Source organism: Solanum verrucosum, unplaced genomic scaffold (genome assembly GCF_900185275.1).
Source record: "Solanum verrucosum unplaced genomic scaffold, falcon-dt-bn FXZP01000154.1, whole genome shotgun sequence".
NCBI lineage: Eukaryota > Viridiplantae > Streptophyta > Magnoliopsida > Solanales > Solanaceae > Solanum > Solanum verrucosum.
This window is the reverse complement of record NW_026020217.1, coordinates 186,092-320,974: the sequence shown is the minus strand read 5'-3', so window position 1 is coordinate 320,974 and position 134,883 is coordinate 186,092. Positions and strand designations below refer to the sequence as shown.

The window sequence follows — 134,883 nt, the reverse complement described above, 5'->3', positions numbered from 1 at the left end:
GTCTATGGAACGAACTAACTAATACAGTGGAATTGTTGTGATGTGTAGTTTGTAACTGTAAAAATGTGCTTCTTGTAGTCTGAATTAACTACGAATGTGGAAAGTGTTGCTTGGACGTGATGATATGATTATGTGCATAATAATTGTGTGTTTGAACCTTGGTATGTGCAATATGATAGCCGAATTGTTGAAAGTATGTGCGTTGTAACTGTTTGAGTATCATGAAAACTCGTGAAAAAAAAGCACGACTAAGTTCGGTGCAAGGGTCTAGATAGGCTATGATGTGATTCGTAAATAGAAATCTGGATGTGCGTTGCGACCAACTGATAATCGTGTGAGAGTCTGGGTGTATCCTGGGGATATGTGTGTGGTAGTGTGGAAATGATGTAAAGAAATTCTAATGTGCGTACTTCGTTGGGTTAACCCAGGGGTAGACATTGATTGTCCAAGCTAAAGGGATTTTCCTAAATGCCTAGTTATACCCCGTAAATCTAAGGGAAATATAGAAAAAAGAAGAACCCCAGAAAATTATTGGCAGGGGTTCTATTTTCGTCAGGCCGCTGGGGTGGGATTTTCCCACCACGGCGAGACTGCCAGTGTGGGATTTTTCCCGCCAGAGCGAGACAAAATCTCAGACTAATCCATGCAATTCAACCAGCACCCATCAATAAAACAGTAAGTCATAAACCTTAGCAATTAATTACTAGCCGAATAAAAATAGCAAAAACAAGTATCCATGTGCTTACAAAAGTAGGGAAATGCGAAAAGATAAAATAAAGTATTGTTTCAAATTATAATCCCAAGAAGGGCGAAAACCAAATAAAGACCCTTGGGACTGAGATGTCATCATCCGTGTCTAAAAGGGGTACCCCCGCCTGTTTGCATAGCGCAATCACGAGTCCTGGTAAGAAGAAAGCCTTTTTGTTGCCCCGATAAAACATTTTCCACTCGGAGACCAATAAACTTTGTCCCAGCGCGCAGGCTCCACCACTGTGTCCCTCAGCCAACCCAGATTCATCTCCCTTAGCTTGGTTTCGTACTACGCATTTGAGGCTTCAGGTATCTCTAGCACCTCATTTATTACTGTGGCGTTCAGGGGATGTCGACTCCCAAGATGTGAATAGTAGGATGGGCATCCTCCCAACGAACTGTAGGAAGAACGACATAAAACTCTCTCACCCAGTCGGAGCATGCAGTAAGGGGAGCCTCAGTCAGTGGAGCCTATCCAAACTCTATTAGACAGGCATAAAAAACAGTCGCCTTCTCCTCCAACTTAAATAAGACAAAGCCTCTCTCACAACAAAACTTGTTGTTTCAATAGTCGTGGTGCCTGTCCCGACTAGCAGCATCAGGAATCAGACAAAAGACAAGTTTTTCTTGTTAGCACCAACCATTTAGAGAAGCCTGCAAAAAGCGAAAGGTATACATTAGAACACGATAGGATTAGGAAATTTTGGGTTAAAAAAAGGAAAGAGAAAATGTCGGCTCTAAGTGGCAGGGGGCTACTGCCTCACGGGGTCCCGCCAGAGCGGGATGAGGTAGGCTCCCACAACGGAATGAAGGGCGCTAGAGCGGCCATCATCTAGGACGAACTCCAAGCGTGATTATGGCACCTCTTCGTCTCAAAAGCCTCGTTTCAACAAGATTTCAGCAGATCAAAGTAGATTAACTATCCTAGAACCTAATTATGCAATCATTTTAACAAGATAACCTCTAAATGATGTCCAAATTTGAGTTTTACACCAAGAAACTATTCAACTTCCCCCCACCTATTTTGGTATCAATTTTATCGTAGTTTTTTGAATCCTTACGACCAAGACGTTGTGGAGGCGTTGGGGACGTAAGGAAAGTGCTCATGCTACATTTTTCTATCAAAACTAGCAACTTAAGTTCAATTTTGAATAACTACCCCAAAACTCGTTTCTAATCGATTAAATAGCAGCATGTAATTATTGTTAACCAAGTATTAAAATAAATAGCGTAAGGAACGAGAAAATTACATGAAATTTGACGTTCGGAGGATAATGATCAATAGGATTTTTGGGAGAGTTTTGGATGTTGGGGAGAAATGGAAAAAATGGTTCCCTTTCCCCCCTTTACTGTTTACGATATCCCGCTACAACGAGAGATTTCTCGCCACACCGAGCTTACCTTAGCAGGAGGCCTGCCGCTCCGATAGGATCATGCTGTGTAAATTGGGAAGCAATTCTTTTTCGAGCGTTGCGTCATTTTCCTAACCGGTCCTTTGAGTATAACATTTTTCGTGTTTCAATTTGAAAAGTCACTATTCTTCGTGGCTTCGTAATGGACCAAATCCGTAAGTTCAGAATTACTCCAAGATAGGACACATGAAGATCCGCCCACTAGTCGTTTGGGGACGAACGAGGGGTAAATTTGTATCTATTGTAATGACCCGAACCGTCGTTATTTAGGAAAAATGAAACACTGAGAAAATAATGGGGCCACTGTCCCGTCAGGGCGGGCTAGATGCCGCTAGGGCGGCAGCGCCACAACGGAATAAGTAGCCGCTAGAGCAGGATAGGCGAGGCAGAATGTAAATAATGCGATGTCTGATTTTCTCCATTTTCCTAAAACACATAAAAGAGGCGTGGGTCACCCCAGAAACCCTCTAAAGACTGCTCTAAGCTAGGGAAGAGAGGAGGAGAATTCTAGCGTAAGAATGACGATAGATTGCAGATTTTTGGCCAAATTCATCGTACCGCCGTCTGGAAAACCAGAATTAGAGCTATAATTCCGTGCAGCTACTTGGCACCCAGGTAGGCTAGGTTTTTATTTATTGAGTAGTTATAAATTTGTGTTTGCTGCGTAGTATAAGATAGATCGATAGTAGAATTCATGTGTAGGCATTCGTGCACCGAATAAGGGATGATTATGTTTGTAATTCTAGCTGTTGCGTAGAATGTGTTCCATAAGGGGTAAAACCCCGTTATTGGTGTTAGGGTTTGGTGAGGGTTGAATTCCTATTGCATGATGTAAACTTGTTGATGACTTTGTAATATGGATACAAGGGTGGAATTGAGATGTATGAATCAAGCCTAAGGGAAAGACTAAAATTGTATAATTGCATGTCATGAACCTAATACTTGATTGATTGTGTGATTTTAAGTATGTTCATTATGGATGTGATTGTGTATATGATAACATGCATTGGATCGGATGTCACGTACCGACATACTAACATGTATTGGATCAGATGCCACGTACCAACATACATATACATATTGGATCAAATGCCACATATCGACATATATACATACATTGGATCGGATGCCACGTACCGGCATACATGCATATATTGAATCGGGTGTCACGATCCGGCATACTAACTGTTTGAGTATGGGTTCCGTGAGAGGACCATTGACTTGTGATATATATATGTGTATTATTGAGAATGTGGAATGATACATTGCTCCTGAATTGATAAGTTTGATGGTAACCTATATATGATTACTCTACTATGTTGAGTAAACTGGTATGTGTCTTATGTGTTGAATAATTTCAGAAGAGTTGAGCCCAATTCGAAATGTGATGCGGTAAGTGGGGACCAAGAGTCCAGGAGTTTCTATTGATTAGGTAGAGGGCTGTCTGCATCCTAAAAAGTGGAATAGTGGGGGTAGTGTATGTGATGTAAATAAATAGGTAGATCCTACCTTGGGGGGAAGGGGTTAGTAATTAACTGTTAATAAGTCTGAATACAATGTATTATGGGTCAGGGGCTGAGTGGTGAGGTAAAGGAAGCAAAGGTATGTCGTGAGTGGTTAGTCAGAATGCTTAGAGTAGTATTCGTGGAATCTTCTATAGGTTAGAATGGTTAAGCTACGATCAAGAACCTAGTAAGTAGGTTGACTGAGACGGAAGTTGGAAGTTGGAAGTTGAGGGTGCTAGTGCGATTTGAAATATCCGGGAATGGTAAGGTGGAGGAATGAATGGTTTACTTGCATGCATGTTTCTCACTAGTTGATTTCCTATATTATGCCGTGGGCGTCGGGTTGACCGATGAAGTCTACCAGTACGTGTGGTTTTGTACTGATACTACTCTTGCTATGCCTTTTTGGCATAGTCTGGATGTAGGGTCGGTGATGTTTCAATTGGTGAAGACAAATAAAAGGTTCTCCTACTTAGATGTTAGAGTAGGTGTCCGCACGGCCCGATGGATTGGATCGTGACAATATATGACCTTTTATCAAGCAAGAAAATGAACTCACACAATTTAGCTCTTCAAACTCTATGAACATAGCTAAGAAGTTCTCTTTTCTTTTCTTTTCTTTTTTTATCCTCCTTGTTACATTGGCTGATCAGTGATTTTCAGTTTCAATATCTTTTCAATATCAAAATTAGAAAAAGAGTCAACTAGGTTCAAGCAAGCAATTTCAAGAAGCAAATCAGTAGTCACCTCATCAAAGAAATGTAAAAATCTTTATTTTACATTTCTTGTTCAACTATCCACAATTTTAGAAGTGATATGATTTTATGTATATTCATTGTACTTATCTTATTCAATTGTTCATAAACTCTATTAAAGTGGCATGACCTGGTGCTACATTCATTCTGTTTATTTGATCAATTGTTCAAAAATTTCACCGGATTAATACGACGTTATGTTATATTTATTCTACCTATTTTGATTGTTAATTATTTATATTCTCTCATATTAATATGAGTTTGTGCTTGTTTAATTGATTTTTTTAACAAAAAGAACATAATAAAAGAAACTATAGCAATTCGCATGAGTTTAGTTATATTCTTTATATTTATTTTTTTATTAAATATTTCTAAAAAAAGTTGTTGTTCATGACAGGCTAATATATATTTTTAATGATATCAAAGTTGCACAAAAAATTGTACATTTTGTAATGGTAGTAAATAAATGATGGATTAAAGAATTGGATTGTAGTTATGATAATATCTTTTTTCACATGACTAATTTTATTTTGTTCGTTCAAAATGAATATCATTATTGATGTTAAGAGTCTTGATCATGACAGTACAATTAAAATTGATGAAGGTAATATACATTAGGAATATCATCCACTAGAATAAGATACATTCCATTCCATTATATATTTGTACCTCATATAATTAAAGCAAGTAAAAAAAATCACATTTATCTAATTAAAATTTAGTTATTCATCTTTGTAGGATTGGATAATAATAATCAATACTTATTATCCATAGAAACTTACATTTTATTCTTTTGCTATAACTATTTATCTAAATTAATTTTAATATTAATATTATTTTACGCAATTATGAGTATTACATAATTTAAGATATACGTGTTACACATATATTAAAGGGCAAATCACATCAATCCCACTAGTTTAGGTCTTAATTATTAAGATTCTCAATAGTTTCAAATATTACTTCCTCTACCATATTTTATGATTAGGATACATGAGTCTGAATCCATGAGATACATGTCTCTGTCGAATTTTAAAATTGAGATACAAAATTTATTTATTTAAATTAATTGGTTGTAACTTATTTCCTTAATTAGAGGAGTAATTGAGGATTTTCAAAATACATAGATAATTAATTTCATTTTATTATTCTTTGAAATAGTAAATTCATTAATATTATTAATATAAGATAAAAACATGTATATCTTGGTAATGTAATTTGATTAATTTCAAATTATTACTCTTAAAATAATAAATTCATTAATTTGATGTATCTATTATCAATATATGATGTATCCAACAAACTAAACATTTAGATACATGTGTCATACAAGTACATTCATATGTATCATAGAAGTATCTAGCATTGATTTCATGTATTTGTTATACATATCTAGTATTAATTTCATGTATCTTTTATATGTATCTAGTATGAATTTGATGTATCAAGTATCAATTGCATATGTTATATCCAAAAACATATATCTCGAATACATGGTAAACATATACATCTAATTATGTGTATCTAAATATGAAATATACAAAAAGAAGAAGCATATACATCTAACTATGTGTATCTAAATTTCATACGTTATATCCAAAAACCTGTATCTCGAATACATAATAAGCATATACATTTAATTATGTGTATCTAAATATGAAATGTAGTTGAAACACATGAATCTATGAACAAATCACGACTGTAGAATATCTGTCGCATCATTAATATCATTGTGTAGTTAAAAATTATGTATCCGAAATTTAATATATAGTGGATACATATACATATTCAGATACCCCATTACTAAAAATACAACTCGGATCTTAATTAAGATTACTACTTAATGGATACACATGTTTCAAGGTCTATATCAAAGTAATATTGGTACTACCACATCCATATCACAGTAACCAAAGAAAGTCTTAGAAGAACACCAACAAACAAAAACTCTCTACAATATTCCCTTTGATCCTTTTGCACTGTGGCATAACATAATCAAAACTAATATCCATTTATTTCGGAGACAAACAATCAAGACCCACTATGAATTGAAAGTTTTCTCTGTAGCAGTTACTGTGATTGAAACTCGTGATAAATGAACAATACAAAATGATATTTGAGTTCAGGAGAATTTATGGTGATCATATCTTGAGAAGAAGAGAGTAGATTAACTATTGTTGAAATGAAATTGTAAGGTGAAATTCTTGAATTTGAAAGGAGGAGACATAATTGAGTGATAAACATGGGAGGGGAGAATTAAGAGATAGTGGTTGATTTGGAGTGAAAGAGTTATTTAAGCAGATAATTAATCAATAATAGTTTTAAGGGATGTGGGTATCTAATAGTATTTTCAAATAATATATTAATATATGGTATAAAATACTAAAAGTGGTAATATATGTAATTGTTTAAAAGTAAAGATAATATTAGTATATATAGTAGTGATGTATGTCTAATAAGGTAGTTTATCCTATATTAAACAATTAATATTTAAAAATGAAAAAAAAAGGGAAAGAAAAAGGCAAAATGTATATAGAGATAGAAAGTTTTCTTATTTTAGCATTAACCTTTTTGTAAGTTACATATAATCGAGAAAACTATATATTAGCTATTTTAAAAGAAAAAACTGTAATTTCAGCATTTTTCATATTTTTAATATTTGGTCCATAAAGTAATTCTTCATGCCCCCATTAAGTTTTGCAATTCAATTTTAGGAGACGTATATTTTGAGCATGCGCATACATGAAGTGCACAACGATACGGAGGTCCATGGCAAAAGCTCTTGCAATCTTCATCTTTCTCACAAAAACAACACAATTTGACGTCTCTTGCCTCAACGTCTGGTGAAACACCTGTAAAAATGAAGAATTTATAACTAATCATGTTATGTACATTGAAGCTTTTACCTCATCGAAAGAATAAATATACTACTAAAAACACATGTATTTCCTACAAAATTATGACGTAATTTTTTGAAAATGTGCTTGTCAAAAATTATTTTGAACAAATTTGTAAAAAATCTAAAATTACCGATAACTTTTCAACAAAATATTCTACCAAATATCCGTAAGTGGAACAATGTTGTTGTTTCCCAATAATATAATATGGAACAATGTTGTTGTTTAGTAGGTGCATCTTATATACTCACATGAATAATTCTAATCCTAAAAAAAACAATCTTTCGTCTACTTGTTCTTCCTCCCTCTAATGAATGTGTAACTTCACCTAAAAATAAACAAATAAATATATGAACATAATATTTTAAAACAAGAAAAAATAAAAAGCAATTTGTGAAAAAATCAAAAAGTGGTTATAATATTCATGTATTAAAAAAAATTAAAACAAGTACAATATAAAAGAGGATAAAAAAACTTACAAAGTTTTATCACCATGATCATAAGAAAAAAGGTCATCACTTTGAAAGCCATATCAAAATATTTTTTCTAATGCCAAAAAATCCTACTTGAAAATAATAATGTGAATGCTTCTATTTATAGCATGTTTAGTTGAATATTTCAGTGAATTTATATTATAATAATATCTAATGAACACAAATTGGCCAATATTCAATAAAAATTAAATGACATATAAGAAACTAGCAAGTGTAAACTTATCTACTAAAGAAATATTAAATTATAATTTTGAAAACTAAATTTATAATTTGGTCAAAATGGTCAACTAAAACTTCGTTTTTTGAGCCAAAGGTGTTAATTCATTTGATGATCAAAATATTTTATAGCAAATTAAAGTAACTCTAACAAGAATAAACAAGTATTACATGGTCTTATCTGTTAAAAAGACATTGAATTATAATTTACATTTTACACAATCAAATTTATAACTTGATCCAAAGTTTAGTCTAACACGTTTTGTCACTTTGATGACAACCTAACAAATGGATCAATGGAAGCCATATAATTAATATTAATGGTATCTATTTAGCATAAATTAAAGGGAAAAGGCTCAAATATACCATTGAACTTTCAGAAAATGCTTATTTATGTCATCCGTTAAAAGTTTGGCTCATCTATGCCATTATCGTTTAAGAAAAGGCTCATTCATGCCATTATTTTTTAACAATGGTTTTGCAAAACCATTTTTTACATGTGGCCAATTATAATTCGGCCACGTCATTAATTTTTTAATAAAATAAATCTAAATTCTGAACAAAAATTGAATTATAATTCGGCCACGTCATTATTATTTTTTAATTCAATTTTTGCAAAACCATTTTTTACACGTGGCCAATTATAATTCGGCCACATCATTAATTTTTTTATAAAAAAAAATCAAAATTCTGAACAAAAATTGAATTAAAAAAATAAATGAGCCTTTTCTGAAAATTCGATGGCATATTTGAGCCTTTTCCCTAAATTAAATTGTGGTTATCACATTCAATATTTAGTAGCAAATTAGAGTAGATAAGAATATACAATCATGGACTTAATGACTTATTTATTTTATTTTTTAACATTAGCACAAAAAATTCAATCTCTCTTCTATTCAATTATATAAAATGATTTTGGATTGAGTATGAAAAAAAAAAGGGATTGAATTATTATTTGTAGTTGGGTCGGGTCGGAAATGGATTCGGATAGGTAAAAAATTGTAATATTTTTAAAATTACGTGATATTTTTGAAATTAGAAAATCAATTTAAAATTATTTTTTAATTCAATTTGTTAAGAAAAGTATATATATATATATACTGATATACATCATTTGTGAAACAACGAGGATATATATATGCATTATTTGTCTAACGAGAAGGTATATGTGCATTATTTTTTAATGATTAATATATATGCTCTAAATCACAAAATTGAGGAATATATTTATCCCTTTTCCCCTACCCTCGTCGAGCGATAATTGAACTAAAAACTGATTAGCTTTACATTTTTTTTTGTAAACAATCATATTGAAATATATACTCCTTTTATTTCAATTTATGTAATATCGTTTTATCGAGTAGAGAATTTAAGAAAAAAGGAAAAAAATATTATTTTTACTGAATTGTCCTTATTAAAGCACTGTAATGTTTATTTTAATTGATTTTTCTTCACAATAAAATGTTAAGTGAGATCTAACAAAAATAAAGTAGAATGATGTTATTAAATAGCTACCAACTAAGAAACTTTTTTTTTTTAAAAAAAATTAAAAAAAAAAATAAATAAATATATATATATTAAACAGATAAAAAAAACTTGCCACATAAATTAAGACCAAAAGAACCATTATAGAACTATTAAGATATTGATTTATAAGTTATCGATTTGTACACCTTCTAAACCATTGTAGAACCATTAAGATAATGATTTATCGGCAGTGACGGAGACACATACAATGGAGGTATTGTTTTCAAGCGTTCTCAGACAACAAAAGAGAAGTGTTTGATTCTTTACCCAAAATATATGGACCGGCACTGTAATAGTTGGAATTGTCAAGCTTTATCAGGTAATGGGGGAGATAGAATAGAAAAGTTAGGGTTTTAGAATGAGCCGAATTTTCAACTCAAAATCTATCTTTTTTCTTTCTTTGTACATGTAATTGTAATATTTCATTCTCTTTATATTGTACCTCTAAAAATAAATAATAGTTCCACCACATAAACTTACATAATAAATTAGGTTCACAAAAAAAAAATGATAATCAAGTGACAATCAATATATAATATAAAAAAATCAGCCAAACTTACAACAAAAAATTCAATTAACTATTTAGCTAGATATTAATAGGAAATTAGCGTATAAAAACCCTAACGTTTTCAATTCAAAATGCAAAAAGTGGAAATTAAAATGAGATTTGAAATCCGATCAATTGGACAAAATATCATTAATGAGTTGGTCAGAAAAGGGAGGATATATGCAACTATAGGGATGAGAGGTACCGTTTTCAGGCAGAAAATGAGAAGTGTTTGATTCTTTACCCAAAATATATGGACAAGTACTATAATAGTAGGAATTGTCAAGCTTTATCATGTAATGAGGGAGAGATAGAATAGAAAAGTTAGTGTTTTAGAATGAACCAGATTTTCAATTCAAAATCTGTCTTTTTTTCTTATTTTCTTTCTTTGTACATGTAATTGTAATATATCATTCTCTAAATATTGTACCTTTAAAAAGAAATAATAGTTCAACCACATACACTTACCTAATAAATTAGGTTAAAAAAATGATAATCAAGTGACAATATATATATAAGAAAAAAAAATCAGCCAAACTTACAATAACAAAATCAATTAACTATTTAGCTAAGATATTAATGGAAAATTAACGAATAAAAACTCCAACGTTTTCAATTCAAATTGCAAAAAGTGGAAATTAAAATGAGATTTGAAATCCGGTCAATTGGACTAAATATCATTAATGAGTTGGTCAGAAAAAGGAGGATAAAGGCGGCTGTAGGGATGAGAGGTACCGTTTTAAGGCGTTCTCAAGCAACAAATTTGAAGTGTTTGATTCTTTACCCAAAATATATGGACAGGTACTGTAATAGTAGGAATTGTTAAGCTTTATCAGGTAAAGTGGGATATAGAATAGAAAAGTTAGGTCTTTAGAATGGGTCGGATTTTCAACTAAAAATCTGTCTTTTTTTCTTATTTTCTTTCTTTGTACATGTAATCGTAATATATCATTCTCTTTATACTGTACCTCTCAAAATAAATAATAGTTCAACCACATAAACTTACATAATAAATTAGGTTCACAAAAAATAATAATAATCAAGTGACAATCAATATATAAGATAAAAAAATCAACCAAACTTACAACAAAAAATTCAATCAACTATTTAGCTAGATATTAATGGGAAATTAACGGATAAAAATCCTAACATTTTCAATTCAAAATGCAAAAAGTGAAAATTAAAATGAGATTTGAAATCCGGTCAATTAGACAAAATATTATTAATGAGTTTGTCGGAAATAGGAGGACATAGGCGGCTGTAGGGATGAGAGGTACCTTTTCCAGGTGTTCTCAGGCAATAAAAGAGAAGTATTTGATTCTTTACCCAAAATATATGGACAAGTACTATAATAGTAGAATTTGTCAAGCTTTATCAGGTAATTGAGGAGATAGAATAGAAAAGTTAGAATTTTAGAATAGGTCGGATTTTCAACTCAAAATCTTTTTTTTTCCTTTTCTTTCTTTGTACATGTATTTTTTAATATTTCAATCTCTTTATACTGTACATCTAAAATTAAATAAATTACACTAGCATGGGGCCTCTCTGATTGGACTTCACATCACATATTTTTTATGAGGCCCAATACACTATCTATTGGAGTCATTTCCCTATATATAATTTGTTTCAATTTCTTACAAAAGTACTCTGTGATTCATCTCCTTGTTCGGTTTTCTCTGCCATGGCTTCATCTTCATCTCCTTCTCTACCAGTTTCTCACAAAAGAAGTTGGGGAGTCTGAGTTTCCGTCATCTTCTCTTGGCAACAACAAAGTATCTTTACTTCGCAACCAAAAAAAATTGATGAGTCTGAGTCTAAGTCACCTCTCCTCCGCAACAACAACAAAAATATTAGGTCGTCTTCATCTTCTGTTGGGTCAATTTTACTTGCCCTCTAAGAAAATGTTGTTGAGTTGATAAAACTTGAGTTAATAGAATCGAACCTTCAACTCGAAATGTTGAAAACCCAAAAACACGCTGATGATATAATGAATGGACTAGTAAATCACATGGGATTTTTTCTTTTGTACACCATGAGTGGTTTGACAATTCAAGGATCAGACCACGTTGGTTGTTTGGGTGCGTAATTTACCATGCTCATTGTGATGCTTAATTTCGAAGTAGGCTTGGCAATGGGTTACACAATGACAAAATTAAAATTGGAGAGAATACAATTGATTGTTAAGGAGTTGAACAAAAAAAAAAATATATCTGATACTCTAAACCAAAGAAGTTTTTGATTCTGAGAATGGGAGGATAGAAATGGCTCATAGCGACGGCGCCGATGGCGATGTGAACCTGCAGGCTCCAGAATAGGAGGCACCGATGCAAATGATGATGATGCACAACAACTTAGTAATATGGTTAAAGTTGCATTGGTTGTCTAACGATCTACTGTATTGATTAATTCAAGCGACATGACCGCGTTTGATGATATCAAAATCGAAAAATGTTTAAATACATTTTGCTTGTAGAATTGTTTATCTCTTGGTGGTTGGGATATTTTTCATTTTCAATAATTGTGGCAACTTTAAATTTATGCACACTTGTGGAATCGTCTACGCCTCAGTGGTAGGCATATTCTTCTTTTTCGATCATTTTGATTGCAGAAGTAGGACAAAACTGTGTCTCATTAAAAGATTGAAAAAAATCTTTTGTTTGATTGTTTTTGAAATCCGATCAATTGGACAAAATATCATTAATGAGTTGGTCTGAAAAGAAAGGACAAAGGCGGTTGTAGGGATGAGAGGTACCATTTGCAGGTGTTCTCAGACATCAAAAGAGAAATGTTTAATTCTTTACCCAAAATATATGGATAGGTACTGTTATAATAGGAATTGTCAAGCTTTATCAGGTAATGGGGAGATAGAATAGAAAAGTTAAGGTTTTAGAATGGGGCGGATTTTCAACTCAAAATTTGTCTTTTTTCTTATTTTCTTTCTTGATACATGTAATTGTAATATTTCATTCTCTTTATAATGCACCTCTAAAAATAAATTAGAGTTTTCAATATGGGCTACCCACCCCATTTGGGCAAACAAATACATGTTTTGAAATTTGACCGGTCAGATCGGGCTAGCCTAATTTTTGTGTGGACCAGAAAATGGTCGGCCCATCCCACAAGTACATGGGCTATGGGCTTTGCTGGGCCAACCCTCTATTTTTAAAAGTATATTTTTAAATTTTTTAAAATTAAATTATAATTTAAAAATATAATAATAAATATCGACAAGACAATATTACATGGTGTTAGTGAAACTGCTTGTTAATCAAATACACAAATAAAATTATTAAGTTTGATTTCAAGGAAAAACATAAATAGATAAATAGAAATATTAATCTAATTGTTTTTCAATGATCATAATAAAACACAAAAATGACAATATTCCATGGGCTATGGCCGATGTAGTGATTCCCTAGAAATTTTAGGGAATTTTTATTTTATGTAGTACATGTTTTATAAACATAATTTTTATTTAAATTGTAATATTTCAAACTTTAAACAAATTTTGAGTTTAGACTCTTGTTATTTTTAATACTCTATTTCATTTTTATTTTTCCCACGGCCGACCCTATCCATATTTCTCAAGCCCCACAAATCGGCAGACTTATTCAGGCCGGTCTAAAAAGCTCTTTTCTTAAATGGGCTCCAAAAATCGTAGTTTGAACCCTATCAAATCACAGGTTAGGCCAGGCCAGCCCAACGGGCCTAGCCCATATTGACAACTCTAAAATAAATAAATTGCACCAGCATTAGGCCTCTCTAATTGGACTTCACATCACATATTTTTTAGACTACTTAATTATGCTATTTGACTATAGTTCAAATTAATTATATAAAATGGTTATTGTTTAGAAAATGGCTATAGTGGGTCCCACTTTTATTTGTATTGGACGTGCGAATCCCAATTGCCCTTTTATACAAACTTGCACTCAATCTCTTTCTTCCACTTTCACCAAATTGTGTCTTTAATTCTCTCAACCACCATAAACCCCTCAATCCCCACAAATCTCTCAACCAAATCAAATTCAAAATTTGAAAAGTTGAAATTAACCCTCGTTCAAATTCAATTTCAGGTAATTTTTATTTTTTTATTTTTTTATACCTTTATTAGTTTTATTATTTGTATTTGTACAATTTTTTGTTCTCCCCAATTTCTTCACAGTTCTTCAACCAAAATTTGTAATCGATTGGAATAGTAATTCCTACCAATGTAGTCATGGAGGAACAATCCCCATCAAAGAGAATCAATACAGGTATGCATTTGCATGCAATTGAATCTGTACAAAATTCATCTTTTTTGTTGGGTTTTACTCAAGACTTTGAAGCAATTGCAGGTTCTATTGCCAAATCTAAAAAAATAAAATTACAAGAAACATCTTCTAGTAAAAATGACTCAAAAACGAGTGAAAAAAGATGATTATGTTACAATGGACAAAGAGAAAGCAGAAGATTTTGAGGTATAACCCTATTTTCATTTTTTTTTCTTCAATTTGTATATGGGCAATTTAACTTGTATCACACAATAGATGGATTGTTAGTTCAGTAATTTGTATATATTACATTATCAAGAACAGCAGATGTATGTGTTTCAACTATTATTTGTATAATTTCAGCATTATTGAGAAGTTTGGATAATTTGTTTTGTATACTTTACGATTCTATGGGATTTAGCATATCTATGTTTGTTGTTGTTTTTATACTTTTTAGACCTTATTGTATATTTTCAACAATTATATACAATTTTTTTTGTATTTTTATATTATTAGCAAGTAGGCGTTTTAACTATTATTTGTATAATTTCAACATTACTGAGGAGTTTGTATAATTTGTTTTGTATACTTTTTGTGATTTGTATTTCTATCAATACATTTCTCATTTAATTGTATACGATTCTATGGATTTAGCGTAACAGTGTTTATTGCAGCTTTCTTACTTTTTAGACCTTATTTGTATATTTTTCATCAATTATATACAATTATTTTTTTGTATTTGTATATTATCAACATGTATACGTTTCAGCTATTTATTTATATAATTTCAGCACACACACACACACACTTATATATGTTAAATTTATCTTTCTTTATTTGGTAAAAGTCATATTTGGTAAGAAATTCTAATCACATACAATAATCATGATTTGTGGGATTGTTTTCCTTTTTAATAAACTAAATTTTTGCCTCATTAATTAAGTTAAGAGTCTAATTTGTACAAAAAAAATAAATTTCTAGAAAGATATACAATAGCTATTGAAACTATAACTATGTTACGTAATTAGGAAAACTATAAGTTATTTATGAAATTTTTCCTATTTTTTATGAGGCCCAATACACTATCTATTGAAGTCATTTTCCTCTATATAATTTGTTTCAATTCCTCACAAAAGTATTCTCTGTGATTCATCTCCTTGTTTGATCTTCTGTGCCATGGCTTCATCTTCATCTCTTTCTCTACCAGCTTCTCACGAAAAAAAAGTTGAGGAGTCTGAGTTTCTGTCATCTTCTCTTGGCAACAACAAAGTACCTTTACTTCGCAATAAAAAAAAATTGGTGAGTCTAAATTCAAGTCCGAGTCTAAGTCACCTCTCCTCCACAACAACAACAAAAACATTGGGTCGTCTTCATCTTCTGTTGGGTCATCTTTACTTGCCCTCCAAGAAAATGTTGTTGAGTTGATAAAACTTGAGTTGATAGAATCGAACCTTCAACTCGAAATGTTGAAAACCCAAAAACACGCTGATGATATAATGAATGGACTAGTAAACCACATGGGATTTTTGCTTTTGTACACCATGGATGGTTTGACACTTCAAGTATCAGACCACGTTGGTTGTTTGGGTGCATGGTTTACCATGCTCATTGTGACGCAAACTTTCGGAGTAGGCTTGACAATGGGTTACAAAATGACAAAATTAAAATTGGAGAGAATGCAGTTGATTATTAGGAGTTGAACTAAAAAAATTAATGCTCCAAGACTGAAGTTTTTTATTCTGAGAATGGGAGGATAGAAATGGCTCGTGGCGCCGGCGCCGATGGTGATGTGAACCCACTGGCTCTAGAATAGGGGGCACTGATGCAGATGATGATGCACAACAACTTAGTAATATGGTGAGAGCTGCATGAGTTGTCTCACGAGCTACTGTATTGATTAATTCAAGTGACATGACCGTGTTTGATGATATCAATCGAAAAAAATGTTTAGATACATTTCGCTTGTGGAATCGTTTATCTCTGGGTGGTTGGGATATTTTTCATTTTCAACAACACATATTCTTTTTTTTCGATCATTTTGGTTGCAGGATTAGGACATATTTATGTCACATTGAAGATTGAAAAAAATCTTTTGTTTGATTGTTTTTGCCAAAGTAATTTTTCTTTTCTTTTGGTGTAAAGAAGGCATGACATTTGCCAAAGTGTTAAGTCTAGTATTTTTCTTTTAATTTTGTGTAAAGAAGGCAATTTGTGTATGTAATAAGAAGTTATTAATACTAATTAATTAGCTTTGTTTAATTCTAAATGTCCAAAAGTATTTACCAGGTGTTATTGCTGCAACGTATAGGGCTAGTGTGATCATTAATAACATAAATAGAGAATATGTTGTAGTCCTTTACTAGAGAAATATTCACCACAGCTATCTATATTAAGAAACATCAGACATGTGATTTGTAAATTAGGTTGAAAGAGGAAAGGTCAAGTTGTGATATTGGACTCATGAGTATAAAGTGTTCTTTTTGTTTTTGTTTTTCTAAGAGATCATTCTCCGGACATTTTTTTTAGTTTGGGATTGGGGAGAGGTTAGATTAGGGGGACCATTACCATAATTTCTATTAGTGAACTCAATAACAAACAAAATGTTTAAAGGTATAAACAGATTTAGCAGATAAGAGAACCAAAGATAATATTAAATAAACACCATTTGCTTACCTAATTAGAAACAGAACGAATAGGTACCATCTATTTCTCAAACAGTAGGAAGCAGTGAGACAATGATCACTAATATTCAATGCACATGAAATTCTCGAAATTAGTATAAAAGCGAGAAAGCAAAGCAACAACCAAAAGAGGTATACATAAGCTACTTACCAAGCACTCCGGTGATCACAATAGAATATGAAAATATGATCATTTGGACCACTATTCACCACCTTTCGCTACCTCCAGTAAGAGAAGGTTTGTTAACAAGTGGATCACAAACAAAGGGCGCTCAAGAACTCCATGTGGCTTGATGTATCTATCATAACACTAAGAAGAAGAAAAAAAACAAATGTTTTATGTATTGCTCCTTTATATCGTGAGCTACCTCGCCAAACCTTAAATATTTTGAGACATAGGTGTTATTCATTTGATGATCAAAATATTTTATAGCAAATTAGGGTAACCCTAACAAGAATAAACAAGTATTTTATGGTCTTATCTATTAAAAAGACATTGAATTATAATTTACATTTTACACAATCAAATTTATAACTTGATCCAAAGTTTAGTCTAACACGTTTTCTCACTTTGAAGACAACCTAATAAATGGATCAATGGAAGCCATATAATTAATATTAATGGTATCTATTAAGCACAAATTAAATTGTGGTTATCACATTCACTATTTAGTAGCAAATTAGAGTAAATAAGAATATACAATCATGAACTTAGAGGGTGTTGAATTGACTCAAAAGTTGATCAAATCTCCATCTAAGATAAATTTTGACTTTTGAAAGTGTTTGACAAATATAAAAAATAACTTAAAATAAGTTGACAAGTGTTTGACAAAGTCAAAAATGACTTAAAATAAGTCAAAAATCAAAAGTAAGTCTCCCCCTACTTTTTATTTTTGACTTAAAAGTCATTTCAGTTTGACTTTTTATTTTTGAGTTAAATACTATTTTTTTAGGTCAATCCAAACGGGCGCTTAATGGCTTATCTATTTTTTTAGTTATAAAAATAATATATCATTTTGGATTGAGTATGAAAACAGAAAAGGGATCAAATTATTATTTGTAGTTGAGTCGGGTCTGAGATGAACTCGGAGAGGTAAAAAAATTGTATTTTTAAAGTTACGTGATATTTTTGAAATTAGAAAATTAATTTAAAATTATTTTTTAATTCAATTTGTTAAGAAAAGGGATAAATGTATATATCAGTTGTTAAACAACGGGGAGATATATATGCATTATTTGTCTAACAAGAAGGTATATATGCATTATTTTTAACTATGAATATATATGCTCTAAATCACAAAATTGCGGAATATATTTATCCCTTTTCCTCTACCCTCGTCGAGCGATAATTGAACTACTAACAGATTAATTTTACAATTTTTTTTGGTAAACAATCATATTGAAATATATACTCTTTTTATTTTAATTTATGTGATATCATTTTATTGAGCATAGAATTTAAGAAATAAGGAAATCTTTTATTATGTTTACTGAATTATCCTTGTTAAAGCACTTTAATGTTTATTTTAGTTGATTTTTCTTCATAATAAAATGTCAAGTGAGATCCAATAAAAATAAAGTAGAATGATGTTATTAAATAGCGCTATCAACTAAGAAAAAATAATATATATTTTTAAGCAAATAAAAAAGATTGTCACATAAATTAAGATCAAAAGAACCATTATAGAACTATTAAGATATTGATTTATCGGTTATCGGTTATCGGTTCGTAGACATGTTAAACCATTATGGAACCATTAAGATATTGCTTTATTGGTTACCGGTTTATTGATTGTTGATCATTACCCACTCAGTTATCAGTTTAACCGTTAAAATTTGACACAAAAAATAAATGATTGAAAATCATATAGAAATATCATGACAAATCAAACAAACCATACACATGAGTTGATAAATTACGTTTTTTTTAAAAATAACACTGACACATTGTAGAACAATCGAAAGTTTGAGACTGTCACAAATAAAAAAATATGAAACTAAATCCTACCGAATGATATAAATATAATATATTAATTTACAGTAGGATTATATGTTTAACACTTAAAGAAAAAACCTCAAAATATTAAGAATCAGCAACCTGAAAATAAAAAAAATCAGAACTATTATCAAAATCATTAAACTAATAGCCCATTACCAATAAATCAATTACTTTTCTTAGATTCAGATTATTAATTTCGATTCAGTTTTGAATAGTCTAATAGCACACTTAAGTTTATGTGATCATACAAGTAATATAGTATGAATATGATTACACAGTCAACTAAATTAAACCAGTGCTAAGCTGCTAATTATCCTGCCATGGCAGTTTGGTGGCGGAATATAAGCAGCTTAAGGAGGCAGCTAAGCTATCTGTATAGCAGAGACATTGCACCATATATAATTGTTCAACAATCAGTTCAAAAAATACGTTATCATTCAACATTGAGGCGCAAGATTTCTGATGCTGCTCCAGATATACGTAGAGCGAACAAGAACATCACGAATTTGATTCGAAATGGTCGATTAGAGGATGCACGGGAATTATTTGATAAGTTAACACATCGAAATACAGTTACTTGGAACTCAATGATTAGTGGGTATGTGCAACAGCGTGAGATTGTGAAAGCACGGTACCTGTTTGATGAAATGCCGCAGAGGGATGTTGTTTCTTGGAATTTGATGATTTCTGGTTATTTGTCTTGTAGAGGGAAAGGGTATTTGGAGGAGGGTAGGAATCTGTTTGATGAAATGCCTGAGAGAGATTATGTTTCTTGGAATACTATGATTAGTGGGTATGCTAAATGTGGGAGAATGGGTGAAGCGTTGGAGATTTTTGAATGTATGCCTGTGAAGAATGTTGTGTCTTGGAATGCGGTGATTTCGGGTTTTTTGCGTAATGGTGATGTGAAAACTGCTGTTGAGTATTTTAAGAGAATGCCGGAGAGGGATTCGGCTTCTTTTAGTGTACTTGTATCGGGTTTGATACAGAACGAGGAATTGGATGAGGCGGAACATTTTCTTTATGAATTTGGAGAGAGTAGTGATGGGAAAGAAGATATGGTTCATGCGTATAACACTTTGATTGCTGGATATGGTCAGAAAGGAAGAGTTGGTGATGCTAGACGCATTTTTGATAAAGTTCCATCTTGTAGTGGTCAGGGGATTAGCAAAAAGAAGAGATTTGAGAGGAATGTCGTATCATGGAATTCCATGATCCTGGCTTATAGCAAAGCAGGAGATATGGTTTCTGCTAGAGAACTTTTTGATCAGATGACGGAGAGGGATACATTTTCATGGAACACAATGGTTTGTGGCTATGTCCATGCCTCAAATATGAGTGAAGCATCAAATCTGTTTTCTAAAATGCCAAATCCTGATGTACTAACATGGAATTCAATGATCTCTGGATATGCACAGGCGGGAAAGTTGGAATTGGCACGTGATTATTTTGAAAGGATGCCCCACAAGAATCGGGTTTCTTGGAATTCAATGATCTCGGGGTGTGAAAGAAATGCAGACTATGAAGGAGCAATAAAGTTATTTAGGGCGATGCAACAGGCAGGAGAGAAACCTGATAGACACACACTCTCCTCACTTCTAAGTGTTTGTGCTGAAACTGTGGCATTGTTCCTGGGTATGCAGATTCATCAGTTAGTGACAAAGACTGTTATACCAGATATACCTTTAAACAATTCCCTAATAACTATGTATGCAAAATGTGGCAAAATACATGAAGCAAGGGCAATTTTTGAAAAGATGAAATTTCAAAAGGATGTAATCTCATGGAATGCAATGGTCGGAGGATATGCATCTCATGGTTTTGCATTTGAAGCGCTAGAGCTTTTTGAATTAATGAAGTGCCTTAAAGTGAGGCCAACTCACATCACATTCATTTCAGTTCTGAATGCATGTGCTCATGCTGGTTTAGTGGAACAAGGTCGGTTATATTTTAAATCTATGGAATCTGAATTCGGCATCAAACCTGAGATTGAACATTTTGGCTCCCTTGTGGATATTGTTGGTCGAGATGGGCAGTTTGAGGAGGCCATGAAAGTGATTAACACTATGCCAGTGGAGCCAGATAAGGCTGTCTGGGGTGCAGTACTAGGTGCTTGTAGGGTGCACAACAATGTTGAGTTGGCACGAATAGCAGCTGAAGCGCTAATGCGCCTTGAACCAGAGAGTTCAGGCCCTTATGTTTTGCTTTATAACATGTATGCGGATGCTGGAAGGTGGGATGATGCAAATGAAATTAGAATGTTGATGGAAACAAATAAGATAAGGAAGGAGCCCGCTCATAGCAGGGTCGGCTCTACTTCCTCATAGTGATTTCCGAAATTGTGAATCTTGATCACTCGAAGAATTTGGATTGAGTTGACTATGTTGGGGTTTAAGTCATTAGAAGGAAGACGTCACATGCAGTGTCCTGCTGAGCATTTGCAGTATTCCTTGCTTTGACAAATAATGCAACAATGCCGTTAAACCCCTATTTGATGTTTGGAGCATTTATGTCTGCAGTTTTAGTGTTGGAGTTCAAAGAATTGAGCATAGTGAATTCTAGTGAGCCAGAAGCTTGTTTCATGAAGAAACACCACTAACACAACATCAACTCTACTGATAACATTGCATGATCGCCAGGTTCGTTTGTGACTTTTATCTATAGTTGTTATAAAATAACAAACACATATAAGACGACAAATATAGAGAACAAATTTTTGAGGCATTTTATATCCCTTGAAGTTAATGTATTCGAAAAATTGATTTTGTTCTTTATTTGTGTATATATATAAAAGAACTACCGCAAGACTTTTCAAAAAATTGCTGCCTGTTTTTTTGGAGGAGCATATTGCAGGCTTCCAACAGAAGCTACTTGCTTGATTGCAAGTCTCTGGAGGAAGCTACTACAAGACTTTCAATAGTTGCTTGTAAGCTGCACGAGCAACTTGTTTAAACTAGTAACTTATTTAAATATACATTCACAATGTAATGTATTTACCTTTTTTATCTTCCATAATTAGTTGTTTTCTTCATTCAATCTTTGGCTCTCTCTCTGGTAAAGTTGTCTATCTTCTCGTTTTTTTTTATGACAAGGGAAACCCGCAACCGCTACCCTTTGGGTGCACACAGGGTAAAACCCCCGCTCCTATGCAATAGCTCGCAAACCACATAGGAGAGGTAACCCACACTAGGCAAGCCCGGTGTGACGAGCTTGACCCAGAAGGCAAACCCCTTGCTTTCGCTGGCAAGGGGTTTCCAACTTGAGACCTCCAACATGGAAGTTTCAAGCCCAAACCACTGGGCCACCCCGAAGGGTTTGTCTATCTTCTCGTCTTTGTATCTGGCCTTAACTTCAATGGCATAATGTATTGAGATCATAAATAATCCATGATGATAGAAATTGGGATATACCTAGTTCATAATGCTAGAAATTTAGGATAGCCAAGCCCCTATTAGGACAAAGGGAATACCTCTATGACTTGCACCTTGAGTTCTGGTTTATTTAATTTTGCGTAGAACTCGAAGAAATCCTAATCCTTCTTCCCTCTTGATTAGCTTTTCATGAGCTCGATTCATGATAAAAGAAATAAGAACATTTAAAGAAAAGAATCAAATATTTTATTTTTTTTTAATTTGGTAATAACAAGCAATTTACAAATCTATGTCATAGAACTAAGAGTTCCTAATCTTTGGACTTTGTATGAAGTTCAACTGGAGAGTTACTTTTGTTTGCATTTTGCTTCCTGATATTTATGGTTCTTCCTCCACAATTATTGGTTTTTTATTGCTTACTGGAGAATGGAGATGACCATGTCATTGCTCTAATTCATGTCAGGCAACACTGCTCTCTGACATCAAGCATTTCCACCTGAACAATCAGAAAAGAGATCAAAGCTTATTAGGATGGAGAACGTTAACATCGATGCCAATGCTCCAACTCCTCAACATGTATTCAAATAACTGAAGAGGAACATGTGGGGTTTGAGGATGATGCTGAGAAGCTAATTCATTTACTGACTAAAGAAACAGAGGATTTGGATAGTATATCTATTGTTGGCATGCCTGGTCTAGGGAAGGCAACTTTGGTCACAAAGATATTCAAAGATCCTTCTATTGTTTTGTCGCTTTGACATTCGAGCATGGTGTACTTCCTCACAAACAAATAATATGACAGCTGTTATTGACATGTTTGGGCAAGTCGCCGGTGTGCAAGCACCATGTGCATTCCAGTGACGGTCTGGCTGATATGTTGTGCAAATCTTTGATAGGCAAATAATATCTCATTGTGTTGGATGATTTGTGGGAAGTCGAGGCGTGGGGTTAGTTAAGATTATGTTTTCCAGTTGGTGGAAATGGAAGCAGAATTATCGACTTAAACAAGTAGCAGAAGAACTCATGCGACATGATGATCCATAGTCTTGGATTCGTTTGAAAATGTTGCTGAAGTAACTGAAAAGGAAACTTTGCTCCCTGAACTCCGGGTGCTGGAATGCAAGTTCATTTGAAGATATCGTGGGTTTGTCAATGTAGTGATGAATATTTTTCCCCAAGGAAAACATGTATTAAGCGAGGTATTGATCCCTAGTCCTCTAATCGTTTGGTATAGTGTATTAATAAAAATAATGCATCTATTAACTATGTATATTAGTAATATCTTATTTGGTACTCATTTTTTCATGCTATGTATAACTAATGTTTGCTCTATTGTGTATTAAAATGTGTATTACTAATACCATGAATTTCTAGCTACAAGTAATGCAAGAATTTTAATGTGCATTAGCATGGTTAAAGACTTCACTTCCTTGTGAAGGGTATCTTATACACCAAACCAAATCATTCATAAGAAATAATCTATATATATATTTTTATTTTTATTTTTACCGTGGTTTCCGGGCGTCGCTTTGCGAACCCGACTAGCTGTACCCACCGGGTCCCGCTGTTTCAAGGCGGGTCCACCACGGTTAGTTCCCCGGGGCCCTGGAGACGCGGCCGGTTTGTAATGCCTCCAGTGGCCCTGCTGGGGCTCGAACCGGCGACCTGAAGGACTTTGTCCCAGGCCTTTACCAGTTGAGCTACCCCTCAGGGTTAGAAATAATCTATATATGATTATCGCAAGTATTATTAATACACTTTATTTAACTTTATTCTTATACGCTTTACCAAATGTCCCCTTTTAACCTTCCTCTCTCCCCCACCCCCACCCACTCACCCTCTTTTTGGAATCTTTTCCCACAGGAATCTTTATTTGCTCAGTGCATCAGTGCCCAGTGCCCACTTCTTTCACACTCACTCCATCAAGATTTGCCATTGATGGATTTCAAGCTCCTCTCTGTTCTCATCTTCCACTACTTCCTAATCAATTCATCAACAATCTATGCATCTCTTCCACTCCCTAAACAATCTCTCCCCACTAAGTCCGGCTACCTCACCGTCAATGACACAACCAGCTCCGCCATTTTCTACACATTCTACGAAGCTCAAAATCTCACCACACCTCTTTCTCAAACCCCACTTCTCATTTGGCTTCAAGGCGGACCTGGATGCTCCTCTATGCTCGGAAACTTCTACGAATTAGGTCCTTGGCGAGTCTCTTCTTCTCACAGACAAAACGTCGAACATGTAGAGCTCAATTATAATCCTAGATCTTGGAATCGGATTTTTGGGCTGCTTTTCCTTGATAATCCAATTGGTGTTGGATTTAGCATTGCTGCAACACCTGAAGAAATCCCGAGGAACCAAAAAGACGTGGCGAAGCACTTATATATCGTGATCAAAAAGTTTATCGAGCTGAATAAATCATTCAAGGATCGGCCTATTTACATCACGGGTGAGAGTTATGCTGGCAAATATGTGCCAGCAATTGGATATCAAGTTTTGAAGAAAAATGTCAGGTTGCCGGTTCGTAGTAGAGTGAATTTGGTTGGTGTTGTCATTGGTAACGGGCTAACTGATCCGATTAGCCAAGTGGCTACTCATGCTGCAAATGCGTATTACTTTGGATTGATAAATGACAAACAAAGGGGACAACTAGAGTTGCTTCAAGAAAAGGCGATTTCATTGGCAAAGAATGGTGATTGGAGTGAAGCAACGAATGCTCGAAGTAAAGTCTTGAACACATTACAAAACATGACTGAAATGCCAACTTTGTATAACATTAGAAGGCATAAGCCATACCAAAACCATTTGGTAGCGGAGTTTTTGAACAATGTTGAGGTGAAAAAGGCGTTAGGAGTGAATGAAACTATTGTTTTTGAGGTGTGTAGTAAGGTGGTGAGGGAAGCATTACACGAAGATTTGATGAAGAGTGTGAAGTATATGGTGGAGTTTCTTGTCAAGAATACTAAAGTTTTGTTGTATGAAGGTCAGTTGGATTTGAGAGTTGGCTTAGTGTCAACCGAGGCGTGGGTGAAGAGAATGAAGTGGGAAGGAATCGACAAGTTCTTGGAAGCAGATAGAAAAGCTTGGAGAGTTAACGACGAGCTAGCAGGGTATGTGCAGAAATGGAGGAACTTAAGCCATGTTGTGGTATTGGATGCTGGGCATTTGGTTCCACATGATCAACCATTGAATTCTCAGGCCATGATTGAAGATTGGGTACTTGAAAAGGGAGTTTTTGCTAATGATCAAATTGAAAACTTGTCCACCAATTTGTTTGATGTTCTTTAGTACTATGTTGCTCGAACTTTTCAAAAATGTCTCTGGATGCATGTTGGATCGTCCAAAAGTTGTGCATTTTTAGAGGATCCAACGCGGGTACAACTGCATTTTTGGAGAGTCCAAGCAACATAGCTTTAGGATGTAGCAAGGTACTTGTTTTGACTTTGTAAGAGATCATAGTATATGTTGTTATTTCCTCCTTCAATGAGTTGTTTAAAACTCCTTTAAGGTGTTTTTTTGTGATTTCATTAATCCTCTACTTTATTCTCACGAGTCTATCGGAAACAATCTTTCTATCTCTATACGACAGTGATAAGGTTTGCATACACTATACCCTCTCCCGACCTCACTTTATTGGACTACACTGAATATGTAATTGTTGTTGACTTGTTGTCTAATTTATTCTTCATAGCTAATTAGCTCCTTTGGATAAGTCCTAGATATTCTTGCTTAATGTAATTACAATTACAAAATCTTGCTTAATGCAATTACAATTATATTCTTATTTATATTTTGACTAGAATATTAAGAGAAAAAATCCTTAACTAATAGTAGTACTGTCATATGGATCTTGTTGTTAGACTAATTTTTTTAATAGCAAATGCCTACTTGTTTTTTAAATTAAAGTCATACTCCCATGTTCACCAAATGAGATGGGGGAGAAGAGAGTGAGGAAAAAAAAAACATTATTAAGCAAAAATATGTCCTCTCACACGCTTTGAATACGTGTAAATAATCAGAGGCGAATCTAGAATTTCAAAAAGACGGGTGCATCATTGTCAAGGGAGGCTCTGTCCCTTTAAGAAAAAAAACAACTAATTTAGGCTTTCAAATTTTAGGGGCCTTATTTATTTTAGCAATAATAAATATAGGTTTTTCAAAATAAAATATTAAATACATTTGCAAAATAAATAAATTTTATTATAAGAAAAAGTCATTAGAAGAATTTTAAAAAGGCTGAATGCAGAAACTCTACACTCAAACCAGTAAACCATCTAGTTGTTTGTGTTCATGGGTTCCTTCGATTGCTATTTGATATATTTTAAAAATTATACAAGTAATACATCGATTTTTGTCGGATGACCACGGGTTCAGATGACCCATTTTTTAAGCTTAAATTCGCCCTACATACAATACACCAACCTTTCGAGTATGGTTAGTTTGTTAATATTAAATGCGAACTTCTTGTTTTTATAAAAAAATATTCAAGTCAGACCCAAATATTCACCAAATGAGATGTGAAAGAAGAGGGGTAGATAGAAAATATGTAATCTCACGAACCGCGAATTTTGACTTATAAGTCATAGAACTTAAAGGGAAAAGGATCTGAAAAATATTTCAATTTTGACCGAAATTACTGTTACAATACCAAACTTTATGGAGGATCTTTTACCCCTGCACTATTTAATAGTGTATTTTAAAGGTATATATGTGCCCACGTGAACATCATAAATATTGCATTATTTTAAATAGTATCATAACAGCAATTTCGATCAAAGTTGGAGTATTTTTCAAACCATTTTCCCTAAAAATAAGTACTTAAAAAAAACTTTTTTTTTATTTCACCTAAACACTACAAAAGTAATTAAAGCTTATAAATACCTAAAATAAGTCAATTCAAATAGGCTCTATTTGAAGTTGTGATTTTTAAAACTTCAAATTGCGTTTGAACATGCATTCATTCTTGTGATGTTCCGAGGGTGGAAGTTCCAAAACTGGGCCAATTTTTGAAACTTTAAACTACTATCAAAATCAATCCAAAATCTACGATCAAGCAAAATTCGATTTGTCAAACCTGATCCATTTATCAACGCCCACCCACCCAATAATCCGTGACCCGACCCATATCATTGACCCAAAAACCAGAGAAGATATTTAAGTAATCATAGATAACAACCGGTTAATCTGTTGCACTGCTGCTCCACTTTGAACCACTCAACTCTCAATTTCTCAAGTAACTCCATATTTCTTCTCTCATTCATAAGAAAAAAAAAAAACTCAGCTCTTTCTAAACTTAACAATGGCTTCAACAGCTTATGGTGGTGGCCTTTTGTGCAAAAGTAGAGTTTCTTCTTTGATGAGTATCTCTTCTTTTCCTTTGATGCAACCTAGAATCAGACCAGGTCAGTAATACGCGGAATCAGGATTTGAAGTTTATAAGTTTTGAAACACCACATAACTTGCTTTAGTTATTGAGTTTGCAATTAAATATTTATACGTATTTAATTAATTTTCTAATGCAAATTAGGATCTAAACATGAGTTACTGGGTTTCTGTCCCTGAGTGAATATCTATGTAAGGTGTAGTTGTTACATATTGGCTTTTCCATTTACTTGTATATATTCACTCCATCATAATTTATGTAGCAGCTTTTGACTTGACACAAAAACTTTTGAAAAAATGAATACTTTTGAAATTTGTGGTTTACGAACATTTAAATATTTCTGTATGTAAAAGGAAAATTTTAAAGTTAAATTATTTTTAATTATACAAAAAAAAAAGTGTGTAGCATAAATTAGGACGGAGAGAGAGTATGTAACAAATGTTACTCAATCAATCAACTGTGACTCAATCTCAAACTAGTTGAGATCGACTATACAAATTCTGCTATGTTTAAAAGATTCTATGTTTATGTTGGTTGTGAACTTACCAATATCCGACTTCTTAACGAAGGCTAATTGATCAAAATAAAGTTTGGTTACTTTGCTATACTCTGAATTGCTTTATAGGTAGAAAAGCCTTGCAATGTCTCATTTTGCAATCTTGTAGAATCAATAGCTATTTATTTTTTTGAATCAGTAGCTATTGTTGTATGACTAAGAGATAATTTATATTCATGATCCAAGATTGCTCCTTTCCTTTCTCGAAGAGAATGGTTTAGTGAAAAAAAAGGTTTCGGCTATAAGTTAACATCTTTGTGATGAAGAAAGGGAGGAGACATTCTTTAAATCTTCCAAATTCAACGTGTCATATTTGTTATGCTTCATTATATGAAATTGGAGCAGGTTCAGAATAAGCCAGTGAATTCGTCCATTTAAAATTTTAGTTATAGGTGATCATGTTGGATATTTTGTAATATATATAGAGGTCTTAAATTGAACAGATATATTTGTTTACAAAAGAACATGACTATTATGAAAAGTCATCTCTAAAGTTCTATAAATATAAGGACTCTCTAGAAGTAGCCTAAGAATAAATTTGCAGGTATATACAAGGGCTTTGTTGTATCCCGAAGGGAATTGCTTGTATTGTCCCCAATATGTATACAGGCAATATCTCTTTATAGAAAGTGATTTTTCACACCTCAAAGCATTTCTTCTTCAATTATATTTCCTATTATTTTTCTTACATATCCTACACCTACAAAGAGTGCACATCATAATTTAATTAATGCAAAAGAGTTTATCTCAAGAATGTGAGTGTTTCCAACAAATTCCTTATCACGCTTCTTGCATTTTGTAGATGTTAATTAGTGTTAGAAATCTGATAGAGTTATGGAGGAACCTTTCATGTTCAACTTTGAAATTCAAGTTTCAATTGGTTGATCAAGAAATCGTATGTTATACGTTTGTCTGACTTGCAGAAATAACTTACTCCCAGAGACATCTCAGAGTCGGAACTTCCTCTCTCCTAAGGAATGTATCCCACAACATGAGCATGAAGAAAGTTCCACGTATGATCACCAGAGCTAGCTCAGAACCGAGTGGCAGTAGCGATGGAGCTCTTGGCCAGGATAAGGCATGTTGTGTTTGCATTCTCTTTTATGAACTATGCATATGATTCTTTTTTTTTTATTCTCGCATCATCTGTTTGGAGAAATTTCACTCCGTTTTCCTTATTAGAAGTATGTCCTCTTTTCAATGATTTGATGCTGATGCAGACACCATTTGGATATACGAGAAAGGATGTTCTATTGATCGGACTTGGAGTTACCCTTCTAGGGGTTGGCTTAAAGAGTGGATTGGAGGTACTTCTATCATTTGTTTACATCTTCAGTATCTTTTTCACTCATATGGTTCTTCTTTTTTCAATGGAAATAAATGCTTCTGTACTTTGTGAAAAGCTTTTTGGGTGATAATTATTAGTCCATAGGTACACCAAAAGAGAGTTTATGTTATCTAAGGTGTATATGGATGCTATCGCAGTTTTAGGAAGCGGTTTCTGCCAATCCTTCTTTCATATACTTTTATGTTTTGCTTGTGTTCCGGTTCAATATATGCTTGTCGGTAATAACTTTGGTCCAAATATCTCATGCAGTACTTGGGGTTTGACCCTTTACAAGCTGGAAATGTAGTTCAATTAGTCCTGGTCTTGGGTCTAACAGTTGGATGGATCTCAACATACATCTTCCGGGTTTCAAACAAGGAAATGACATATGCTCAACAATTACGAGACTATGAAAGCAAAGTCATGGAGGTGCAGTATTTTGATTAACGTTCAACTAATCTGTCTGTTTCACTTATTCTTTAGAATGACATCTTCTGTTTGCTGAACATAATTTTAAAGAAACATACTAATCAGATGCATAGAGATTAAAATTTACAGTAAAACCTTCTAAGCTTTACGTAATTAGTAAATATCACACTAACTTCAACCACATATATCTTTTTTATTTTCTTCTATCTACCATTTAATTGAAAAAACAAACGAGGCTAAATATTTCTTTGATCAATTTACTGGTCTTGCAGCTGTTATCCTTTATTGTGTTGTGAATGATTTTTAGTATTTTCGAAAGGGGGTCAAGTTAAGAGTTCATAGTAGAGGAACATTGACCTGAACTACCCCTATAAAATGTAACATTTCATGTTCCATCAAATTGATTCATTCTAGCACTCTTGCTAATTCTTCAGCTGATAACGAACTCCTATATTAGATTGTATCGTGCTAAGGAAAAACAGAACTACATTTTCTGAAGCTAGGATTCTATTGCTAGTCAGTAGTCACAAGCTGAAGCTTGTCATATAGTTTTCGGGCAAAACTGGGATTGCTTCTTTAACTTGAGATATTATTTCTGGCTCCAACCTTTTTTATGCATATTGAATAATATGAAATCAATCTTACCTGAGAGTTGGTTCATCTTAGGGATTATTTCATCACAAGATTTTTCTGTAATTGCTTTATGGGGTTGAGCCTTAACTTTGCCCAACTTGCAGAAACGGTTAGAGAGCTTAACAGAAGCAGAGTTACAAGTATTGCTTGAGCAGGTTGAAGAAGAGAAGACCCGCCTGACTAGTGGCGAAGAGGTCAAATAGATATTTGTTTTCCTCATGGCCCTCATCCTTTCATGCCTACGTATCGTTGGACCTTGTTATCCATGGAAAATGCTCTAGACCACAATGAAGGCTGTACAATAGTCAATATATGTTTGCCCTAACATTTGATGATCATATCCAACTTGATAAACAATTCTGGAATGAAAAAGGTTCCCCTAGGTGGGGAGTTCATGTTCTGTAAATTGTTTAGGATTATATAGAAAAATACATGATATACGAACTATTATGTATCGCTTGTGCATTCATTTTTGCCATTACTATTCAAGCAAGAACATAAATGTGATAAAACAATGTATTGCTTGTGAGTTGTGTATTGATTGTTATCTTTTCTATTCAAGCAAAGAATGGAAGTGTGATAAAGCAACTATTTTGGAGATCATTTTGTATTTCCACCTTAGCCATGTTAGTTCTTAGATGCATACTGATAATAAACATGAATCTTGAGTTCGAACTAAACCTCAAAAGATAGCTCATCTGGTGAGGATTGTCCGAGACCATAACCTCAGCCCATGTGGGAGACTTCCTTCCCTCGTGAGCGGAGGAATGGACACCTGGTGCATGGACAATATAACATGGGGACTAACATAGGGTTAACCAAGAATATAGATGGTTAGACTCTGATACCATCTGAAGAAAATGGTCTTCGAGTTTAACTCAACCTCAAAAGTTAGTCCACGAGATGAAAGATTGCTAAAGATCATATAAGGAGACCACAAATCATTCGATCAACTGATGTGGGAGACTAAACACATTGTTGTACTTACACTAGAAGCCTTAAACATTCTATGCAACTAAGAAATTTTTGGAATAATAATCCATTTGCAGGTATGTGCATATTGAAAGTGTGGATTTCCCTAAAAACTCATGGATGATTGATTTAGAAGGTTTCTGGTGAAACGTGAAACGTGGATACTACAACAACATATTCAGTGTAATCGCACAAAGTAGCATTTGGCTGATGAAACGCAGATAAGGAAAAAAAATGAATTTCATCTCACATAATCATGAAACACTAGGAAAAGAATCTCAAAAAGTTTAAATCATTAGTGAAACAAATGTGTGTACACTTAAAAATACTTTATACTTTCCTCTCTATGTACAGAACTTGATCCCTTTCGAATTTTTTGTCTGGTATATTCATGAATCATCGCTAGAATCAGAAGACGAACTGCTCTTGGAAATGTCTGATAAGAAGTTAGCAGGCAATTTTGGGAATCTGACAGCTCTACTATTTTCCATTCCTGGTGATGATGATCCTCCAACAGCTACAAGTGGTTTCTTTTTCTGCATGTTTCTTGTAATCTCTACACAAACTTTATCAACCATTTCTAGGAAATCTTTAACTATGGCGAATAGTTGAAGTGGTTGCCATCCTTTATCATCTGTAGCTCCTGCTTGATAATAATCTGTTGTTTTCTTTACGAGTTCCATTACTCTATCTTGTTCGTCTCTCACTGTTTTCATTTCTTTTTCAGCAGCATCCAGGAATTTCTTCATCTCTTTTCCGAATAGTCCTTTAACATTGTCGCGTTGTGTCAAATGTGTCCTGATTTCAGATATCTGAGCTGTTAGCATCGGGCACGTCTTGGACAGCAAGTCATAGTCTATTGCAGCTGCTTTCTTTACATTACTAAATGCAGAACTTAGGCCACCCACAATTGGTAAGCCAAGCATCATATACTCCTTCTCTGTCTCATCATTTTCTGTAGTGTTCTTTGATGTTGGAATGGCGCTGTTCGCAGTAGTCTGGCTATTGCTACGCTTCATACTTTGATTACGATTGAGAACGCAACGTTTTCCTTCTGCTCTGACTACTTCTTGCACAACAAAGTGAAGTAATGTGGTCTTACCATCCATACTTTTCACATCAGAGAGTTTTCTGAGAGCAGTAAGTTTAAATGCTTGTGCATTTCCTCTTGAAGTTCCGGCATTCATTCTATTCCCTGCTTTCAGAATGGCTTCAAGAAGTTTCAAGAACAATCTTTGAGCTTTAAGCTCCTTGCAAGACAATTCAAGTGTTTGTAAATACTCTTTATGATGCTGAATTTCTGTCCCATAATTTGGTCTAAAAAGCATGGCGTTGAAACGAGTAAAGGCGGATGGAACAGCTTTTAGTATATGAAAGAGGAAAGATTCAGCATCAGCTAATCTGGTGGGATCTCCTTCAAATGCAAGAACTTCTGCTTCCTCTTCTTTTGTTGGAGCTATTCTGCAGAGTTTCTCTAGAGTATCAACACTTAAACCTTGTCCATCGACAAGTGCATCGATAATCTCTTTACGAGTAACACCAAGAGACCTGAGTACAATTGCAATATTTTGTGACTTCCTGGTTTCAAGAATGAATATCTGAGAAGGTGGACCTGATATATCTGCTCTTGGACTCAAAGCTCTACTTTCTGTTCCTGAGGGCTTTTTATTTGTAGCAACACATCCAAATAAAGCCTCCATAAGATCTCCATCAAACCTACATGAAAGGTAAACAATGATTGAGTACAAATTATACATATGGAACACAAAAAGGAGAGATGAAAAGATGTTTACTTGAACGATCCACGATCGAGTTTGTCCCAGACCATTGAATGCTCAACATTAGCATTCAATTTATCCCAATGCAATGGCTTTAGTTTCACTTTATCATTTCCACTTCCTGAAGCCCCTGAACTTGATGATGAAGGCAATCCACTAGGATGAGTAGGTGGTGGAGGGCCTTTCTTTAGTCCTGGTGGCGGTGGTGGTGGTGGACCAGGCGCCTTTGGAATCGCTGATACAGACAATGGCGGTGCTGGTGGTGGTGGTGGTGGCGGAGGAGCTCGTGATTCGAGTTGACTTGATGATTCTTGTTTCTCCATAGGCTTAAAAACAATCCCATCCTCAGGAGTTGGTTGTTTATTTTCCAAATCAAGCCAAGAAGGGCTTTGAGAAGTTGAAGATTTGCCTCTAAGCAGAGGCAATTCTTGAATTGGATGATCTGATTTCTTCCGTCCACCGACCCCTCGACTGATCATCCTCTTCTCTTCTTCTTCATCTCTCAATGCATTAACAAACACTTTCTTCTTCTTGAAACTCTCTTTCCTCTGTTCACCACTTTCCAATTTCCTCCAATAAAGCACATCCAATCCATTTTCATCAACAATCACCCCTTTTAAATTCCCTTCAAATTTCAAGAATTGATCTTGAACAACCCCAGGTGTAGCACTAGCACCAGCACCACTAGTACCACCACCCCGTGGATCACCAATCGCGCTACCTTCTTGTTGTTTTCTCCTACGCCTCGAGTACCTAACAAGGAAAAAGAACAAAAGAGCAGATAACACAACAGTACTAGCAGCAGTCACACCAATAGCAGTTCCAACAGCCTTGCTTGATGATGTATTTGGTGTTGACACGGAAGGCGGTGGCGCAAGCGTATCAGTGGGGGCCGGTGGAAGTAGCGGAGGAGGAGATGATGATGACGGTGGTGATCGTTGAACGGGTGGAATAGGAGGAGGGAGAAGATTAGGCAAAGGAAAAGGAAAGAAAGTTTCTACATTTTGTGATTGAGATGAAACATTTGGAACAATTGAAAGAATGTAAAAAATGAAGAGATAAAGAATCATAGAGAGGCAAAAATTGATAGCCATATTGTAAAGAGAGTTTTTTGAAATTGAGAAGAAGAAATTTGGTTTATGTTGAGCATTGTTGTTGAAAAACTCTTCTCTCTTTCTTGGATTTGGTATATGGTTTTCTTGCTGACACTTTCAAAAGGGGAGTAGTTAATTTTTCCCGGTATTTTAAGCTCTTTAATTTACAAGAGAAATAATGTTGCAAATGACCAAAATACCCCTTACCTAAACCGAAAATTATATTTTATATAAGCTGACGTATATTGCAGAGGCGGAGTCAAGGTTTCAATTTTATAGGTTCTGACCTTTTTTTTTATGACCATGGTTTCAGGGTTAACTTTCGCACGGGATACCTGGCACATCTCACTAGTAACATGTACTCCCTCCGTTCCTATTTAGTTGTTCATATTTCCTCTTTTAGTTGTCCCCATTTAGTTGTCTATTTTGACAAATCAAGAAAGGACAATAATTTTTTTCCTATTATACCCTTATTTAAATAAAGTTGTCATAAATAAAGTAAATAAACTTATGAACTTCCCAACATTGATTAGTTATCTTGAGTTAATTTATTTTGGAATTGTAAATTGTATTGTAAGGGTAAAATTGTAACTTCACTATGCTAATCATTGTTGTCTTAATCTGTGTGACATTTCTAAAGTGGACAACTAAATAGGGATGAAGGGAGTACTAGGTAACTCTGTGGTTCTGAAATTTAGAATGATGATTTCAAGTGTTGATTACTGAGTTTGGAATTTAATGTGTACATATTTAATAAATTTCTTATCATGAGTATATTGATTGAGCAAAAGTTATTGAATTTGGTCAAATTATGTATCTAGATTTCTACCTACGCCTTAGGTGATTGATGGGAGCGAGTCCATTTGAATTCATTATTTTTATATATATCATAAACATTTATGTGAAAAACCTTGGATACTACTCTATCGGTTCATTTTTGCTGGTTCGATTTGAATTTTACATATGCTTTAGGGATTGTTTGGTTACTTTAATTTAGTACACGTGATTAGGTGATATATAATTAGAGTTAAGTTTTGGAATTAAATTTAAGAAATAATAATTGATATGGCTGTTTAACCATAATATTTGTATTGATTAATGTTTAGTCTCATATCTTGAAAAATGATTTGAAAAATAAATAATTAATGTTAAGAGTAAAATGTGAGGGAAAAAATATGTTTTTCTCTTAATATATTTCAAGTGATAAGTACAAGTATGAATATATTTATAGTACAATGAACAAATAAAAATAAATAAAATTTTAAATCCGTATTTTCGACGAATTCAAAACGTTGAACTCACTAATTTTAAATCGTGAATGTAATATTTGTGTACTATACATGACATATAGTTGTGAAAGTAGCTCAGTTCGTTTACTTTTTCTAGTAGTAATTGGCCAAAACATTGAAAAAGTCTCCATATTTGCTGGCTTTTCCCTTTTATTTTGACCATATTTTAAACACTAGGGTTATGCCTATGCAATTATTTTATTCTTATATATTTATATTTTCAACAATTAATTATTAATGACATCTCATAGAAATAAAAAGTCAGAAGGACTCTATCAACATAAATTAACGTACCAACAAATTTGAAAAATATAGTTTATGATACGTACTTTTACGTAACAGTAATATTTTACAAAAAAAAAATTAGAACTTTTTATTTTATTTTCTATTTTGGGGTTTGATATTCATATTGGAGCCGATTAAATTCGAATTCGCCTCGAAAAGTTCTACATTGGGTAAAGTGCTCCCTAACAAAGTAGATTTCATATTCAAGGAAACTCGAGCCCGAGTCTTATGACTAAAGATGAATGAGTAATTACTATTCTACTATAACCGTGGTTGGTAGAACTTTTCTTATGATAGAAGGAGCTTGGAAAGAAACAAATAACTAGTGGATTTATTTAATTATTTATTTAAGTTGGCTTTTAAAAGATTATTATAGTGAATAGAATTGAATTGGCAAAATAATTATTTCTTTAATTGTGTGTGGCCAAACAAGGACTTAGTTGACACATCATAGGAAAGTTGTTCACCAAAACATAATTTTTGTTATCTAGAAAGATCTAAGCAAATACATCTTTACTTAATCCTTTATAGGAAAGTTGTTGAAAAGAGACAACTAATCTTTATCTAATCATAATCATTTTTTAATAATTGTTATTAAATATCTGATACCTATTAAAGTTCTGATTAATTTAAATTTGTATCGCATAAGATTCATTTCGAAAAAAAAAAACTTTCAAAATTTTCAATTTGAGTTTTTTTTTTTTTTTTTTTTTTTTTAAGAATGAAGAAATTTTATTTATCTTACCAAATTTTTTCATTGAATTTTTTTTTGAAAGTCAATGAAAACACCTGGTAACCTTTTACACTTGTTGGATTGTAGTGCATGTGAGTTTTTCAAGAGAAGTTGGCATTATTCAATAGTCAAAGATTGTCTTGATTTCATCAAATTGGTGCACAGTAGTCATTTATAGTAGCTCAGAAATTTAATGTGTTTGCTTGAATCTTAGGACCATTACTTGTGACTTGTGTAGGTGGAAAATCAATGAGCAAAAAACAAAAAACAAAAAAAAAAAAGGCAACTCATATGTGAGAATAATTATTTTTTTTCTTCCACTTGTACGATCACATTACGTACTGGCTCAAATTTGAAATCTTTGATTAAGAATGGAGTACTCTTAAGTCTCATTATTGCACCACACAATTCATGTTGGTTGTACAATCACATATTAGTTTTTCATTTTCTCTTTATACGCTCCTTAAAAATCATAAAAAAAAAAAAAAATTACTTATTTGCTTGTTAAGAAACTTTTTTAGAACTTTACAAGCTTATTTAGTTGTAAGATTAGAATAGGAAAAAAATATTTATTCTATTTTAGTTTTAATTTGTAAATTGACAAGTAATTTGAAATAATTATTAATGACGTAGACAACTAATATGAGGCGAGGAAAGTATATAATTTTTTAGTCTTATCCGATGTTTTATATCTATTTTTTAGGTACCAATTAATTCAAATTTTGTATAGCATAAATTCTATTAAATGGGGAAATATTCTCTACTAGATGGCTTTTTAAAAAAAAAAATTCAAATGCTCTTTTACATTAGTTTACAATAGAATAGGGATTAGGAAAGATTCAACTATATGTACTATTGATTATGATGTATTAACCGCTTAATTGTTTTTTTAGAAACATTAAGAAAAAAACGAGTGAATTCTCTAACAATTGAATATAATTTGAGCAATTTGTCTGAAAGGACATTTGACTATACTTTAGTTGATCGTCACTTTAATCCGTATAATTAAAATGTACGATTATCTCTAAATACCAATTATAAGATAAATTAGTAGCACATTCAAATTATCAAATTTTGTATATGTAGAAAATAAGTATAAATAAAGTTATATTAACATTTCGGAATTTACTCCCTTAAACTGAAAATAACATTTAAATTTTGAATCTATTACTAAAATAATTGGAACTAAGAGACGGATCTACCCCTAAAGTAGGAGGGCTGCGTGCCCCGAAAACCTCAAAAAAAAAAAATGTATATGTCTTAAATATGAGGTATATATTTTAATTGACATCATCATTCAAAAAGGTCGGATGACTGCATTATTTATTGATACAAAATGCACAAATGATTCTCACATTCTGAATCCAATTGGTATAATTTTCCCAACATTTTTGTAGCTTTAGATCAATAGTACATCTATTAATCTCAAATTTTAAATCCACCTTCGAATGTACCACGTTCAATTCATGGTGTGTAAACCTATATTCTTGAATTTTTCTTATTGTTTGACGACTTCAATGTCCACATGAAAATTGTTAGATGAATTTGATGTCATGCACGGACTACGTTGATGTGATAGCAGCCTTTTAATTACTTTAGGTATTTTGTTTCTATAGATGACATTTTAGAGTACTACACTAAAAACTTTGTTTTGAAGTTTAATTATACTATAAAGTAATTAGGATTAGGTAACTCCAAGTGACCCATTCTTGGATGAATCAATTTGTAGATGAATAATCATCGGATAGATAGAGTAGCGAAGTCAGAATTTTCACTAAAAAAATTAAAATATGAAAAAGTAAATATACGAAAAAATGATGATTCAATATCTCTCTCTATATATATACAAAAAATTTGATGATAAATATGATTTTTCATTTATTTACCCTACATGACTCCGTCCCGCTCAAACATGATTTATAGTTGAGGTTTAGAACACATGATCTCAAAAACCTTTCGCAACCCCTTAACCACTACACTAAACCTTCAGCTATCAACTATCAAGAAGTATCAACACTTATATATATATTTTAAATAAAAATAAATAAAATTTAACTTATCTATACAATGTAATATTTCAGTAAAGGGGTATCACTTGACACCCCTCGAGCAAGGTTACCTCCGCCCCTACATGAAGTGCATAGGAACATACTTATGCTCAAGTTTAGTCAAATACATAAAATCATCTAGTATATAGCATAATCATAATATCATGAAAACATATAATTAACTAATTAAGCATTATATCAAAATAATTACCACCAAGCATACGATCGCCTCCTTCTATATCAAGCTATTAAACACATTTTTATATTTTGTTATATATACAACTTTACAAATTATAAAACTTTTCAAAAATAAGTAATTCGAATTTTAGAATCTCTACTTGCCTCAATCAGAGCCGAGCTTTGTCAACTCATCACTTCAAATTGTACCTTTTAATGGTTGAATAACAAATGAGAGTTGTAGATCATATTAAATTATTAATCAATAAAAGCAAAAATAGAAAAGAATAATTAAAATCCATAATTGTGGATTTCAACTACTCATCGAAGAGCATTTGACTTTATAATATTTTTTCTTTTTTCCTTTTATATGAACGGCGTAAAACTTATTTTCTTGTCCCAAAAAAGATAATCTATTTAGACAATTGCTAATGATAATAATTATGTTATTACTTTCAAAAAAATCTCTATAGATGATTAAGGAGCTTTCTTTTTCAGTAGATGAAATCAGGATGAAACGAATTCGGAAGGCAAGATAAATATCTTCAACAACAAAATTATGTAATATAGTCCATGTCGTAATTTTGGTTTGGCTACAGAAAAAAAATGAAATGAGAAAACAAACGGTAAACAATAATAATATATTTAGCGTAATTTCACAAGTGAAATTGAGGAGAATGATTTGTAGGTGAATTTTGTCCCTACATAGAAGATAGACAAATTATTTAAAAAAACCCTTGGCTCAAATAAAAAAAACAAGCTGTTGACTTCTAAAATCGTATAGACAAATGTATTACTCCTATATGTTAAAATATGGTTTAAAAGTCCAGTTGACATTGACCAACACTGCACGTTTGTCCAAAAAAAAGACAAAAAAGAAGTCTCATAATTTGTAGTTTTGGAAGAATCACACTTTTGGGTATAGTTGTATGGTTCTAATTAATTTGTAGCATTACTTGATCAATATATAACATGTCCAAACATGACAAAACTTTGTCACATACTCAACATATTTTAATAATTTTAGTACTAACAAAAGTTTTAGAAGACTTTGTTATACATGTACATGTATCTAGTGTGATTTACATACGTATTTGAGATACATTGACTCTCTTGCTCATCTCCCTCCTATCTCACTAGCCTCTCTCCTCTCTCCCTCTCTTGTTCGCCTCTTTACCTATGTATGTGTATTTCAGAGTGAATCTGATGGCAAAAATACATGTATCTAGGTATATTTGACGTGAAATTTGGTATAAAAAAACATTAATTAGTGAAACAATATACACTTATTTCAAACTGTAATATGATATAAATATTTGTGTAATTAGACAATTTTTCCTATATATTATGAACAAGGTCCACAAGAATAAATGAGTAGTTTTGGATCCATGGACTTCAATTTTGAATCATTCTCTTTATAGTTGAGTACCACTTTTTGAGTACATTTTGGGCTAGTTTGATGCAATAGTTTAAAAGCCCAAAAAAGAAGTCCATTTATGGTGCAATGATGAAAATGCTCCATTACAAACACCAAGCTTCAAGTGTGTTATTGTATTTGATAGAAATTATAATACACTTAATATAGACCAATTTAAGGATCTTAATAATCTTAACTAACGAAAATGATTTATTTGAACAAAAATCTTAGTCTTTTGACTTACAAATTAATTGTAGAAGGGTTCCGAGTGTAATTTTGATGAAAAAGAAAGTTATTTTTCACTGTCTATGTCGATAAATTACTGGAAATTATATGTTTCCATTCAACGACTATCTTATTAACTTTAGGCATAATATATAAATGTGTTTTTAACTTAGCTTCAGCTAATATTTATGTTCTCAAACTTTGAGTATGTACAAGTATGCACTTTAACTTGTATAAAATGGAACAAGTAAACACATGCATCCTACATGACTTAATATATACAAATCAGTTCGCACGTATCTCACGCGAATTGCCATATTCTTTTTTTGTGTTTTGTAAAGGTGTTATAAAAATGATTTTTTTGTTATGCGTGATAATTGTTTTAAAATATCTATACATAAAATATAATTAGAGCTCCTAAATTGTCATATAGGTAAAAATTGGTAATTATTATTCTCATAATACGAGAGGTCATTCTCCAAATGGATGGATCAAATCTTTAGGTTGTTTGAATTAAAGATTTGGAGTGATGAGTAATAATCATTTCATTAGGATAAGAAGATAAGAGAATGACATGTTACGTTAAGTATTTTCACTACATCACATATATAAAATTAATTATACTAATTGATTTTGTCTCATATCTTCTTATGATCTTAGTCAGCTAGGAAAGCTATATATATCAATGAGTTGTCTTCTTTCTTTCGATTTTTCATCTGGTGTTTACAATTTGTATTAAAATCCTGTCTAAATTTGAATCACACATGATTGGATCTATTCAAGAGTATAACTCTCAACATAATTTTTTCTACACCTAAAGCTCAAACTCAAACACATTTAATTAAAGATAAAAACAGTTTCACGCACCACATCCCAATTTGATATATATCAATGAGTTTTCCAATGCATTAGTTTTGGAGTTTGGACAGCAAGGCACAAATTTGGCACTTATCAATAATAATAATTAATTAATATTATTATTATTATTATTATTATTATTATTATTATTATATCAATAAAAACAAGCCTAACACGGCTTATTGCCCCCAATTTTTTGTTAATGTACTAAACCCTCACGTTTTCGTGTCTTCGTCTCAATTTGTGTTGCACTATTTAATGTGATAAAAAGAAAAACTAAAAGAAAGATTTTTTTAAAAATTTACTTTTTAAAATATATGATCTAAAATAAATTTTAAATATTTATATGACTATAAATCATTTTATTAAAGAAATAAAGAAATTTAAAATTAAATTATTCCTGATTATAAAAATATGACGTTCTTTTTATAACAGATTAAAATAAAAAAAAATGTCACGTAAATTAAGATAGGAGTAAAAATATACTCTCTATCACAATTTACATGACTCATTTTTTTAGTCGGTACAAAAAATAAAACATTTATATATTTAATAATAATTCAATTTTAAAATATTCATTTTACGCTTAATAAAATGACGTATCTATCACTTATTTTAAACCACAAACTTCAAAAATCTTTCTTTCTTTTTTAACTCTTATCAAGTCAAACTACATATAAAATAAGACGAAGCGAGTATGTGATTTTCTTATTTATTTGTTTTACCACAACAAGAAAGTTACTTAATTTTCAAAACTATTTTCAAAAACTCTTGACCAATCAAACATGAAAAAAAAAATATTTTTCTTCGAATACACCTAAAAGAGAAGGCTTACCCCCCCCCCCCCCACCCTACCCTACCCTACCCAAGAAAACAAGATCAATGGAGATCCTTAGAATAAGGGAACAAATCAAACATGTGTAATTCAACTCAAAATTCAATATTCCTTTTTAGCAGACAAGAATTGACATTTAATTAAGATCGTATCAGAATCATATCAATCCATATCCCATTATTCAATTCCACCCATTATCTCTATCTGTCATTGAATTGGATACATTAATATTACTACTGTCAAACAGTAAAATTATAATAAAGTAACACATTAAATAAAATTCACCAATACAAGAAAATGTTGATTTCATAACATAGTCTAAAATCAACTTTTCTCCTTAAGAGACTCATTTGAACATATCTTTGTAAAGCCTTGTGTGATTAAACGATATCATCGATCGATATGTGTCCGAAAAAAGTGACAAGCCAACAAAAAACCTCGCTAGTAAGGGGCAATTGGCTTGTCTACATTGTATGCCCCGACGATGGAGGGGGGTTTAAACAACCCCGGAAGTAGCAAAAAGGGAAGTAAAATACATAATGGTATATATACCGTTGTCACAAATCTTGGCTGATCATTTTGAGTCGTCTTGTTGGCGAAGAAGGCATGGAGGAATCAGTGGAATGTGTCGGTGAATCAGTAGAGAGGGATGACGAGAATGCTTTAGGGGATGATGGAGAGGAAGTGGATGGTGGTGAAGGTGTTGATGAGAGGTCAAGTGATGATGGTGAAGGTGAAAGAGTTGGTGTTGATGAATCATCGGACGATGATTCTGGCAACTTTCTCTTGTTCATTCCTTTTTCTTCACCCCTAAATCGATCCTCGTTGAACATGTAACTCTTCAAACGTTTTACATCAGCCAATTTCACCGGCTTCAATAGGAAGTCTTCAGCGCCTTCTTCCAGACATCTGTAATCGAATTAGAATTAGTTTCATCAAGAGAACATCCTACTAAAAAAAGCTCTAAATTCTGAAAAACATAAAAGTTAAAGAGCAAACATCCTTTTTCCATATTTGTTTCAGATCCTACAAAAAACAATCGTAAAGCCACAACTTTACGACACTATGCATTGACATCTATTAGTGGCATACTAAAAATTGCATATATTGTTAAACTAAACCTTACTAGAATAAGAACATGCATTCCTAATTATATTACTAAAAATACAGCTATTGAAAAAAACAGACAAAGAGCATATGCTTTGGATTATGATATTGTAAAGTATGAATCCAACTACTTTATTTTTTTGGTACAAGATATTAAACTAATGAAGTGGTTGTTCATTCATTGCTTTTGGTCATGCAAGAAACTGGTTGTTCAATAATAATAACTCATCACAGCTTCCAAATTATGCAAGTCAAAACCTTTTTTTAAAATTAAAGAATCTTGAAAGCACATGTACAAACGATACGTAAAGATTTGATGCTATCTTAATTTAATTGCAAGATAGCTTTTGGTTGTCAATGGTACTTCCTCCATTATTTTTTTCCTAAAATAATTGGAATTGGACAATGAGACTACCCTTCTAGTTTTATTAAGTTTTCTTCTCTCTCTGGAGTCTGTGGCGAGCCAAGATTTTTAACAAGGGGATTCAAGAATATAAAGATGTAAACACACGAAGAAAACAATGGATTTAACATATAATATATCATACATTTAAACTATTGAACAAGGGTGGCTCCGTCGCACGATCTGTCGGGTATTAACTCAAAAAGTAAATGCAATGTCAATTAGTATTGCTTCACTCCATTCTTTAAGGATTTAGAAATTCCAGAAGTTCTAAAGTAAAAGTCGCTAGCAAAAATATATTCAACAAATTCAAGTATGAAATCCAGTAGCGAAAGAATTGAAAGTACCTGTCGATTCTAGCCAAAACATTTTCAGAAGACATGATTACAACTGGAACTTCCCTAAAAGATGAACCCTGTTTCACAAATACAAATTTGGAAACTTCAGTACATTGATTAAATTTTCCTTATAAGAAACTCAAACATTAATCTTTAAAGCGAAAAAACAGCCGGTGCACAAAAGCTACCACTATGCACAAGGTCTTGAATGTACCAAGCCTTACCTTGCGTTTCTACAAGAGGTTGTTTCCATGGCTTGAACCAATGACCTCATGACAACAACTTGACCGGGGTCGGAAAAGGGCCAGACCCAAAGGTCTATTGTACCAAGCCTTACCCTGCATTTGTGCAAGAGGACTAGAACCAATGACCTCATGACAATAAAATTATCGGGGACGGAAAAGGGCCAGACCACAAGGGTTTATTGTACAAAGCCTTACCCTACATTTCTACAAGAGGCTGTTTTCACGACTCGAACCAATGACCTCATGACAACAACCTTACCGGGGTCGGGAAAGGGCCAGACCAGAAGAGTCTATTGTACGAAGTTTTACCCTGCATTTCTACAAGAGGTTGTTCATGACTTGAACCAATTACCTCATGACAACAACTTTAACGGGGTCAAGAAAGGGCCAGACCAGAAGGGTCTATTACATGAAGCCTTACCCTGCAATTTTGCCAGAGGCAGTTTCCACAGCTGGAACCAATGACCTCATGACAACAACTTCCCCGGGGTCGGGAAAGAGCCGGACTACAAGGCTCTATTGTATGATGTCTTACCCTGCATTTCTGCAAGAGGCTGTTTCCACGACTTGAACCAATGACCTCTCATGACAACAACTTTACGCGTTACAGTTACACCAAGGCTCTACTCCCTTTCAAGCAAAATAAATTACATGAACAATGGAAAGAAAGGGCAAAACAAGTACTACCTTAATCTTTTTGAGCAAATCATAACCAGTCATTCCAGGCATACAATAATCTGTAATTATCAGATCCACCTTCAAATCCTAACATCAAAAAAAAACAAAAATCCATAAAAATCTTGAATTTTCACTTTAAAAAAATCCACCAAAAAAAATTCCAAAATATTCTTACATCAATAGTAACAGAACTCTCTTCTTCATCCAATCCAAGATATTTCAAAGCTCTCATCCCACTATCCACAGTAGTCACTGTACAATTCCAACCACAAAACATTCAAAATCTCAAAAAAAAAAATCACATTTTTTTCTAAAATTCAGCTCAAAAAAATCAGATTTTTTTTTTCACCTTTACAAGATGTAATTTTGAGGAGACGTTCAATGACTATTCTGTCCACAAGACTATCATCAACAGCAAGAACATGAACTTCATGAGTAGCCTCTGTTAACGGCAACAACTCATCGTACTCCTCCACCTTCTCCGCCCTACGCCGCCGTGAAAACATACCGTTTCTTGCCATCTCACTCTACTAACAAAATCAACAAAAATGGAACAAAACCCACAAATATTCTACCAAATTAAGAAAACCCCACAAAATTTCTTGGAAAAATATGTGGGAATTTGAAAGTTTTTTTTTACAAAGAAAGGAAAAAAACAAAGAGAAGAGTGTGTGTAATATAAATGTCTATCTGTCTTGTTCATGTACACAGACAATATACACATACTTGTCAAATTTTTTAATTTTTTTTTTGTTATTATTAAATTAAATTAAAATATTTAGTTTCCTAAAATATTATAAATGTAAATAAAAACACCAAAAAAAAAAAAATCAAATCTGGTGAAATCTACTTTTAAAATTAATAAGGCAATACGGCTGAGATTCTGAAATCCACTTTGTTGGTGCTAATTTTATTTTATTTTATTTTGCCATATCTACGCGAGTTATTACATGTTCCCGAGTTTTTCGCGAGATTTCCTTTTTTTGTATTTGTCAGGATATTTTATTTATATATTTGAATTAATTCATGTTTCAATTGAATATCTCAAATTCTTAATAAAATGTTGCAAATTTACACTTTATACTTCAAATATTGAAAAGAAATTGCGTGTTTTTATTTATTTATAAAAGAAATATTGAAAATATAGTATTTTGGAAACATATTTCACTTTTTTAGAAAAATATGATTTATACCCGTAAGTTTTAAAAACTATCAAAACGAACCATAAGCTTGTATTACAAGTCAATTGGATCTTCGTTACAACAAATAACTAGTGTCCATGATACTGGAGCAATGTGGTAGTTTGGAGTGAGTGCAACAAGCATCATTCCATACATCGTGAAGTAGATAAAGCACATGACTTTTTTACCCTGAGCCGATTGTTCACCATTTATCCCAAATAATGAGATTTGGCCCAAATACTAGAAAAAACTAGTATTTGGGAATTTGGGATAGTTGCCAAAAATATTTGTCAAATAATGGCAAATTGTATGGACAAATACTATTTGCTAAATTTTTCCCCAAATATTACTTGAGAAATCTATGGCCAAACGGGTCCCAGTTTCACGCTCTTATAAGAGTTTGAGACCATTTGATATGTCATGTGGCAGATTGAGTTGTATTTAAGTTCATTTAATCAACTAAAAGGATGTTTTTTTAAGGTTGTCAATAGTTCTGAGATGAAACTAATAATTCACGTTACGTTCATAAGTATTTTTCAATACTTCTTTCTTTATTAATTAAACAGTTAAGTTAATTATGCAAAATATGGGATCTCATTTAACTATATGTATCAACTTCAAGTAGAGAACAGTTGAAATTTTATGGCTTGTAATGGTAAATGCGTATTATTATAGGGGATGACATATTTCTTGAGATTAACTTCACTGCTTGATGAATGAACGAAATTTTTCAATTGAGATTTCATTTCTGTACCAAAAGTGTGTAGTTAAAACATTTTTATTAGGAGTTGATGTATTCAATTGAAACATGACTTAAGATATATTTGGATTAACTTATTTTAAGTGTTTTTAAAGCCAAAATACTTTTAAGCATATTTATAGGTTTTGGATAAAAAAAAATTAAAAATATTTATAAACACTTAATTTTAAGCTAAAGTAATTTTTAAAAGATCAAAAGCCGTAAATTAAGATTTCGCACTTATAACTTTTGACTTATAAGTTAATTTAACGTACTCGTAATTGGAGTGTAGTAAAATTTTCTAACAAATTTAAAGGGGTGACTATGTTTTTATTTTTATATTTTATATTTACATTTAATAATAAAGTTGACTCAAGGTCAATTTGAGAATCCACCGTCAAATCAGAAGTGGGAAAGGCAGAAAATGTAACGACGCGGTTACTTATCACACAAATTTAAATAAAATAAAGATTTATTTTTCCCATTTAAAACTTTTTTATTTAGTAAAAAGTGAAGAAGCTTCTAAAATAATATTATTGGAATTTAAATAAATTCTAGTTAACCAGCTTAGTTTTATAATGTGTTTATATATGTACTAATTAGTTATGTTGTTCATGTTAGGTTATTGGTTGATATAAATGAGACCATGGTAACAATGCTTATAAATTTCTAACTTAGTGTTACTGCAAAAGAGTAATCTAAAACGATGGTCAAGATACTTTGTTCCTCAAAACAAATTAGTTAGGAGGATTATTATGTAACGCTTCTAAAGAAAAATGAAATGACGAATTATAGAGAAAAATTATTAAAAAGAGACAATCATGATACCTAAGTAAATTTAATCAAGAGAGTAGAGATGATAATTGGGTGAGTTATAAACAATGCCAGAGCCAATATTTCTTAAGAGTATGATTTATGAAAATATAATTTACGTAAAAGTCAAAACTATCTGTATTTAATAATAATAATATTAATAATAATAAAAGAATATTTTTACCTCAAACTATGTTTAGCTCAAATAGGTTGTCCATTCCACAAAGAAAGTTGAAGGACTATTACGTGGAAATTCTAGAAGGGTGGACTAATAACTTGGTTACAAAAACAAAATCTTTGACTTTATAGAGAGGCAATCTCTTTTTAATATACATTAATGGAGTAATTAACTAAAGATATTTTCACTATAAAAAATTAAAATTCATTATGAAAAAATTGTCTCTTGATTTCATAGAAAACTTATATTTCAAGTGATTTCCTTTTGTTTTTTTAACCAAAAATTCTATTTCATAGAAATCGTATATTTCACCGTATTTCAAATGATTTCCTTTTGATTCTTGGTAAAAAAAATATTACTTATTCCGATTTAATTTGTTTGTCTTACATTTTTTAATTCCTTTAAATAATACATAAACGTGTCTTTTAACTTGACCTCAATTAACATTTATGTTCTCTAATTTTGGGTGAGCATAAGTAGATGCTTAAATGTATAAAATTAAATAAATAAACACATTCGTCATATGTAGTGTCTTACATGACAATTGTACATCCTATGTGGCCGTCCTACTTGTATTACTCACATATAAGACATTTGTATCTCAGTGGCAGAGCCATAATTTTCAATAAGGGGGTTCAAAATCAGTAGAAATAGACACACAAAGTAGCCGAAGGGGGTTCGACATCTACTATATAAAGGGGGTTCAGATGAACCCCTTAGTACAAGGTGGCTCCGCCCCTGCTGTATCTACTTGTGCACATCCAAAATTGAAAGACATAGATGCTAGCTGAAATCAAGTCAAAAAAATATTAATATATTATATACCCCTTTTTCTTATATTACTATTTAATTTTAAATGTTTATATGACATATTTAAGACTACAAAATTCAATTATAGTTGGAAACTTGTCAGATTTTCAAAAGAAAACATCAATTTTGGCGATTTAATTAATTTATCCTTGTTATTATAAAAGTCATAGTAGACTTTTTGAATATTCTAAAGTATATAGTATAATATAATATAATCAAATAAATTTTGTACAGTATGGGAAAGAGACTGGAATTTGTTGGCAAGAGTTATTACAAGAAAGTAAAGTCCTAATCAGGTCAATCAATTAACAATTATTTTGTTGTCGTTATGAAGATTTTGTCTAATCTTTACAAAATCTTTTTGTGGTCCTACATAGATATTTACTTTTTTCTTCATTTCTCATTTAACTAAATTAGGGAGTCAACTAATTTGTACCAAGTCAAGTAATCATCTTTATGTACAATTAATTTTTCCTAATTACACATAAAACTATGCAATTAAGACAACGACACATCAATAGTTACAACTTTTTTTTAAAAAAAATGCACATATTCAATGCCTATATCAAATTAATAAATACAGATCAATCAATAAAGAATGTAATTGAGTGGTAAGTAGTAAATACTATTTTCTTAACCAAAAGTCTCGGTTAATAAACACACATCAACCAACATGAAAGGTTTCAAAGAAGTTTTAATAATTGTAATAATAAAATTTAAACTACAATTACAAGTTTTTATTCCTAGTCCTAGTGATTAGAAAGCTTAATTGGACCTTTCCAACTTCATTATCAACCATATGAACAAAATAGAAAGGAAAGAGTTGTATTAATATGAACCGTGATACGATTGATTCAGTTTTTTCCATTCTTAATCAAACATCCAAGGTTCAAGTCACTGAAAATGAGAAAGGAAAAAAAAACATGTTGTGAACACTGCTATAAATTTAGTCGAATTTCAGATATTAATATCGAGAGCTGAATAGAAATTTAAAATTAAAAAAAGGAAGGGAAGGAGTTGTGAAAGTGAAGTAATGTTAGGCCTAGAGCTTTTAAATGTTTGTTAATTTTTAACAATTTCAAATCAATAGATCTTCTAATATTATAACAAACACCATATTTATAAAAGTATATAAACTAAATCATGTTAGTCAACAAGTAAATGGACAGACTAATAACCAAAAGCAAAAATGTTGTTTATAATTTTTCTTCAATCAAAATTAACAACAGCGGAAACTTGACGGAGACTACCCAAGCATTAATTTTTCTTCAATCAAATTAAGAATAGTAGGTCGATAATTACAATTTGTTTGATTTAAAAAAATAAATATCTCGATTGATTGGTTATCACTTTGTAAATATGTTAAAGTGTTATCAATTTATCGGTTTCATCATTATTGATTTAATCGTGAAGATTTCACACACAGCTTTTTTAAAATTAAAAATCACTTAGAAATAAGTTGACAAATCAAATGAAAAGAGCTGATATATTGCATCTTGCTCAGAAGCAAATATTGTCGCCTTGTAAAATAATCTAGAGTGTGAAATAGTGAAAAATGAAAGTATTGAATAGTATAAATGTAATTTACTATCAATAAACTCATTAAGAAAATACCTCAAATTGTTAAAAACTAATAACCCCATATAAACAATAATAATTAAAATCATTACTAAAATCACTAAATCAATAACTTTTTTTCCGATTCAAATTGTCAATTTCAACTTAATTTTGAATAGCTTTATTTCAAACTTACACATAGTAAAAAATTACATAATTTTCATAATGGTGGAAGTTAATTCGTTCACGCTCGAAATAACTGAAAATTGTTTAGTACTCTTATTTGTTAGAAATGACATAATGGACCATCAAAAGATATTGTACATGGGATAAGACTTGCTTTTCTTAATTAGACATTTTGAGTTCGAGTTTTGAACATTAAAAAAATTGATGAAAAGAGCTGCTCTCCAAATGAGGTTCTATCTAACATAAATTCACATTAATAGAGCCGTAATATTAGTATCGAACATCTCGAAAAAAAAAATGATATGGGTGTGAAAACAGAAAAGAGACATATGTTTGGGGTTGGGGCAAGAAATTTTGATAGTGCTAGTAGAAAATAGGACAAAGGAGAGAGAAAAAGTGGAGATATGGAACTCCCAACCAAATCTTTTTGGGTCCCACTCACCACATATTTGCCTTTTTCTTATTTTTCTCCCCCTTTTTTTAAGGTTGGACTTTGTGGTATCTATGAGATATTTAAAATATCGTATATGAAGAGTTTTTACATTTTTACTCCCTCTCCGTTTTAAATACTCGTTATATTTCACTTTTCGAAAGTTAAATTATATAAAAGCTCGATTAATTTAAGATTATATTTTATTTTAAAATAAGAAAAAATTCAAAGTCAATCATCTGCGACTCACATTTGGACAAAAACCATTGTATTGTAATTTCATTCCTTCTCACAAAAACATCACAACTTGTAATAATTTTTGTAATAAGAGAAGATTGCACAAATACTTCGTAAACACTCCTCCACCTCTAATTTCAAGATTGTGAATTTGAGTCACTAAAAAAAGCAAAAAATGTGAGTTCTCGGGGAGGGGTAAACACCCAACATAGACATATATATATTCTAATTTTTTAAAAATATTTGAATTTTGAAAAGCAACAATGACATATGTAGTGTAATCTTATAAATGAGATCTGGAAAGAAAGGGGATATACATAATATGATATCTACCTTGTGAGGATACGCATCAACAATAAAAATAACAACATATCCAGTAAAAATCCTATAAAGAGAAGTCTGAGGAGAGTAGAGTGTACACAAATCTTACAACTATCTCGTGGAGGTAGAAATATTTTTTCACAAAATAAAGTGTACGCACACCTTATCTTGTGAAAATACAAAAGTTATGTTAATAAACCTTTGATTCAAATAAAATATACTAAAATTAGATGTGAAAAAGAGAATTAATGATCTAAATTTTATTTATAATACGATAAATATTTTTGGACGGAGGGAGTATGAACCAACAATATTATCGACAACAAAATCAAATTTATTTTGCATTCATTGGATTTTATGGTCCAATTGGGCCAAATATACGCCACCGTTGCCTTCATTTCATATCTTGTCGTGACAAACATAACGGTGGTCCGCACGCCCCACTATGCAACAACTCTTTAAGATATTAATTTAGGTGGTTTTTTTTTTTTTGAAATTTTACAAATTTTAATTTTATAAATTAATTTGGAATATTTGCACTATATAATAGTTCAAGAGTTTCCACTAATTTTTTTTTTAAAAAAAAAAAATTAAGAAAACGAACTGAAACAAAGAATACTAAATATATGAAAATGTCGCAAAGTTTCAACTAAATAAATTTGGATTCCAAGACATGATGGTAGAGGTTGAAATCCATTATATTGTCCCACTTTCAAAAGAAGTATCACGAGCAAAATAATCATCTTTCACCACAATACTTTTTCATCTCCATTTATAAAAAAGTGTTTGATTGAATATATGATTTAAAAAAAATAAACTACTTTTGGAATATATGGTAAAAAATAAGTGATATAAATTTATGTGGTTATAAAATAGTATCTTAAAAGTGTTTGATTGAATATATAGTTTTAAAAAATTAAACTACTTTTGGAATATATGGTAAAAAATAAGTGATATAAATTTATGTGATTATAAAATAGTATCTCATTAAGAGTAAAATGAGAAATTTTAAGTTAAAATGTTACTACTAAAAAGAGAATAGTCATTCTTTTTTAATATGACTAAAAGAAAAAAATGTCAAATAAATTGAGACACAAAGAAAAGTATAATGTGCTTGGACTCTACCTATCAAGGATTCAAACTCCAATGCTCTATAAATCGATACTGGAGTTGTTGTGTTTCAACTACAAATACTACAACAATAATAATATACTTAATGTAATTTCATAAGTAGGTCTGAAGATGCTAGAATGTATGCAATCTTATCTCATATCTCTGTGAAGTAAATAAGTTATTTTTTATAGACGCTCGACTCAAAAAAATGTAATCAATGTTAGATTTCAAAAATAACATAACAACTTATTAGCAAGATACAAGGCAAAAGAACCAACATGTAATAATACACATTAAAGAATAAGAGACTACATTACTACTAAATATTCCCTATCTCTCGCTAGGGATGTATCTAGGGGGGTATCTGAGTGTTCACTTGAATCGTCTTGATAAAAAAGTTATACTATATATGTAAGGTAAGTTTTTTTTTGAGTGTCGTAAACACAAGACTAACGATTGGTTCAAAGGTTTAGGGGATTCAAATTTTACCTTGAGGTTCCAAGTTCAAACTCCATGCTAGCCGCCTTCTACGCTAATTCTCGATGTCCAAACCTTCCTATCAAGGGTCATGTCCTCATTAAGGTGAAGTTGTGTCATTTCATATCCAATCACCTCTCTCGTTCTTTACCGACCTACCTCTATCTCCTAACTCATGTTACAACCATCCTCTTACACTTTCTTATGGGCGTGTCTACACCCCTTCTTCACATGCTTGAACCATCTGAACCTCACTCCCCTATTCTTGTCCACCTCGGATATTGCCACTCCAACTTTAGTTTTCTCCATATAATTTTATTCCTAATCATATATCTCATAATATGCACACACATACATTTAATTACTAAGCATCGCCATCTCTGCTACCTTCATCTAAATGTGGTTTTTGACTAGCCCCCCTCTTCCTCTTAAAACAATATTGGTCTAACAACATTCTATAGAGCATACCTTTAAACCTTAACCACATGTTGTTATCACTTAGAACTCCATGGACGAGCCTCCATTTCACCCACCCCGCTCTAAATAATGTGCAACGCTATCATCATTCTCCCAGTCATTATTTACTCAAGATATTTAAAACTTCATTTCTTTGATATAACTTGTACATCAATCTCCATTTTCACTTCCACCCCATATGTTACGTCACTAAACTTGCATAGATAGTATTTCTATCTTAAAAAGAAATCATTTTTTCAATTACAATTCAAATAATGACTAAATATTAGGAAAACTTACGGAAGTTTCATGCATTCGGGGGCTAATTACACCTTATCTCGAAAGTTTCCCCAATTACAAAATATTTGGAACTTTCAATGCTTTCGGATACATTCCTTGGTTGTCTGATACATTGCAAATGATATATTACTTAATAGGAGGGATGTATCCGAGAGAGGATCAGAATGTATTCAAAAGGGGATAGAGATGTTTCCGAGAAGGAATTTTTGTAATTTTTTTTATATAATAAAGAATTTTAGAGATTATGATATCTTAAGTTGTGTATTTACGTAATTTTTCCTACATATTAATCAACAATCCAAAACATCGAAGGGTCAAATTATGTTTGACAAACCCCTCTAGTCATTCATGGGTCTCAAGCCCATACTCTCTATCTTCTCTTTGGGCTAATTGAGGACAATGGGCCTATACACACTCATTGGGCCTATAATTTTTCGTCGATTTAGATACGTGGGCTTCGTTTCCAACTTCCGATCAACCCATCAGTTCATATTGATCGGGAACCATGGAGTGCGCCGGCAGGGGAAGCCGAACCCCATGTTCCGGTCCGGCGATGAGACGTTGCCGTCGCTGCCAAGCTGTGGCTTATTGCTCCATCTCTCACCAGGTTTTATGAAGAATCTGCTTCGTTTACTACTTTTTATGGTTAATTTTAAAAGATGTTCACATAATTGTTTAGTATAGAATTGTTTGCTCCCTAGTAGTAATACTCATTCAGTTTCAATTCGTTTGTCTGGTTTTGATTTGATATCGAGTTTAAGCAAATAAATAACTTAAACTAAAGATATGTAGAATGTTACTTGAATGTCTTCTACTCGTATGATCTTAAACATATTATGTGGGAAAATTGGAATTAAAGAGTTGCTAAAAAGTGAAAGAAACGGAGGGAGAAGTATAAGAAAAGTGGGAGAACTTTATAGATTTTGTGTTCAGGTATCACATGGGAATGTACACAAGAAAGAGTGTCAAAGGTTGGAACAGCAAATGAAGCATGCACATGTTGTGAGTGATTTCCCTTTTACATTTTCTGAAGAAGCTACTATGCAGGTAAGGAGTAAAAGAATTTTTTGAATTGTCGTATTGATTTGTCCATGGAAGTGCTTAGGTAAAATATGCTTGGTGGTGCTTTGTAGGTGTGTGATAAACGGGAAACAAGGTGTTCGTTCTTGATAAAACAGGGAGTTCACCGTACAGGAATGTGGACGTTTGAATGTAGCTGTGGGGCATCAACTGGTATATTTGATTGCTCAAGGTTGCTTACACTTTTCATGATAAAGTGTTTTGTTCTTGATCAGCCTAGCTAATTACATGCCTTATTTTGCAGTGCCTTATGTATTCTCTTGTCTGAACATTAGTTATTCCGTATTGGTATTCCTACTATTTGTATATATTAGCAGTATTTTTCTATAATCAAGCTTAATATTTGTCAAAGATAAAGTTTTTTGTGTCTTAGTATACGATTTGAGAATATTCTCTGCATTTTCCATGTCTTTCCGAAATGAAGATGTACTTTTTGATCTCTGCTGTTATGCTGATAAAGAAATGCTTCTAACCTAAAACAACGTATAGTTATCTCATCCTTAATTTTTATTAGCAGGCTCATGAAAGACTGGAACCTATCTATTACACTGTGTCCTTGTAGAGGTAGTGTGTAGTGCTTGAGACAATTAATACATGAATACAATGTTTGTCTGGAATGCTAATTTAAACTAGTAAATAAACGCAGAGCCATCCACTCCGTTACCGAAGTTACTTAGTGGTTGGAAAGAATATTATGAATGGAGGTGCATTCCACTATATTCTCCTGTTGCTTTGCTACTTCACTGGGTAAGTTGGCTATACAAACATTAAATCTATGAGTTTGTAGTAGCCATATTACTTGGGCGATATAATTCATTGCCGTTTTGTGTTGAAGTTTCTTCCATAGGGTCATTCTATTTAAGGAGTATGAATTGTTTGTGAAGCTATTGAAAATTTCTTTCTTTGGAGAAATCAATTGTGAAACTCACTGGCTCATTTGTAGTACTAACTACTATCTTTCTCTTGCTTTTTCCAGTCATTGACGCTGTATTGGGCTATTAAGCTGGCAGTTCAAGGGAACCTGATTCCTGAAATTAGTAATGAGCTACGCATACATTATTTAGGTACTCTCTTTTCTTCTGTCCTTGCTAAGGGGCTTTATAGACAAGAGACCTCCCCCCTTCTCTCCCTCTCTTTCTGTCTGTGTAATTTGTTAAATGACAATTAGAGCTAATTTATCCTTCAGAACCCTAAAAACTTCTGGAGCTCCTATTAAATATGCTATGCACTCCACTGCTCACTCTTCATCTCCTTTGGAGCTAGTTTCCAAGGGCTTGTTATTTTTCTACTGAATTTTGGGCTCTTTCTCTTGTTTGAAATGTGAAGGTCCTGAAAAAGAGCTTCATCAGCTTGCAGTGTTCAGTGAACTGCATGCAGTTTTTCCTGATGTTCGAATCCATATTGATCTTGTGGGACCGGCAGTTCCAGAAGAAAGGTTTGGTTGCTCACCTTTATTCATGTTTTTAGTTTACTTACTTCTCACTGCAACTTCTAGTTATTTAGCAGGAAAGGAGAGTATACTCATTGACCTCATTTTGAAGTTTATGAACTATTAATGCTCTTATAATCTTTTCATGGACTGGAAGAGGGTGTTGTAAATTGATCGCTTCTGGAATAAAAATTTCAAAAAGAACATTAAAAAAAAGGTTTAAAAAGAAAGATGAACTTGGGAGGCAATAGATGCTTGATTTAGCGCCCTTGGTTGGGCTCTATAAGTACAATCATCTTCAGTGAATAATGACTGCTACACATATAATGGTTGCAGATGATGCTAACAGAAAAATGGTTAGAACAGGATCCTTGCCAGTTTACTAGACATTATCCATCATTTACCTTGGTAACCGCATACTGCTAAGCTGTATAATACAGCATGTTCACACTAACCTCTTAACTTTCTTTAATTCTACTTCCAAAAGTTCATCTGTATCTTGTTTAAATTTGCAGATTATGTATAATCACTTTGCTCTAATTACCAATAATAGAACATGCCCTTTTGCTTGTTAATGCTTAGGAATGGTGAGAGAATTGAACTTCGTGATTATGCTCGTTGTACAGAGACCAACTGCAAGTGTAAATGTTCGGCTGAGAGTTTTGGCCCAACGTCATTACAAAGTGGATCTTCAGCCATTACATTAAAGCTTCATAATGGTTATTATCATGATTGTTATAATGATCTTATGAAGGTCTGTCAAACAGCATTTGTCTTTGCGAAATGTTTCCTTCTTTTGTTAGTGTTACTCAAATGTTGTAAGCTTTGTCAGGATACTCCTCCTAATCTAATTATTGCACCGAATGCTGGTGTTGCTGCTTACAGAAGCTGGCTTCAAACCATTGTAAGTCTTTTAATTGGATATGAGATTCATATGCAAGTTTTTACCTTGAGTATTTTCTCGACAGTGTACGAGACCTTTCAAGAAAGCTAGCCAAGTCTGGTATTGCTAAACGATTTTCTTGTTGTTTTCTTTAACTTTTCATCCAGGAGCTGATAAATGAGATAAAAGTTCCAGCATTTTTCTCCGATTACTGTGAAGAAGCTTGTAATCTGGCAACTAGTTGCATAAGCTCTGTCACTGGGGCTTCTCCTACCATTCCTGTTAGTTTTTTCTTCTTTTTTCACACCTTTCGTCAACCGTTTTTTTTTCTCTCTCTTCAAATTTTGCTCTTAAAGTTGTCTACTGCTTTTAACTCAATTCATTAAATTGTTGCAGATCCAATTAAATCCTTTTAGGCAACCCCTTGCAGTAGAAGACAGTGCCCTGTTTCTTCCATGCTACTCAAATTGCTTCATCTTTGGGATTTGAAGTACCTTCTTCAGAGTATCTCAAGGATGCAATGGTTTGACTCTATTAAAACATAAATAGCAGACTGAAGAGTATTAATGTTTAGACTAAGAAATGCACCCACGCGTGTGGCCTCGTCGTCAATGAAGTGGGTTGAAAATCATGGGTCTCAGGTTCAATTCCCAAACCGAGGCAAGAACATTAGGTGATTTCTCCTCATTGGTCCAACCCTTGATGGACAAAGTTACTCGGTATATGTGTTGACAGAAGGTAGTAGATAGCTCGTGGAATTAGTCAAAGTACATCTAAGCTGACTGATTCTGTATTCCTTGAGGTGATGCTAAAATGTGCCCTCAGCCCAACTTTGAGTAAATATTTGTTTTGGTTCAATTATAAAACTCTCTTTCTGTATTTTGGCCCCCCAATAATTTAATTTTTCTACTACCACTTGCATGGCTGGCACATTTCTATTAATTCAATGTAAGGGTCCAATAATTAATAAAGTAAACAGTGAGTAAACAAAGAGGACCATGTACTTAAAAAGAGAAAGTCAATGACATGCTAATACGTATATTTTACTTCAAGTCTTTGTGTATATATGACTGGTGACTAAATATATTTACATTTGATATTTATATTATATTAATCAATGCAAAACATGTATTAGGCGCAACTATGTATTGTTAATTCGTCATCGGTCACCCATCTCCAAAACTCAAGTAACTGTTCCATCGTTTTGAAAAGAACGTCTCTTTTTCTTTTAGATAACTCTTTAGTTTTAATTTTACACCTGACATGTTTAGTATTATAAGATTAGAAGTCATTTTAATACATTCTACATATATTAATTTAAGACTATAAAATTTAAAATTCTCTTTTTTTAAAAAAAAAAAAACTCTAAATCAAATAAATAAATTAAAGCAAAGAAAGTATAATTTACCAAAGGGAATTAAACATATTGCAAGTAATTTCTTTGTCGAGAGAGGAATGAGCTTTGTAATAAGGAAGTGGAAATAACGGAGACAAAAATACCATGTGATTTATGTATGTGTTCTAATTTTGATGAGCGAAGTTCTAGTATTCTCTATTATTAATAAAAGATGACATATATTTCGTGAAATTAATTAAGATAAAGAAGTAGAATTTTTAAAAAAAGAATAAACCTTATTGGAAATTTGACTCGGTTTCAAAAACAAAAATGATACTTATCGTTTTTAAGGTTTTTACTTTTTCATTTGGTGTTCAAAATTCGTATTGGAGCTCGAACTAAATTTAGAGGATTCATTTGGAGGTGACACTCTCAACAAAAAAAATTCATATAAAAAACTCGAATTCAAGATCTCTGATAAATGATGAATCTATCTCGCCACTAAACCACAATCCATGTGGGGACAAAACTGTTATCACCAAAGCAAATTCTGTCTCTATCATCTCTTTTCATGATTAGTAGACTTTTCTCGTACATTCAAACATATTTAAAAACTCCAATTTTCTACTATTAATATTGTAATTAATTCATCTTATCTTAAAATAAAAAAAAATTAAATTTCCCAAAATAGAATCTTTCAATTTGGGAATATCCACTTCAATCACAACACAAACACAACCAACAACAAAAGGAACCATATGTTACAATTTCATCTCCTTTTTCAATAATTCCAGCCCCAAAGAAACTCAATTTTTTTTCTCAAGAAAACCCAAATCGGAGCTCAAATTTCTTCACCCAATGGAACCCTAATCGACTCTGAAGAATTCCCAGAAAACCCAATAATAAAAAATCTGCAATTTACTGTTGAATTCACTGTTTTCAGTGATGTATCGACCTCAGAAATTGTGTAGTTTAACACTGTTATGGATATTGGGAATTGGGTTAGGGTTAAGTTTTGGGTATGCATTGAAAATGCCGTTTAGGGTCAAGGATGTACTTCCTGTATTGCCGCATCAGGTTTCTTGGCCTGTCCTTAACACTATGCATAGCCCTGTTGATTTGATGCCTACTTATATTGGATCTCTAGCTCCTAATAATGGGTCAATTAGTTGGAAGGGAGCTTGCTTTTTTGAGAATGAAGCAAGGGTTGAGTTTACCGGTCCCGGTGATCGAGGCATTGGCGGTGCTACTATTCATCTATCGGTTTGTAGATTTAAAATTTCTGTATTGTGAATTTGATTTGTGTTTAGTTGATTTGTAGAGTAGTTTTTCTGGTAATTTTTGGTGGGATGATGTTTAATTGATGAATGGTGATAGGAATGGCTTGAAAAGGTGAATTTTCTGGGTTTTATGTTGCTGGGTTCTTTTTTAGGGGAGGTGGGGTGTTGGAAAAGGTTAATGATTGCATGCTTACGAGCTGAAGTTAGGCTTCATATTTCTAAATTATGAATATGGTTTCTGTTTAGTTTATCTGTAGAGCAGTATTCACTGGTAAGATGTATAGGGTTGTTGTATTCTTAGGAATTTATCTTGCTGGTTAGGGCAGGGGTTGGGAGAGTGTGGTGTTGGAAGACTAAGAATTGCATGTTTGAAACCCAAGTTTTTACAAAATAGTTGAATAAAAAGGTCTGGAAAAGAGGAAGGTGTTAATATTACTGGTAAAGTTGCAGAATGCTTCATATTAGGATGATATTATCACTTGATATTTTAACAAAAGTTTGACTTCTTGTTGTTAGTATTAGAAATAGTAGTGCATTTCTTGCCATTATATGGTAGTCGGGTGCAGAAGTAGGGGGAGGGAAAAATGGTGTAGCTTTGAATCAGCTGCATGCTGAGAAAGTCAGATTCCTGCCATTTATGACAACTGCTTGTTATGGCTGTTTCTTGCTACATAAATGAGCCACTTCACAACAAGAATAAACATGGAACGTGACTTACTATTTGTCAGTATTCGTTTTGATGCGTAGCCGCTATAATGTAATTCGGTTATATGGTTTGTAAATGCTCTAGCATTTAAAGGAAACTAGGATGCAAATGATAGAAGAAGCATGCGGTTTTGTGGTTCCACCTTCACCATGTAAAAACAGCTAGATTGATTATATGAATGTTTCCTCTGTTGACACCTAGATGATCCATAAATAGAAACCAATGGGGTGATAACAAGTGAAAACTGATATAACACCTTAAGAAAGAAATACGATTTTTTTGGTATCTATATATACTTGTTCTTATTCTATTATGCTGTTTTTAATTGGATAAAGTCATCCTTAGCACAGTTGTATTTCAGATTTCATTTACCCACTTTGCAGACAGGCGCAGCACACAGCTGGACGTGTATGGATCTGTATGTATTTGCTACACCTTATAGGATATCCTGGGACTACTACTTTTCGGGCCATGATCACACATTTAAAATTGAGTCATGGGAGGAACCTGCTGAAAGGGAATATGTATGCTCTTGTTTTGGGACTTTTGTCTAATTCCAATGGATGTCCATACATTTATAATTGATCTTTAAGCAACTGCTATGCAGGTCAAGGAACATGGAATTTCTGTATTTCTCATGCCATCAGGAATGCTCGGAACCTTGCTTTCCTTGGTGGATGTACTACCCCTGTTTTCTAACACCGCATGGGGACAGAATTCTAACCTTGCTTTTCTGAAGAAGCACATGGGTGCGACATTTGAGAAACGTCCACATCCACGGCAGGCAACAATTAACCCAGATGATGTTCATTCTGGTGATTTCTTAGCTCTGTCAAAGATACGTGGACGGTGGGGTGGGTTTGAAACTCTTGAGAAGTGGGTCACTGGTGCCTTTGCTGGTCATACATCTGTTTGTTTGAAGGATGAGTTGGGTAATCTTTGGGTTGGTGAATCAGGACACGAAAATGAAAAGGTGAGCAAATGAGAAAATCTCACTAAACTACACGGAGAAACAGTGCTAGCAAATCTCAAAAACATCATTTTCCATGTCACATAAATAGATTCAGTTACATTAATCTCCTTATGCTCCCTTTTACTTTTCTGCAACTTTTCTTATGGATAACAGTGGACTTCTGGTGAGTTACTATACTCCATTATGCTCCTTCTCTACCTCCGGAGGTAGAGAATACTGAGTTTTTTTGTTAGCTTTTAAAGCCTGTAAAGGCCTTGCATTTTAATTGCATGAATTGTGGTGTTCTCTTATTTTTGTTTAATCTTGTGGTATATCTTTGCAGGGTGAAGAAATTATTGCAGTTATCCCTTGGGATGAGTGGTGGGAATTGACACTCAAGGATGAATCTAATCCACAAGTTGCTTTGTTGCCCTTACATCCTGAAGTGCGTGCGAGATTTAATAATACCGCAGCATGGGAATATGCTCGGAAAATGTCCGGGAAGCCATATGGTTACCATAACATGATTTTTAGTTGGATTGACACGGTAGCGGATAATTACCCTCCACCTCTTGATGCTCACTTGGTATTGTCTCCCTTCCTTTCCTCTTAAAAGTATAAACTATGATTATACTGGAATATATCTAAGATGAGCAAGTAGCAGTGGATGTTTGTGTTCTCCAAAGCAACTAGGTGAATTGCCATATGTCCATCAATCTCGATGCTAACTGGTAGACAGTTCTCAAGTCACAAATGACTTATCTAACGTGCACATATTCTATCCTTGGATATCACTTTGCTTAATTATCTCTAGGAAATACCTTTACATAGTATAAACCCAACATAAACCAGTCATCAATATGTTTGCAGTTTTTAAAATTTAGAAGGATATATGGTTATTGATTACTACTCGCCTCCATGTGGAACCATTTGATAAAAGAAACCCATCAAAAAGGTGAAAAAGCAAGTCAATCAAAACAAAAATAGCAATAATTTGAAGGAATACTAATTTGTTCATCACTACCCCTTCTTCCATTTGAATAGAACTCTTGGACAACTTACTGTGGTTTCTCAGCAGATGACTTTTGTTGCCAGGTGATTTCTGTCATGTCCATGTGGACAAGAGTGCAGCCAGCATATGCTGCTAACATGTGGAACGAAGCTCTGAATAAGAGGCTTGGCACTGAGGTGAACTGAACATGTTATATTTTCTTGTTAAAATCTTTTGGCTTGTATAATATCTTAACTATTAGTTAATGGTTTTGGGTATGGCTCATCCCCCAGATTTAATTGATAAAGACAGGTTATTAGTTCCCTCTTAAAAGTTGATTTTTTCCTTTGTTCCTTGCTGTACGAGCAGCTCATGCATGTATCATAAACGTTCAGCTTTTTTTAAGTAGATTTGTTGATAGGTTGGATTCTGTTGAAGGAAAAAATATGAAACATACTCTCCAACCTCCTTTCTGTATTTCTATGTCAAAAAATGGGTGAGCATTACCGAATTGTCATATCATTTGGTGACTCGAACGTAGAGGTACTCTGTAACTCTTATGAGTAACAGTATAGAGCCATATTCTATAGATGATCTTCATTTACATAGACATTTAGCCTTGGAGCAAGCATAATAATAACATTATATTGAATAATGCTTCCGAAAGCTTCTTCAGTTTAACTTGAATAGACTTCACTTACAATATCATATTGTAACTGCTTACACATAGAGAGTTCGTTAAATATATCATAGATTCTAAATGTTACCGAAGCAATCAATTTCCTTTTATCTGTAAAGGCACTTTATATGTGCAATTGATACCTCTCTTACAGGATTTGGACTTGTATGGTATTCTTGCTGAAACTGAAAGACGTGGTATAACATTTGATCAATTATTGACCATCCCGGAACAAGATGAATGGATCTATAGTGATGGCCAATCCACTACATGCGTGGCCTTCATTCTAGCAATGTACAAAGAAGCTGGAGTTTTTGGCCCTATTTCCAACTCTATTCAAGTAACGGAGTTCACTGTGGGTATCGATGCCTTTGTTTACTCTTCTTATAAAGAACTTCCATTCTGTTGTGATCACAAGGCTTTCTTACTGCTTGCAGATTAGAGATGCTTACATGCTCAAAATTTTTGAAGATAATCAGACACGCCTCCCAAGTTGGTGCAACAGTGGAGACAATAAGGTCTCTTTCTGCCAGATTCTTGGCGAATATCAAATGGAACTGCCCCAGTACAACACATTGGATCCCTATGCCAACATGAATGAGAATTGTCCTTCTTTACCTCCACACTATGAGAGGCCCGGACGTTGCTGAATCTGGACTAAACTTGTGTGTCAGTGTATCCCACGCAAACTACCTTTGTTGCTATTTGTTAAACACGTATCAGGTTATCTAGTATATGAACATACTCTGCTTGTTCTTCAGTTTCTACATGAAATATCTATATATGTACATAGTTCATGCATATTGTAGTTTCTTAGATGTTCAAGCCTATGCTAGTTATTGGTAGACGGGAAACAACAATAGAATAACTTATGGACTCAATGCCTCAAGATCTTGTTGTGAAATCAGTTCTTTGTAATTAGTTGTAAGTGAGTAGCTGAATCTTCGCTAAATAAGAACTAAATGTTAGAGCAATGTCTGTAAGGATACGCTGAAGTTTGTTATTTTGTTCGTCATTTCCCCCGTCTTTGTGTACTAAATGATATGCGACCTGTATCTTAACCTTGGAAACGACCACTGACAGAAATGCAAGGTAAGACTGTGTCCAATAGGCCCTTGTGGGGTTGGGAGCTTTAATGCACTAGGTTGCCCTTTTTCTTTACTGACATGTAAACTTTTAACAAGACTATTAAGACTCCTAACATACAGCAAGGAACTGGATGAATCTTTGCTCCTTTTTATTTCTATCTTGATATATACAACTACCACAATTAGGAGGAAGACATTACAACAAGAAGAATTACTCGAACGATATGCTGAATACTGGAAATTCCAGTAATCAGAGTTCTTCATCCCAGAGTTCATCCATTGTCTTGTAAGGTCCATAAGGAGATGTGTAATCCTTACCAAGACAAGCTCTACTTTGTGTGATTTCACTGATCTTTCTGCACTCATCATCGCTTAATGACCAGTCGAAAATCTCGAGGTTCTGTTTCATTCTCTCTTTGTTATAGCTCTTCACCACCACACCAATGCCTTGCTCATAACCCCATCTTAAAGCAACCTGGATTTTCCACGTTCGGATTTTATGTTATATGCACTAACACTGTCAATGTAGTTAAGTTAGAAGTCATCTTAGAATACCTGCGCGACGGTTTTGCCTCTGGCCTTTGCTATTTCTCTGAGCACTTCAGATTCCATAACTCTGTTGGTTCCATAAAAGGTACCTATGGATCCTAAAGAACTATATCCAACAACAAGAACTCCATTTCTCTTGCAGAACTCTCTTAGCTTCTGTTGCTGCCAACATGGATTTACTTCTACCTTGCAAATCAAGAACAGCTTCAGTCAGAATCCTATCTTTTCACTACATAACATTCTACTCAACCTTATTTTATCAAACACAATTACTCCCTCTGTCTCAATTTAAGCGTCTTACTTTTCTTGTTGGTCTTTCCCAGAAAGAGTGCCTTTTTCCATATTTAGTAAGTTTTCCAATTCCAACATCTACCTGGCAAAGTTTAAGACCACAAGATTTAAAGGACTACACATCTTTAGTTTAAGTCCACACGACTCTAGTCTCCCTTTATTCTTAAACTCCTTGCACAGTCAAACTAAGACACTTAAATTGGGACAAATGGAGTACTACTTTTCACGTAAGTCCTGTACTTGATTATGATTTTTTTTCAATGTTACTCTGACTCTTCAAAAATGTCATTGTGTGCGTGACGGATCCTCCAAAAACAGTGTATTTTTGGAAGATTTGACACGGGTGCAACAACGTTATTAAAAAGTCCGAGCAACATAGATTTTCTCTTTGACATACTTGATTGACAGCAGGGGGAATCTTGGCAGTGGCAAGAACATCAGCAAGGTTCTTGCAAGAAAAGTTGCTAACTCCAATGGACTTGGTGAGTCCAAGTTTATAGCACTCTTCCATTGCTGCCCAAACTGACTTGAAATCCATGGGAAGAAAGTCCTCTTTTTTAATTGGATACTCATGAATTCCTGGCTTAGAACTCACTGGCCAATGTATTAGATATAAATCAATATAATCCATCTTAAGATTCCTGCACAAATCCAAACAACAACAATTATGTTTCAACTCAAACAAGTTGGGGTCGGTCATATAAATTTCACTAGTATATCGCTCCATTTGAACTCATCGCAATAATGCACTACATAAAATAAAAAGAGAAATATTGAGAACTCCCCTAAATTCGGCGTGAATTTTAGTTTTGTACCTGAATTATAGACGGCCTAAAAAACACTTGTTTACTTGACTAATTGAACTTAAATACATTTCCAATCTTGCAACATAAGTGAAACACCCCCCAAATTCTCTCCAAGTTTAAGGGTACTTTTAACACTTTGCTATGCCTTGCATATCGGATATATCTAATTTTAGTTAGTCAATTAGAAGGTATTGTTAAGGATGTCCATAGTTTCGGGACAAAATTAATAATTTGCGCCACGTTCAATAAATAATTTGCACCAAGTTCAGGTGTTTTCAAATACTTTTCTCTAAAATAAAAGCAATAACAATTGAATTGGGAGTTTTTCGAAGAGGATTTTACCGTAGGGTTTTGTTGAGAGCAGGAAGAACATGTTGAGGATGAGCATCACTACACCATAGCTTTGAAGTAATAAACAATTGTTCACGAGATTCAACGAATCCGCCATTAATTGCTTCGTTTATGGCTTCACCCAGTGCTTCTTCAGAATTGTACAGAGCAGCTGTGTCAAAATGCCTGTAACCAACCTCGATCGCTTCAACAACTGCACTTCTAACGATTTCTGGTTCCACCGGAGGATCTGCCGCCGTGCCTAAACCCAACGCCGGCATACTCCGGCAGCCGGCCGGCATCGGGATCGCCGGCATAGGGGTTTGTTGGTGCTCTTCGTTCATGTAATTTCTGCCGTGCCACGTTAATCATCTTTGTTTTGGGAAAGTTAATTTAGCTAAACTTTAAAGCCAACTTGAATTAGTTTAATTTAATATTTTATTGATCAATGTTACATAATTTTATTTTTTTAAAATGTCATACAAATTGGGGAAAAGGGTCAAAAATATCCCTCAACTTTAGTTTATTAGTTGACTATACCCCTGCCGTTAAAACGAAGTTAATTTTACCCTTGCCGTTACTAATTTCACCATATATACCCCTCATTTGACGGAAAGCCCCGAATTGACTCAAATTAACCCGAATTTTTTTACAAAAAACCATTCCCCAATTTAGACCCAATGCCCCGACCCCTTTATTTTATAACCCTTTTAGCCATTGTAATTTCCTTTGATGTTGTAGCTCTTGTGTTGTTTTCCTTCCATGGTTGATATCATTGGAGCTTTGCATCACCTGTAAATTCTTGCCTGAATCATTGGTCTCCTTTGCCTCCATCACTTGATTGATTTCTTCATTCCTCATTACTTCCATATGACCATATTGTTGAGCTGCATTTGATCTTACATTTTTTGTATTGACCTGCATTCCAAAAGAGAAATTGGAAGAGTTCGATGGCTCCCCACGATCAAATACATCAATTTACTTATTTCCTTGATTCAGCTGATCATGGGACTTGTGCAAAAATATAGCTTGAGCCTTCTGATTCTTGTCCAACATGCTTCCTTAAGCCTCTATGGTATGGGTGGCAACGGAACCGGTAACGGGACTACCGGACCGGGACGTTCCGGAACCGGAACGGGACCGGGCACCACGGGCCGGAACCGAACCAGAACCGGGACGGACCGGAACCGGTAATTCCGGAAAAAAATTCGTGTACCCGTCCCGGACGGTAACGGATCGGACCGGAAACCGGAAACCGGGTCCAACCGTTATAAATTATAATTTTTTTATTAAAATTAAAAAATTAGGAACATTACACTTAAAAATTTATACTTTTAAAGTTTTAAATACAAACTTTCAAACTTTTAAAAGTATAAAAGTTCAAATTTCACAATTTAAAACTTTGAAAATTTAAATTCAAACTTTAAAACTATAAAAGTTTAAATTTCACACTTTAAAAGTTTGAAAATTTAAATTCAAAGTTCAAACTTTAAAACTATAAAAAGTTAAAATTTCACACTTTAAAAGTTTGAAAATTTAAATTTAAATTATAAACTTTAAAACTATAAAAATTTAAATTTCACACTTTAAATTTTAAAAGTTTGAAAATTTAAATTCAAACTTTAAAACTATAAAAGTTTAAATTTCACACTTTAAAAGTTAAATTTGAACTTTTGAAGACAATAATATAAAAAAAATTAAGGCGAATAGCCTATACTTTTATTAATATTAATTAAATAGTACAAGTTGAGTTACAAAATATTAGTAGAGTATTAAATAATCTAATCTACACAACCACCTTCTAGGAAGGGTTCTGTTTGAATTAGACCTCGAATTATTATACTCATACTAATAGACATTTAAATTTAATAGTTCATGCTACCAAGGAAATCTTTTTTAAAATCATTTAACATTTCTCTAGTAACATGCTCTGGAATTGGTTGATTAGCTAGTTCTTCCATTGCATCAATGCCGTCATCACTAAAATCTTGCAATATTTCATCAACGTCATTTTCAAATTTGGTCGGTAGAGGTGGACGACCATAACTCCTTCTCTCGCCATTAATCCAATTTCTAAATAGTACGGATATCTCCAAGCTATCTGTTGCTAATGAATATCTATGCTCTCCAATTTGAAATCTTGCTGCACTAAAAGCGCCTTCCGAAGCTACTGAAGATGCTTGAATAGCTAACACATCTCGAGTAACCGGTTGTAGTTTTGGAAATCCTTTGCCGCGATTGCTCCACCATTCTAGAAAATCAATAGTAGTAGGTTCTGTATTTTGATTAATATATGCATCAAAATCATTTCTATCATTATGAGAAAGTTCAATAATACAATCTATCATATCATCAATATCATCTTCATTATTATATCTACTCCTAGAACTTTGAGGCTCTTCGTTATGTACTACATTCCTTATATTAGAATTATACAAGTCGTACAATTTTCTAGCTTCAATTTTTATACTATCTTTAACATCTTGACAACTAGGTGTTTCATCATCTTCACTATCAATACCCAAATTAAAATATATTTTATCAACCATTCGTGATGCACCTTCATCTTTGTAATGTGGGTTTAACAAACAAGCAGTTAAATAAATTTGAGGAATAGGAATAAAATATTTTTAAAAATTTTCAATCATTTTCTTAACAGATTGTTCAAATCTTGGTTTATTTTTGCATTTATAAAATTTACTAGAAATAGCACAAATATTAGGTAAAACAGAACAAATAGTTGGATAATAAAGTGCAGATATTTTTTTTTGTAGTTAAATAAAAAACTTTTAAGAATTCTATAAGTTCTTTTATGTCATTCCAATCATTATCATCAAGTCTATATGTCATATTTGAATTATGAGCATTCCAAACCATTTGTAAAGGTTTCCTATATTCATAAGCAACTTCAAGCATTTCAAATAAAGAAGTTCATCTAGTACACACTGATTTTGGAATTTTTCTAGGTGGAAGATTAAATTCACGACAACGATTTTCAAAATCTCTACGTCTAGACTTAACTTGACATTTAAAAATAAAATGACATGCAGTTTCAACTTTTGTGCAACCATCATCATATATTGCTATACCATCTCTAACAATCAAATTATATATGTGTGCAGCACACCTAATATGAAAACCATCAATATAAATAGGGCAAAGATACGATTTTAGTATTTCAACAGCATTACTATTATTAGAAGCATTATCTAATGTGACACTACTTATTTTATCACAAATTCCATAGTTTTGCAAAACATCTATAATTGTTTGAGCTATATAACTACCGGTTTTATGCATTTCACAACATTTATAACCTAAAATTCTTTTTTGCAAAGTCCAATTTTCATCAATCCAATGCGCAGTAATTGTGAAATAATCATTACCATTTACACTACGACCCATATAAGAAGTAATAGCTATTTTACAATTGTTATAATAAAATAAACAACGAAGATATTGAAAATGTTGAGCTTGATAATCAAAGATAGCCTTTTTAATTGTATTTCTAGTAAAACCTTTAAAATGTGGATTATACACAATTTGAATATAATGAATAAAATCGGGATTTTCAGCAAAACTAAATGGCAAACCCATAACAACAATCATTTTAGCTAATTCTTCAAGATCTTTTTCTCTACTATATGACCGTTGTATACTAGAACCAGAAACATTAGAAGGATTTAATTGTGTTTGGACCATATTAGAGCCATCTACTCCTACATTTTCAGGAAGGGTGGTACCATTTTTTTTAGCTTCGGCTACAGCTTTAGCATGTAAAAATTCATTTTTACAACATGACATTAAATGATTACTCAAATGTCCCGTCCCACCCTGTTTTCCTACAGTTTTATGATTCATTCTATGTTTACATTTATTACAAATAGCTTGTGTTTTATCTTCATTCTGAGTCATAAATTGCCACACAACTGATTTTTTAGCGCGTTCTACCTTAGTCCTAGGATGCACGGGGGGAATGGGAGCAGGACAACGAAAGGGAGCGGGAGCCGGGGAAGAGGGATTGGGAGTGGGACTAGTAGCCGACGGTGGCTCAGTTTCATCATCATCATATTCATCAACATTATTATCAAAACTATCAACATAAGCATTAACATTATCATGTTCATCATCTTCAGGTAATTCCTCTTCAAAATTACCAAATCTTCTTTGTAAATGTTCATGATAAGGATCTAATCCACTATTACTATCAATATTAAAAACAGTTTCATCAACATGCGTATAATCATCCGTATTTATTCTTAATTGAGAAGTTTTTTTAGTTTTAGATTGAGAAGTACTACTGTTTTTTTTATTTTTATTGGATTTTGAGCTAGATAAATTAGTAAACGAATTAACTATGGTTGTTTTACCCTTTTCAATAATGTTTTTTCCGAAATCCATATTCAAATATAAAAAGTGAGTAAATTATATATAATACGAAAATGATTAGCAAAGTTTTAAACAAATAAACAACTAAATAAGTAGAGACTAGAGATTAATTACTCACAAAATAAATAATTAAATGTAAACAATTAAATAACTAAATGAAAAGTGAGTTGGAACGAATGTACCAAACGTCTACTTAAAAAAGTAGACGTGTATGATCGGAAGACGAAAATTGAAAGTTGAATTTTGAAGCTCCAATTTTCAAAGACCAAATTCGTAATTTTAATGAGAAGTCGAGAATAAGAGAATTTAGAGAGTAGAGAGTAGAGAGATTAGAAGATATTTTTGTGAGTGAAAAGAATGAAAGATTAGGGGTATTTATAGTTAAAAAAAAGGTTGAAAATATAGTTTTAAGAAGTTTGGGGTATTAAAAAAAGTTTGGGGGTAGGGAGGTGTAAATGGGGGGTTATGGGGTGAAAGAGCCGTTGGTGGGGCCCAAAACCCGTTGCCCAACGGCTATAATTTCAAATTTTCAGATTAAAAAAAAAAAAAAAAAGGTTTTGAACCGGGACTAACCGGACCGGTAAATCTCGGTTTCCGTCCCGTTACCCCTCCCGGACCGGAACAATTCCGGATCTAACCGATACTATCTGGAACCGAGACGGAACCGGTAACGGACCGGAACCGGTACCGGTACCTCCCGGTTCCGTTGCCACCCTTACTCTATGGTGACATTCACATCAATTTGGATTTGCTCATTAGTTTCCTGAGTGGTGGGGTTACTAACACTGTCCAGTTATTCTTTTTTGTGTAGATGTTGAGTGTTAAAAGTCATCGGAGCTCCGGCGACTTCGTCGGAATCCTCCTTGCCGGTGTTCCCACCATCCATCTTGTAATTTCTGTGAGATGTACCTCCAGTTGAGGGGAGTAATCCCCACTAGTTGAATCTTTACGAATTTCATTGTAGGTGACCCAAAATTGAAAGTGCAATCATGGCGATTCTCAACAGAATTGCCTTTGTAGATCTCTCAATTGGCACGATGGAATCAATAGATTTTTGGATCATGGGTAGGAGAATCCTCCATCCCAATCAACTCGAATCAAACCAGCTTGGTCCAACTTGAACACTTATGTTGATGCTTACCATCCATCAGAGTTTTTTTCTCTTAAAAAGCATGAGCTCTAGGGTTTGGGTGTTCATGTTGACTGGGAAGGAAACTAAGGAGAAGACTGTTGGGTCGGGGCATTGGGTTTAAAATGGGGAATCGGTCTTTTTTTTAAAATTCGGGTTAATTTGAGTCAATTCGGGGCTTTCCGTCAAATGAGGGGTACATATGGTGAAATTAGTAACGGCAAGGGTAAAACTAACTTCGTTTTAACGGCAGGGGTATAGTCAACTAATAAACTAAAGTTGAGGGGTATTTTTGACCCTTTTCCCTACAAATTGAGATAAAAAAATAGCAAACTACATGAATCCCACTACTTTAGATCCTAATTACTAGAATTTACATTAGTTTTTTATATTATCTATATACCATATTTCGGCCTTCGAATACGTGTATCATAGATACATGTATTCATCAGATTTAAAGTCGAGATACACTATCTAATTACTTTTGAATTAAAGACCGTAACTTATTTCCTTAATTAATGGAGTAAATGATGGGAAATTAACAACCATAATGGATTTAGAGGATCCTTTCGTATCAAACTCTTATCAGTTTTACTAAAATATTAAAATCATAAATCTTAGTATTTCTGAAATTGTAAATTTCATCTTCTTAATCAATTCATTTTTGTGTATTTTTAAGTATTGATATTTTTTTTTCTAAATGACCAATATCACAGTATTGTTAAAACATTCGGGTTCATGAATCTCTGAAATCGAATACAAAAATTATAGAATTGATGGAATATAATTTAGTAGCCCACGACTTGGCAGACACTGGTTTTTGGAGCGCTGCTTTGTTAAGCCAACTACTCCCTACTCTATGTCAATTCCTCCTCGAAAGAAATGGCCAACCAAATCAAAACACACTAAATTGTCCATGACTTTAGCATTGACAAATTTTACAACTAGGAATCGATTGTACACGTAAAAGCATGAAATCGGATATATAATGGAAGACAATTTGATTGCAATAACGGAAATTCGAAACAAGATGAGAATGAGATATTTAATAAAATTAAAAAGATATAAATTTGATTGCGGATTATATTCATTATGCATAACAACTAAATATCAAAACTTGGAATGTAGCAATAATGGTGAAATGTCTTTTGAGCGAGATATATCAATTGTTCGATTGGGAGTTGAAGGTTGAACTGAAACTACATATAATGTAAATACATGTAATGCTACCTCAAATACATATATAGAATTTTGTTCATTTCTTTTCCAGAAACATAAAAAGTGTATACATATTCTTCTTTCTATTAATTCGATTTTCTTTCTTTGAATCTTGATTTCTATATTTACAATAAGCAATCTTCATTTCAAATTGAAATTATGCTAGTGCTGCAAAAATAACTTGAGATACAAAGACAATGAAAACTTAAATACATTTAACATAAGAAAATCAGATATATAATGATATTATATCAAACACATTAATAAACATACAAGATATAATCAGAGAGTCATATATACATTAATAGCATATCAGATACAAGACATTAACAACTTAGATACATTAACAGAAAATAGATACAAGACCTTGAAAGTTTAGATACAATAACATAAAGATAGGATACATAAAAATATTACATGAGATACAGGAAAAAAAATGGATACATAGGACAATTAAAATCTAGGGGACTAAAATCAAATACAATTCATAAAATGTAGATACAATAAAATTTCAATTAGATACATATGAAAATTACACTAGATATATAATAAAAATAATTTTACCAAATTTTCGAGAGATGACAGAGGAAAACTTGATGAGAGAGAGAAAACATATTAATTGTAATTGGACCATTAATTTTGGTGTATAAATATAAAAATAATTAATCAATCCTAATTTTAAGGGATTTGTGTATCTAATTATTTTTTATAAAAATATATGGTACAAAATATTAAAAGTGGTAATATATGTAATTGTTTGAAATTAGAGGTAATATTAGTATATATGGTAGAGATGTATGTCTAGTTAGGTAGTTTTTCCATAAAAAAATAGTACTACTCCTTCCGTCTCAATTTATGTGACACATTTCAAATTTTGAGATTTAAACAAGTCTATTTTTTACCGTAATTTTTTTATATATCTTTTAAATTTTGAGTTGTCAATAATTGTGACTAATTTTTACGTAGTTTATAAATATATAAATTTCATTTCAAAAAAAAATTTAAATTTTATGCGTAAATTTTCGATCAAACTTAAACTATTTGACTCTAAAAAAACGAAAAGTGACACATAAAATAGGACATAAAGAGCTACCTTTGTAGAAAGAAGCCAAAGGACAATTGTTGAATATTTTTTTTGAGATGGTTCTGACGTGTGCAGATGAGATGTACAAATATTCTATTGAGAGGTGTGAGATATGCACTATTAATATGACACAATTAGAAACAAATATGACACATTATGATCCTAAATAGAATGATATGAACTATTACTCTTTTATTTCTATGTGTTTCTTCTTATTAATCTAATCGTCAGCGGAGCTACATACAAAAGGATTTTCAATTCTATGATCTGCATAATATATTAAAATATTCTTGAATTTTATGTCCTTAAATATGTCATGTTAAATATTGAAATTAAAGAATTAATAGAATATTCTTTTTAAAGCAAATTAATTTATTTTTTTACATAAATTTAAACAGGAGAAATAACTAGCAATATTAATACACAATATGTCAATCAATCATACTTCTCAATTCCAACAAATTTCTTTTCATGCATGCTCGAAATTAGGGATTTTGGCCTAATTAATCAATGCCAAAGCTGATAAAATCTCTTCAAAATCCCTTAATTAATCTCTCCATGCATGCACATCAATAATAACAACGTCATCATGCAAACGCCACAATCATCTTCTTAGTACAAGTAACAGTCAGAATTGAACTCATCCAATTCATCAATCGATCATGCCTTGTGAAAATCGAGACTTTAATTCTCGAATTGTGAAGCATCCACAACACGTACAGCTCTATGTCTTTGATCGATCGTCTGTCGTATGTATACTATAATTCCTTTAATAAAATGATGCATGGTACATACAAAAGCAACAATGAATGCAACAACAATAGAAATGAACATGATCCAATAGGTGACAAAAATAGACATTTTCCACCACTTGGAATCCATATTATTATTATTAATAATAAAATCAATTGAAGGAATTAAGTTAAATATATATAGAAGAAAAGAAAGATGAAATTCATTAAGTTTAAAATGATGGCCGAGGGTTTAATTTAAATTCTTGTATTGTTATATTTTGTTCAAAGCCCTTTTGAATAGCTCTTTTCATTTTTTTAATATTTTTTTTTATATGTTGTAATTGTCAAGATAACGAAAAAATAGACATATAAAACGCAATCTAGTTAAATTCACAAGACAATCATTGACTAATTATGTTTTAAGATAAGTATATATTTTAAAAAATATGTATTTTAGCACATTTATTTTATGTACATTAGAGTCGTCAATTTTTTTTATTGTTGCACCAAATTAACTACACTAATTTTCGTAACGATAAAATTACTCCACTTTGCTTAAATATCACAAAGCGCCATTTTTGTTTTTAAAACTCTTCAATTTGACTGATATAAATTAAATCCAAATTAAAAAAATGTCACTTTTTTCCCTTGAAAACACGAAGGAAAAAAAAGGAGAAAATTGTATGAAATAACAAACTATTAATTCAAATTAAATGCTATAGCCATAGTTTATTTTAATTGTAATTCGCAGCAAACATTCCCTTTTTTTGCCATTTGATTCAGTATACAATTAGCCATTTTCGGTATACAATTAGCCATTTTATACATTTCGGTATAAAATGTATAAATTGCATTCGTGTTTGTATAAAGCGTGAGAAAAGTGTATATACAAATACAAATACATATATTTTTGTCCTATACACTTATAATTATACAAATACAGATTTTTTTATACAAATTACAATGTATAAATGAATTTATACAAAACTGAACAATTTGTATAAAATTGGATATTTGTAGCAAATTATACAAATCAAAAGCTCCATAGCAAACATAAAATTTGCTATGGAGCGTATTTATGCAAACTATAGCTATAACATACAAATATGATTTTTATGTTGGGAAAAGGGACAAATATACCCCCGAACTTTGATAAATGGTACGTCTATACCCTTCGTTATACTTTTCGTCCATCTCAGCCCTTGCTGTCCAATAATCGGTGCACATTTACACCTCCCACTAAAGGCACCCTCTTTGTGTACACGTGGCGAAATCCTAAGCCGCTACCCGGTTGACTAATTCTTTTAACTCAAATCCTAAGAACCCGCCCCATAACCCAATAAATCCACCCGATTTGTGGGTAAAATATACTCTCTAAAATCTAAAATTTGGGTATTTTCTTTAGATTTTAAACTCAATAATTAGTAAAATTTAAACTGAATAATTAGTAAAATTAAACTCAATAATTAGTAAAATTAAAAAAATTTTAAAATATGTAAGTAAATTTTTTTTTGCAAGGTTTATTGTTTTGTGGAGGTTTGAGAATTCAAATTATTGATCTAGTTATAGTGAGGTTTAACTAACAACAATCCTTCTATGACTCTCAAACTTTTCTTTTTTGCGAGTCACAATCAACAGCTAAAGAGAAACGTGACGGTGATCTAGCTTCAAGCAAGAGTTCAACAGCCGAAAAAGACTCCAATTCATTAACCTCCACTAACAAAAGCAACAAAAACATGCATCAACATTCGCATCTGGGCACCACAAGCAGCAGTAGCAGACATCCAACTTTAGCCTATGAATCCTCCAACCCTTCAACTGCATTTAAGGACGAGGCTGGACAAAATAATACATTGATGTGTGTTTCTAAGAAACCGTCTGCATTTGAGGCAGCAGCTGCACCGATGAGCTCTCTAAAATATGATGAACTAGGTTAGGGTTTGTGAGATGAACCAAAAATGACTTTAGGATTTGGGTCTTTTCTTTAGATTTTAGAGAGTATATTTTACCCACAAATCGGGTGGATTTATTGGGTTATGGGGCAGGTTCTTAGGATTTGGGTTAAAAGAATTGGTCAACCGAGAGTGACTTAGGATTTCGCCATGTGTACACAAAGAGGGTGCCGTTAGTGGGAGGGGTAAATGTGCACCGATTATTGGACGGCACGGGCTGAGATGGACGAAAAGTATAACAGAGGGTATAGACGTACCATTTATCAAAGTTAGGGGGTATATTTGTCCTTTTTCCCTTTTATGTTTGCTATATGTGAAAGTTGCTCAAAAAAAAAAATGAGCAGAGGCCTATCCAAGAGGGGGTCACCGGGTTCACGTGAACCTATGCTCCCCTCCTGAAATCAGATATAAAAGTGTTATATTTAAAAAATAAATAAATTAAACATAGATATTTGAACCCACACTTGAAGTATCATATAATGTTGTGTGATGATGATTGAGTGCACCTCTCTATGTGAGGTTAGAAATTTGAAAATTTTATTTATCTTGTTTTATTTTCCTTTCTAAATTGGGTAACGCCTCTCTAAGTGGTTTGGATAGATAAAAAAATAATTTTGGATTTGTAATTTTAAAATTTTAATGATTTTCCGTCATAAAAACCTAAATATTAAACCAATCGAATTTATATCTTAGATCTACCTTTTCATAATAGTACATTCATCATCTCAAAATTCTGGATATGCTCTAAAAAGATCTATATATATATATATATATATCTCATTTGATTGATTGTGCTATTTTCGTTGTACACATTCTTAATCCCAAATGAAATATAAAGATGCATGCACTCATAAATAAATATATAGAAAGTCCGAATCATCGCTTTTTATAATGATAATGTATATAACCTTATTTCAATCCGATCATAATATATGACCTGAATTTATAATCATGAAATCGCCTCGAAAGAGGAAAACAATAATTGTCAAATAATATATATCAAGTATATATGTCCTTTATTAAAATGACTACGTACATTACATATAAAACTCTCAAATCAAAAACACAATAAAATTTTCAAAACAAATATTGGAATCTAGAAAACAAGATATAAAGAAGAAGAAAAATGAATAAAAAAACATACACATTGAGATCCAAAAAATTTTAAAAATAATAATAATTATATGATCATAATCTTCATAATTTCCATAATATAATAAATTAATTATTTGTTAGATAGCTTATTCTTGTTACACTTAACCTTAATCCAATTAGCACTAACACTTGCTCCATGTTTAACTTTCTTCATTCCTGCAGATGCTGCTATTTTTGTTTTCTCCATTCCAACTTCAAATTTCTCACTAACTCTCCTTGAAAGTTTCGGTTTACCGCCGAGTCTTTTAGGATCAGCAGGCTCATAATTATTTTTTGTGTTTGATTCCAATGGACTTTCAAGACTCATTGTGTTATATGTAATGTTCTTCAACCACCTCAAGAAGAAAAAAAAAATTATGAGTATTTTTTTGTTCACAATTTTTTTTTCTTCAAGAGGGGTAGAAGGAAAAGAAGGAAGGGAAGAGGATTATTATTGTTGTTTGAGAATTAATTTTTGCCTTTGATTAATTTGTTGGTGAGGACGTTGAGGTATCTTTTTATATGGAGAAATGAATGGTTTATGTTATGGTTGTTGTGTTGATGGTGTGTATGTTTCTTGTTATTGAAGAAAAGGAAAGAAAATAGTAAAGGTGTTAGTTAATTGATGTTTCATCATGAACCTAATTTATTTCACCTTTTTATTTTTTATTTTTTTATATAGTATATGGTCTTGGTTAAGTGAATAAGAGGGGGAAAAAGGAATAAAGAAAAGGGATTTGGTGGAATTTTGGGTCTAATTTTGGTAAATTTGAAATTAGAGGTGGTAAAATAAGTTTATGAAATTATAATTCGTCTAATCTGTTTATGTTTGAGTTAATTTTTTATCTGTTCATTTATTAATTCAATTTATTTTAGCTTAATCGATTTCAATTCATTAAAATTTGAGTTAATATTCAATCCAAATTGATCATGAAGAAGAAAAGGAAAAGTTGTTAGTTAATTGATGTTTCTTCTTGAACCTAATTTATTTTACCTTTTTAAATATTATTATATGGTCTTGGTTAAGTGAATAAGAGAAAAGAAAAAGAATGAAGAGGGATAAGGGATTTGGTGGAATGTTTTTGGTCTAGCTAGTTATGGTAAATTTAAATTAGAGGCGGTAAAATTAGTCTATGCAATTATAATTTCCTATTTAATTTGTTTATGTTTAATTAGATTGATTATTGATCTACTCATTTACGAATTTAGAAAATTTTAGCTCAATTATCTATTTCAATTCATCAAAGTTTGGACTGATATTTAACCCAAACTGATTTATAAGAAATTTTATTAAATTATTTTTTAAAAATATTTTATTTGATGAGTCATATGTAGTCGTAATAATGAAAAGCAATATCTTCACAAGATTCTAAAAAAATATAAAATAAAAAATAACTCTATTAGTTGAGCGGGGGTGGAGTGAGTAGATTATGAACCACATTCTAATTTATTTCAGCGCAAGTAATTTTGGACGAATTATTATAACTCAACTCATTATTAATCCGCTCAAATAAAGTCTAACATGCTCATCTACCACCTGTATTTAAATGAAAATTTTACATAAATTTTATAGTGTTAATTGTTAAGAGTTAATTATATTATATCCCTATTCTTTTTTAAATTATAAAAATCTCTTAAATTTGATAAAATTTTGATATATCTCAAAACGTCCCGATACTTCATGTTCCGGTTTCGGATACATCCCTCAACGTCCTGATACATCGCGTCTCAGTTTCGGATACATCACTCAACGTCTCGATACGTTGCGTATGTCCCAATACATCGCGTAAAGTGATGTACCCAATCGATACATCGCTTAAAGTGATGTATCCGAAAATAGGAAAGAGTAGAGATTTTTGTAATTTTTTCAAATGATAGAAAATTTTAAAAAATATGATAAAATAAGTTATGTATTTAGGTAATTTTTCCGAAACGTTCGTGGACATTAATGCTTTTCAAATGGAACTAGGAGCTTGTTTGAATTCAAAGGTCAAGTCAAAGGGTCTTACAACTCTCTTCTCATTAGCACCTAATTGAAAAAGTTACCTTGAGCAGAAATAGAGGTGGCTATAGGTGGGCTAAATTTGAATAGATTGAATTAAAAGAAAATTATTCGATGTATAGAAAAAAATAAAAGGTGTATGTATACAATATAAAGTTATAGTTTGCAATTTTGTCTGATGTATGTATTTTTAAATTGTAGGCAATCCAACTGTTTGGAAAGATAATTGTACACGAATGATATGCAAGTGTATGAAGGAATTAGCACTTAAAATTATATGTTGTTTGTATGTTATGTATTTATCACCGTCTTTATTAAAAGAGTGCTCACTACTAAGATTTTTAAATACATAAATATGTGTACTATTAGAAAAATACATAAAATCGCTATATTGCATATTTTTTTAAAAAAGTACAACTACAAAAAAATAACAATAAAGTCAAAACAGCAATATTACATAATTTTCTCAAAAATAAATTGGGGTATTGATATTCTTAATTTCGTCTTCAATATTATTTGCCATATACTAGTTAAGGAGAACGCCAAGGAGAGGAAGAAAAAAAGACTCAATTGGATTTTTATGACAATTCATAATCTTTGACTTAGGAAAGTTCCATTTGAAGAAACATATACACAAAAAAACATATAACGTCAAGACTCAAGTGTATCTTTTTTCATTAAGGAATATGTTGCAGTGGATCGAATGAGGCTATTTCTTTTGATCTTAATTTGAAGTCTCAAATATGAGCTTTGACTATGCATTTTTTCCGAATAGGGAGTGCTTCTACATGAAAGGGGCTCAATGTGATGTTGATCCGAACTAGTCAGACGCAGATATAGATAGCTATGAAGTTGAAAGGAAAAGAAATACATTATCCTCTTTATTTTCATATGATTACTATGTAGAAAAATCTAAAAGTAGACACCTCTTCGTAAATATGTTTATTTTTAATTTTGCTTAGAAACTTCTAGAGACTAGAATGGTCTAGATCATTAACGAACATAATGGAAGTGAAACATCATTGCTGACAAAATGAAGTTTGCCGCATGTTCCCTTCTTATCCAAACGTTGAATTGCTATTTTCTTATTCATCCCTCTTTGAAAATAAGAGTTTTCGTTGTAATCCCACTTGATTAATATTTTATTATCATATTGTCTGAACACAAAAATAGACAACATTAAAAATATCAAAAAACCAAGAAACATGCAGAACCCAAATTTGACCACATCTAAAATAGTACCACGAGCTAATTAAAGAATCTTCTGAAAAATACATCATCCACTCAAAATACTTAAATTTCATTTATATAATTTTAATAATAACTAATAACGGCGCAGACTTTCGGTGTTACGACTTAGTGCTCTTGTGAAGAGCCAAAAGCTCTTGACGTAGGGAGGTTCGGTCCAGTCCGTTCACCTCAATTTGCGTCCTATTTGAGACTAAAGCAGGCGGAGTAAATACATTTTAATTTGCAATATTACGTATCTAATGTTTGAATACAAAAGGTCAAAATAAGGTATAATTTCCTCTAGATACATTGTATCCAAGTAGATTCAAATGTATATGAAATATATAACAAATCTCGCTAGCCTCCCTCACCTCTATCCCATCTTGCTCGCCACTCTTCCATATATATGATATTTAAGATATATACATGTGAATCACACTAGATACATACATATATGTATTTATTGTGATTTGAAGTATCTAGGATACATACGAATCTTGCTCGCCTCCCTCTCCATCTCACTCGCTTCTCTCTCTATTTTTGTGTATCTGGTAGCAAAAATACATGTATCCAAGTGCATTTTTCTCAATATTGGTAGAAAACTCTTAATTAGTGATAAGACACATAATATTTTCAAAGTATAGATAATGATAATATATATGATAGTTACATTAAGTATATCTAATTATGTACCTATAATATATTGTAGATACTGAATTCCTTTAAGCGTCTTCATATTTTGAAACCCTTAATAAAAATTCTCGATCCATCACGCCACTAGATCTCTTGCTTCAAAGAAGTTTCTCTAATTAAATGAATTCTTGGTTTATAATATTCCTATCCTAGTCCAATTAGTAATACGGACGCCACGTTTTGTCATAAAATTATAAATAGGACCAACATAAACATCCTTTTTTTCTCATCAAATCCCAAATTACAACAAAACATTCAACCAAAAAGAAAAAAAAATCTCAACTTTTCGTTAAATTTGGTGAAATTAAGAGTTTATTTTTATGGCAGGAAACAATAGCTACACAGCATACAATTCATATGAAACATCATGGGCAGATCAATGGGATTCAAATCCAACTTATGAGTACAAAATTATGACCAAAAAAGTGGAAATAATGGAAGTTCCAATAAATTTTCCAATACTTTTGGAAAAACAAAATCAGTAGCTTCAAGTGGAGTCAAAAAAGTTAAATCAGGTGCTTCTGCTAGTTTTAATTGGATTAAAGACAAATGTCATAAGTCTAACACACAAAAACTTGGGTAACATATTTTTCATTAATTAGAATATTTGTTGTGTTTAATTGTTTCATTCATGATCTATATTTTTTTTTGGGTTTGTTATTCTTTTGTAATATAACACATAGTATAGTGTCAACATGAACATGCATTTGTCGTCCACTTAAAATATTATATCTGTGTACTTTTAATATTTTGGGATTTTAATATTTAATACATTATATTTTAAAGTGATAAATTTGTGTCTATTATTTTTATTTATTGTAATTTTAGTCAATATATATACTTTTATATATATATATATATATATATATATATATATATATATATATATATATATATATATAAATTTATATTTTACATTGAAAATTACGATTATGAATCTGCGTTGATAATGATATATCTGTCCATCCTTGTCACTGCGCACTATTGATACAATCAGATTACTAAAATAAATGAATATATAATATATATTACTAGCAATCACCACCTTCGAATTCCTTTTATTTTTTGTTTTTTTTGGTTAAATACGTTGATTAAAATATATTCATGGTCAATAACTAGTAATGATATTAACTCAATTAGTCGTAAAAAAATGTGATAATAGATATTATTGTTAAAAAAGGAATATATATATTTGCACTAAAAGCCTCTTTTAATGTATTGAATTATCACATATTAAACTACTATAATATTTATTTAAAATATCTATACTATCATTTATTTTAACTTAATAATTTTATGGCCAATAGAGTTAGCTAACCTAGCTATAGGAATATAGGCCAACTTTTAAAAAGTATGGACGGCTAAAAAAAATATAATTTAAGAGAATTATAGAACATGCGGTAACCGATTTTTTAACATATGGTCATAGATTTTCTGTTTCGAGAGTATACAATAAGTTCATATACGATTAAATATATAGATATTTAAAATGTAAATTATTGTAAAAAAAATATTAAATTTAGTTTATTATCAAACACGTAATCCGGTTTAGAAAGTGAAACATCATCAATTAATGACTAAGGAAGCAATGCTTTTTTGAGCGGAATCATCTTAGGCGAAGGATGATGGAAACTTTTAGTTTAAAGTAAAAGACGTGACGCACTAGGTAGATGAAAACTTTATTCAAAGTAAAATTCTCTCATTATTATTCTGGAATTTTCCCATACAAAAAGTTTCTTTAATTTATTCTCACCACAATTTTAATATTTTTAAAAAGACATATTTTTAGTGTCACATAAAATAAAATAAAAGAATAAACTTTTATATTGAGAAGATTTAGCAGCACAAAAGTGTTGGTTAAAATTCAATTATAGAAAATACCAATTTTTAGAACTATATAATATTTTTTAAAAATAAATACAGTGTTAGGTAAAATGGTCAAGAGAAGTAGTTAGGTATCCTTCATAATTAGTGTTAGTTAAAATGACATACGTATCTTTAATCATTAGTGTTAGTTAAAAATGACTAAGAGAAGTAGTTACGTATCCCATATCGTTTTTATGAATAAAATTTCATAACAGAGATGGATGAATTTTTTGAACTCTTTATATGAATGAAACAATTTTTACTTTTCGAACTAACTTCTTTTGATATGGAGTCAAGTTCAATGTCTATTTAACAATTATTTCACATTCATTAACAACAAAATATATAAAAAGTATAATTTATCAAATAATATATAACTAATAAAAGGAAATTGATTTTTAATTCTTAAATATTATACGTTCTTCTTTAATATTATAAATATTATTAAAAATAATTACTACTAATTTACTCTTGAATTCTAAAATAACAATTATTTTGATAATTCTTTTTGAATTAAAGTAATTGTTAATATAAGCGAAAAGAGGATAATTTAATGAATTATAAATTAGTTAATTAACTAATTAAACATGGCTACTAAAAAATAGTGGTAGGAAGAGAATTTGGTAATCGACCTCACAATTTATGAAGGCATATTTTATATTCATTTCTAGGAAAGTTGCACTTTTTGAGGAAAAGTTTCTCCGTATGAACATAAAATTAACTTAGCTTTCGTTGGTATTTATTTCCTCTAATTTTATGTGTGTATGTAGTATTTAAATTGTATAAAATTAAATGAATAGACATGTTCTCCTACATGACGTTCTACAGAATAATTTTATGTCCTACATGATGTCTTGTGTGTATTATGCTACGTAGGATATATGTATCTATTTGTTCAATTTTATACAAGTTTAAGTATTTACTTGTGCACATTTAAAGTCGGAAGACGTACATGCATGCTAACCAAAACCAAATTAAAAGATATATTTATATATTATACATTATTATTATTATCTTAAACACACTTTAGATATATTTTTCTATTTATTTTTATTTATCATTATAGCACAGAAAAATATATTTAACTATTCATAAAATAACTAAAGCACATAAATTAAACCGCAGGAAATACTATTTATGTTCTCATCCAGTTATCTCAAGTTGCTTTTATTTTCTTGTTCTATTCCTTACTTTAAAATAAGAAAACCTCCTTGACAAGTAAAGATTATTCTTAAAATATTCACATGTATTCTCTCATCTCCATATAAAATTAGAAATTTAAGGTGAAGTTTGGCTATGAAAAATATGAGTATTTAAAAAATATATTTTTAATTTTCAAACTAAAAATAATTTTGTGATACATTTCAAAATCTAAATCAAAATTTGAATCGTTTTTAAATTTTATAATCAAACATAATTTTTGAAATTCAAATAAAAAACAAATATTATTTTTATGATCAAACGCTACCCAAAAATATCAAGTGGGTACACTATAAAGCTCAACCACACAGAACCCAAAATTGACCACAAACAAAATAATACAAAAAGCGAAAAATACATATATATGTTCATTAAAGAGACACGTCTTGCACTTAAAAATAAAATAGAATTCTCTGCAGATAACAACTTATCTAAAGTAATTAAAAAGGAATAAAGATACACACATATACGTCATAACATTATCAATTGCACATCTAAATTAATACACAATTTTAAATTATTTTTCCTACATTACTTATCCCCATATTAACTATTTACTCGATTTCAATTTATATAACATAACAAAAAATCTAAAATTCAAACTTCTAAACTCTAAATCGTAAATTCAAATATAAAAGCTTTCAATTATTAATAAAATTCATACACCTAAAAACAATGTAAAAAAGTATTAAAAATTACAATAATTTCAATTAAAAAAACTTGATTGACTCACAAAAATTTAGACAATAAAAGTATTTGGTAAATAAACAAGTTAAAACACCGGAATTTCCCCATTCAAAGAAGCTACTTTTAATAATAGTAATAATTAATTTATTCTCACGACAACTCAAAAATAAAATAAATTTAAAAAGTCAAATTAATAATCTCCTACACGTTTTGTCAAAACGCGCTAGCCATACACGTATAAACCACACATCTTATTTTTGTTTATAAATAGAATCAAATTCCCCCATCTTTTTCTCTCCAAAACAACATAGGATTTGATTTTATTCAATTCAACCTATAAATAAATCACAATCCTTTTGTGTCTTCAAATCTTCATCTCAATTCCAATCCAAAGTTCGATTATTTTATTTGTGAAGTCGCGATTTCATCTAAGTATATGGCTGGAAAGAACAACTATGCGGCGTACAACTCAAACGAGACATCGTGGGCAGATCAATGGGATCCAGAGCCAGCAAGTTATAATAACTACACAAGTTTTGACAAGAAAACTGGAAATAATAGTTCTAAGATTTCCAGTAAAGTTGGAGATACTTTGGGGAAAACTAAATCTGTAGCTTCAACTGGGGTTAAAAAAGTAAAATCAAGTGCTACTGCTGGTTTCCAATGGATTAAAGACAAGTGTAATAAGCCTAAGTAAAATTTATTATTATTATTATTATTATTATCATTTTATTTTTTTGTATATTGGAGGTGTTTTTGATGTATTAATAATACTTTTGTTTGTTCTTTCATTCATTTTTAGTTAATTTAATGAATAGATAAGTACTTTGTAGTTCATTTTTCATGATTAGCTAGCAAATTATAAAGGCTTAAATAGATTGGTATTGAATTTAAAACGATTCATGTGAACTATGGCTAGAAGCTGGTTGGATCTACGATTTAGATTTAATTTTTTTTTTTCTTGTATTGAATTTATCATGCATTTAAAGTTACGAGTTTGTCTATTATTTATCACAATTTTTAGTATTATATTTCGCGTTTAAAATTATGAGTTTAATTATACCCGTACTTGTAGACATAGGAACTCAATATCTGCGGGAATCATTTACACTAAAACTTGTGTTTGGTCCAATTTATGAAATTAAGAGAATTTTGATATATTTTTCCATTTCTACCTTTTTTCTTAAATAACAAATAAAGAAATACTATTGAATTTAGAATTCTAAAATATCATTAATAAAGTTAATTTAATAAAATAACTTCGGGAAAATGCATAAGTACCCCCAGCCTATGCCCGAAATCCCAGAGACACACCTAACCTTTACTAAGGTCCTATTACCCCCCTGAACTTAATTTATCTATAATATTCTATCCCTTTTCGGCCTACGTGGCACTATCCTCGAAAAAAAATGTCAACATGCACTGGGCCCACAAGACAGTGCCACGTAGGCCAAAAAGGGGTAGAATATTACATATAAATAAGTTCGGGGGGGGGGGGGTAATAGGACTTAGTAAAGGTTAGGTGTGTCTCTGGGATTTCGGGTATAGGCTGGGGGGTACTTATGCATTTTTCCCAAATAACTTCAGTTAAATATTTGTTAAGGATAAATATGTCCTTAAATTTGGGCTCAACTGACATTTATATATGTCTTCCAATTTTGGGTATGCATAAAAAAAACACTTTAACTTGTATAAAATTAAACAAATAAAAACATTTGTCCTATGTGACATAATACACGTATGACACAATTGCCATGTAGGATGCCACATAGGATGCATGTGTCTATTTATTCAATTTTATACAAGTTTAAATGCCTACTTATGTAGGCCCAAAGTTAGAGGGCATAAATACTAGTTGATTCCAAGTTAAGACACATGCAACTAGGGGTGTGCATTGTCGGTTCGGTTCGGTTTTATGTATTATCGGTTTGGTTTATTGATTTTCGGTTTTTAAATATGTTAACCAATAACCAAACTAATAAGATATTTTTTTATCGATTTTCGATTTATCGATTTTGGTCCTTTACGATTCGGTTTTCGATTTAACCAATAAAAAAATACTCATAGAATAAATATATGACTTCTCTAATAAATTTAAGCACACAATAATGTAACTTTACAAATGCTCAAAAAATAGAAACAATAATAAAAAAACATGAAAAGAACTATACAAGTGTAACACAAAGAGAAATTAAAAGGAATAAGATTCTTACTTTAGATTTTGACGTTTTGCATAATGTGAAGTTATGAACTCTAAGTCATTGTGAAGTGTGAATTGAAGGCTAAATGATAAATACAGTAACTAGTAAGACATTAAAATTAATATATAATATTTATGTACAAGTAAAAATAGTAAATTACTAGTCTTAATGAGTTATAGGTTTACCCAATAACCCAATATTAAAAATTAATACCGAACCAATAACCCAATATTTTTTTTTTTATAAAACCATTACAAAACTGTTAACCCAATAACCAATAATAATAAACCATAACACTTTCTTCCGTTCGATTTATCGGTCGATTCAATTTTGCACACACGTATATTAAAATAACAAAAAATATTTTTACTATTTTAATTATTATAATATTAAATATCTTAATATTATATAGAAAAAAACCCCTCCTAATTACGTGTAATACAATTTCTATTAGACATCCTATTTTGCATCGGAAAAAGAAACCTTGTTCTTTAAGAAATCAAACTCTTATTCCTAATTGCCTCATAACACACCTTTTTTAGGAGTTTTTTTTTTATATAGTTAGGAAAATATGTCCTAAATATTGATAATTTTGTTCTGTTAACCCTACAAACTAATCATCATGGCCTCCATTACTTTTCGTAATTTTCATAGCTACACCAATAGTAGTAGTACTGCATTATTACCAGATGATATCCTTCACAAAATCCTCTGTTCTCTTAATCTCAGAAACAGAGCAATTGCTTCCCAGGTTTGTAAAACTTGGCATGACATTATATCATTGTGTAACATTAACGATAACATTATCAACGACAACGTATTACAAGCACAAGTTTCTAACCGCACATTCTGTGCATATTGCTGCTCTCGAATTGTCCATCGAATCTGCTATCACAGTCTCTATCCTATAGTTGTCAAGTTTGCTTCCGACAACATCAATTTCGAGGAATTATATTTGATTGCTACTGTTACCTCATTAGCATTGTCCCCCGCAATTTTTCAATCAAGAGTATTGTTAACCGTTTTATGTTTAAAAAAACTGCAAATTTGAGGATGAAGCATTTGATGATATTCAAGAGATGAATTTATTGAAAGAGATTTATTTTGTTTCCGTTCAAATCTCTCCCATAAATTTCGTAAAACTTATCAACAATTGTCCTTCTATTGCTGATTTAAGCTTGATCAATTGCTACAACGAATTTGGAGTATTTCCCATCTTATTGCCTGATTTGAATCAACTTAAAAAGGTTCATTTGAGTGGGACTGGAATTGGGCCAATTGAAATAAAAGCTCGAAATTTACGAGAGTTTCACTTGTTAAGATCCTTAGCAGTGAAACTTGATTTAAGTGCTTGTACTAAGCTACATGTTCTGAAAATCGATTGTGAGTATATTCCAATCGGATTTCCTAATGATATTTCTTCAGCATTCCCCTGTCTTAAATCGTTGTTTCTTCGTTCGTGCAAAGGATTGAAAATTTTCAAACTTTCGAGTCCTGAAATGGAGAATTTGACGTTAAGTAACATGGTTGATTTGAATGATGCTGTCATTGTTACTCCCAATTTACGTTCGTTCAAGATAGTAGATATGAAACAAGTTCCAAACTCGTGTCCAATCGTTGGTTCGAGTCTCATGGAAGTCGAGATTGGATTTAAGTATGTTACCTCGATCAGTAGGTTGGTTCGGTACTTGAGAGCTTTGGGAGAAAATTTGGGTGATAATTTGACCTTTTCTCTAACAACTGATGCAGCAACTGAATGAAAGGTATTGACAACTTATTAAATTCGGGTTAAGTGTTCATCTAGCTGTTTAATTTTGAAAATTCGCGTTGAATATTATTAATCATTGTGTATGAAGGAGGACAGATTTCGTTCAGACAATATACGGAGCAACAATCAACCACTTCAAATCAAGCAAATTGATTTGTTAATACTCTTGTTAATGTAACCAAGTTATAAATTTCTAATTGATGAATTATTTAGTTACTTCCATCTGCGAACTTTGCTAGTGAGAGTGAAATCAGATGCACTAAAGTATAACTTTATACAGGTACTCCGCGATGTTATGGCTTTATTCTTCACCTTCATATTTTCTTATTTTTCACTCTGTTCTTTTTTTTTACGTTGTACTTATAATGTAATGTATTTGTAGGTTTTATTAGATCAACTGAAAGCCTAGGAAAGGGAATTGGAATGCGGTAAGCGTTATAAATATAGTAATAACATGTGTTGGCGTTATTTCTTGAAAGGTTTTAAGATTATGGAATCAACTACAAGACGACGCGCTAATGAGATTAGTTTGGAGTTTCAATGGTAATTAACTTATAATACACTCTTATGTTTCTGTTTAACAATGCAATGCATAAAAGTATGCAATATACAACCTTGTTATATATATATATATATACTTATGAAGAGGCTGCTATATTTTTCAGGCTTCTCTGGGCGTTTCCACGACTCTACCACCCTGTCAATTCTCTTCCTATAACATGAATCCAATTTCATTTCATTCGGGAAAAAGTCATTTTTTATTATTAACAATGTCTTTGTCATTTGATCTTAATAGCATTTCGTTAGATATGAACAAATTTGATAAATACTGATAAAGCTTTTTTTATATCTTCTTTTTAGGAGCCTGTGATCTTATTTTCTAGGTTTTGTTATTATACTGTTTGAGGATGAATATTTTATACTATAGTTTCATAAGAAGGAATATTAACTTACAGAAATATACATAAAATGGTCTCCTGAATTTGTCCGATACTTTTATTTTTACACTTTAACTAGGACTAGCACCGACTTAATTTTATATGTTGTTGAAAATTAAATGTACATATTGAACACAAATTTGATAATTATAAATCATGTTTCATGAGTGAATATTAGTTGAACCCGCCGAAGGAGATGACTAAATTTTCAATGTTTTTTGCAAATAAAAAATGAAAAGATGGTTATAAGACTTCACAAGCTCAAATTTGTTTGAAAGACAAATATTTTTTCATGTCATGTCACCATAACAACATTAGGTGTCCACGAGACGACGAATTGAGGTGTCTAGATGCTCTATAGGGAATTGGGTGGATGTAGTAGATTTATTACTTCACTTAACTTATATATATTCTCATTTAATTTGAGTAGGTATTTGCATTTTTTTCATCATGCATATTTGTTCAAGATACCTCACGAAATCTACTCCATTTCAGCCTTCATATTTGTTTTCCTAAAAGAGTTGATGGCAAAAAAACACATCTAAACTATCGTTTTTTTTGCGAGTTTGATACCTTTAATTTATGGGAAAATGCATAAGTACCCCCTAGCCTATGCCCAAAATCCCTGAGACACACCTAACCTTTACTAAGGTCCTATTACTCTCCCAAACTTATTTTATATATAATTTTCTACCCCTTTTCGGCCTACGTGGCACTATCTTGTGGGCCCAGCGCGTGTTGACAATTTTTTCAAGGATAGTGCCACGTAGACCAAAAAGGGGTAGAAAATTAATTAAAAAATAAGTTCGGGGTGGTAATAGGACCTCAGTAAAGGTTAGGTGTGTCTCAGCGATTTTGGGCATAGGCTGGGGGGTATTTATGCATTTTCCCTTAATTTATGTATAACTTACATAAATCACATAGTGTAAAATCTAAATTATTTTCTATCCCTACTTTTTTCTATTTTACAAAAATCTCTTAAAATAGAAGTCATCCGGATACATTATATGTGATACATTGCAAAAGCTGGTAGTAGACCTTTTAAGGAAAATAGTTGGTTGTTGCTCTTTATTAGGAAATTAACCTAAAATTGATTTTATATCCCATGATTCAAGCATAAGTGATTGTAATCAATCCATGACAATCTGTAACAGATTCATATCTTTCAAAATTCAAATTTCCATCATCTCCATCAAGCCGCAATTGCAGCCCAAATCGTGAAGAATTTAAATTAATCGACAATACTGACTGATACAATATTAATATATATCGATTTTGTTGAGAGAATCAGAAATTTGGATAAGCGAAATGAGTTATGAAGGTTACAAAAGTGATGAAATTGTTGTTGGACAATCGATTTCATTTATGAATCTCAAAGCCGCCATTTCAATCGAGTTGGAGATCAATGAGATTAGGTAAATCTTGAAAATCAAATACATTGTCGAAGGTAATAACTCATCTCCATTGAAAATTAAGTAATTAAGAGGGGATCATTGACAGGTGCTCAGATCATCATCATGAATTATCCTGGTCAGATTGGAATTGGATATTCGCTAGTGCTCGACTGCCACACTTCCCACATTGCTGTAAAGTTTGCTGAGATCCTGAACAACATTGACAAGTGCTCAGGTAAGGAACTCGAGAAGGAAGCGAAGTTCTTGAAGAATGGTGATGTTGGTATGGTTAAGATGATTCCCACCAAGCCTATGGTTGTTGAGACATTTGCTGAGTACCCAACATTGGGTCGTTTTACCGTGAAAGACATGAGGCAATCTTTTAAACAAGATACATAAATAAACAATCAATACATTATTATTTATGTATCTCGTTTAAATTGATAAGTGTTGTATTTCTACTAGATACATTAAATAAGTAATTGTTGTCCATAAGATGTTAGGTTTGAGATCGATACATTACTTTGTGGTAGTTGCTACGTATTAGATACAAGTAGTATAAATTTGAATTTACGTATCCTGTCTAAAAAAATATGTATTTGTTCATGTAAGAATAAAATATTGTGTATCCGATACATTATACCATGTATCAGTTATATGGTTTAGTAGATGTAATGTTGTGTTCCATAAACTTGTGTATCTAACACACAATTTGTACAGTTGAGTTTGATAAAAAGTTGTATTTGATATTAGCACTGTTTAAAAGACAGAATGTTGTGTACATGATTCATTATGTTGTGTATCTAATACATGATTTAATATATATATTAATGCGCTCTATATTTATTGTATCAGATACATAGCTGGAAGATCGTCACATTTTGCCTCAAACTAAACAAACTTTTGATAATAACATTTACGTATCACCATTTATGAATCTGATACATACTTGTGTGACACTTTAATGTATCATGTACTGTTTACAGATACATACCAACACCTAGATACATGATAAATGATACATTTGGTAGAAGTTTTGTATCAAGTATCAAAACTAATTAAGTTTATGTATCAAAATTTGAATACATATCTAAATTTGAATAAGATAGAAGATACATAGCAACACCTAGATACATGTTTAAATTGTTAAGTTTTGTATTTATACAAGATACATTAAATAAATAATTGTTGCCCATAAGATGTTCGATTTGAGATCGATACATTACTGTGTGGTAGTTGCTATGTAATTGATACATTTAGTATAAATTCGAATTTACGTATTATATCTAAAAAATTAGTACGTGATACATTACTATTTATGTATCTCATGTAAATTGATAATATTGTGTTTATACTAGATACATTAAATAAGTAATTGTTGCCCATAAGAAGTTAGAATGTTAGATTTGAGATCGATACATTACCTGTGATAGTTGCTATGTAATTGCTACATTTAGTATAAATTCGAATTTACGTATCATATCTAAAAAATAGTGCATGATACATTACTATTTATGTATCTCGTTTAAATTGATAGGTATTATATTATTTCCCATTAGCAAGCTGCAAGTTCATGTATGAATCCACAGAGACCAAATACCCTTTCTACTCTAATCCCCACTTTAGCTTTACCATCACAGGCATTCCAGTCAAATTGATCAAAAAAGGCTTCGGATTAACAGGTATTGTCGCCATTAAACCTTTTTGAGGTTTAGGGTTTCACAAGAAGACGAGAAAAAAATTTGAAGTTCACTTATTTTATTTTATTATAAATTTTGGAGTATTTTTATAAATAGGTAAAAGACTCATAAATATCTTTTTAAAATTTTTTTGTCTAAAAATATCCTTAACCTATAAAAAAGAGACTGATTTTGAATTTCAGACATGAATGAGAAAATAACTATCAAGATTCTGTGACTACTAATAAGGAGAGATTTGTGGAGTGAAATAAGGAGGGGATAAATGTTGATTTTGGGAGTTAGGATTTATGTATCCAACAATTGGGAGTTTTGGAGTAAAATAAGGGATTTTGGAAAATTTTATAACTGGTAGGGAATAATAGAAATTATGGGAAAAAAAGGTGTGTATATAGGCAATTTATCCTTAATTTATATCCATTGTTCTATTTACATAACAAACTGTCACATTTTCAAGTGTTTCATAGCTCAATTATCACTCCCTTGTCTTAAATTTTTGGAAGTGCCGAAAGTAAATATGACACAAATGTTTTTATACTGATTGAGATCCAAAATGAGTCTTTTTCTATCCTCTCTTTAATAAGTACATTGTAAAACTTAAAAGTAATACAATGCTTAATAAAAGTAGAGCAGAAAAGGTGAGATGATTCATACGATTCGCAAGATTTTTTCTTTCTTTCTTCAATGGACTTTATATGGCAAAGCAGAACTCGTAAATGAGATATATAGTTTAAACTGTAATTTAATCAAAATTAATTAAAATTGGCCATGACATGTTGTAAGCTCATAAACATTTGAACTACTATTTTTTATGTCATAATAATTAAAGTAAAATAGCTTCCAATTGAAACACTATAGTTTTATTATAGCGGAAGTCTCGTTGGTCAAAATTGAATAAGGTCATGTTATAAAAATCAAAATTAATAAATAACATTTATAAATAATTTTGGGAGAAGGCAGAAGTACCCCTATTACTCATATTTCAGAGACACTTCTTAAGTAAACTAAGATCCTATTATTCCATAATTCATTTTTTTAAAATAATTTTGTACACCTTTTTTGATCCAAAAGTGTACTCAATTACAAAACAAATGAGTTCAGGGATAATATGATATCTATTTAGTTAAGATGTGTCTCTGAAATATTGATTTTGTGCCTTATCCGAATAATTTTTAATAATTAGGTGACCTTTTGTGTAATGGCTTTATAAAACCTTGTTCTCTATACTTATACGGTCAACCCTAGAAAACTCAACAGAGTTTATCTCATCGCCTCTAATGTTCGTGATGAATTATTTTCCGAGTTACCATATGATATCTGCCAGAAAATCCTCTCTCTACTAGCTTTGAAACAGAGAGCAATAGCTTCCCTTGTTTAGAGAGAGTGGAATCACATGGTAACATCATTGGACGATCGCAAATTTGTTTATGTAGAGGACTGAATAAATTTGGACTTTTCAGTTGTGAAATGGAGAATTTGACCTTAGTTGATGATATGGTTGATTTAGATGATGCTATCATTGTTACTTCTAATTTGCGTTCGCTCAAGCTATTAGATATGAAAAAAGTCCCAAGCTTTTCTCCAGTTGTTGGTTCAGGACTAATGGAAGCTGAGATTGGATTGAAACGCTCGTGGTTGGTCTCGATCAATAGGTTGTGTAGCTTTATCGATTGATGAATAAACGAGAAACCAAAGTCTTTATACCAATGCCTTAGTCATGTTCATACGATGTAGATTAAATATTTCCCATCAATCCAAAAATTAGATGTAACATCATTACCTTGTAATTCCAATGCTGAAAAGGCTGACACGATCATTTGTTGTACCATTTCAGGAGTAAGAACTTGTCCTGAAGATGAGTTAACAGTTGAACCATTTATCCTAGCTTGAAAAACATTGATCCTACGATTTTGAGGGCGCGTGGGACACTCTTTGATAATGTGTCCTTGTTGTTTACAATAATTACAGAACTTCTTGCTACAATTGCTAGCAATATGACCATATTCCTTGCAACTATAGCATTGAGTTCTACTCATATCCCTGCCCTTTCCTTTACCTTGAGCAGCAAATGCAACAGTGACATCATTTTCTTTCTTAAAAGCATTTTGTGTGACAAGACGTTGCTCTTCACGAAGTAATTCCCTAAAGCAAATATCCAAAGAGGGAGACGGGTCACGATTCATCAAGTTAGAGCGAACACTCTCAAAGTCGGAGCGTAATTTCAGCAAAAATTGGTCTCGCTTGCTTTGCTCATGAACTGCCTGAATTTATTTTAACAATTATTAGCGCCTCTTTTTTTCCCCCTAGAGTAGTATGACGATGTGAACGGGATTGTCTTCTTTCTTCTCTATTCGCTGTGTTTGTGATATTCGTATTTTTTGACATTCAGCTTTGATTTCCTAAATATCAAGTTGGTGGTCAAATACATTTAAGACCAAATAATGATAATAACAAAGCCAGTGGTTCAATTAACATAGGGAGTAAATTTCTGCAACACATTTTGAAGAGAATTTGGGACGTTTTCTGGTTTTATTAATTCGAAGTAATTGAATTACGAGGAATGGGAAATGCAAACTGAATGAGATCTAAGATTGTGAATCAAAAATAGCATATCATCAAGACCCTGACTGTAGCCACATTGCCAACCACATTGTCTCTGATATTTCAGTCATAGTCGTCCAGGGCTACTTGTGCCTTATCCCTAATATTTAGGGAAAATGCAAAGTACCCCCAACCTATGCCCAAAATTCCTGAGACACACCTAACCTTTACTAAGGTCCTATTACCCCCGAACTTATTTTTTAATTAATTTTCTACCCCTTTTCGGCCTACGTGGCACTATTCTTGAAAAAATTGTCAACACGTGCTGGGCCCACAAGATAGTGCCACGTAGGCCCAAAAAGGGTAGAAAATTATATATAAAATAAGTTCAAGGTAATAGGACCTTAGTAAAGGTTAGGTATATATATATATATATATATATGTATACTTATGAAATCTCTTCATGCTTTATTTTTCAGGAACCTCCATTAGAGAAGCCCCCTCGATTACCGGCTTTATTTGAACAATTTACAGGCAGACTATTTTTGTTGTCGTGATTATATTCATACATGTTCTTTTGTGTTATGAAAGGTGATGGTTAATTAAAAACAGATGTTGTTTCACTTTTTCCCTGTTAGATTTGCTTGATTCATCGGCCCTGAGTATTAATCTATTTTGATCACATTTTTATTTCTTCCACAACTTTAACCTATTCACCCAATTATTATTGCACGTATGTACTGCCACACACTTAGATTACAAAGAAGAATGAGTCAGGGGCCTTAGTGTCAGGACTTAGTCCAACTAATGCTTATGCTATTGATTTGGGCGAGGAATTTTTGGACAAAGATGAGGAAGAGAATATGTTATATTACAATGTACCTAGCTTCGATTAATTTATGTCAAAGTAACGGGTTGAAGCTTCATTAACTCATCTATATACAAAATACACCTCTAACTGACTATGAGCTAATTGTAACTAACTGCTGACGTGTGCTACTCCCAACTAACTTCTGACGTAGCATAACTAACTACTGACGTGGACTATAAATATCTTGATATCCCCCTCAAGTTGGACGTGATATTTAAAACTCAAATGAATCGTTGAATCAAAGAAGTCAGAAAAAAAAATCACGTGCTCTAACTTTGCTAGAACGATCATATATTTCCCTACATGGAATATTTTAAAAATATAAAGTCAAAAAATAATATAAAACCCTTAAAATTAAATTGTGCTCTAATTTTTTATTTGTCCCATAAAGTAATATTAAGTTGTCACTCTTCTATTTGAAATCAAATTATAAAACCATTTCCAAGTCAAGCTAGAAAACCTTTATACATGAAAGGTCCAAGCTTTATATATCATTATAAATTTTGAGAGCTCAACAGAGTTGTGAATTCATGGCTTCTGATATATTATTTTCAGAGTTACCATATGATATCGTTACGAAAATTTTGTCTTGTCTAAATGTGAAAGAGAGAGCAACAGCTTGTCTTGTTTCGAGAAATTGGCATCACATGATAAAATCATTGTGTGATTGCAGATTTATAGGTAAATATCCTATAAGGATGTATTGGAATCCATTTTTCAGGTTCGATTTCAGCGGAAAGTGCTCTAACCTCTTTACTGTCAGCAAATTCGATGCAGACTATAATATTACAGAAATCTATTTGTTACTACCAACTTCCTCTGATTTCTTCAGAATTTCCCCAGTAGTTTTCGAGTCAAGATCACTATCCGTTTTTCATTTAAAATTGTGTGAAATTAATGAGAATGATATTAAGGAGCTTCCTTGTTTGAAAGAAATCCATTTCGATCAAGTTTGTATATCTCCCACAATTTTCTCCAAATTTATCATTGCGTGCCCTTCAATTGTTGTGTTAACTTTGATAAATTGTACCTCCCTAAATTCCATCTCGGTGCCTGATATGAATCAACTTAAAAAGGTTCATGTAAGTTGTGAGATCAATACATATGTACAAACAATAGAAATTAAAGCTCGAAATCTTCTCGAGTTTAGCTTCTTTAATTCACTAGCACCAATGAAAGTTGATTTGTGCGCTTGTACTAAGCTACAAGTCCTGAATCTAAATTGTGCAAACATTCCTCAAGAGGTTCCATCCATAAAATCCTTATCTCTTCCTTTATGTATAGGATTGAATAAAATCAAAATTACGAGTCCTGAATTGGAGAGTTTGAGCTTAATTGATTTGGACTATGCTTTCATTGTTACTCCCAATTTAGGTTTATTCAACCTATTTGATTCCTTTAAATTCCAAAACTCGTGTGCATTGGTGTGTTCAAAGCTAATGGTAGTTGAGATAGGATTGAAGTATGTTCGTGCAACCACTAGGTTTCTCCAGATGTTTCCCTTGGGAACTGAAACAACTGAATCAAAGGTATGTACATTCATATAGCTAAATTATATTGATGTTTACTCTGAGTAATTCGAAACTTATTAATGTGCCCATAGATAATACATCTTGTCTGTCGTTACGTGTTCATCTAGTTAGTATTTTTCCAACAGTTTTAGAGTGAACAATTTTTCCATTCAAGTTTGTCAATTTGTGTTGAATATTACTTCTCATTGTCTATGAAGGAAGTAATATCTTATTCGGGAAATCTTCCAAGTAACTTTGAACCACTTCGTATCAAGAACAGAAATTTGGAAATACTCATGTCGTGGATACCAAGATATGAATCTCTGATTGATGAATTGTTAAGTTACTTCCATCCGCAGACTTTGCTAGTAAGAGTGGATTCAGATGCACTAAAATATAATAACTTTATACAGGTATACCACAATGTTATGTCTTTATTCTTCACTTTAATATTTTCCTATCTTCAATTGATCTCTTTCTCCGGTTTTCCATTGTACTGATAATATTATGAATATGTAGGTCCTTTTAGACGAACTAAAAGACTGGGAAAGGGAATTGGAATTGGAAAGTAGCAAGAGATGTATAAATAGTAATAACATGTGTTGGCGTTATTTCTTGAAAGATTTTAAGATCCTCGAATCAACTACAACACAACTCATCTTGGAGTTCCAATGGTAATTCCCTCATATTACTATTTTGTTTGATTTTGCTTAACGTTTACAATATACCTAGGTTCGATGAATTTATTTTCCACCTTAGTAGATCATCCCTGTTTTAGTTCTAGTTCTACTCTTTTATGTATACTTACGAAACCTCGTCATGCTTTATTTTCCAGGGACCTCCATTAGAGAATCCCCTCGACAACTACAGTATGGAAAGAAGTGCCTTAGTCAACCTCGCGAGCAAACTAAAGCGAATTGGATAGATAGACTTTACCTGATTAATGTCCCTGAAATTAAAAGACAGCTATTATTCTTCCTACTAATATTTTTCGCTGAAAACATGTCAAATAATTCTGGGCAATTCTATTTGTGCAAACTCCAATAAGAATATGCTTATATAACAAATGTATGACTTCTCTAATAAATTGTGATTCGACAAGACAAAAATATAACTTTACAAATGCTTATAAAATAGAAACAATTATAATTAACATGAAAAGAACTATACATGTGTAACACAAAAAGAAATTAAGAGGAGTAGGGTTCTTACTTTAGGTTTTGAAGCTTTGTATAACGTGAAGTTGTGAACTCAAAGTTATAGTGAAGTATGAATTGAAGGTTAAATGACAAAAACATAACTAGTAAGATATTGGGATTAATGTTTAATATTTATGTATAGGTAAAAATAGTAAATTACTATAATCTTAATGAGTTATCGGTTTACCCAATAACCCAATATTAAAAACCGAAACCGAATCGATAATCTGATAGTTTTTTTTTGTTTAAAAAACCTTTAACCCAATAACCCCATAGCAATAAACCAATAACACTTTTTTGGTTCGGTTTATCGTCGGTTTTGATTTTTGCACACCCCTAATAGAATATTCTAGATGTTGAATTAATAAAACACATATATCAATATTCATTTTAGGTATAATACATAAATGTGTCCTTTGGGTTGCAAATTGCCATGTAGGATGTTACGCAAGACGTGTATGTCTAGTTGTTCAACTTTATACAAATTAAAATGCCTACTTGTGCACATCCAAAGTTGGAAGCAAAGATGTCAGTTGAGGCCAAGGTAAATTACATTTTTTTAAAATTTATTATTCCTAAATAAAAAGAGTATTATTCCTTAATATTTTCACAAGATTAAGGGCACCTAAACCTAAAATGCAGGAGTCTTTATTTGAAATTTTCCTTTTTTTTTTTTTAAATTTCGTTTTACTAAATTAATGAAATTATAAAAAAATAATTGGTAATAATTATATACTTAACCGTTGTGCATTTAAAATTGTGCGAAATTAATGGGAATGATATTAAGGAGTTTCCTTGTTTGAAAGAAATCCATTTTTGTCTCCGTGCCTGATATGAATCAACTTAAAAAGGTTCAAGTAAGTTGTGAGATCAGTACATATGTACAAACAAAAGAAATTAAAGCTCGAAATCTGCTCGAGTTTAGCTTGTTTAATTCACTAACACCAATGAAAGTTGATTTGTGCGCTTGTACTAAGCTACAAGTCCTGAATCTAAATTGTGCTAACATTCCTCAAGAGGTTCCGTCCATAAAATCCTTATCACTTCCTTTATGTAAAGGATTGAATAAAATCAAAATTACGAGTCCTGAGTTGGAGAGTTTGAGCTTAATTGATTTGGACGATGCTTTCATTGTTACTCCCAATTTAGGTTTATTCAACATATTCGATTTCTTTAAATTGCTTAATTACTTCCATCCGCGGACTTTGCTAGTAAGAATGAATTCAGATGCACTAAAGTATGATAACTTTATACATGTATATGTCCCACAATGTTATGACTTCATTTTAATATTTTCCTATATATCAATTGATCTCTTTCACTGTTTTTCCATTGTACGGATAACATTATGAATATGTAGGTCCTATTAGACAAACTAAAAGACTGGGAAAGGGAATTTGAAAGTGGCAAGCAACGTAAATATAATGATAACATGTGCTGGCTTTATTTCTTGAAAGGATTTAAGATCCTCGAATCAACTACAAGACAACTCAGCTTGGAGTTCCAATGGTAATTGCCTCATAATACACATCAGATATTTTGTTTATTTTAGTTAACGTTTATAATATACGAATTTATTTTCCACTTTAGTACATCCCTGTATCGACATTCGACAGGGAGGAGAGACATACATTCTTGTTCTTGTTATTAACATTAATTGTCAAATTATATAGGATGAAAGGAAGAAAGCCAAGGACCAGAGAGAAGCAACGAAGGAGCTCAAGCATAGCATTCACATGGTCAAAGCTCCTTCTGTGCTCGACAAAGAGCCATCACTTACGCTGCCTACCAAGGTCAAGGTTTCACAAAAGCAGTACTCAGAGCAAAATCGCATGGAGGAATGAACATTTTGCTTCCCATATTCTATATTCTCAAACTAAAAACACTAAATTAGTTCATGCTGATTTTTGTGCGGTATGTATAACGTTTTGATTACATTAACATGCTAAACTTTCCTTTTCTTCAGAATAGTAATGGTTTGGCAACTTAGTCGCGTGAGTATTGAAATACTCATATTATATTGATCAAAAGGTAGAAACTTTTGAACTTCCAATATGTGTATTTTGATGAGGAACCAAAGTATTTCACAAGGTTCCTACATTGTCTTGACTGTGGAATTATAATTGTGTTGGGGCCTTGTTTTGATCTACAACTCTGTTGTTTTCTGGTGGTTTAGTTTCTAGCACTTGAAATATAGATCCGCCTCTGCTTGTTACCTCCATCACGAGCATCTTACTCTAAAGGGGCCTGACAACATGTAATAGGCTGCTACTCTAGGTTTTTGCCGTTTCATTCAAAAATCAACAAACCATAGTGTAGGTATTAGGTGATGTTCGATCTAACTTGAACATAGTGTTCATGGAATACTCATTACCTTCCTTTCTAGCTTTGGATTCATAGACATCACTAGCTTCTGCCATCACTAGGTTCGGCTTCATCATTATCACACCAAAATCATGGTTCACCCTTTCAAGACTTAGTAGCTTCAGATTCATAGCCATTGGTAGCTTCAGATTCATCGTCATCACTAGTTTCAGATTCATCGTCGTCGCTAGCTTCAGATTGGTAGCCATCAGTAGTGCCTTGACTAGCTTTTTGTTCCTAGGAGCAGAGAATAGTGATGCTTCACATTTCTAATTGAAAATATTATAGAAAGAAGTTGCTTCAATTTAAAAACATAAATAAGTATTACTATTAAATTAAGACGAAAAGACAGCACTAGAGTTAGACAAACCTGAGAAGTAATTGTATAAAAATGGAGGAATACCAAAACATTTCTTAAAGTTATATAAATTAAATATTTGAAGGTTATGAATATGAAAATGAGAGTAATGAATATTAAGAATAACAATATATAATTGGATATGAATTATCAAGATGAACATCTAATCTAAATAAAATAAAAATAATAAATAAATAAATAAAGGGGGAAAATAGAACTAATAACTATCAAATTAACGAGGCTTTGGATTAGTTGAGGCACATTACGGTTAACTTTTAACAATTCTTTTGGCCTTTAAAATATTAATTGAGCAAGAGTGTGCCACGTAAGCCAAAAGGTGTACAAAATTACAAGAAAAATGAGTTCGAGGGGTAATAAGACCTTATAGTTTAGTTAAGGTGTGTTTCTGAGTTTTCGGTCATAGTCTAGGGGTATTTTTACCAAAGTTATTACAGAGAGTTATTACAGAGTATGTCCCCTTCCTAGCCAGGCCCAATTCACCTTTATGATATCATCACAATATATATATACACACTATGATGGTATCATTCAGTTTTTGTGTAATTCTTCCCTAAATGTCTGTTATGGTATCATTGAGAATTTCAGAAGTGTCTCACTAAGGATTGATGATTGATTTGGTGAAACAATGGTTGTTCCTCAATTATACAATTTCAATATCATGATAATATATAAATATATTGTGGTAGTATCACTCGTGTACCATCGAATGACTTAGAAAAACCTTTATGATGCTATCACAATGTGTGTGTATATATATATATATATATATATATACACACACACTATGACGGTATCATTCATTATTTGTGCAATTTTATGTTATGCAATAAATTGTTATGGTATCATTAAAGATTTCAAAGGTCCCTCATTAAGGATTGATGATTGACTTGTTGAAATAATGGTTGTTCCTCAATTATATCATTTTAATATCATGATAATAAATGAATATATTGTGATAGTATCATTCATCTACCATTGAATGACTTAGAAAACCCTTTGTGATACCATCACAGTGTATATATATACTATGATGGTATCATTCAGTATTTGTGCAATTTTCATGAATGTCTAGTTGTTCCTCAATGATACTATAACAATATGTCATATAAGTTATGGTATCATTGAAGATTTAGAAGTTTCACATTATGGATTGATGATTAGCTTTGTGAAATAGTGGTTGTTCCTCAATTATACTACTTCAATATTATGATAATATATCAACTAAGTTTTCTACGTGAGAATATTACAAATAAATGAACTCAGATTGTATCACGTAGCTTTTCATTTTTTTAATTCAAAATTTATACATAAAATTGGGGAAGAAGGAGGGAATCGAGTGTTGATTTGAATTGGATAAATTTTTTTTAGGGAAGAATGAGAACTGGGGAAGAGGGGGAATTGGGAAGGAGAACCGGTGAAGAAGAAGAATTGAGGAAGAAGGAGAACTGGGGAATAAGAGAATTTGGGAAGGATTGTAATTGTAGAGGAGATCATTTACCAACATGATAGTTTTGGGGTATAAATTGTAAATGAGGTATTTGTTTGTAATTATTTTGCTCTTATGGGACATAGACTTAGTTTTCCGTTAAAAAAAATTCTTGGTTGATATTGTCATACTTTTTCTAACAAGGGTGAAGAAAGAATAAGGGCAATCATCAATTAATTAGAAGGGATGGCTGATAACATGTGTAGATCAAATTTCAAGGTTGGCATTGCTGACATATTTGTTATGTCGCGATTTTATCTTCCTATAGAACAATTTAAGAAAAATACTTAGAAAAAGAGTCATCACTTAATTTTTTAAAATAAATTAAGAAAACTTAATTTTAAAAAAACTCTAACAGATAAACCTTAAATTTTTTTGAGAAAATGGGTAAAAGGTTCTTATTTCTACTTTAAGAAGGTATTAGCACTTTAAGTAGCTGCCAACACGCGGTTATCCGACGACTTGACTAAAAATATTTGACTATTTTTTTTTGAGAAAATGAAAACATTTGAATCTTTTGACAAATACACTTTTTAAAATAATTTGGAAGTGAATAAAATTTTAGCCAAAATGACTAAGTAAGAAAAAGGCTTTTGAATCATTTTAGAAATAAAGATGTCTTGAAATAATTTGACCAATTAAAAATAGCTACGATTTGACCAAAGATTTAATTGAACTAAAGACAAGAATTGATAAAATCAAGTAAACCAACACAAAAGAAATTAGTTCATCTTTTAGGGGATTCAATTAAGTTATTTGAAGTTAAGGTTAACACAATGATCAAAACAAACAATTTGTAAGCAAAAATAATCGGACAATTAAAGGAAATAATGAACCAAATCCTCTCTGCCCATGGAATTTGGTCGCTGCCACGTTTTGGGCCTTTTAGCCTATTTTCGAAGTGTATACATCTTGTGTATATCAGATGTATACGACTGTATATCAGCCCCTTTTCACCTGTATATTCAGCACTTATATATATGTATGTCATCCTCCTGGTCAGTATGTTAGTCCCTTCGGATTTGGATTTGGGAATGACTTGAGGCGATCAGGTCTCATCCAACTTGTAATGGAAAAATTCAAACCGTGATTAGAACAAGCTAAACATAATCGATCAGTTTATGATATAAAAAAAATCAGAAACAAGTGAACTCAAATGTACAACAAATTCATGAGATATTAGATGAAAATAACAAACTAAGAAACAAAATAAGATATAGATGGTAATAGAGAAACTTTACGGAGGAAAGCTAATTCCACAAATTCACACCCTCATGGATTAATATGTAAACAACAATAAACATTATTAGTTCAATCCTTAACTGGACAAATTTTAAGAAAGAAGTTAAACATAAGCAGTGTAGACGAATAAGAACAAGACACATATACGTATCTTGTGCGTATGTGTTGGGAATTGTAGTCAATTGAAATTACGAATTTAGCCAATTTGAGTTTAATTGGTGATTCGGCTAAAAATTAAACATGAAAAATTAATATAAACTAATTAACTTAATTATAAAATAATTAACTTAATTATAAACTAATTAACTAAAAATATAACTATTACTAAACTAACATAATTAACAAAATGCTTAATTAAAAAAATTCTTTTAAGACAATTTTTGAATATTCATAAAAGGTACTAATTATATACATAATTATACAAAAACATATATATTATTTAAAAATTTTAAAAATGAAAAAATAATTTTAAAATAACTTGAAAATTTTTAAAAAATTTATAAAGCTAATTATTTCAAATCGTTTGAAATTAAAGAAGCTCGATGATTAATCTATATAGGAAGCAAGTTCTTATGGTTCGATCAGCCTAAACTCATGGAAATTTTATTCAAATTAAAGTGCAAACCATACATTTGTGTATCCGCTCTCTTAATTAGACATTGATTCAAAGTCCACTAAGCTAAACATAATCGTACAAAATAATCTTGAAGGTGGGTGATCTTGAACTTTTGAACCTACATGCTACATAACCAAAACTTGCGCATGGATCAACCGAGGATCAAAATTTCGAAATCACCAATTTTCAAAAAAATTAGGTGTCTCCACAAAATATTTCAAAAATATTCAAATCATACGATTAAAATAATATTACACACTAACTAAATAGAAATTGAAAGCAACAATGCTAAGAAAAATCCAATAATCCAATGTGGGCACAATGAACCAACAGTGGAGTATCCACTAATATCATTCTCTTGACGGTGTGTGTAAACAGTACTTGACCCATTATAATTTGGGTTTGACCCGTATAACATTTGTACCCCTTCAATATCATCTCTTGATAACTCCACTTTCCTCGTTCCATCCTCAAGTGTTGGAAACATAATTGCTTTTTTTCGGACGAATGATCCAAACCCAATAAATGCCCGATTTCATGAACCGCAACTGATTCAAGATGCACCATCCCTTCTTTCAAATACTTGCCGTCAACCACCCAATTCTCCTCGCCGTCTAAGTGGAAAAACCCTGTTGGAGGTGCAAATGCGTGTGCCAAAATCTTCATGGGTCCATCAACCGGGTTACCATCACCATGGTCTCTGACAAAAAACCCGATCCGAATATCCGCCAATCTATAAGAATCCATCTCTTTGAAAGTTAATGGAGTTACTTTTGACCATTTATCAAACGCCCTCCTAAAAGCCACCTTAACAGAATCCGTCAACTGATTCTCCGGTAGAAATGCATACTTTAATTTACTCTTACTCGAAGGCCAACGTGGTTGGCCTTAAAAAAACGAGAAATGAGCCACCGTATGATCCGTTGGAATTTTGCCGGAGTTCATATGAGTAGTGCCATTTACTATATCTAGATTTCCGCATCTTGGCTTTAACATATGTTGAAGAGTGGGGATGTTGAATTCTCCGGTGATGTTAATATTAAAGTTCAATTGATAAGTCTTGAGAGCTGAAAAAAGAAGTTGATCAAATTCATCTGTAAAATCATTGCTCAAAAAATTATCAATATACCCGAAATGTTGAAAATACTGTTTGATTTTAGCTAATCCTTTGATTTTTTGGCCAACGCGGCAACCCAAGTACTTGTTGAAATGGTTCCAGGTAGAATTACTAGGAATTAAAGAACGAGGAATTGTTGAAACGTTATTGTAAAAATGAGCAGAAACAGGGGCAGATGAAGCAACGATTATTAAAGCAACATTATTAACGAGGGAGAATAAAAAAATTCTCATTTCGAGTTTGCGAAATGAGTAGGAACTAATTTTGTTGATGTACTAGATTCGAAGATTTTCGTTACATATATCTATAAATTTTTATCTTTTTGTTGTTGTAGAAAACAAGAAATGCCGGCATGGATATGAGACAATGAGAAGGTGAAGGTCATCGTCAAGAAATTGTTTTTTTCTTTACATTTTGTAAAATTAGTTTGAATGGATTTCTAGAGTTCTTTTTTTCCCCTAAAAATAATAAATTTATTGTTTCTTATCTAAAGAAAAGCATAGCTAAAATATAAGAAAATATGGCCAAATTTTTTTAAAATTTTTTTACTAAGTTGTATACTGTAAATTTAAAATTCATCAACAATATTGTTGTTAACTATAGATAGAACTACTGTGAGAAGTCTAACGCGCATTCCATCACTCGGATGCCAAACGAAATATGTTAAATTTTTGGATGCTTTCTCACTCTTGTACTGCGTCTCACGCTTTCTGTTACTTGGGGAATGCCTGTGTTGGTGCTCATAATAGGCAAGTACCAATGGAGCTCCAAGCTAAGTCGATGGGCGCCTTCTTTTGTAGTTGTAGTTGATTCGAGGATCTCAAAGCTTTTCAAGGCATTGCGCCAATACATGTAATCACTAGATTTATAACGCTTGCTGCGATTTGTTTTCTTGCCTTTCAACTCGTCCAATAGAACCTACAAAATTCGTAAGTGCAATGGAAAAAGGGAGAAAGAGATCAGTAAAGCTAGGAATATACTAATTAAGTGAAGGAATGAAAGTCATAACATTGCAAAATACCTGTATAAAGTTACAACTTTGAGCATCCGAATCCACTCTCACTAGCAAAGTCCGCGGATGAAAGTAACTAAACAATTTATCAATCAAAGATTAATATCTTGGTACGAGCGAAGAGAGTACTTCCAAAATCATGTGCTTGTTACAAAGTGGTCCAATGTTGTTACAAAGATTTTCGAACGAGATTTTACTTCCTTCATAGACAATGAAAGGTGATATTCAACACAAATTGTCAGGAAATTGAATAGATAACACCAAGATATAACGAGTAAACACCAAGATAATTTAGTACATATATACCTTTAATTCAGTTGTGTCAAAGGACAACGAGATATTTCCGCCCAAATTTCCAGCAAAAACTCTCAACTCAAGCAAGCTATTGGTTGTTCGAGCATTCTTCAATCCAATCTCAACTTCCATTAGCCTTGAACCAACTACAGGACACCAGCTTGGAACTTTTTCCATATCTATTAGCTTGAACGGACGTAAATTAGGAGTATCAATGATAGCTTCATCCAAGTCACGCATGTCACTTAAGGTCAAATTCTCAAGTTCATAACTCAGAAGATTGATCTTTTCCATATTTTTGAATAAACGAAGAGATAAAGATTTTAGACACGGGAATTCTGAGGAAATATCTTCAGGAAATCCATTGGGAATGTATTGACAATCTAATTCCATGATTTGTAGCTTAGTACAAACGCGCAAATCAACTTCTACTGACAATGATGAATTAAACAAGTGAAACTCCGTCAGATTTCGAGCTTTTATTTCTATTTTTTCTAAATATCTATTATCATAATTCACATGAACCTTCCTAAGTTGATCTTGATGAGGCACTGAAATTCGAAAAAGGTAGCAATAACATATCAAACTTAACTTAACAATCGAATGACACTTACGAATAAGTTTGAAGAGAGTTACATGATTAATATGAGCGTGATTAAAACAGATCTCTTTCATACAAGGAAACCAACTAAAATTGTTCTCATTAATAGTGCAACATTTAAATGCAGAACGGTTAATAATCTCAATTCAAGTTTGTTGAATGAAAAATAAAAAATACCAGAATCTGGTATTAGTGTTGTCAGTAGCAAGTTTGACAATAGGGTGAAATTTAACGAAGTTTCTAGAAGATTTAGCACATGAATAACTGCTTGCACATTGTATTTGTACAAATTTACGATCGTACAATGATTTTATCATCTGATGCCACTTTTTCGAAACAAAACAAGTTGTTGCTCTCTGTTTCAGATTTAGATCATTCGATAACTCGGAAAATATTCCTTCAGACGCCATAGATTTGTGATAAAATTATGTTGAGCGCTTTGGCGTACATAAGGTTTTGTAAACTCTAACTCTGTTTACCTTATTCTAACTAGTATACTTACCCGCGTTATGCGCGGTCATTTTACTTAAAAAATGAATCATTAAATAGTTTTACACATTTAAAGATAACAATAAAAAATAAATATGATTTATGCAAAGTGTTTGTTGGTACTAGTGCTGGCAATTTAGGCCCACTTTTCACTGACCCGCCCAAATCGCCCAACAAATATGGGTTGAAAGAGTGATTTTAAATATGGGTAATATTTGGGCTTATACCCATATTTTACGCATTAAAATATGGGTATTTTATGGGTAAATTACTGGTCATGTATGGGTATTGTAAGTTTTTGTCACGCCCCGAGCCTACACCCTGGATGTGGCTGGCACTCGAAGACCATTGCTGGCCCCAAGCGAATCCTGGGCCTGGCTTTCTTAACCCAGCTGAAACCTAACTCAACAGAATAACTCCATGCAATGCAAGGACATAAAATAACTTAACTGATAAAATCTGACCAAAAAGGCAACTCGAGTCCCAAAATAGAATATTTACATATATACATAGATGAGAGACTCAAAACTAACTAACTGACTGGCTTTCTATGAAGCCTCTATAACATTAAGATGGATGTTAGGACAGACCCCACAACATCCTAATAACGCAAAACTAAGAGAACAAAATAACCGAGTCTTCTGGAATGCAAAGAGGCTCACCACTGACTCTGGAGTGCTCAGCTGGATCAACGGCGTGCTGGATGCTGATCCTGGGTACTTGTGTCTGCATCGTCATAAGATGCAGGCCAACTGGCATCAGTACATTGAATGTACGAGTATGCGAGCTGGAAAGATAAGCAACAAAGGCTAGAAAGAATTCTGGAAGAAACTGAATAACTTACCTGGCTCAACTCAACTCAACCTGACTGACTCATTTCAATATAATGCAATTTAAAACAAGTGCAATATAAAGAAAAGCTATTTAAAACCTGCTATAAACTCTGTATGTATACAAAGATACAATAAGCCTGAGATGTATATAGAAATACAAATGAACTGATGTAGATAAAAATACAATAACTTATGTGTGTATACAAAGATACAATAACTTCTGTGTGTATACAAAGATACAATAACTTCTATGTGTATACAAAGATACAATAACTTCTGTGGAAGTTTCTCTAACCGACAACTATCACATAAGAGCTATAGTGATGATATCGATCAACCTCATGCTGCCAGAGCATCCTATACCCGGCCAAAGGTATAGGACCTGAACTGCCTAATGGATCCACTAGTCTAATCTGAAAAGGGTTCATCTAAAAAGTATGAACCTTTTTTACCAATGATGGCTACATGGTTCTATGGGGGTTGTGGGTTCTTTGAACGCTCCTCCAATTCGGTGCTAGATACTACTACCAAAAATTTACTGGCTCTTATGTTTTTAAAGCATATGTCTTCCTGCTGATTTGAGATAATTACTCAAAAACTTAGCTCAAAGGCTATCTTGGAAATCTCAGTTTCCTCTCTTGCTTCATTTAGAAAGCGATAACTCTTTTCTGGAAAACTAGCCTGAAGGCCCTTTGGAAATCTCAGTTTCCAATCTTGTTAAATGCGAAAACATTTCTTTAAAACTTCTTTGGGAATACATAGTTCCCTAATAACTTTTGAGAAATGAACTCAACTTCATACTCTTGACTTAACTTGAAACTCTATACTCTTTGCTTGACTTGAAACTTGATCCTTAAAATGAAGTTAAAACGTTCAATGAAGACTCTTGAAAACTTTGAAGACTTGCTTTGACTTACTTCTTAACTTCTAAGTTTGGCTCTAACTTCACTTGACTTCTAACTTCACTTGACTTTGATCCTAACTCGCCTTGAATTGGATAATGGATTCAAGGTATATGATCACATGTTTATGGATGAGTTCTTGATGTTTAGACGTACTTTGGAGTGTTGAAAACAACTATAAAACATTGGTACATTACCAAGGAACATGTATGAAAAAGTGGGGAATGAATGGGAAGACTTGGCGTCCTTGGCGCTCTGAGAGGCGCGGGGTGCCAGACCACAAAGCTCAGAAGGGGCCTGCTGGCGCTCTGCTAGGCGCGCCATCCCAAGGGCTGGACTTCAGAGTCCTTTCTGGGGCGTGCTAGGCGCGACGCGCCACCCTTTTTCCCCAAAAACTCTACTTTTCTTCCTCCTTTTGTCCAAATCTAAACCACCCTAACTTCAAGGGTTTCAACTCCAAACACCGAGTTGGATGTTGGGACAGACCTCACAACATCCTAATAAAACAAAATTTAAGGATGCAAAACAACCGAGTCCTCCGGAAAGCAAAGAGGCTCACCACTGACTCTGAAGTGCTTAGCTGGATTAACGAAGTGCAGGGTGCTGATCCGGGGTACCTGTATCTGCATCAATATAAGATGCAGGCCAACTGACATCAGTACATGGAATGTACAAGTATGCGAGCTGGAAAGCTAAACCACGACTTAAGCTTGAAAGAAATACAAGAGAATACTTACCTTGGCCCTGTACGACTCAAGAATAACTTAACTGAACTCAATATATATATATATATATATATATATATAAAGGCAATAAGACACATGTGATATACAAAGCTTTTAAAACATTGCAAACAACTTAGTTTGTTAATGATTAAAGCAATAACAACTCGACTTCATTTATATAAAAGTAGTATAAATTTAGTGGGAGATTCTTTAACCGACAACCACCACTATGAGCCCTAGTGGTGGTACAACGTTTTACCTCACGTTGCCCAATGACCATCCTATACTTTGCCATGATATAGGACCTTAGTTTTGCTTAGTGGATCCACTAGCCTAATCTTACGTGATCATCTAAAAAGAATGATACGTCAAGTCCCATGTTGGCGCATGGTTCTTATGGAGAGTTGAGTTAATATAAACTCGTGTCCCCAATTCGGTGCTCATACTACTCCCAAAAATACTTTGGCTCATAAGTGTCTTTAAACACATCTTTCTTTAATTGAGATAATTGCTCAAAACTTAACCAAAAAGTCTCTTTTGGAAAACATGGTTCCCTTCTCACTCAAATGTAAAAACATTTACAAACCTCTTTGGGAATACTTAGTTCCCTAGTAGCTTTTGAGAAAGGGACTCGACTTTATGCTCTTGACTTAACTTGAAACTCGAGACTCTTTACTTGACTTGGAACTCTACACTCTTGCTTGACTTGAACTTGAAACGAAGATAAAACGTTCAATAACGACTCTTGAAAAGCTTTGAGGACTTGCTTCTTAACTTTGCTTGACTTGACTCTAACCTCCCTTAACTTCAATCCTAACTTGCCTTGAATTGAACTCTGGATTCAAGGTATATGATCACATGTTTATGGATGAGTTCGGGATGTCTAAGTGTACCTTAAAGTGTTGGAAACAACTAGGAAACATAGTTACAATAACTAGGAACATGCATGAGAAAGTATGAAAAGAATGGGTGAACTTGGTGTCCTTGGCGCTCTGCAAGGCGCGGAGCGCCAGCCCTTGAAGCTCAGAAGGGGCCTGCTGGCGCACTGACTGGCGCGCCGCCCCAAGGGCTGGGCTTCAGAGCTCCTCTTGGGGCGCGCTGGCTGGCGCGCCACCCCAACCCTTTTCCCCGAAAACTTGACTTTTCTCCTTCATTTTTTCCAACCCCAAACACTAAGGATCATAAAATCCCTCAACATACTAGAGATTCAACTCAAAAACACAACCCAAATCATGTCTCAAATCAACAAGAACTTCAATAACACAATCAACAACATCAACACCACAACCAACAACTTCAACAACACAACCAATATTTTCTCAATAATAAAAATGAGTTTGGTGTGTGGGGGAAAGGATCAACCCAACACTAAAGACTCACATACCTATTAGGGATCACCCCCAACGATATCCACGACGATCCTTGACGGAAACTCCTTGCTTGATCTTCTCTTTCTCCTCTTCTTCTCCTCTTCACTCTCAAGCCCTAGCTCTCACTCTTTTAAAATGGGACAAAATGATCCAAAAATCATCCTAACACAACAATATAATCCCAAAAGAAATGTCTAGGGAAAAGACCAAAATGCCCTTAAATTTTCCGGACGGATTCCCTGCCAACTGCCCAACTTTCAAAGGGCATAACTCGCTCATACGAACTCAGAATCGAGCAAACTCAACGGCATTGGAAAGAACATTCCGAGGTATTTCCAAACATAACTGGAAATACTCCTAACTCATCCTGAGCTAGGATTTATTACTGCTCAAAGTTGGCCAAAACTCACTGATTTTCCAAAAATGACTATTTTCGATTTTTAAGCCTCTTCATAGTTGTTTCAACTTGCCGAATGTTATAGTCTAGCAAAACATACACATCAAAAGCGAAGACTTTAATCATACCAGTGACAACATTTGGAGAGTTCTCTTGCTCATGGCGACTGGTGATTGCATATAGGCGATTTGCTCCTCCACCTGTACTAGAAGTAGCTCCTCTAGGTGTCGTCCTGTCTGGTGGAACAACTGAAGAAGACTGTGCTCTATTGCCCCCATTACCCTACCGGTTCTTTGGACACTCTCGCATGAAATGTCCATTCTGTCCACATTTGAAACAACCAATAGAGCCCTCTCGACAAATACCTGGGTGGTTCCTACCACACTTGGCGCAGGCATGAGGCTTACTACCCCCTTGTGCCACACTGCCCGAAGATTGTGCTGGTCTAGTCTTGAAGTCCTTCGAATTTTGGCCATTATATTCACCTCTGTATCTGGGTTCAAGTGTTCTGATAGATTATGGAGCAGGTCCCTTTTGCCTTTGCTGAAAGGATGAACGGTTTGCATTACCTTTCTGCTGCCCGGACTCACTACCGGTCTTAGCTCTCTTATTTATGAACTCTTCCCTGTCCCTCAGCTTCTCTTCCTCAACCTGCTGCACATAGGCCATCAACCTTGATATGTCCATGTCCCCAATAAGCATTGCAGCCCTACCTTCCTTACTCGACCAACGAGACAACCCAGCTACAAACAAACTCATTCTACTCCTCATGTCCGCAACCATCTCCGGAGCATAACGGGATAATTGTGTAAACTTCAAACTGTACTCATGAACACTCAAAGACTCCTGCTTAAGTGTGAGGAACTCACGTACCTTGGCCACTTTCAATTCTCTGGGAAAGAAACGCCCCAAGAAAGCTTCCTCAAAACAGGCTCAATTCGTAGGTGGTGCATTCTCAACTCTGCCCCCTTTCCACTAGTCGAACCAAGTTCTAGCAACATTCTTCAATTGATACGCAACTAGTTCAACCCACTCAATATCTGCCACATGCATCACATCAAAAATCTTTTTCAACTCCTCAATGAAGTTTTCTGGATCATCGGTAGTGCTCGAACCCATGAAATTCGGAGGATTCATCCCCAAGAACTCACGAATCCTTGACGTCTCAGCTTCTTCATGTCGAGCTCCCCTTTGCTGACCAATCTGATTAGTTACAGCTTGACTCAAAATTCTAATTGCCTCTCTGAACTCGGCATTAGAAAATTCCCCTTGATGTTGCACTCCCAGGGCATAAGGTAACTCTTGCTCCTCAACATAACGTCTAGGAAGACGCCCTCTGCCAACTCTTCGTGGAGGCATGACTATCTGAAATACGCGCAAGCATGGATTAGAAAGAAACTTTTTAGAAATCAACTCTTACGCACGAGATGAGTGTGAAAGAAATGAGAAATCTTTCTAAATGTTGCAGCCTCCCAATTATAGATGTGGCGCGTTTCACACCGATAACTAGGACTCTACAGACACGGCTTCATAGACTCCCTAGGACTCTTGAAATCTGGGCTTTGATACCAAGTTTGTCACTCTCCGAGCCTACACCCTGGACGTGGCCGAAACTCGAAAACCATTGCTGGCCCCAAAAGAACCCTTGGCCTAGCTTTCTTAACTCAGCGGAAACCTAACTCAACAGAATAACTCCATGGAATGCAAGGACATAAAACAACTTAACTGATAAAATCTAGCCAAAAAGGCAACTCGAGTCCCAAAATAAAATATTTACATATATACATAGATGAGAGACTCAAAACTAACTAACTGACTGACTGTCTATGAAGCCTCTATAACACTGAGATGGATGTTGGGACAGACCCTGCAACATCCTAATAATACAAAACTAAGAGAACAAAATAACCGAGCCTTCCGAAATGCAAAGAGGCTCACCACTGACTCTGGAGTGCTCAGTTGGATCAACGGCGTGCTGGATGCTGATCCTGGGTACCTGTGTCTGCATCGTCATAAGATGCAGGTCAACTGACATCAGTACATTGAATGTATGAGTATGCGAGCTGGAAAGATAAGCAACAAAGGCTAGAAAGAATTCTGGAAGAAACTGAATGACTTAGCTGGAAAGATAAGCAACAAGTGCAATATAAAGAAAAGTTGTTTAAAACCTGCTCTTAACTCTGTGTGTATACAAAGATACAATAAGACTGAGATGTATATATAAATACAAATGAACTGATGTATATAAAAATACATTAACTTATGTGTGTATACAAAGATACAATAACTTCTGTGTGTATACAAAGATACAATAACTTCTGTGGGAGTTTCTCTAACCGACAACCATCACATAATAGCTATAGTGATGGTACAACGATCAACCTCACGCTGCCAGAGCATCCTATACCTAGACAAAGGTATAGGACCTGAACTGCCTAATGGATCCACTAGTCTAATCTGAAAAGGGTTCATCTAAAAGTATGAACCTTTTTTACCCATGATGGCTACATGGTTCTATGGGGGTTGTGGGTTCTTTGAACGCTCCCCCAATTCGGTGCTCGATACTATTACCAAAAATGTACTGGCTCTTATATTTTTAAAACATATGTCTTCCTACTGATTTGAGATAATTACTCAAAAACTTAGCTCAAAGGCCATCTTGGAAATCTCAGTTTCCTCTCTTGTTTCATTTAGAAAGCGATAACTCTTTTCTGGAAAACTAGCCTGAAGGCCCTTTGGAAATCTCAGTTTCCAATCTTGTTTAAATGTGAAAACATTTCTTTAAAACTTCTTTGGGAATACATAGTTCCCTAATAACTTTTGAGAAATGAACTCAACTTCATACTCTTGTCTTAACTTGAAACTCTATACTCTTTGCTTGACTTGAAACTTGATCCTTAAAATGAAGTTAAAATGTTCAATGAAGACTCTTGAAAACTTTGAAGACTTGCTTTGACTTACTTCTAAACTTCTAAGTTTGGCTCTAACTTCACTTGACTTTGATCCTAACTCGCCTTGAATTGGATAATGGATTCAAGGTATATGATCACATGTTTATGGATGAGTTCTTGACGTTTAGACGTACTTTGGAGTGTTGAAAACAACTATAAAACATTGGTACATTACCAAGGAACATGTATGAAAAGTGGGGAATGAATGGGAAGACTTGGCGTCCTTGGCGCTCTGAGAGGCGCGGGGTGCCAGACCACAAAGCTCAGAAGGGGCCTGCTGGCGCTTTGCTAGGCGCCCCGCCCCAAGGGTTGGACTTTAGAGTCCCTTTTGGGGTGCGCTGGCAGGCGCGACGCGCCACCTTTTTTCCCCGAAAACTCTACTTTTCTTCCTCCTTTGTCCAACTCTAAACTACCCTAACTTCAAGGGTTTCAACTCCAAACACTAAGAATCATAAAATCCCTGAACATACAAGAGATTCAACTCAAAAACACAACCAAATCATGTACTGAACCAACAAGAACATCAACAACACAACCAACAACTTCAACAACACAACCAATCTTTTATTGGAAATAAAACAAGTTTGACGTGTGGGGAAAAGAACCAACCCAACACTATGAACTCACATACCTTAATAGGGATCATCCCCGACGATATCCACAACGATCTTGACGGACTCCTTGCTCCTTCTTTCTCTCTTCTCTCAAAAGCCCTAACTCTCACTCTTTTAAAAAGGGAAAAACTGATTAAAAATCAGTCTTACACCTTAGTATATATCCAAAAGAAAAGGCAAGGGAAAAGACCAAAATACCCTTACAAAATCGGGTTAACTTCCCTGCCAACAGCCCAACTTCCAAAGGGCATAACTCCCTCATACGAACTCGGAATCGGGAAAACTCGGCGGCGTTGGAAAGACCATTCCACGAAATTTGCAAAAATAACTGGAAATACAACTAAGTCATCCTGAGCTAGGAGTTATAACTGTTCAAATTTGGCTAAAAACTCACTTTTTCCCATACTTAGCCAAATTTTCCAGATTTTTAATTCCTTCCAAAAATGACTATTTCCAATTCTAAGCCTCTTCATAGTTATTTCAAATTGCCGGATGTTACAGTTTTCTCCAAACTTTCAAAGAACCGTTTGTTGCCAAGTTTTAGAAGCAATTTTTCTGCAAAAAAATTGGGTGTTTCTTCCACGAATCACAATCTCAAAGATAATTTGGTAAGTCTCTAAAATTCTCCTCTCCTTAATCCTCCTTCCTCGTCTTCCCTCTCTCTCTTCTTTTTCTTTTCTTTGAAATTTAGGGCTAGGGTTTGCGATTAATCTCCTGAAATCTTCTTTTTGATTCTGAATTCTATTTGTGGTAAATAATTCCTTATTTATAAGAATTATGAATGTAGAGCAGATTTTTTTTTATACTTGTACTTTGCTAAGTGATTTTCTTTACTTTGGGGTCCATTTTAATCGACTAAAGTATGCAGATCAGATGCATTTACTTTGGGGTCCATTTTAATAATCTCGATTCGAGTTTTTTGAATGAAAAATAAAAAATACCAGAATCTGGTACACGCAAATAAAACTCTGTTAAACTAGTACTGTCAGTAGCAAATTTGACAACAGGGTGAAATTTAAAGGAGTTTTTAGAAGATTTAGCACATGAATATCTGCTTGCACATTGTATTTGTCCAAATTTACGATCGTCCAATGATTTTATCATCTGATGCCCCTTTTTCGAAACAAAACAAGTTGTTGTTCTCTGTTTTAGATTTAGAGAAGAAAAGATTTCCTGGACGAGATCATTCGATAACTCGGAAATATTCCTTCAGACGCCATAGATTTGTGATAAAATTATGTTGAGCCTTTGGCGTACATAAGGTTTTCTTAATTCGAGGAGTAGAAGGTTTTCTAAACTCTAACTTTGTTTACCTAATTCTAATAGGAAAATGATTTAAAATACCCTAAACTATAGAAAACCGTTAAAAAATATCCCGTTTTCACTTATTTTGCTAAAAATATCTCTATATTCATCTTTTTGGTTCACTTATACCCTTTCAGAGTCGCACTCTATCTTAACAAAGTCCTAATACCCTAAAACGAAAATTTTATATTTCTTTGCATTTTATGTGATAACGTGGAGGTAAATCCAATTCAATTAGTTGTTGTGATATACATGTGCCTTTTATGTATTTATGTTTTTTTGTTTATTTAAAAAAAACATATTCTTATTTTCTTTATCTTGTATTTAAAATAAATTTATACACGTACTTTTTTTTCTTTGCTTTATATTTAAATTTTTCTCAAATACAAAACTTTTTATAGTTTCTTTGTCTTATATAAAAAAAAATTCTCAAACGCACATTATTATTATTATTTGCCTTTTTATTTCAATTTATTTTATTATTCCTTGTATTCAGCAATATAGTTACGTAAATATATACAATTACTATCTTATATATGCGGTAGTGGTTTATTTGTTGCTATTGTTTAGGAGTTAAGTATGTTATTTCTTGGTCTCTAGGCTACAAGATTAATGGAGTTGTTTAGATGAGAATAATTAGGAGTAATTTATGTGTTCCGTTATTAATATTTTTTTTTTATCTATTTAAGAAATTTTAATTGAGAAATAAAGAGCACTTCCACTTGCATATCATTTCCCTTTGATTAATGTTACCACAGGGGAAATGAAATCCTTTCTAATAGAAAAGTTATTTTTCGACGAACAATTTCAAGAAACATACTTACTTCAATCACTTGTAGTACCTTCTTTAACTCCACCAAATGATTTCTTCGCAGGATTGAATGGCTTGATCCAAAATCTAGAACTCAACCATTTCAACGACAAAATGATAGAAAATCAAATTGACACTTATTACGGTGTACATCATTTCAATATGTTTAATCATTTAACAGATAATGGAAATCATTCCAATGTACAAATCTCAAATGAATAACCTATGAAATTAAATGAATCACTTCAAGAATCATATTTAGCTCAACAATACACTCTTGTGTGATTTGTTGTTGAGCACTGCTTAGATGCTATCACCTCAATAGTTGGATAGCTGATCTCCTCAATTTCAACACCTTCACCAAGTTGTTGCACATCTTCCATAAATGTGGCATGAAGATCTATTTGTACAACTTCCATAAATGTGGCATGAAGATCCATTTGTACAACTTCCATAAATGGGGCATGAAGAATTGAAGATCCATCCGTCTAATTTTTGTTCTTCGCCTAATAATCTTATTAATAGCACTTAGTTTGAATTTTTTCCTTTGTTAATCTCCTTCATGCTTTTTGTACCTCTCTTCCTCAAAACTTGATTACGAGATTCAAAGATTCACCAAAAAACAAAGTTACAAAAACATAACTTACAAAATCAACCAAATTTATCTATATTTTATCCTTATACACAACCAATATCACATCACATATTCCAACAACCAACTGGAACCCATGGATCCCAAGCCCATGCCAAAAGCAATAACTGGAATCTTTAGTATCAAACTCAAACTCTCGCTATGGTGATACAAAATTGAGAGAAGATTTTCTCACAATAAGATGTTAGCATGGATGTTGAACGTGGGACTCTTAGTCCCATGAACTTTAACAAACCACTTCAAGAAATATACTTACCTCAACCCACTATAGCAAAATAGGCATTAGTGGCAATAGATTTTTCTTTTAGCAAAAATATTTTGTGTTGTAAAAACATTTAGTCACAATTAAGTTAATGTTATTGTATTCAGTATGCTAAATGCAATAATATTATAAATATCTTTATTATATTATTGACACTAAATATAATAAAGTGGTACTTATATTATTATTGCTAAATAATTATCGCAAAATTTATTATTTGTTGTAGTGACCACCTGCAGTACCTTCTTTGGTTCCACCGAATGATTTCTTTGCTGGTTGAACGGGTAGAACCAACACATAGAACTCGACAATTTCAATGTACTAAATTCAAATGAGTTCTTATGAACTTCAACGAACCACTTCAAGAAGAATACTTACCTCAACCACCTGCAATACCTTCTTTAATTCAACCGGTATGATTTCTTCTCACAGGGTTAAATGGTTGTAACCAAGATCTGGAACTTGACCATTTTGATGTACTAAATTCAAAAAGTTCCCTATGAAATTTAACGAACCACTTCAAGAAGCATACTTATCTCAACAACCTACAATGCCTTCTTTAGTTCCGCTAAATGATCTCTTCACATGGTTGAAGGACACTTACAGATAAGTTTGGAGAGAGTTATGGTATAAATATGAACGCGATTAAAACATATCTCTTTCAAACAAGGAAACCAACTAAAATAGTCCTCATTAATAGTGCAACATTTTAAATGCAGAATGGTTAATAATCTTGATTCAAGATTTACGAACGAAAATAAAAAATACTAGAATCTGGTACAAGCAATAAATTAGTATTGTCAGTAGCAAATTTGACAACAGGGTGAAATTTAAATAAGTTTCTACAAGATTTAGCACATGAATTTCTGCTTGCACATTGTATTTATACAAATTTGTGATCGTTCAATGATTTTATCATCTGATACCGTTTTTTCAAAATCAGACAAGTTGTCGTTCTCTATTTCAGATTTAGAGAAGAAAGGATTTCCGAGAAGAGATCATTTGATAATGCGGAAAATATTCCTTTAGATGCCATAGATTTGTTACAAAATTATGTTGAGGGCTTTGGCGTACATCTCTATATAAGGATAATCAACTAAGAAGAAGAAGGTTTTCAAAACTCTAAGCTCTAATTATTTAGGGTTGTTCAAAACCGAACCGAAACCGATAATCTAAACCAAAAAAAAGTCATTGGTTCATTGGTAATGGATTATTGGTTTAACAGTTTTTTTTTAATTATCGGTTCTTAGTGGTTTGAGGTTTTTTCTTAACGGGTTAACCGATAATCCGATAGTAAATTAATAAATTAAATTTGTACCATTTTGGTATATAAAAACCTTGACTTAGAATTTAGTTTCATATTTTTATTTCTGACCCTCTCAAACTTTCGGTTATTCTACAATGTGTTAGTGTTGTTTTTTAGCAAGATACAATTTATCAACTAATGTGCATGGTTTATTTGGTTTGTCATCATGTTTCTAAGTGATTTTTAATTATTTATTTTTTTGTGTCAAATCTTAACAGTTAAACCGATAATGATCAATAACCAATAAACCGATAAGCCAATAACTTAATGGTTCTTAATGGTTTAGGATGACTACAAACCGATAATTGATTAGTTGAACTGATAAACTTCAAAATCGAACCGACCGATACGCAACATTACTCTAATTACCTTATTCTAATAGGAAAATGATTTAAATTAAAATACCTGTGAACTATGAGAAAAGGTTAAAAAAATATCTTGTTTTCACTTATTTTGCTAAAAATATCTCTATATTCATCTTTTTGGTCAACTTATACCCTTCTTAAACTAAGACAAAAATTTCAGAGTCACACTCTATTTAAGTGGAGGCACAAATATATTTATATATATGTGTGTGTGTGTGTCATTTGTTTTTTAAAAAATCTTATTTTCTTTGCCTTGTATTTAAAATAAATTAATACACGTGCTTTTTTTCTTCCTTATCCTACATTAAAAAATTTCTCAAATATACGTAACTTTTTGAAGTTCCTCTGGCTTATATAAAAAAAATTCTCAAACAAACATTATTATTATTATTATTCGTTCCTTTTCATATATTTTTTTCAATTGATTTTATTTATTCCTTATATTCAACTATATAGTTACGTAAATATATACAATTACTAGTTTATTGTGCGTTAGCGGTTTGTTTGTTGTTAGTGTTTAGGAGTTAAATACGTTATTTTCTGGTCTTTAGGCTACAAGATTAGTGGAGTTGTTTAGATCAGAAAAATTAGGAGTAATTGATATTTTCCGTTATTAATATAAATTTTATCTATTTAAGAACTTGTAATTGAGAAATAAAAAAACACTTCCACTTGCAGATTATTTCCATTTTTATTAGTGCCACCATAGAGGAGATGAAATCCTCTCTAATGGATAAGTTATTTTCCAACATACCATTTCAAGAAACATACTTACCTCAATCACTTGTAATACCTTCTTTAGTTCCAACAAATGATTTCTTCGTAGGATTGAATGGCTTGATCCAAAATCTAGAATTCAACCATTTCAACAGCAAAATGATAGAAAATCAAATTGACACTTATTACGGTGGACATCATTTCAATATGTTTAATCATTTCTCGGATAATGGAAATCATTCCAATGTACAGAATTCAAATGAATTCCCTATGAAATTCTATGAATCGCTTCAAGAATCATATTTACCTACACAATACACTCTTGGGTGATTTGTTGTTGAGGACTGCTTAGATGCTACACCTCAGCAGTTGGATTGTCATTCTCCTCAATTTCAACACCTTCACCAAGCTGTTGCACAACTTGCATAAATGTGGCATGAAGATCCATCCTCCTCGATTTCAACACCTTCACAATGTTGTTGCACAACTTGCATAAATGTGGCATGAAGATCCCTCCTCCTCGATTTTGACACCTTCACCAAGTTGTTGCACAACTTGCATAAATGTGGCATGAAGATCCCTCCTCCTCGATTTCGGCACCTTCACAAAACTGTTGCACAACTTGCATAAATGTGGCATGAAGATCCATCCTCCTCGATTTCAACACCTTCACCAAATTGTTACACAGCTTGCATAAATGTGGCATGAAGATCCATCCTCCTCGATTTCGACACCTTCACCAAGTTGTTGCACAACATCCATAAATGTGGCATGGAGATCCCTCCTCCTCGATTTCGACACCTTCACCAAGTTGTTGCACATCTTGCATAAATGTGGCATGAAGATCCCTCCTCCCCGATTTCGACACCTTCACCAAGTTGTTGCACAGCTTGCATAAATGTGGCATGAAGATCCCTCTTCCTCGATTTCGACACCTTCACCAAGTTGTTGCACAACTTTCATAAATGTGGCATGAAGATCCATCCTCTTAGATTTCAACACCTTCACCAAGTTGTTGCACAACTTGCATAAATGTGGCATGAAGATCCATCCTCCTCGATTTCAACACCTTCACCAAGTTGTTGCACAACTTCCATAAATGTGGCATGAAGATCCATCCTCCTCAATTTCGACACCTTCACCAAGTTGTTGCACAACATCCATAAATGTGGCATGAAGATCCCTGTATCGTTCTACTCTGTGTACACTTACGAAGCCTCTTTATGCTTTATTTTTCAGGCACCTTCATTAGAGAAGCTTATTTGGACAGTTTACAGGCAGTCTGTTTTTGTTGTCATTGTGATTAGTTTCGTATAAGTTTTCTTTTGGTTTTCCCATGAAAACTGATGGTTAAATAAAAACAGATATTGTCTCTGTTTTCCTCTGTTATATTTGCTTGATTCATCGGCCTGAGCATTTTTAACCTTATATTCTTCTAATTTTTTTTTTTTAACTGTGTGAGGATGAATGTCAACACTATAACACAATATTGGATTATGTTAAGTTACTTTCCTTGAGAAGAAAGGGGAATGTCAATGTCGGTTTAACAGTCTAAGAAGAGAAGAAAGTAACTGTTTTATTGCATAAATCATTTCCTGTAATTAACAGGTCATCGACATAGACCAAGACAATGACGATCTTCCCTGCTGCTTTCTTAATGAAAGAGAATAGTCATGGTGACTCTGAGTGAAGCCAGCGCTTATTAAAGCTGATTTTAACTTCATTGTTCAATAGACGAAAAGCTTGTTTAAGCCCATAGAGAGATTTAAGCAACCTACATGCCTTCTGCTTGTCCCCTGTATCCGTGAAACCCTGTGGTACTGTCATGTACACTACGTCATGCAGGTCACCTCGTAAAAAAGCATTGTTGACATTCATTTGGTGTATTTCCCATCCTTTGGCTGCAGCCATAGAAATCACTGTTCGTACAGTGACCATTTTCACCACTGGTGAAAAGGTTTCCTGAAAATCAAATCCTTCCCTTTGATTGTATCCCTTAGCAACTAATCGTACCTTAAATTTGTCAATGGATCCATCTGCCTTGTACTTAATTTTGTAAACCCATCGACAACCAATGGCTTTCTTCTGTTTGGGTAAGTCAATAATTTCCTAGGTATGATTATTATTCAAGGCAGTGATTTCCTCTTGCATCGCATTCACCCACCTAGAATCTGTAGCAGACTCAACATAGGATTAATTAGGTTCAGTTTCAAGAGAGAACTTAGAGATAAAACTCTGATAAAAATATGACAATGCACCATAAGCAATAACATCCAAGATGGTAAGTTTATGATAACATCATTGGACGATCACAAATTTGTACAAACACATCATGATTCACACAAATACTGTCGATACTGCTATCGAGATAAACTCACATCCTGTAGAAACTGTCATACTCTCCGTTCTATCATCGTCAAACTTGCTTCAGACAACACTACTATAACAGAATTCTATTTGTTAGTACCAATTACCTTGCTTTACTTTCCATTTTCCCTTGAAGTTTTCGAGTCGAGATTATTAACTGTTTTGCATTTAAAATATTGTCATATTGATGAGAATGATATTAAGAATTTCTTTCCTTATTTGAAAGAGATGTATTTCGATCACGTTGCTATTTATTCGTCAACTTTGTCCAATTTTATCAACAAGTGTCCTTCTATTGTTGAGTTAACTTTGATGTCTTGTTCCTACCTCTATTCCATCTCAGTGCCTCATCAAAATCAACTTAAAAAGGTTCATATGAATTGTGGCAGTACATATCTAAGGGAAATAGAAATAAAAGCTCGAAATCTGCTTGAGTTTCACTTGTTTAATTCATCAGCAGAACTGGAAGTTGATTTGTGCGCAATATTCCAGTTCCATCTTTCATTGTCGAGGACCACTTTAATCATGACATTACAGACACTAATACCAGTAGGCAGAAACTTGCATAGGGGACCCAATTGTCTCACCAAATTGCTCTCTGTTTCTGAGTTAAAGAACAGAGAATTCTCTTGACTTATGTGGGTAGGCTAACCTGCTTTTTATATTCTTCCTTAATAGTAACTCTATGAATGATATACAGAGGCTATGGACGCTATGAGTCGTAACTCTGTTGACTTTTGTGGGTAGGCTAACATGCTTTTTATATTCTTCCTTAATAGTAAGTCAATAGAGTTGCAATTCATAGCTTCCATAGCTCTTGATGGAATATTCTCAGTGTTACCAAATGATATCCGACAGGAAAATCCTCTCTTCTCTAACTCTAAAACAGAGAGCAACAACTTCTCTTCTTTCCAGAAAATGGCATCACATTGGATGACTGCAAATTGTACAAACACGTCAGGCTCGAATTCTGCGGAAAGTACTTCTCTAACCTCCCTGTCATCGTCAAACTTGCTGCAGACAACACTATTTTAACAGAATTCTATTTGTTTGTACCAACTTCCTCTGCTTTCTTCAAATTTTCCCCTGAAGATTTTGAGTCGAGATTATTAACCGTTCTGTATTTAATATATTGCAGTATTGATGAGGATGATAGTAAGGAGTTTCATTGTTTGAAAGGGCTCTATTTCGATCACAACTTTCTCCCACTTTATCAACAAGTGTCCTTCAATTGTTGAGTTAACTTTGATAGATTGTTTCTACCTTTATTCCATCTTAGTGTCTCTCAATGTGAATTGTTGCAGTACATATAAACGAACGATAGTAATAAAAGTTCGAAATTTGCTTGAATTTCACTTGTTCGATTCACCAGCAGAGCTGGAAGTTTATTTGTCCGCTTAATATTAAAGGAGAATTTCCCAAATCTATTCGTATGGACATTGTACATGAAGTAATTCAAATTACATATGACTATGTTCCAAAGTACTGTGAAGAATGCAAAATGCAAGGGCACAACAAGGAGGAGTAACGAATTGGTAACAGCGATAATGTTGGAATGTATGCGTCCACGAATATCGATGGGACCAGGTCCTCAGTACAGTTACAAAACAGACAGTAAAATAAATATTGAAAGTAAAGATTGCACAAACAACTTTACGTGGAAACCTCCTTGCTCAAGGGAGTAAAACCACGACCTGGCCTGCCAGGACTTTTCAAACTGCTTCCACTAACCTTCTCAATGCAAAAGTAAAAGTCAGTTTACAAAATGAGATTAACCTACTAATCTCCACACAAAGCAATATATCCTATTACTTAGACGAGCCTAAGCAGATACAACACTGCCCACTAAGCTATCACCCCTAGATAACTTAGACTTTGCTAAGCGGATACCACACCGCCCACTAAATCAACTAGCTCCTAGATGACTTAGACTTTGACTGAGCAGATACAACACTGCTCACTAAATCGGCTAACTCTAATCGACTTAGACCTTTCCACACAGAAACAAATATCTGAATCCTTTATAGACTAGAAACATATTTACAATATATGCACGGAAGTATAACTCCTAAGACACACTTAGATGCTTGCAGCTTGATCAGGTCCTTGTTGTGCTTGCTGGAGAATACTTCACCAAAATGGTCTTTGCTTGTATACTTGAGAAGTTTCAAGATGCAAAAACCTATCAAATGATAGACACAAAACTCAAACTCAACAAAGATGATTCAACACTTTATCAGATCCTTTTGTTGAGTGTGAGTATTGTTCTACCTTGAAGATGGATTTTTCCTTTTAAGCTTGTGAGTTTTTGTTTGCAAAAATCTTGAGTTTGTGTTTTGTGTTAAGAGATTATATCAAAAAGAACACAAACTCCTTTGGACCGCCCATTGGCTGAGAGCCTGCCTTTCTGGAAGGACGTGCACCTACCACATCAGAAGTGGCAACTTTTCTGACAGCTGTTTTGTCGTCCTTTCACATCGCAGTCTTGCAGGGACCAGGTCCCTTGCAAACTTCTCTTAGAAGTTCTTGAGAATACGTGTTGGCTCTCACCTTTTGAATGAATGAATTAGTTTGTTGTTTTTCCTTGGATATATTTAGACATGAAAAGTTATTATCCAATGAACAAGCAACCTCGTCGCTTCTGATTGGTGGAGTACTCTATAGCTTCACCAACTTTCTGACGCAGACAGCTTTCCAGTTGTACATCACTTTGACCACTGGACGAGTATTCATACTCTGCAGAGGACCAGGTCCCTGCACTTGTGAGGAGATCATCAAAACATCAAGGAACATAAGAACTTATCAATTTCCACCTTTTTGATGATGACAAACAACCTGCATAACTCCTTACTTGAGTGAACAAACATTCATTCAATAACTGGTGTTCCCCCTTAATTAGTGTCCCTGCACTTGTGAGGAGATCATCAAAACATCTAGGAACATAAGCACTTATCACATAAGGATTAAGAAGGTGAGAACAAAAGATAAATTGTTGAGAGGACAGAGATTAAGAAACAACCACAACCATGGTTACACAGATTTCAAAAGCAGAAAGCTAGAATTCTATCTAGTGGTAGGTGATCCAGGCGTGTGGAATGTGGTGAATGATAGAAATCCCAGCAAAAATATGGTTGCATCTTCCTCAACCTTACCTATGGTGGAAAATAGGTTTAAAGAGCTAAGAGAATCATTTCACAACCATGCAGTTTAAGCATCTAGCAGCACCAACAGTAACACAAATGAGAAGAATGTTGAAAATTGATAAAACAAAAGGTGAAAAAATGATCCAGCAGGAATAATCAGCTAAAGCTTGGGTCAAAAGTTCTAGCAGTCCTTGCACCACAACAACAAAATGAGATTGCAAAGATTAAAAATGAAGAAGAAAGGAAATCTCCAGAGAGAATAGGGAATTACAGTGGTAGATTTTGATCAACAAGGAAAGTTTCAGATGCAGAAGTAAGAGCTAAGCAAGATGCTCTTGCAATGGCTCCAATTTTGACTACAATTCCTACACCACAACAAAATGCAATAATTGATCAGCGGCTTAATATGAATGACAATGAGGGGAAAATAGTTCACATGTTAATGAGACCTTCGCAGAAGATAAGGAGATCCAACAAGTTTTAGAAGTAAACCAATAGGGAAAGGGTACATATGATATATAATGTAATTTCAGTTCCCACCAAATCAGAAGTAGCAGTGCAAAAGAGTGAAGTTGTTAATAATGAAAAGAGTCAGAAATATGAATAAGAACTGCAGTTGTCCAAGTTATCTATATTGTAGGGTAGTTATTTATTGTTTAGCAATTAATTAGTTTCTATGTTATCCCTTATCCTTAGGAGTTGGTTTCTTTATTTCAGTTGGCTTGTAAACTCTATAAACTAGTCTGGATTTATAATGAAGTATGTAGTTTTTCTTTCATTAATATTTCTTTACTGGTTTATCAAACTGATGTTTCCACTTGTTCAATAGCAAGAGATACCAAATTTTTACGTTCTTCCTTCTCCGTAAACTAACAAAAAGGCAATCATGAACCCATCGGTAAAATACGTACTAAGATCAACAGACAAATAATGAAAGAAGATGAATCTTAAAATGGATAAGATTTGGGAGTGAAATAATTGTAAGGAACAAAACTTATGGTGTCACAATTCGAGAGTACCCCTAGTCGTAACATAGTGCGCTTCTTAAGTGACCCCAAGCTAACCCATCGCCTGACATGGTATTAAGATTCATATAGATAATAACTGAAGATAACTAATGCAGAAGCTAAATTAAAATTAATCAGCAAGAATGTGAAATTGGTGTTGTCGCCATTGCCCAATAACACCATCACATATATTTCCAGGTAATGCATTGATGACACTCTTTCAGCATCGCTTGGATAGAAATACTATATGAATCGCATTTAGATGTTAAAAGAACTATCTGGGACAAAACATGGGTAAATCCTGACATTGGAATTACAAGTACAAGATCCCTCTGGGTTGGGTTGTTGACTTTGGGTACAGGATGTACCCATGTTCGGTCCCAGACAGTCCTTTTAACATCTAAATTCAATTCAGAGAGTATTTCTATCTAGGCGATGCTGGAAGAGTGTCATCAATGCATTACCTGGAAATATATGTGCTGGTGGTATTGGGCAATGGCGACAACACCAATCTTGCATTCTTGCTCATTCATCTCAATTTAGTTTCTACATCAGTTATCTTCAGCTATTGTCTTTATGAATCTTAGTGTCATGTCCAACAATGAGTTGGCTTGGGGTCACTTATGAAGCGCATTGTGTTACGACTAGGGGTAGTCTTGAATCGTGATACCATAAGTTTTGTTCCATAGAGTTATGTCATTCCCAAATCTTATCCACTTTAAAATTCAACTTCTTTCATTATTTGTCTCTTGATCTTAATACATATTTTACAGATGGGCTAGGGTGTTAAAATAAATTTTATACTTGACTCATTTATAATCAACTAAAAATTAATTATTTGATAAATACCCATCAACCAAATAACCGTAGTTAAACGAACAAACCAAGATTCTCATTAAAAATTTACGGAAAGGTTCTTTTATTAAAGAAATATAGTCTAGTACTCAAAACAGCCTAACGGGTCGTTATAAACACATTAACCAAAAGGGACATGCTCTTATCACTGAAATTGTTTATTTATTTCTTGTTATTGAGTTTTTCTATTGTGCTTACATTATAAACATATTCTTCTCAATGAAGCTTGTGTAGATATTGTTTCTTCTTGTATCTTTTCGATTCGAGATACAAGAAGAAACAATGCATTTCTTAATTACACTATAGGAGTAACTACATTTATTATATACTTTGATTTAGTTTTAAAAGTGAGTCTAAATAACAAGAAGAATAAACAAAAAGGGGAAATTGATCACTTAGCTTGTTGAACACATGTGGAAATTAAACTATAAATGTGTTGATCTGTCCAAACTAGCATAAATATCCACTCTTGTTAAGCTAATAGAAAATAAGCTTAACAAGAATGTATATTTATACTAGTTTGGAGAGACAGCACAATTATAGTTTTTCCACATATGTTGAGCAAGTGATCAATTTTCCTTTTTTGTTTATCATAATCATTAGGGGTGTTCACGGTTTGGATAAAAACCGATTCAAACCGAAAAATTGAACCAACCCGATTAAATAAATTAATTTTATTTGGATTTTGGTTTGATTTGATTTTAGATTTTTAAAAACCGATAATATTTGGTTTGGTTTTATGGTTTTGATTTTGTTAATAAAAACTGAAGAAATAACTGAACCGAAGCGATAAATTATATACATATATTTTATTATTATACATACATAGTATATTATATATTTTTATAAACAATTTTAAATATCTTATAATATATGTTTTCATCAAAATTTATTTATAATTTTTGTGAAAGCAAAAATGTCCAAAACGAGAACATTTATCTACTTGTTTCATGTATATAAGAGTCTATGATAATTTTTTGTGGAACTAAGAATGTAAATGTCTCTTCCTTCTAGGCCAAAATGGTAAATTGTGATGTTTTATTCACAGTAAATTCAGTGATCGAAAGTTATAAAGTGTTAGTCGTTCTAACCATTTTTCGTTTTGAATGAATTGTTGTCTTTTTTCTCTCTTATGAATGAATCTTCTTTTAAAGATTTTTTGTGTATGGTTAATAACTGAATCAAACCAAACCAAAACTGATAAAAATCAAACCAATAAATGTATATTATATTTGGTTTGATTTTGATAATTCAAGAACCGATAAGTTGGTTTCGTTTTGATTTTGACCAATAATTGAGTCAAACCGACCCATGAACACCCCTAATCACGGTCGTTCCCAAACCAGTTCAAATAGAAAATTGGGGGATTCTAATGTACTTCTTAATTCAGAGGAGAAAATTGGCGGTTTACCTGCGCTTGACTCTGAACATGAAGATTTTGAAAATTGCATTTCTTCTTGTGACTTAGAAAAAAATACAATTCAAAGAAAGTCCATTTACATAGTGGAATGATGAATCTGAGAATGATTGCACATTTGAAAGGTTGGATAGATTGATCACTAATCAGGGGTTGCAAGGATGATTTGATCACCTGGAGGTGGAACATTTAGTAAGAATTAATTCAGATCATGGTCCTGTGTTCTCAACTCTTGAAGCAAGGGGGAAGGCATAAGAAACCTTTCAGATTTCTTAAATTATGGACTGAGAATGAGTCTTTCATTGATGTAGTTAGACAAAATCGAAAGATTTGGAAGTAGTATTGAGCATCGAGTTGAGTAAGGGCTTAGATAACCCAAACCCCATAATTGAGCATCTAGCGTAGGATAAGATCGTGTCATTGATTTGGGTAACTGGTCATAAAGCCTCTGGTAAGGGCCTAGATATTGGATCCATTAGTTCAGTTTGTCCTTTACCTTGACAAAGTGTTGGATGACTCTGGCAATGTGGGCAAGACGTTGTATCATTATGAGGCTAATACTGATGGTTGTCAGTTAGAGAAACTCCCAAGAAAAGTAAAGTATACTATTTTAGCATTTGATATCATTGCATATATCTAAGTTGTAAAGCTTTATTGTTTTCAATGCATTGTCATGCTTTACTTTACACATTTATCCAATATTCATTCTTTCTCTGAGTTGTTCCTCAATTATGTATGTTCAGTCTAACAAGTGTTTCATTCAACTATTTTACATACAGTACATTTTATGTTCTAACGCCATTTGGTGCTACATCTTCTAATGATACAAATGCATAAACTCAGGATCGATAGCAGACGCTTCACTGAGATCCTCTCCATCAGATTTCGGTGAAACTTCGCTCCTATCGGAGGGCTCCATATCAGTTATTTATTTCATCATTTAGTAGACATTCTAATTTATTATTCAGATAGTCGTGGCTCTTGTCCCATAACCTATCTTAGTTCAGCAGAGGCTTCATAGACAAGTTAGCGAGTCAGTTATATCTTGATCTTCAGATATTTTAAACATTATTATTATGATGATTCATACTTATATTTAAGATTTCCATAAAACATGTTCATATGTGTGAATGTATATCACTTTTAAAGTTTCCACATAAGTGTTTAGCCTTCTGTTCAGTAGCAAGTAAGACCAAGGATTTACTTGGGACCAATAATGATTTCCGACCGTCAGCCATACCCAAGATATAGGCTCGGGGAGTGACAGAACTGGTTGATGAACTAAAGTTTTCTTTTGTTCAAACAGACATGCGGAGGAGTACCAGATCAAAACATAACCTCACTAAAATAAGTAATCTTTTTGTGAATTTGAGTTTTGATGGTGGTATTAAAAAAAAATTGGATTTAAATCCATAGAGTTCAGATCTATAAATGAAAAATTGATTTTACCTGAGATTTTCTTTGCAGCATCCCAATCATAAGCTTCTGAGATGAAGAAGATCAATCTTTGCGGTGAACATATTCATGGATAAGAATCTATGAAAGAAAGTTAACTTATAAGACTAGATCTAAGTATTTCAAGAGAATGAAAATGAAGGTTCAGGAAGGATAGAAATACTTAGCTTGAAAGATGTAGTTGAAACAGCGTCACCTCATAAGCTTATCTACGACTTGTTCAATGTAAGATTCTTTTTTATTCGAGGTAGCAGAGCGTGTGGAGGAGTTTAATTGGCTAAAGATGAAGGCGATCGACGGCGCCTCTTCATCTTCCTCCGATGAAGGCGATTGACGGCGCCTCTTCATCTTCCTCCGATGAAGGCGATTGACGGCGCCTCTTAATCTTCCTCCGATGAAGGTGATTGACAGCGCCTCTTCATCTTCCTCCAATGAAGGCGATTGACAGCGCCTCTTCATCTTCCTCCGATGAAGGTGATTGACAATGCCTCTTCATCTTTCTTCGATGAAGGCGATTGACGGTGCTTCTTCATCTTCCTCCGATGAAGGCGATTGACGACGCCTCTTCATTTTCCTCTGATGCAGGCGATTGACGGCGCCTCTTCATCTAGATATTTCCTTTTCTCTTTAGGTTTTATTTTATATTGTTTTTTTCTATTTCCTTTAATGGACTAGGTCTCTTTATTGGGCCAGATTGTGTACAAAATTGTTTTGGAAATAAAAGAGTCTTTAAGCCTCAAACCATTTTTTCTAAAAGAAAGGGAAAACTACACTAACTGACCACAAATACAAACTAATTACCATCCCATAGTCCACCCTTAAGTAACTCCCTAAATGTCCATTTTACCAAAGTTATTACAAAGTATGTCCCCTTCCTAGCCAGGCCCAATTCACCTTTATGATATCATCACAATATATATACACACACTATGATGGTATCATTCAGTATTTGTGTAATTCTTCCCTAAATGTTTGTTATGGTATCATTGAGAATTTCAGAAGTGTCTCACTAAGGATTGAGGATTGATTTGGTGAAACAATGATTGTTCCTCAATTATACAACTTCAATATCATGATAATATATAAATATATTGTGGTACTATCATTCATGTACCATTGAATGACTTAGAAAAACCTTTATGATACTATCACAGTGTATATATATATATACACACACACATACACACTATGACGGTATCATTCATTATTTGTGCAATTTTATGTTATGCAATAAATTGTTATGGTATCATTAAAGATTTCAAATGTCTCTCATTAAGAAAAACCTTTATGATACTATCACAGTGTATATATATATATACACACACACATACACACTATGACGGTATCATTCATTATTTGTGCAATTTTATGTTATGCAATAAATTGTTATGGTATCATTAAAGATTTCAAATGTCTCTCATTAAGGATTGATGATTGACTTGTTCAAATAATGGTTGTTCCTCAATTATATCATTTTCATATCATGATAATAAATGAATATATTGTGATAGTATCATTCATCTACCATTGAATGACTTAGAAAACCCTTTGTGATACCATCACAGTGTATATATATACTATGATGGTATCATTCAGTATTTGTGCAATTTTCATGAATGTCTAGTTGTTCCTCAATGATACTATAATAGTATGTCATATAAGTTATGGTATCCTTGAAGATTTAGAAGTTTCACATTATGGATTGATGATTAGCTTTGTGAAATAGTGGTTGTTCCTCAATTATACTACTTCAATATTATGATAATATATCAACTAAGTTTTCTACGTGAGAATTTTACAAATAAATGAACTCAAATTGTATCACGTAGCTTTTCATTTTTTTAATTCAAAATTTATACATAAAATTGGGGAAGAAGGAGGGAATCGAGTGTTGATTTGAATTGGATAAAAAAAATTGAGGGAAGAATGAGAACTGGGGAAGAGGGGGAATTGGGAAGGAGAACCGGTGA

The 134,883-nt window shown here is 32.8% G+C and overlaps 8 protein-coding genes and 1 pseudogene across 8 annotated transcripts; 5 read left to right on the top strand and 4 right to left on the bottom strand.

The window, feature by feature from the left end:
* Positions 1 to 19,309: 19,309 nt before the first annotated feature.
* LOC125830762 (pentatricopeptide repeat-containing protein At1g62260, mitochondrial) lies at positions 19,310 to 21,453 on the top strand. The gene has a single exon (XM_049509933.1). It carries the CDS (start codon positions 19,357 to 19,359, stop codon positions 21,361 to 21,363), a length of 2,007 nt encoding a protein of 668 aa, XP_049365890.1. The 5' UTR covers positions 19,310 to 19,356; the 3' UTR covers positions 21,364 to 21,453.
* A 2,853-nt stretch (positions 21,454 to 24,306) lies between these two features.
* Positions 24,307 to 25,723, top strand: LOC125830768 (serine carboxypeptidase-like 50). The gene has a single exon (XM_049509939.1). The coding sequence runs from the start codon at positions 24,346 to 24,348 to the stop codon at positions 25,699 to 25,701; it is 1,356 nt and encodes a 451-aa protein (XP_049365896.1). The 5' UTR covers positions 24,307 to 24,345; the 3' UTR covers positions 25,702 to 25,723.
* A 1,989-nt stretch (positions 25,724 to 27,712) lies between these two features.
* On the top strand, positions 27,713 to 31,192 carry LOC125830779 (uncharacterized). The gene is made up of 5 exons (XM_049509948.1): positions 27,713 to 27,815; positions 29,276 to 29,430; positions 29,573 to 29,659; positions 29,950 to 30,108; positions 30,846 to 31,192. Exons 1-5 carry the CDS (start codon positions 27,713 to 27,715, stop codon positions 30,942 to 30,944), a joined length of 603 nt encoding a protein of 200 aa, XP_049365905.1. The 3' UTR covers positions 30,945 to 31,192.
* A 795-nt stretch (positions 31,193 to 31,987) lies between these two features.
* LOC125830761 (formin-like protein 8) lies at positions 31,988 to 34,611 on the bottom strand. The gene is made up of 2 exons (XM_049509932.1): positions 33,507 to 34,611; positions 31,988 to 33,429 (listed from the first exon to the last, which is right to left on the bottom strand). The coding sequence occupies exons 1-2, from the start codon at positions 34,583 to 34,585 to the stop codon at positions 32,103 to 32,105; spliced, it is 2,406 nt and encodes an 801-aa protein (XP_049365889.1). The 5' UTR covers positions 34,586 to 34,611; the 3' UTR covers positions 31,988 to 32,102.
* Positions 34,612 to 42,538: 7,927 nt separating this feature from the next.
* On the bottom strand, positions 42,539 to 45,893 carry LOC125830776 (two-component response regulator ARR5-like). The gene is made up of 5 exons (XM_049509946.1): positions 45,573 to 45,893; positions 45,399 to 45,475; positions 45,233 to 45,310; positions 44,310 to 44,377; positions 42,539 to 43,361 (listed from the first exon to the last, which is right to left on the bottom strand). Exons 1-5 carry the CDS (start codon positions 45,742 to 45,744, stop codon positions 43,010 to 43,012), a joined length of 747 nt encoding a protein of 248 aa, XP_049365903.1. The 5' UTR covers positions 45,745 to 45,893; the 3' UTR covers positions 42,539 to 43,009.
* Positions 45,894 to 54,485: 8,592 nt separating this feature from the next.
* LOC125830771 (uncharacterized) lies at positions 54,486 to 58,324 on the top strand. The gene is made up of 11 exons (XM_049509943.1): positions 54,486 to 54,628; positions 54,955 to 55,068; positions 55,155 to 55,273; positions 55,619 to 55,665; positions 55,748 to 55,848; positions 56,078 to 56,165; positions 56,428 to 56,536; positions 57,113 to 57,284; positions 57,363 to 57,434; positions 57,581 to 57,694; positions 57,810 to 58,324. The coding sequence occupies exons 1-11, from the start codon at positions 54,527 to 54,529 to the stop codon at positions 57,900 to 57,902; spliced, it is 1,131 nt and encodes a 376-aa protein (XP_049365900.1). The 5' UTR covers positions 54,486 to 54,526; the 3' UTR covers positions 57,903 to 58,324.
* Positions 58,325 to 59,410: 1,086 nt separating this feature from the next.
* On the top strand, positions 59,411 to 64,198 carry LOC125830765 (uncharacterized). The gene is made up of 7 exons (XM_049509937.1): positions 59,411 to 60,012; positions 61,119 to 61,259; positions 61,343 to 61,708; positions 62,031 to 62,273; positions 62,783 to 62,875; positions 63,512 to 63,712; positions 63,795 to 64,198. The coding sequence occupies exons 1-7, from the start codon at positions 59,695 to 59,697 to the stop codon at positions 64,005 to 64,007; spliced, it is 1,575 nt and encodes a 524-aa protein (XP_049365894.1). The 5' UTR covers positions 59,411 to 59,694; the 3' UTR covers positions 64,008 to 64,198.
* A 287-nt stretch (positions 64,199 to 64,485) lies between these two features.
* On the bottom strand, positions 64,486 to 66,814 carry LOC125830775 (non-functional NADPH-dependent codeinone reductase 2-like). The gene is made up of 4 exons (XM_049509945.1): positions 66,434 to 66,814; positions 65,683 to 65,926; positions 65,001 to 65,180; positions 64,486 to 64,920 (listed from the first exon to the last, which is right to left on the bottom strand). The coding sequence occupies exons 1-4, from the start codon at positions 66,763 to 66,765 to the stop codon at positions 64,696 to 64,698; spliced, it is 981 nt and encodes a 326-aa protein (XP_049365902.1). The 5' UTR covers positions 66,766 to 66,814; the 3' UTR covers positions 64,486 to 64,695.
* A 39,394-nt stretch (positions 66,815 to 106,208) lies between these two features.
* On the bottom strand, positions 106,209 to 107,296 carry LOC125830773 (metalloendoproteinase 3-MMP-like; annotated as a pseudogene).
* Positions 107,297 to 134,883: the final 27,587 nt, after the last annotated feature.

What these genes read in the sequence shown, in the direction of transcription:
- LOC125830771 (XM_049509943.1), top strand. Translation starts at nt 54,527, where the DNA reads ATGGAGTGCGCCGGCAGGGGAAGCCGAACCCCATGTTCCGGTCCGGCG. An exon ending in CCGGCAGTTCCAGAAGAAAG is followed by an intron (nt 56,537 to 57,112) that starts GTTTGGTTGCTC and finishes GTTAATGCTTAG; the next exon opens with GAATGGTGAGAGAATTGAAC. An exon ending in GAAGCTGGCTTCAAACCATT is followed by an intron (nt 57,435 to 57,580) that starts GTAAGTCTTTTA and finishes CTTTTCATCCAG; the next exon opens with GAGCTGATAAATGAGATAAA.
- LOC125830776 (XM_049509946.1), bottom strand. Translation starts at nt 45,744, where the DNA reads ATGGCAAGAAACGGTATGTTTTCACGGCGGCGTAGGGCGGAGAAGGTG. An exon ending in AGAGTTCTGTTACTATTGAT is followed by an intron (nt 45,311 to 45,398) that starts GTAAGAATATTT and finishes TTTTGATGTTAG; the next exon opens with GATTTGAAGGTGGATCTGAT. An exon ending in ATTTGCTCAAAAAGATTAAG is followed by an intron (nt 44,378 to 45,232) that starts GTAGTACTTGTT and finishes TTTGTGAAACAG; the next exon opens with GGTTCATCTTTTAGGGAAGT.
- LOC125830768 (XM_049509939.1), top strand. Translation starts at nt 24,346, where the DNA reads ATGGATTTCAAGCTCCTCTCTGTTCTCATCTTCCACTACTTCCTAATC.
- LOC125830761 (XM_049509932.1), bottom strand. Translation starts at nt 34,585, where the DNA reads ATGGCTATCAATTTTTGCCTCTCTATGATTCTTTATCTCTTCATTTTT. An exon ending in CTCGATCGTGGATCGTTCAA is followed by an intron (nt 33,430 to 33,506) that starts GTAAACATCTTT and finishes CCTTTCATGTAG; the next exon opens with GTTTGATGGAGATCTTATGG.
- LOC125830779 (XM_049509948.1), top strand. Translation starts at nt 27,713, where the DNA reads ATGGCTTCAACAGCTTATGGTGGTGGCCTTTTGTGCAAAAGTAGAGTT. An exon ending in GCAACCTAGAATCAGACCAG is followed by an intron (nt 27,816 to 29,275) that starts GTCAGTAATACG and finishes TCTGACTTGCAG; the next exon opens with AAATAACTTACTCCCAGAGA. An exon ending in GAGCTCTTGGCCAGGATAAG is followed by an intron (nt 29,431 to 29,572) that starts GCATGTTGTGTT and finishes ATGCTGATGCAG; the next exon opens with ACACCATTTGGATATACGAG.
- LOC125830775 (XM_049509945.1), bottom strand. Translation starts at nt 66,765, where the DNA reads ATGAACGAAGAGCACCAACAAACCCCTATGCCGGCGATCCCGATGCCG. An exon ending in GCTCTCAACAAAACCCTACG is followed by an intron (nt 65,927 to 66,433) that starts GTAAAATCCTCT and finishes GGATTTGTGCAG; the next exon opens with GAATCTTAAGATGGATTATA. An exon ending in GAGGCAAAACCGTCGCGCAG is followed by an intron (nt 64,921 to 65,000) that starts GTATTCTAAGAT and finishes TGGAAAATCCAG; the next exon opens with GTTGCTTTAAGATGGGGTTA.
- LOC125830762 (XM_049509933.1), top strand. Translation starts at nt 19,357, where the DNA reads ATGGCAGTTTGGTGGCGGAATATAAGCAGCTTAAGGAGGCAGCTAAGC.
- LOC125830765 (XM_049509937.1), top strand. Translation starts at nt 59,695, where the DNA reads ATGTATCGACCTCAGAAATTGTGTAGTTTAACACTGTTATGGATATTG. An exon ending in GTGCTACTATTCATCTATCG is followed by an intron (nt 60,013 to 61,118) that starts GTTTGTAGATTT and finishes CCCACTTTGCAG; the next exon opens with ACAGGCGCAGCACACAGCTG. An exon ending in AACCTGCTGAAAGGGAATAT is followed by an intron (nt 61,260 to 61,342) that starts GTATGCTCTTGT and finishes ACTGCTATGCAG; the next exon opens with GTCAAGGAACATGGAATTTC.